The sequence below is a fragment of the Apodemus sylvaticus genome, chromosome 7, assembly GCF_947179515.1.
Source record: "Apodemus sylvaticus chromosome 7, mApoSyl1.1, whole genome shotgun sequence".
NCBI lineage: Eukaryota > Metazoa > Chordata > Mammalia > Rodentia > Muridae > Apodemus > Apodemus sylvaticus.
In genome coordinates, this window is record NC_067478.1 from 132,053,809 (window position 1) to 132,197,987 (window position 144,179).

Below are 144,179 nucleotides of genomic sequence, written 5' to 3' on the forward strand. Positions count from 1 at the left end.
ACAAATATTTGGTATTTTGTCTGCCTTTCTTCCTCCTTTACTGAGGCAAGGGAATCTATATTTGAATACAGTACACTGAAATCAAAACATGATGTATTTGTTTCCATCCTCTTTCCTAAAAGATGGCAATCTGTAAAGAAATATCTTGACATAGTTTGTTGATGACCCTGCATACTCTATGAAAGCAAATTATAGCAGCACTTTTACCATCAAAACATCCAAGTCTGAAATGTTGCCCTTTCCAAAAAAGACATGCTGACAGTAAAGAGATTGTGGGCTTTGAGCTCTGACAAAATTTGCATCAGGATTAAGTTTCCTTTATTTTCTGAACTAACAAAACTTGGCAGCACTTTAAAAATGAAAATAATACTATTATTTCAATATAAATTTTAGGAAGACTAAGTGCAAAAGAAAATAAAGACAGTACACTAACAAAAATACTAAATAAAATTCTTGCAAGCCAATCCAAGGACACATCAAAACCATCATTCAGCACAATCAAATAGGCTTCATCCCAGAGTTGAAAGGTTGGCTCAAATACAAAAATCCATCAACATAATCCTCTATATAAAGTCAAAGAAAAAAATCACATGAGCATCTCTTTAGATGCAGAAAAAGCATTTGACAAAATACGCTATCTCTTCATGTTAAAAGTATTGGAGAGATCAGGAATTCAAGGCCCATAACTACACAAAATACAAGTAATTTACAGCAAGGCAACAACTAAAAATCAAATTAAAAAGAGACATTCTTGAAGTAATCCCACTGAAATCGGGGACAAAACAAAGATGCTCACTCTCCCTACAATATAATACTCGAAGTCCTAGCTAGAACAATTAAGACAACAAAAAGAAATCTAGTGGATACACTTTGTCAGAGAAAAAATAAATGAATCACTATTTGCAGATGACATGATAGGATATATAAGAGACCCCAGATATTCTATAAGAGAATTTCTCTAGCTGATAAACAACTTCAGCAATGTGGCCAGATACAAAATTAACTCAAATAAATCAGTAGCCTTTATTTATATAAATGATAAACAGGTTCAGAAAGAAATTAGATAAACAACTCCCTCTACAATAGCCACAAATAATATACAATATATTGGGGTAAATAAAAACCCTAACTAAGTTAAAGACCTATATGACAATAACTTCAAGTCTCTCAAGAGAGAATTCAAAGAATATCTCAGAAAATGGAGAGATCCTCTATGCTAATGTATTGGCAGAATTAACATAGTAAAAATGGCCATCCAACTAGAAGCAATTACAAATTCATGACAATTCCCATCAAAATCCTAACCCAATTCTTCAAAGTCATGAAAAGAGCAATTCTCAAGTTCATCTGGAAAGGCAAAGAACCCAAAACAGTGAAAACAACTATTAGCAATAAAAGAACTTAATAGGGAATCACCGTCCCTGACTTCAAGCTTTACTATAGAGCAACAATGATAAAAACTGCATGATACTGGTACAGAGACAGACACATTGATCAATGGAATAGAATTGAAGATCCAGAAATAAAACCACACACTTATGGATATCTGATCTTTGACACAGAAGCTAAAAATATACAATGGTGAAAAGTATCCTCAATAAATGGTGCTGGTTTAACTAGCTGTCTGTAAGAGGAAAAATGAAAATATACCCATATTTGTCACCCTGCTCAAAGTTCAAGTCCAACTTTGGATCAAAGAACAAAACATAAAACCAGATACACTGGATCTAATAGAAGAGAGTAGAAAAGAGTCTTGAACTCATTGGTACAGGGGGAAATTTCAAATGGCTCATGTTCTAAGATCAATAATTGACAAATGGGACCTTATGAAACTGGAAAGCTTTTATAAGACAAAGGATATAGTCAATAAGACAAATTGGCATCCTACAAATTGGAAAATATTCTTCACTAATCCCACAGCTGGGAGATGCCTAATTTGTAAACTATATAAAGAACTCAAAATACTAAACATCAAAAACCAAACAACCCAATCAATAATGGAATATAGAACTAAACCAAGAATGCACAACAGAAGAATAAAATGGGTATGAAACATCTAAAGAAATGTTCAAAGTCCTCAGTGATCAAAGAAATGCAAATCAAAACGACTGTGAGATTCTACCTTGCAGAAAGGCTAAGATTAAAACCTGAGGTAACAACAAAAGTTGTCAAGGAACACTCCTCCATTGCTGCTGGGATTACAAACTGGTACAAGCACTGTGGAAATCATTCTGGAGGTTTCTCAGAAAATTGGAACTAGATCTACCTGAAGACCCAGCTATACCACTCTTGTGCATATATTCAAATAATGCCCCACCATGCCACAGGTGTGTGATAGCCAGAGATATTCCAGGACAGAAGAATAGATACAGAAAAAAATGGTTCATTTATACAATAGAATACTACTCAGATATTAGGAACAAGAACATCCTGAGTTTTGCAGGCAAATGGATGGAACTAGAAAATATCCTAGATGAGGAAACTCAGACCCAAAAGCATGTACATGGTATGTACTCACTAATAAGTGGATTGTACTGGCTGGTTTTGTGTGTCAAGTTGACACAGGCTGGAGTTATCACAGAGAAAGAAGCTTCAGTTGGGGAAATGCCTCCACCAGATCCAGTTGTGGGGCATTTTCTCAATTAGTGATCCAGGGGGGGAGAGCCCCTTGTGGGTGGTACCATCTCTGGGCTGGTACTCTTGGGTTTTATAAGAGAGCAGACTGAGTAAACCAATGGAAGCAAGCCAGTAAGAAACATCCCTCCATGGCCTCTGCATCAGCTCCTGCTTCCTGACCTGCTTGAGTTCCAGTACTGACTTCCTTTGGTGATGAACAGCTGTGTGGAGGTGTAAGCTGAATAAACCCTTTCCTCCCCAATTTGCTTCTTTGTCATGATGTTTGTGCAGGAATAGAAATCCTCACTAAGACAAAGATATTAGTCCCACCAAAAATGTACAGAATATCCAAGATATAGTCAACCAAACTCAAAAAGTCAACAGGCTGAAGGGCCCAAGTGATGACCCTCATTCCTATTTGGAAGGTAAAAGAAAGCAATCACAAGTGGAAAGGGAGGGAGGAAGCTGGGAGGGAAAGTGCTCTGGGGGATATAGAAGGGAACATGATCTGGTATTGGGTGGGAGAAAAGGACTGAAGCCCTGAGGGCCAGCACAAGGAATGGAAACAGGCAACCGCAGGAGGTAGGTTTGGGGGAACCCTCCATAATAAACAAGAAACGTGGAAGGTGAGAGACTCTCAGGACTCAAATGGAGGGACCTAAGATGAAATGCCATACAGTGAGGATGAGGAACATGTGAGTGATGGGGTTGCCATCCCACAGTTAAAACTCCGAACCATAATTGTTCTTGTCTGAAAGAATTGCAGGGATAAAAAGGAATAGGAGCCTGATGAAAAGAAGGTCCAGAGACAGGCCCAAATTGGGGTCCAGCTCAAGGGGAGACCCCAAGGCTATGAAGTGCTCCCAAATGGAGCTGTAATGCCTTCCCTCCAAAGACCCAGTAAGCAGCTGAAAGAGGCAGATGCATATATTTGCACCCATCCCATGGACAGAAATTGTTGAATTAAGGAAAAGTTGAAAGAAGCTGGGGAGGAGCGTGACCCTATAGGAGGGCCGGCAGTATTAATTAACCTGGACCCCTGAGATCTCTCAAACACTGGACCATCAATTAAGCAGCATACAGCAGCTGATATGAGGTCCCCAACACATATATTCCAGAGTACTGCCAGGTCTGGCTTCTGTCAGGGAGGATGCACCTAATGCTCAAGAGACTGGAAGCTCCAGGGTGTTTAGATGTGGGCTGAGGTGGAGGATTTGGGAGGTGGGAACAACCACTTGTACAGGGACAGGAAGGATGTATGGGATGTGGAACAGTGGAAGGGTAAAGTATGAGGGTAATAAAATATTGAGTGATAAATAAATAAATAAATAAATAAAAGTAAATAAGTTTACAATATTAATAAACACCCCATCAAAGAAGATATACAGAGACAATCAAATATAAATCAAGGTTCCTTATACATCATGGAAATAGAAGTGAATACAGCAATTGAATAACCAAAAATCCATAACAGCAATTACATCAAGTATTTACAAGAATTTGGAGGAGTAAGGATGTTTGTTAATTGCCTCTGAAAACAAGAGCTACTAGGTATTTGGAAGAGAGTTTGACAGTTTCTTGCAAAGATAAGGAATTTGTACCATATGACTCAGCAATTATTCTTGAAATTTAACCAAATGTGTTAGAAACATATGTACAGATAAAAACCTGTTCAGAATTCAGGAGCAATGGGGTGTGGGTAAATGGTAACAATAAATGAGCAGACTAACATCTCAACAACAGCCATTTTTGTTCAGAGCAGCAATAATTTATACATTCAAGGTTAAGAAGAGTCATGTAAGTAAAGCAAACAAACAAACAAACAAAAAGCAACCCATAGTTGGCAAACCCATGTTTCTTTTTCATAAAGCCATATAAACAAATGACATTAGCCAGTTGTACTGAATAATCTGAAGCAAACTCCCTCCTATCTGCTACACATGAATGGGGCACAATAACACATTTAGAAAATAATTTTGTGGATTTTCAAGAAACTGAGTTCATAAGACTTGTTTTCTTGGGGTTTTCTTATAAGCACTAAAGTCTCTTCACATAACTCCATCCTTGTAATGTGTTTAAACACAGGTGTCTATAATAGATTTATTGAAACTTATCAAACCTTGGAAGCGAGCAAAATATCCTTCTGTAGGTATGTGGTTAAGAGTTAAAAGCCCAGACAGTAGAATATTGCCAACACTAAAACTAAATAAGCTACCAAACCATCAAAAGACAAAGGAATTTAAAATTATATTATATGTTATCTTAAATTATTTTCCATTTTACAATTATAAAAACAATTGACAAAAAGGAGCATGGGTTTCCTTGGGCTTATACCTCCAGTTCAAACTCACTTAATAAATAATAAAAATAATTTGTGTCAGTGTAAGCATGAATTTTGGGTAAAATCTGGAGATATAGAGCTATTTGTTGTGATAAATCTGACTCAAGTAAAGGATGTAAATAATGGATGAGGCCAAGAGTCCCAAAGACAAGAATTATAAAAATTATTTATACCTTTAACTAATTTCTTCTGTGGATATAACCAGGTCTAAAAATCCAATCTGTTTATGAAATATCATTACTAGTCATTGGTAACCCTCTTAGCACAGTATGTAGTATGCCAGCCTTATTAACTGAAATGTACCATAATTTATATAATATTTAATCACTTCATTATATTACACAGAAATAAAACTAAAGATAAAATAAAGGGGCTATAGACATGTAAAACATCTGTTATGGGGTCTCTCAAAGGAGAGATTTTCTTTTTGCAAGATAAGTAGTGTTATTTTATAATGACCAAACATAATATGTTGAACAGAGGGATGATATGGACATCAACCCATATAATAAGGCTCCTGTCTACAAACTATGTATTTTTCTTTTATTTTATTTTAAGTTTTTTCCAAGCTCACTTTTAATTTTTTTTATTTTTTTATTGAATATAATCTTCATTGGCATTTTAAATGCTAAAACCTTTCCTGGTTTCCCCTCTCCCACAAACCCCGAACCACTCCTCCCACCCCTGCTTCCAATTACATGCCCCTCCATCCTATCCACTCCCATCCCCCAACCCCCATTTCCCTTTGTTGGGGCATCTATTGAGCCTTCACTGGACTCCTCCCAATGATGGCTGACAAGGTATTCCTCTGCCACATTTTTGGCTGGAACAATGTGTACCCCTTAGTTGATGGTTTAGTCCCTGGGAGTCCTGTGGGTGTCTGCGTGGCCAACATTGTTGTTCTTCCTATGGGGCTGTAAACTCCTTCAGCTCCTCTGGACTACCTTCCAACTCCTCCATTGGGGACCCTACGTCCAGTCCAATGGTTGGCTGTTAGAATCTGCCTCTGTATGTGTAAGGCTCTGACAGGCCCCTCCAGAGACAACCATGACATGTGACACGCTTCACAATAGTCACAAATAGTACATAGCAAGTGAAAGATCTGTATGAAAGAATTTCAAGGCTCTGAAGAAAGAGATTGAAGAAGATCTCAGAAGATGGAAAGATCTCCCATGCTCATGGATTGTCAGGATTAATATAGTAAAAATGGACATCTTGTTAAAATCAATATACAGATTCAATGCAATCCCCATCAAAATGCCAAATCAATTCTTCATAGATCTAGAAAGAGTAATTCTCAAATTCATCTGAAATAACAAAAAACCCAAGATAGTAAAAACTATACTCCAAAAGAAAAGATCTCCTAGAGGAATTACCATCCCTGACCTCAAGCTATACTATAGAACAATAGTGATAAAAAACTGTTGGTATTGGTATGCAGACAGAAAGGAAGATCAAAGGAACAGAATTGAAGACCCAGAAAAGAACCCACATGCATACAGTCACTTGATATTTGACAAAGAAGCTAAAAACATCCAGTGGAAAAAAGATAGCATTTTTAAGAAATGGTGCTGGATCAACTGGAGGTCAGCATACAGAAAAGTGCAAATTGACCCTAACCCTAACCCTAACCCAGAAGATGCTCCAACATGTGATAAGGATACATGATCCACTATGTTCATAGCAGTGTTATTTATAATAGCCGAAGCAGGAAAGAACCAAGATGTCCTTCAACAGAGGAATGAATACAGAAATTGTGGTATATATATATATATATATATATATATATATATATATATATATATATATATATATATATATGTGTGTGTGTATATATATATATGTGTGTATATATATATATATACATATGTATATATATATATATATATACACATATATATATATATACACACACACACACAATGGAGTATTATTCAGGTATTAAAATCAATGAATTCATGAAATGCTTAGGCAAATGGATGGAACTAGAAAGTGTCATCCTGAGTGAGGTAACCCAATCACAAAAGAAAGCACATGGTATGCACTCACTAATAAGTGCATGTTAGCCCAAAAGCTCAAAATAAACAAGTTAAAATTCACAGACCACAGGAAGCTCAAGAAGAAGGAGGACTGAAGTGGGGGTGCTTTGGTTCCTCTGAGAAAGGGAACAAAATACTAACAGGAGCAATAAAGGAGACAAAGTATGGAGCAGAGACTGAATTAAGGGCCATGCAGAGACTGCCCTACCTCAAGATTCATCCTATAAATACTCACCAAACCCCGACACTTATGTAGAAAAGTAAACTATGTATTTTTAAAATAAGATTTGTTTATTTTTTGCATTTTCATGATAAGTTAATGAAAATAATCTTGGAAGATATACCATTAAATATAAATGCCTGGCATGTAGAATATTTACTAGTAGCCCAATGCATTTATTACCACCATCAGGTAAATAAAACAAGTGTGAGTGACATATACTGCAAATTAATTCAAAAGTAATTAACTGACTTGTGCCTTGTCTATGTTGAACAACACCAAAAATCACAGAGAAAATATTTTGGGAGAATAGTCAAATATACCACCAATTCTCAGTTGATATAAGATCATCATTGGTATAAAATACATTCTAGGATGCTCAAAAAACATTTTACCCAATATAGTTTCTCAAACTTTGTTAAATATAAGCTCTCTGCAAATAAAAAACTCAATGTAACTAAAATGAGATATAGCTTTGCAAAACACAGAATGAAGTCTTTCATAGCTATCATGGTTTAACCTACATTTCTTTCTAAACAACAAGATTTATTTGATGGCAGTTGCAAAACATTTGTAACAGTGGCCTGCACAGAATATAATCTAGGTGTCTGATCAGTTTTTCTTTCTGGAGAGACGACTGAAAATCAGTGTGAAAAATAATTCAGGCATTTCCCTAAATTTTCATTTCCTAATATTCTTTTTAATTTACTAAATGTAGTGTGTGGTGTGTGTGTGTGTGTGTGTGTGTGTAAATGGAGATATAGATAGGAATATGTCAGTAATTCATAAACGTTTATAATCTCTTCAGAAAAAAGTAGTTTAAAAATCTGTTTTAGAGGTATCTGGTACACAACCATTATCCTAGGATCTGGAAGGCAGAGGCATGTAGATCGGGAATTCTAAGCCAGTAAGACTCTGTCTCCAAGAGATAATGAATAAAAGAGAATAAACTGTTATCAATCATTTTAGATGTTTCCCTTTAATATTAATTAATTTTGACACAGAATTTTCATTTAGCATGATTTTTAATAACTGTCCAACCTCCTCATATATTGAGATACCGAGATACAGTTCTATGTAGCTACATAAAAGTTACAATTTTTTTCATAATCATCACCAAATCAATCTTTATTTATGTTTAAAATCTACCCCCAAATGTAATAAATTCAATCTGAGAATAATGTCGTGAAAATAGATGTGAGAAAACATGATTTTTGCGACACTGACATATCTTGTTGAGGAAAAATAATGATGCAAATATCATAAAATAATTAGAGGAAGTTATCTAATATTTTAGAAAGCTTGATTCTTGAAACAGATCCTGAACTGGAAAACAAAATATTAATATGCGTGTGCTACATGTGGTTTTGCCTTACAGGAGTCTCTTATGTAGTTCAGGTAACTTATTTAAATTAATCTGAAAAATAACTTCAATTCCTGGATGTCAGAAGACACAGGAAATGAGACAAAACCAGAAATAGAAGACAATGAGGTGCTAGACAAAGAAGATGCTTTTCACATAGCTCTGCAGGAATCTACAAACACTAGCACATAAAGCCAACAGTTCATTAACTTTATTTAATGCCTAACCTTCCAGAAAACAATAGACTGTTAAAAATGATTTCTAATGAAAAGATGACTCATGATCATATCTGCCACGGGATTTAATTAACATAGCAACAACTCTAATGCCAGACTTACTGTCTTAGTCAGTTATGGCTTGAATAATAAATACTCATGGGTTGAATTTCTTCAGCAATTCTTTTGCATAGATATGTGTAAAGCTATCAAGTCAGAGTGTTAGCAAGGTGAGGGTCAGGTGAGGACTCTCTTGACTAGAGTTACACTCTTTCCATTGATTCCTCCTCTGGAAACACAGATCTGACAACTCTTACTTTTCTAAAACTGCAATTCTATTAGATCAGGTTTTTAATCAAGTAATTACATTTAAACTTAATTGCATTCTTTAAGACCTTATTAAAATACTGTGGAAGGTTAGAGCTTAAAGATAAATTTGGAATGAGAAGACACTATATACTGTACATATCTTATAGAGAATTCAGTCCAACAAATACTGCTAACTAAAGCAAATTTTTAAGTTGTGAGAGGAATTTAAGGTAGAAATTGCTACATAAATAAATCTATCTACATAATTTTCAAGATGTAAAGGGAGCTTTAAATATTTTAGGTAAAATGCTGTCTTTGAAAATTACAATTAAGTACATTTAAAAAGTACATATATATTGGTTTATACACTACAAATGTAGTAGACATAATTCAAATTCAGGTACTTAAAGCATTATTAAAGAAAATCAGGAAAATGACAGTAGGGTGTCTCAAAATTCAAAGTAAGGAAGGAAACATTGAAGCTAGCAAGTATATTACTTGTCACTTAATCCTTTCATCACTAAGGTATATATGGGAAATTACCATATGTAGTGTAATTCAAAAATTTCATCAACATTTTTGCTTAGAATAAGAGTAAGAGCCACATGTCTCTAAATAATATAAAAAGATAAATACAAGAAATGATAGTATTTAAATAAATATGAAAACACACAATATGTTACAAGTTTCATAGTGATACCCCGCATGATATATAGGAAAGTGAGTATTGGATATGACCAATTGTATGTTGTTATTGTTGTTACCAAATTTCTGCCAGAAAGCTACTTAAAGGAGCTTATTTTGGCTTGCAAGTTAAAACCGTCTAAATGTGATGACAGTCTCCTGAGGTAGTTGGTCATATGATATTTTTAGTCAAGAAGCAGAGAAACAAAGAGAAAGCATGTTATACTGGGCTGGAAAACCCGGTGTCACTTGCATTTAATCTCAGGAGGCAGAGGTAGGTGGATCTCTGTGAATTTGAGGCTAGCATGGACTACAGAGAAAGCTCTAATGCAAACAAGTCTACACAGGGAAATACTGTCTTGATATAAAAAACAAACAAACAAGCAGACAACAAACCTGAAGGCTCACCCAGTGACTCCCCATATCAAAATTCAGCTTTCTATAAGTTCTATACACTTCAAAAACAGTGCTACTAGTTGGAGACCACGAATTCACATACATAATTTCATGGGATACTTCACAACCAAAACATGGGATCAAGTGAAAAAGTAAACCTGTAGAAGAAAATAAAAAACAAAGAATGATCTTGCACAGAATTATGTATGATTAAGTGTTTTAGATTAAGATGATGAATTATACTAACATAACCTCATATAACAAATTTTGAAGAAAAAGAGAAGAACATATGAGCAGAGAAATAAATAGTTTCAACTTTGCTGTGGGTGTGTGTGCACGTCTGTGTAACTGCGTTTGTTGTCATATGAATATTTATTAAATATGCATTTTCAGACTTCCTTATCTTCTAACATGGTCTAGGCACATGATTATAGCTCACTTGCTTGCTTTTATTAATGTGAATATGTGAGCAAAACTGTTACAGTATAGTATGTATGCTTTTCTCAGCTCTCACCCATAAACTGCCCTGTATAGTACTTTATACCTCTTATGAGAAAAGAAGAAAAGGCAAAGACAAGATAAGTTGTGCATCATTCTGGATCCGTCAATGATTTCAGGGTAGCGTAGATTATTTTCTCTAACAAGGCTGCACCAATAGGCTTATGGGTGCATTCATATTTGAACCACCATACATTTCTGGGAAATGTTTTCTGAGAAACACGTCAACTTTCTTTGGTAAAGTGATTGCTATGTTAGTTATGTTTTACAGCATTATCATCTAACCTAGCCAATAGAGGGAAGAGAACTTACACTAAAGCATCAGCAGATTGTTTGAATGTGATGACAGTTATCTGATGATTCCTGGTTGTCCAAGAAAACTGAATTTTCCTATAGGGCCTCCACTTTAACACAGATATGAATGTCTAGCATACTCTTAAATTTCAACAAGTCTTTGTTAAAACAAGGAAGAGAAGTAGGGGACGGAGAAAAAAGGTTTGAAGAGATATTTGGAGAAAAAAAAAGCCAACCTCTCAGGAAAACAGACAACAAACACAAAGAACACATGGTGCATAATAGAAAACCTTACTACCTATAGCGTTAGATTCTTCAAATCCTATGGGTTTTTTTTTTCTCCATTGAATATACCTTTATTTTTTAGATATATTCTTTATTTAAATTTCAAATCATTCCCTCTTTCCTGATCCCCTTCCCTGAAAGTACCATAAGCCCTCTGCCCTCTCCCTGTTCCCCAATCAACCCCCTCCAGCTTCGCTGTCCTGGTATACTCCTACTTTGCTGCATCTAGCCTTTCCACAACCTGGAACCTCTCCTTCCTTCTCTTTGATATGTGAATTGTGTCTTGGGTGTTCCGAACTTCTGGGCAAATAGCCACTTATCAGTGAATGCATACCATGTGTGTTCTTTTGTAATTGAACAAAATTACCTCACTTAGGTTGATATTTTAGAGTTCCACCCATTTGCCTAAGAATTTCATGAATTCATTGCTTTGAATAGCTGGGTAGTATTCCACAGTGTAGATATACCACATTTTCTGTATCCATTTCTTTGTTAAGGGACATCTGGGTTCTTTCCAGCTTCTGGCTATTATTAATAGGGCTGCTATGAACATAGTGGAGCATGTGTGTTTATTGCATGCTGGGGAATCCTCCAGGTATAGGACCAGGAATGGTATAAATGGGTCCTCCGGTAGTATCATGTCCAGTTTCTGAGGAACTGCCAGAATGATTTCCAGAGTGGTTGTACCAGCTTGCAATCCCATCAGCAATGGAGAACCATTCCTCTTTCTCCACATCCTCAACAACACCTGTTGTCTCCTGAGTTTTTTTCTATTTTTTATTTATTGAATATCATCTTCATTTACATTGCCAATAGTAAAACCATTACTGATTTCCCCCTTCTCCAAAGAACCCCAACCCTTCTCCCACCCACTGCCTCCACATATGTGCCCCTCCACCAGACCCACTCCCACCTGTCACCCCTCGATTTCTCTTTGTTGGGGCATCTATTGAGTCTTCACTTGACCAAAGACCACTCTTTCCACTGCCCCAGGACTCTGATGGACTAAACCATCAACAAAGGGGTACACATAGTTCCAGCCAAAAATGTGACAGAGGAATGCCTTGTTGGGCATCAGTGGGAGGAGTGGTCCTTGGTCTCCTGAGGTTTGATCTTAGCCATTCTGACTGATATAAGGTGAAATCTCAGGGTTGTTTCGATTTGCATTCCCTGATGACTAAAGATGTTGAACATTTCTTTAGGTGCTTTTCAGCCATTCAATATTCCTCAGGTGAAAATTCTTTGTTTAGCTCTGTGCCCCCATTTTAGTAGGGTTATTTGCCTCTCTGGAGTCTAACTTCTTGAGTACTTTGTATATCTTGGATATTAGCCCTCTATCAGATATAAGTTTGGTAAAAATCTTTTCAGAATTTGTGGATTGCTGTTTTGTCAGATTGACACTGTCCTTTCCCTTACAGAAAATTTGTAATTTTATGAGGTCCCATCTGTTAATTCTTGATCTTAGAGCATAAGCTCTTGGTGTTCTGTTCAAGAAAATTTCCCTTGTGCCTATGTGCTCAAGGCTCTATCCCAGTTTCTTTTCTATTAGTTTCAGTGTATCTGGTTTTATGTGGAGGTCGTTGAACCACTTGGGCTTACACTTAGTACAAGGAGATAAGAATGGATCAATTCGCATTCTTCTGCATGCTAGCCCTCAGTTGAACCAGCACCATTTCTTGAAAAGTTTATCTTTTTTCCACTGGATGGTTTTAGCTCCTTTGTGAAAGATCAAGTGACCATAGGTGTGTGGGTTCATTTCTGGGTCTTCATTTCTATTACATTGATCTACCTGCCCGTCATGAAATTTTTAAAATTATTCATCTGTAGTACTGCTTGAGATATGGGATACTGACTCCCCCCAAGAAGTTCTTATATTGTTCAAAATAGTTTTAGCTATCCAGGGTTTTTTGTTATACCAGATGAATTTGATAATTGCTCTTTCTAACTCTGTGAAGAAAGGAGTTGGGATTTTGATGGGGATTACATTGAATCTGTATATTGCTTTTGGCAAGATGGCCATCTTTACTATGTTAATCCTGCCAATCCACAGGCATGAAAGATTTTTCCATCTTCTGAGGTCTTCTTTGATTTCTTTCTTCAGAGACTTGAAGTTCTTGTCATACAAATATTTCACTTATATGGTTAGAGTTACACCAAGATATTTTATATTGTCTGTGGCTATTGTGAAAGGTGTCATTTCTCTAATTTCTTTCTCAGCTTGCTTATCCTTTAAATATAAGAAAGCTACTGATTTGCTTGAGTTAATTTTATATCTGGCCACGTTGCTGAAATTGTTTATCAGCTGTAGGAGTATTCTGGTGGAGTTTTTTTGGGGTGGCTTAAGTATACTATCAGATCATCTGCAAATAGTGGTAACTTTTGACTTCTCCCTTTCCAATTTGTATCCCTTTGACCTCCTTTTGTTGTCTAATTGCATTAGCTAGAACTCCAAGTACAATATTGAATAAATATGAAGAAAGAGTGCAGCCTTGTCTAGTCCCAGATTTCAGTGGGATTGCTTCAATTTTCTTTCCATTTTGTTTGATATTGGCTACTGGTTTGCTGTATATTGCTTTTACAATGTTTAGGTAGGGGCCTTGAATTCCTTTTCTTTCCATTACTTCTAACGTGAAAGGATGCTGAGTTTTGTCAAATGGTTTTTCAGTGTCTAATGAAATGACCATGTGGTCTTTTTTTTTTTTTTTTGAGTTTATTTATGTAGTGGATTACATTGATGGATTTCCATATATTGAACCAGCCCTGCATCCCTGGGATGAAGCCTACCTGATCATGGTGAATGAGCATTTTGATGTAATATTGGATTCAGTTGGCAAGAATTTTAGTGAGAATTTCTGCATCAATATTCATAAAGGAAATTGTTCTGAAGTTTACTTTCTTTGTTGGATCTTTGTGTGATTTTTGGTATCAGCAAAATTGTGGCTTCATAGAACGAGTCCCTTTTGCTTCAGTTTTGTGGAATAGTTTGAAAAATATTGGTGTTAGGTCTTCTTTGACTGGCTGATAGAATTCTGCACTAAAACCATCTGGTCCTGCACTTTCTATTCTTTTCTTTTCTTTTCTTTTCTTTTCTTTTATTTATTTATTTTATTTTATTTTATTTTATTTTATTTTATTTTATTTTATTTTATTTTATTTTATTTTATTTTATTTTATTTTATTTTATTTTATTTTATTTTTTGGTGGGAGACTGTCAATGACCATTTCTGTTTCTTTAGGGGTTATGGGAAGGTTTAGATGGTCTATTTGATCGTGATATGACTTTGGTATTTGATATCTGTCTAGGAAATTTTCCATTTCATACAAAATTTCAGTTGTGTTGAATATAGGCCTTAGAGTAAAAGCTGAACAATTTTAAAATTTCATCAGTTTCTGTTGTTATATCTCCCTTTTTGTTTTTAATTTTGTTAATTTGGATATTGTCTCTGTGCCCTCTGGTTAATATGGCTAAAGGTTTATCTATCTTGTTTACTTTCTCAAAGAACCAGCTCCAGGTTTTGTTGAGTCTTTGTACAGTGCTTTTTGTTTCTACTTTGTTGCTTTCAGCCCTGAGTTTGATGATTTCTTGCCTTCTACTCCTGTTGGGTGTGTTAGCTTCTTTGTGTTCTAAAGCTTTCAGGTGTGCTGTTAAGCTGCTAGAGTATGCTCTCTCTAGCTTCTTCTTGGGGGCACTCAGAGCTATGAGTATTCCTCTTAGCACTGCGTTCATTGTGTCCCATAAATTTGCGTATGTTATGCCTTAATTTTCATTAATTTCTAAAAAGGTTTTGATTTCTTCCCTTATTTCTTCCTTGACCAACTTGTCATTGAGTAGAATACTGTTCAGCTTCCATGTGTATATGGGCTTTCTGTTGTTTTAGTTGCTATTGAAAGCCACCCTTACTCCATAGTGATCTGATAAGAGGCATGGGATGCATTCAATTTTTCTTATATCTATTAAGGTCTGTTGATGGTCAGTTTTCGAGAAGGTACCATGAGGTGTTGAGAAAAAGGTATATTCTTTTGATTTAGGATGAAATGTTCTATAGAAATCTATTAAATCCATTTGATTCAAAACTTCTGTTAGTTTCACTGTGCCTCTGTTTAGTTTGTGTTTCCTTGATCTGTCCATTGAGGAGAGTGGGGTGTTGACGTTACCCACAATTACTGTGTGAGGTGCAATGTGTGTTTTAAGCTTTACTAAATGAATGAGGGTGCCCTTGTATTTGGAGCTTAGATGTTCAGATTTGAGAGCTCTTCTTGGTAGATTTTTCGTTTGATGAGTATAAAGTGTCCTTCCATGTATTTTTTGATGACTTTTGGTTGAAAGTCTGTTTTATTGGATATTAGAATGGCTATTTCACCTCGTTTACTGGCACCATCTGCTTGGAAAACTGTTTTCCAGCCTTTTGCTCTGAGGTTGTGTTTGTCTTTGACACTGAGATGCGTTTCCTGTATGCAGCAAAATATTGGGTACTGTTTATATATCCAGGCTATTAGTCTATGTCTTTTTATTGGGGAATTGAGTCCATTGATGTTAAGACATATTAAGGAATTGTGATTGTTGCTTCCTGCTATTTTTGATGATTTTTTTTTTTGGATTTTTTTTTTTTTGAGACAGGGTTTCTCTGTGTAGCCCTGGCTGTCCTGGAACTCACTCTGTAGACCAGGCTGGCCTCAAACTCAGAAATCTGCCTGCCTCTGCCTGTAAAGGTGTGCACTACCACCGCCCAGCTTTTTTATTTTTTTATTTTTTTAATGTAGTTTTTATGTTTGTATGATTATCCTCTTCTGCATTTGTTGAAAGAAGATTAGTTTCCTGCTCTTTATAGTGTGTAGTTTACCTTCTTTCAATTGTGTTTTCCATTTATTATCGTCTGAAAGACTGGATTTGCGGAAAGATACTGTATAAACTTGTTTTTGTCATGGAATACTTTGATTTCTCCATCTATAGTAATTCAGAGATTTGCTGGATATAGCAGTCTGGCCTGGCATGTGTGTTCCCTTAAGGTCTATATGACATCTCCCCAGGATCTTCTGGCTTTCATAGTCTCTGGTGAGAAGTCTGGAATAATTCTCCTGGGTCTACCTTTATATGTTACTTGACCTTTTTCCCATAACGCTTTTAATATTCTTTCTTTGTTTAGTACATTTGGCATTTTAATTAATATGTGATGGGAGAAATTTCTTTTCTGGTCCAATCTATTAGGAGTTCTGTAGGCTTCTTGTTTGTTCCTGGGCATCTCTTGCTTAAGTTAGGGAAGTTTTCTTCTATAATTTTGTTGAAGATATTTACTGGCCCTTTAAATCGGAAATCTTCACTCTCTTCTATACCTACAATCCTTAGGTTTGGCCTTTTCATTTTGTCCTGGATTTCCTGGATGTTTTGGGTCAGGGACTTTTTGCATTTTGCATTTTCTTTGAGCTTCGTGTCAATGCTTTCTATGATATCTTCTGCATCTGATATTCTCTTCTATCTCTTGTATTCTGTTGTTGGTCCTTGGATTCATGACTCCTGACTTCTTTCCTAGGTTTTCTATGTCCAGAGTTGTTTACCTTTTTGATTTCTTTATTGTTTCTACATCCATTTTTAGATCCTGAATGGTTTTTGTTCAATTCCTTCACCTGTTTTGTTGTGTTTTCCTGTAATACTCTAAGGGCTTCTTCCTGTTTACTTGTGTTCTCCTGTATTTCTTTACCGGCGTTATGTCCTTCTTGAATCCTTCTAACAGCATCATGAACTCTGATTTTAAATGCAAGTCTTGCTTTTCTGATGTGTTAGGATATCTAGAACTTGCTGTTGTGGGAGAATTGGGTTCAGAAAATGTCATATTGCCTTAATTTCTGTTATTAATGTTCCTACATTTGCATTTTGCCATCTGGTTATGTCTGGTGTTACTTGGTCCTGCTGTCACTGGCTGGTGCTTGTCCCTCCTGTGTGCCTTCAACCCTATCTCAGCAACCCCGGTTGACCAGCTTTTCCCTGGCACAGAGTGCTGTGCCACTTCCCAGCTCTTGAGTGCAGTTGGACCCTGGCAAACTGAGTCCCTAGTGATCTTACACTCAGATGTTCTCTGAGTTCCTAACTGTAACAGCCCTCTCAGTTGCAGGAGTGAAGATGGTTGCCTCACCTCTAACTGCAGGACTCCCTGCAGAGCAGATGCCCCCTAGCATATCAGGTGCACAGAGTGCTGTTACAGCACTGCCCAGTTTCATGCCCAGGTGCATGTAGGGCCCTGGTGGGCCATGTCCCAAGTGATCTTACACTTGGATCATCTCTGCGCTCCTGGTTGTAACAGCCTGCCCAGTTTCAGTAGTGCAGATGGTGCTCCTCAAAACCTACTTTTAGTAAAGGTACTTATTAAATGCTTAACCTCTCTTCTAGTCACTACACACCATAGATAGTGAAACGGAAGTATTGATAGAGCAAAGGATGAAGTGAATTGTTTAAAAGTAGTTCTTTGGGAGAGAATCCAATCTGCATTGTCAGGATGCCAGCAGTTTAGCTCACACAAATTGGCAGCAGTAGCTCCATTCAGCCTCAAACACCATTGACAAATCAGCAATGACAGTTTGATTCAGAAGAAACCCCAAAGCTTTGGCAATGGGCCCAAGTCTGTGGAAGTAGTAAAAAGTACCAAAATGCCACCAGATGTTCATTGGTACAGTTCTCTCAATGAAGTCACATCAAATGATGAGCACTAAAGAGTGGCCAGGTGAACAAATATCACACAGCATTGTCTACTGTCTCCTGAGTTATATTCATATACTTTCCAAACATCACATGTTCTCTCAAGCATCTGCTCTAGAAAAATACCAAATGTCCTTTGTCTAGGCTACTTCCAGAATAACATCATGAAAAAAAAGCACTAGTAAGACCTTACCTGTGCTGAGGCCAGCTTCTTAATGCTAAAGTTGCATTTGAGTCACACATACTCCTATAAGTAATCACAACAATCACATTGGTTCACCAAACTAGGCTTGGGTGGAATTCCAAAACAAAATTAAATTCTTGATAATCTAGTAAAAGAGAAAAAAAGCACAAAATACCCCCAAACCATGAATTATGTTATATCTATTGAAGATACATCTTCTCCAGACTCACCATCAGTAATGAAAAATAATGTGCTATAGTTCTTCTTTCTCCTCTAAGAAAGTATAAATCAACAATAAAGGGACAGAAGCTGAAACTCTGCATCCATTATCCCACTTATTTGATAATATCCTTCAGATATCCAAATATTAGGTTTTTATGCAAATTACAGCTTGTAACCTCTGAGGTATGAAAAGGTTTTTCACTCCACAGAAAGATGTCTAGATTTGTATGTGATGTCTAATACATTTGCTCTACCAACAAGAAAGAATTTCAGAAATTGAAGACATGATATAAGAAATAGGTACATTGATCAAAGAAAGTATAACATCTAAAATGTTTTGACACAAAATATCCAGGAAATCTGTGAAAAGACTATACCTAAGAATAATAAGAATAAAAATAAAGAAAAGAATCTCCACTAAAGTCTCCAAAAATATTTTCAACTAAATCATAGAAGAAAAATTTTCTCACCTAAAGAAGATGCCTATAAAAGTACAAGAAAACAATAGAACACCAAACAGATTAAACCAGAAAAGAAAGTTTCGTCTCCACATCATAATGAAAATGCTAACGATATAGGACATAAAATAAAAAGAAAAATACTAAGATCTATTATATTCATACATGTTGACTTCTCTGTAGAGTTAGATTTTTCAAAACCTAATTTATTTAGGGTTCTTAAATGTTTCAACCTCCTTTCTAAGCAGTGACCAGTAGTGAAAAAGAAAGTTACTAGTAAAAGGAATCAGTGATCCTGTTTTGAAGTAATTACTTGGGGTGATTCTACACTTGTTAGGATATCTGCACTTCAGTTCAATAGTCAACACCAAACATGAATCAGTAGTGGGGCTTTATCTAGGAGTAACATCAAAAAGTCTGCCTAACCAGTTGAGTCAGCAGGATTGGGCAGAATCGATCAGAATACCATGAGAAGTTCTTTGATGCATTTCCCTCTATGAAGTTAGAACCAATGAATCATTGCAAGGTAAAGTAATGCAAGAGCCTCCTCTCTCATGGTTTGTGGGGTTCTATTTATACTCCTTCTCCTTCTAAACATCATGTACCCTCAAGTGTCTGTTTTCAGGAAAACATCACATGCCAGATCTCAAAAGACAACTTCCAGAAAAACATCACTTGACACAACTGAGTTGTTAAGAAAAACACCACCACCACCACCACCACCAACAACAACAACAACAACAACAACAAACCCAGAAAATTTCACTTAACATCTCAATGGAGACTTCAGACAACATCAGAAAATGGAAAGATCTCTCAACCTCACAGATCAGTAGAATTAACATAGTAAGAAAGAATGCCATCCTACCAAAAGCAATCAACAGGTTCAAAACAGTCCCAATCAAAATTTCAAAAGGATTCTTTACATACATTGAAATGTAAATTCTGCCCTTCACGTTGAAAATCACCCAGATAGTTAAAACAATCCTGAACAATGAGAGGATTTCTGGGGATATCACCATCCCTGATTTCAAGCACTTCTATTGAGCTATAGTAAAAAAAAAAAAAAAAAAAAAAAAAAAAAAAAAAGTTGCTTGGTATTGCCATGAAAACAAATATGCCAGAAAAACACACTGGAAAAAAAAAAAAAGCATCTTTTCAACAAACTGTGCTGGTCTGACTTAATGTCTGCATATAGAAGAATGTAATTAGATACTTAATTATCACCTTGCAAAAAAACGCAAAACCAAGTTGATCAAAGGCTTCAACATAAAACCCAACACAATGAATCTGATAGAACACAAAGTGGGTGATAGCATTGAACATATTAGCATGAGGAATATCTTGCTAAAACAAAAACTGGCACTAAGATCAACAATAAATAAATGGAATACTATGAAACTGAAAAGCTTTTGTAAGGCAAAAGATACCATCAATTTTTGCCTACAGAACTGGAAAAGATTTTTAGAAACTCCATATCCAATAGAGGTCTAAAGTTTAAACTACAGGAAATACCCAAGATGTAGGTATTAAAAAAAACAAGTAATTCAAAACTCAGGTACAGATCTTAACAGAAAATTTACAAAAGGGATTTGAATGGCTCGGAAATATTTAAAGAAATGTAAATCTTTAGCCACCAGGAAAATGTAAATTAAAACTATTCTGAGAGTTCTTCATATACCTCTCAGAATGACTAAGATAATAGAGTAATGTTCTCCTTGGAACCATATAGTCATTCTGAGAGGTATATGAAGAACTCTCAGAATAGTTTTAATTGGTGAATATCTACAAGTGGAAGTACCATAGCAGTCTGTATTCCATGGTATTTCCACCTGTAGATATTCACCAATTAATATTTTCAGCTTTCATTAATAAAGATTGGGCCTGATCCTGGGCTAATACGTGGCTATATTTCTCCACATTTAACTGTAAGTAACCATGAGAAACTAAGAAAACTTTTTTATAGCCTATTCTATGACCTACAAGCACATGGAAGCAATATTAATGCTCATAATGACTCCAAAAAGACAAATGAACAAGGTAAATTACTAAGTATATTTTTAAAAAAAAAAAAAACTCTTATGTTTTTCTATCTATCTATCTATCTATCTATCTATCTATCTATCTATCTATCTATCTATTTATTTTAAACTCCAGATTTTACTGTCCTGCAGGTCCACCCTTCCATATATCCTCCCCACTCCCTGTCTCAATGAGGATGCTCCCACTCCCCCCCACACACACCAGACCTCTAAACACTGTGGGGCCTCCACTTTCATGAGGGTTAGGTACATCTTCTGTGACTAAACCCAGACCCGACAGTCTTCTGCTATATGGGACTGCAAACTGGTACAACCACTCTGGAAATCAATCTGGAGTTTCGTCGGAAAAGTAGAAATAGAGCACCCTGAAGACCTAGCAGTATCACTCTTGGGAATATACATAAAAGATGCCCTGCCATGCCACAGGAACGCATGTTCTACTATGTTCATAGCATTCTTGCTTGTGACAACCAGAACCTGGAATCAACCCAGATGTCCCACAACAGAAGAATGGATATAGAAAATGAGGTTCATTTACACAATGTAATACTACTCAGCTATTAAGACTAAGGGCAAACTGAGTCGTGAAGGCAAATGGATGATACTAGAAAATGTCATCCTAAGTGTATCTTTTAATTTTGTGTGTCTAAAATTGTTTATATCCAATATTAGAATAATGGATATCTAAGTAAAAAATATTTTCAGACTATTATACTGGTGATCACCTGTTTCTAAACGAATTACGCTCATTCTTGTCTTCAAAAGATTCAGAGCAGTGTAGTATTTTACAATCACATATTTTATTTTGGCAAAGACACGTTAGGTTTAGAGACATTAATATTACCTTCACACAGCTGCAAGTAAGTGGTTTTATTTTAATCCGTTCTCCAAAACACACAAACACACACACACACATATACATGCCTGGGACAGTGAGAAAATTTTTCACAATGAAGACTGTATTGGAAAATAAAAATATACAATAGAAAAATATAAAACATAAATATATGAGATACTAGCTTCATCATTATTGCAATTAAAATTCAAATTGTCTAACTCAATTTTTGAGGTCATTGATTGACTAAATTACAGATGGGTTTCCTATAAATAAAACATCCAAGGCTGAAGGGTCAGATTATATGTTAGCCAGAAAAGACAATGATAATCATTATTCTAGCTACCCATCCTATATAGGTTGAACAAAGACTAATGGAGTACTTTTGTTCGTTTGAGATGTTGGTTTGTATTAGGTTAATACTAAAGGGTTAAGGAAAAAATACAAACTCATAACAGCTATTAGGAGAAGCAGAGAGTCAAAACAAGCAATACATATGTAGTAACTGTCTTTTCCTAATGCTTTGGTAGTATAGACATAGCTTTTGAACTTATCTTCTGGAGGTCAATACCTATAGAGATATTAACCCAAATATATATACTCTTCAGCTTGTCTAATGACACAAGTATGCATTCAGGTATATACCTGCTCTACAGAGCAAATAGAAAGCTTTATGTTTTTATAAAGATCAACAACATTCAGAATTACTTCAGTACAATGAGTAAGTTGTCATAAAGCCATGTTGTTTCATAGTCAGCTTCCTATTATATTGTAATTAGGCTTTATTTGACTGTGTTTGATTTTGAAGCCTACCATTAGAAATGGTAGGCTTTTGCCAGAAGTGGTGGTGCACGCCTGTAATCCCAGCATGTGGGAGGCAGAGGCAGGCAGATTTCTGAGTTTGAGGCCAGCCTGGTCTACAAAGTGAGTTTCAGGACAGCCAGGGCTACACAAAGAAACCCTGTCTCTAAAAACAAAAACAAAACAAAACAAAACAAATGGTAGGCTTTTACTGCTGTTGCTAGACCATGTTCACAGCTTAAAAATATAATAATAACACTAAATGTGGAAATAAGATTATTATAATAAAAATAAAAGATAATAAGACTTTGAAAATTGAAGCTCTGAGTAGAACATAAATATTCTATAAGTATTTTGAATGATATAATATAATAGTTACTTAAAGGACAAGAGTAAGTCACTAAAAATACCAGGTATAAAATAAAAAAGAGATCAGAATTTGTCATTCCACCAACTGATAACAAAATAATGGAAAAGCTGAAAGTTAATAACACTTTAAAGAAAAGGATGCACAAAAAAGATATTTCCTAGTAACTTTTATAAAAGCATCAATCTGTAATTCTATATTCAGAAATCGTGAAAATCAAAAATACTTTCAAATAAAACAGAATGAGTTCATTACTCATGTTTTCCAGAGTAGACAATTTATTTTGTTTCTTTTTTTACATAGCTCACTCTATATATGAAGAAAAGAGAGTGGAATAACACAAAAAAATTAGATTTTTCTCTAACTTAAAAACAGCATGTATATTTACATATATATGCATGCAAAGTAGTAATGGTAACAATTGTTTGACTATAATAGTATATAATAAATTACCATAATTTCATGTTTGAGGAAGGCAGACCTTAACAAACTCTGTTTTGAACTTTCCATCAAAGAGTGTAGTATTGCTGGGAAATGGACTTAGATTGGCTGTAAATATATATTCAAAAGCCAAGTTAAGCACAAAGATTGAATTTCATGAAACATACCACATTTATTGTATTGACTAACAATTTATATATTTATATGTTTATTTCAATTCTTTTTAATTTTTTTTATTGATATATTTTTTATTTACATTTCAAATGATTTCCCCTTTTCTGGACCCCCACTCCCCGAGAGTCCCATCAGCCCCCTTCCCTCCCCCTGTTTTCCCACCCAACACTTCCCACTTCCCTGTTCTGATTTTGCCCTATACTGCTTCACTGAGTCTTTCCAGAACTAGGGGCCATTCCTCAGTTCTTCTTATACATCATTTGATGTGTGGATTATGTTTTGGGTATTCCAGTTTTCTAGGTTAACACCCACTTATTAGTGAGTGCATACCATGATTCATCTTTTGAGTCTGGGTTACCTCACTTAGTATGATGTTATCCAGCTCCATCCATTTGCTTAAGCATTTCATGAATTCATTGTTTCTAATGGATGAATAGTACTCCATTGTGTATATATACCACATTTTTTGCATCCACTCTTCTGTTGAGGGATACCTGGGTTCTTTCCAGCCTCTGGCAATTATAAATAGGGCTGCTATGAACATAGTGGAACATGTATCCTTATTACATGCTGGGGAATCTTCTGGGTATATGCCCAGGAGTGGTATAGCAGGATCTTCTGGAAGTGAGGTGCCCAGTTTTCAGAGGAACTGCCAGCCTTATTTCCAGAGTGGTTGTACCAATTTGCAACGCCACCAGCAGTGGAGGAGTGTTCCTCTTTCTCCACATCCTTGCAAACATCTGCTGTCTCCTGAATTTTTAATCTTAGCCATTCTGACTGGTGTAAGGTGAAATCTCAGGGTAATTTTGATTTGCATTTCCCTAATGACTAATGAAGTAGAGCATTTTTTAAGATGCTATTCCACCATCTGAAGTTCTTCAGGTGAAAATTATTTTTTTAACTCTGTACTCCATTTTTTAATAGGGTTATTTGGTATTCTGGAGTCTAACTTCTTGAGTTCTTTATATACATTGGATATTAGCCCTCTATCTGATGTAGGGTTAGTGAAGATCTTTTCCCAATTTGATGGTTGCCGTTTTGTCCTTTTAACAGTGTCCTTTGCCTTACAGAAACTTAGCAATTTTATGAGGTCCCATTTGTCAATTCTTGATCTTAGAGCATAAGCTATTGGTGTTCTGTTCATGAAATTTCCCCCTGTACCAATGTCCTCAAGGGTCTTTCCCAGTTTCTTTTCTATTAGCTTCAGAGTGTCTGGCTTTATGTGGAGGTCCTTGATCCATTTGGAGTTGAGCTTAGTACAAGGAGACAAGGACAGAGCAATTCCCATTCTTCTGCATGCTGACCTCCAGTTGACACAGCACCATTTGTGGAAAAGGCTATCTTTTTTCCATTGGATGTTTTCCACCCCTTTGTCAAGGATCAAATGGCCATAGGTGTGTGGGTTCATTTCTGGATCTTCAATCCTGTTCCATTGATCTGCCTGTGGGTCTGGCCCCACAGAGCTTAGGTTCCAGTCCTAAGGCCTCTGGCTCTGCTTTGGGATCCAGAACAACCTAGGCTACAACACCACATCTCCAGGCCCTGCAAGAGGCCAGAGGGGCAACGGGGAGGCTGGCTGTGAGGAGTCAGTGTGCTCTGGTCAGTCCAACAGGCCCTGAGTGGGAGCCTTCAGGTCTCTGCTTTGGGATCTGAACAGCCTGGGCCACAGCACTCAGTCTCCAGAAAGTGCAAGAGGCCTGCTGTGCACCCAAAGGCAGGCTGGGAGGACACAGAGTGCTCTGGTGGGTCTGGCCCCACAGAGCTTAGGTTCCAGTCCTGAGGCCTCTTGCAGGAGCCTTCGGGATCCAGATCTCCGCTTCAGGATCTGAACAGCCTGGGCAACAGCATCCTGTCTCCAGGCAGTGCAGGAGGTCAGCTGTGCACCAGAAGCCAGCTGGGAAGAGGCATCTTGCACTGGTTAGTCCAGCATTGACAACAAGACCAACTAACACCAGTGAGAACCAGATGTCAAAAGGCAAACACAGGAACATTTCTAACAGAAATCAAGGCAATATGGCAGCATCTGAACCCAATTCTACTTTAACAGCATGTCCTGGATACACCTTCACACCAGAAAAACAAGATTTGGATTTAAAATCACTGGTCATGATGCTGGTACAGGAACACATGAAGGACATACTTAAAGAAATTCAGGAGAAAATGGATGAAAAGTTAGAAGCCCTTAAAAGGGAAACACAAAAATCATTGAAAGAAATTCAGGAGAATACAAAAGCCAATAAGGAGGAAACACAGAAAACACTTAAAGAAATACAGGAGAACATTGGTCACCAGGCTGAAGTCATGAAAGAGGAAACACAAAAATCTATTAAAGAATTACAGGAAAATACAAACAAGCAAGTGAAGGAGCTAAGCAAAACCATCCAGGATCTAAAATCAGAAATAGAAACAACTAAGAAAACTCAAAGGGAGACAACTTTGGAGATAGAAAACCTTGGGAAGAAATCAGGGGACATCCAATATCAACAACAGAATACAAGAGATACAAGAATGAATCTCAGATGCTGAAGATACCATAGAAACCATGAACTCAACAATTAACGAAAATGCAAAATGCAAAAAGCTTGTAACCAAAAACATCCAGGAAATCCAGGACACAATGAAAAGATCAAACCTAAGGATTATAGGCATAGATGAGAGTGAAGATTTACAACTTGAAGGGCCAGCAAATATCCTCAATAAAATTATTGAAAAAAATTTCCCTAACCTAAAGAGAGAGATGCTCATGACTATACAAGAAGCCTACAGAACTCTAAACAGACTTGACCAGAACAGAAATACCTCCCGTCACATAATAATCAAAACTCCAAACGTACTAAACAAAGAAAGACTATTAAAGGCAGTAAGAGAAAAAGGCCAAGTAACATAAAAGGAAGACCTATCAGAATCACACCAGACTTCTCACCTGAGATTATGAAAGCTAGAAGATCTCATGCAGACCCTAAGAGAACACAAATGCCAACGAAAACTATTATACCCAGTAAAACTCTCAATCACCATAGATGGAGAAACTAAGATATTCCATGGAAAAACCAAGTTTCCCAAATATCTATCCACAAACCCAGCCATACAAAGAATAATAGGAGGAAAACACCAATACAAGGAGGGAAACATCACCCCGGAAAAAGCAATATAGTAACCTTCTTTCATCAACCCAAAAGAAGATAACCAATCAAATTTTAAAAATAACATCAAAAATGACAGAAAGTAATAATCACTATTCTTTAATATTTCTTAACAACAATGGGCTCAATGCCCGAATAAAAAGACATAGACTAACCGACTGATACATAAACAGGACCCTACATTTTGCTGCATACAGGAAACACACCTCAGTGTCAAAGACAAACACTACCTTAGAGTAAAAGACTGGAAGAAATTTTTACAAGCAAACGGTCTCAGGAAACAAGCTGGAGTAGCCATTCTAATATTAGATAAAATTGACTTTCAACCCAAAGTCATCAAAAGAGCCTCTGAAGGACACTTCTTGCTGGTCAAAGAAAAAATACAACAAGAAGAACTCTCAATCCTGAACATCTATGCTTCAAATGCAAGGGCACCCTCATTCATAAAAGAAACTTTACTGAAGCTCAAAGCACACATTGCACCTAACACAATAATTGTGGGTGACTTCAACACGGCACTTTCCTCAATGGACCGATCAGGAAAACAGAAACTGAACAGGACACAGTGAAACTAAATGAAGCTTTGGACCAATTAGATTTAACAGATATATAGAGAACATTTTATCTTAAAGCAAAAGAATATACCTTTTTCTCAGCACCTCATGGTACCTTCTCCAAAATCAACCATATAATTGGTCACAAGACAGACCTCAACAAATATAAGAAGATCAAAATAATCCCATGCCTCCTATCAGATCACTATGGAGTAAAAGTGGTCTTCATGACACACCTGAAAGGCCTGGAACAAAAAGAAGCTATTTCACCTAGGAGGAGTAGAAGGCAGGAAATCATCAAACTCAGGGCTGAAATCAATTAAGTAAAGAAAACCATACAAAGAAGCAACAAAACCAGGAGCTGGTTCTTTCAGAAAATCAACAAGATAGATAAACCATTAGCCAGACTAACCAAAGGTCACAGAGACAGTATACAGATTAACAAACTTAGAAATGGAAAGGGAGATATAACAATAGAAATTGAGGAAATTCAAAAAATCATTAGATCCTAAGACAAAAGCCTATACTCAACACAACTGGAGAATCTGGAGGAAATGGACAGTTTCCTAGACAGGTATCAGACACCAAAACTAAATCAGGATCAAATAGATCATCTAAAGAGTCCCATAACACCTGAAGAAATAAAAAGGGTCATAGAAAGTCTCCCAACCAAAAAAAGCACGGGACCAGATGGCTTCAGTGCAGAATTCTATCAGACCTTCATAGAAGACCTAACACCAATACTCTTCAAACTATTCCACAAAATAGAAACAGAAGGAACTCTACCCAACTCATTCAATGAAGCCACAATTACGCTGATACCAAAACCACACAAAGATCCAAAAAAGAAAGAGAACTTCAGGCCAATTTCCCTTATGAATATTGATGCAAAAATACTTAATAAAATTCTTGCCAATTGAATCCAAGAACACATCAAAACGATCATCCACCATGATCAAGTAGGCTTCATCGCAGGGATGGATGGATAGTTCAATATAAGGAAATCTATCAATGCAATCCACTACATAACCATAAACAAACTCAAAGAAAAAAACCATATGATCATCTCATTAGATGCAGAAAAATCATTTGACAAAATTCAGCATCCTTTCATGCTAAAGGTCTTGGAAAGAACAGGAATTCAAGGCCCATACCTAAACATAGTTAAAGCAATATACAGCAAACCGGTAGCCAGCATCAAACTAAATGGAGAGAAACTTGAAGCAATCCCACTAAAATCAGGGACTAGACAAGGCTGTCCTCTCTCTCTCTCCATATCTTTTCAATATAGTTCTTGAAATTCTAGCTAGAGCAATTAGACAACATAAGGAGGTCAAGGGGATACAAAGGAAAGTCAAGGAAAGGAAGAAGTCAAATTATCACTATTTGCATATGACATAATAGTCTACTTAAGTGACCCAAAAACCTCAGGAGATCATGGGACAACGGGCAGAAGTCCTTAAAGAAGAAACACAAAAATCCCTTAAAGAATTACAGGAAAACACAAATAAGTGAAGGAACTGAACAAAATCAACTAAGATCTAAAAGTGGAAGTAGAAACAATAAAGAAATCACAAAGTGAGAAAACTCTGGAAATAGAAAACCTTGGAAAGAATTCAGGAGTCATACATGCAAGTGTCAACAATGGAATACAATAGATAGAAGAAAGAACCTCGGGTGTTCAAGATACATAGAAAGAATTGACTCAAATTCAAAGAAAATGCAAAATGCATAAAGCTGGTAACTCAAAACATCCAGGAACTCCAGGACACAATGAGAAGACCAAACCTAAGGATTATAGGTATAGAAGAGAGTGGGGATTTACATCTTAAAGTCCCAGTAAATATCTTCAACAAAATTGTAGAAGAAAATTTCCATAACCTAGAGAAAGAGATGCCCATGAACATATAAGAAGCCTTCAGAAATCCAAACAGAAAATCCTCCCAGCACATAATAATCAAAACACCAAATTCACTAAACAAAGAAAGAATATTAAAAGCAGTAAGGGAAAAAAGGGCAAGTCACTTATAAAGGCAGACCTGTCAAAATTACACCACACTTCTCACCAGAGTTGATGAAAGCTAGAGGATCCTGGGCAGACCTCATACAGACCTTAAGAGACCACAAAGGCCAGCCCATGCTACTATACCTGGCAAAACTCTCAATCATCATAGATGGAGAAACCAAGATATTCCATGATAAAACTAAATTTGCATAATAACAGTCCACAGATCCAGGCCTAGAATGGATAATAGATGGAAAATGTCAACACAAGGAGGGAAACTACACCATAGAAAAAGCAAGAAAGTAATCTTCCAACAAATCCAAAAGAAGATAAACACTAAAACATAAAAATAACATCAAAAATAACAGGAAGCAACAATCACTATTTCCTAATATCTCTTAACAACAATGGAATCAATGGATTCCCCAATAAAAAGGCATAGACTAACAAAATATTTTTCATGTAAATCTTCAATTTTATCAGAAAATGTTTGCAAATTCCCCTTTAATTAAATTAATAATTTCTTTTATGTCTACCATTATATCTGTGTTATATTTCATGATAATCTTCAATTTTAATATGTCTTTCTATATACTCCTCTATTTTATCAGAAATACTCAGTGTAAATCTTTGATTTTATAACAAATTTTTCTGATTCTACCTTCAATTAATTTAGAAAGATTTTTACAGCAACTATTCTTGATATAAATTTTTCCATGAAATAGTTAATTTTAGCATGTTTGTCTATTTATTTCTTGAATTTTACTAGAAATATTTTCCATGTAAATCTTCAATGTTATCTGAAAATGCTTATAATTCCACTTTCAACCAACTTTGAATTAACTCTGTGCCTATCATTTTATCTACATAATTCCCATTATAATCTTTAATTTTAACAAGTCTTTCTATATATTTCTACAATTTTATCAAAAATATTTTCCATGTAAATCTTCAAGTTTATCAGAAAATGTTTATAATTCTACTTTTAATAAACTTAGGAATACTTTTATGCCTACCATTATTATATCTATATTAAAATATTTCCCTAATAATATTTAATTCTATGTTTTTCTACATTTTTCTACAATTTTATCAGAAATATTTCCACACAAATCTACAATTCTATCATAAAATGTTTCTATCCCATGTTTCAATTAATTTAGCAATGTTTTACATGTCTACCACTTTATTTTACTCCTTAATTTTCCATGAAAATTGTCAATTTTAACGTGTTTGTCTGAAATATTTCCATGCAAAACTTTAATTTTATCATAAAGTGTTTTTACTTCCCTTTACTTCCCTTTATTCAATAAATAAAAAATTAAAATAAAAAAGAAAATATCAACACAGTATTTTTCATTTATATTTCATTGTAATGTCAAAACATACAATGAAGAAACTCAGAAACTATAATACATAAAAATGAACTCAGATCAACTCATAACAGGTAAGCTGCCGTCCTGCCCAAGGAACTCTCCATACTCTCTGTTCACTACCCAAAGACCCAAAATGCAGCAATCCCTCAGTTGCCTGCCCCCCTCCATTGTTCCGGTACTGTTTTGTCTCTGCTCTCTTCTGTGGCAAGCATCTACTAAGGTACAGATGATGCCAGTAAGAAAAACAGGTAGGTATACTCTGGCAAAGTTCTTGCAGCTCTACCACACATCACACTGATCACCAGAACCTCAGATATGCTGCCCACCTGCAGAATTCTTGCATTCTTTAATTTCTCCCCCTACATACAATATCTGCAATTTCTCCATACCTCCTTATCTCCAAATTGAAGTTTGGAGCCTCAGTTCCTAACTGTAGATTTCCTGTTGGACCAGAGTCCATACAGGGTGTCAGAATTCAGGCCACATCTATCAGAGAGGACATTAAAACAAGATAAAATTAACACCCACCCAAAAAAGACAATCGTACATATCTAGACACCAGTACAATTAGTAACAGCCAGGCCAATATGTCAACAGAGGTGCAGAGCTATCTTACAGCAGAAAGCTATGAAATTTCTAACACAGCTTAATTACAAGAAACATCTTAAACCAAACTTTATGAAAATGATAGCGTTCGATAAGGAATAAATTCTTTAAAGAAAGTCAAGAAACAAACAAACCCTTGAAGGAAAGAAATGAAACTGTTGAAGATCTAAAAATGTAAATAGAAGTAAGAAAGAAAAGAAAATCTTATGGAATATGGGAAACAAAATCTCTTGGCAAGTAAATGGAAAATATAGATTCACCAGCACAGTATTTTTCCAGAATGTTAAAAATAAAATCTCAGGTGTTGAAGACATGATAGAAGAAATGGATGCATCAATCAAAAATGTTAAATCTAAAAATGTTACTGACACAAAACATCTAGGAAATCTTGCACACTATGAAAAAGTCAAACCTGAGAATAATAGGATTAGAAGAAGGAGAAGTATTCCAAGCTCAGAGTCCCAAAAAATGTTTTCATCAAGATAGTAGAAGAATTCGTTTTCTAACCTAATGAAGGAAATGCCTATAAAGGTATAAGAAGCATAGAGAATACCAAATACCTTGGTCCCCTCTCCCCATAAGGAAACCACCTAATATACAGAATAACAACAAAATCAAAAGAATATTAAAAGCTACAAGAGGAAAAGAGCTAGTAACATATAAATGTAGACATATTAGAATTATACCTAGCTTCTCAATGGAAACTCTGAAAGCCAAAAGGACATGCATAGAATTTCTGTAGACTCTAGGACACCACAGAAGCTAGCTCAGACTACAATATCTTACAGAAAATTCAATCACCATACATGGAGAAATAAAAAACATTCCATAGAATGTCAAATTGAAATGCTATGCATCTACAAATCTAGCCCTACAAAAGATACTAGGAAGAAAACTCCAACCTTCAACCCAGTAAGTTTAACTACACTCACATAAACACAGAAAATAAATTATCTCACAACAATAAAACCAAAGCTATGGAAGCACACATACAGAGAAACACAAACCATTAACACCATTACTAGTACAACTGACAACAACCACAAAATAACAGGAATCAACAATATTCGGTGACTGATGTCTCTCCATATCAATGAATTTAATTACCAAAATAAAAAGACACAGGCTAACAAAATGCTTATTAAAACAGGACCCATTGTTTTGCTGCATATCAAAAATCAAAAACATAACCGACAAAAAACACCTTAACATCAAAGACAGACATTAATTTGAAAGATTTGGAAAAGAATTTACCAAGAATATAGATGCAAACTATGAAGGCATTCTTATGTCTACTGAAATAAACTTCAAACCAAAATTACTTAAAAGACACAAAGAACAGTTCAAAATTATCATAGGAAAAAATCAACCTGTAAATGTTTTATTGCCCGACATTGGGCATCAGATCTAATTATAAGAGACATAATGCTGAATAAACTCATCTTTTCTAGTTTTTCTGAACTCTAGCTTGCTGGCTCACCTCAACAGTTCTGTTCCAAACTTCTCTCTAAGCTGACTGACTCAGTCTGGCTTCTCCTGGCATCTGAACGAATTGCTCTGCTTGGTCTCAAACTAACTCTGTAAATATATTCTAATTTTCTGATTCCTTCTCATTCTGTCTTCACCTATAACTTGCCTCTGTAAAACTGCCCCAATAAAAATGTCTGTTTTCTCTATTTTAAAACACATGGAACTAAAAAGTTTTTGGATGTGATCCCTTACCAGAGTAGAAATATTCAAATAAAATTTCTCTATGTTAACAAGGATTTAGTTCTTAGCATCTATGCCCAAAATGCAAAGGCACCCATGTTTGTGAAACAAACATTGCTAAACTTAAGTCACCTATTGGCCCCCACACATTAATACTGAAAGACTTCAGTACCCTACTGTCATCAATAGTCAGAAGATACAAACAAAAACTAAATAGAAACAAACTGGAGTTGACAGACATTATGAACCAAAATGATATAACAGATACAGAGCATTTTACCATAACACAAAAGAAATAACATTCTTTCAGCACACTGGGAGACTTTCTCACCAATTGAGGATATAATCAGGCACAAAGCAACTCTCAACAAAGAAAAGATTTGAAATTCTGCATTGTATCAGACCACCAAATTCACAGAACAAAATGAAAGCTGTGTTAAGAGGAAATTTCATTGTTCTAAGTGCCTACTTAAAAAAACTTGGATAGATATCCCACTAACAACTCAACAACACACATGAAAGCTCTGGAAAATAGGAAGCAGGCACACAAAATAATCAAAGAGCTGAAATTGCTCATATAGGAACAAATGGGAAAATGTAAAGAATCAATGAAACAAACAGTTGGTTCTTAGACAAAAATCAATGAGATAGACAAACACTTATCCAAACTAATTTAAAAAACAGTGAGAGAACATTCAGTTTAGTAAAATTAGAAATGAAAGGGTGAACACAACAACAGACACCAAAGAAAGCCAAAGAATCAGAAACACATATTACAAAAACCCATACTTCACCAACTTACAAATCAAGAAGATTTTCAATGACCACTTCTATTTCTTTAGGGGTTATGGGACTGTTTAGATGATCTATTTGAACATGATTTAATTTTGGTATTTGGTATCTGGCTAGGAAATTGTCCATTCCCATGAGATTTTCCAGTTCTGCTGAATATAGGCTTTTGTAGTAGGATCTGATAATTTTTTTAATTTCCTCAGTTTCTGTTGTTATATCTCCCTTTTCATTTCTAATTTTGTTAATTTGGATACTGTCTCTGTACCCTCTAGTTAGTATGGCTAAAGGTTTATCTATCTTGTTGATTTTCTCAACGAACCAGTTTCTGGTTTTGTTGATTCTTTGTATGGTTGTTTTTGTCTTTACTTGATTGATTTCAACTCTGAGTTTGATGATTTCCTGTCTTCTACTCCTCCTCGGTGAAATAGTTTCTTCATGTTCCAGGGCTTTCAGATGTGCCATTAAGCTGCTAATGCATGCTCTCTCCAGTTTCTTTTTGGAGACACTCAGAACTATGAGTTTTCCTCTTAACAGTGCTTTCATTGTGTCCCATAGATTTGGGCATGTTGTGCCTTCATTTTCATAAATTCTAAAAAGACTTTTATTTCTTTATTTCATCCTTTACCAAGGTATTGTTGAGTATTGTTCATCTCCCATGTGTATGGACTTTCTGTTGTTTTTGTTGATGTTGAAGACCACTCTTACGCCATAGTGATCTGATAGGAGGCATGGGATTAGTTCAATCTTCTTATATTGGTTGAGGTCTGTCTTGTGATATATATATATATATATATATATATATATATATATATATATATACACACACACACGCACAAGCACACGCACACACATACACACATCTGTTAAACCCAATTAGTCCAAAGCTTCAATTAGTTTCACTGTGTCCCTGTTTAGTTTCTGTTTTCCTGATTGGTCTATTGAGGAGAGTGGAGTATTGAAGTCACCCACAATTATTGTGTTAGGTGCAATGTGTGCTTTGAGCTTTAGTATAGTTTCTTTTATGAATGACAGTGCCCTTGCTTTGGAATATAGATGTTCACAATTGAGAATTCTTCTTGGTGGACTTTTTCCTTTGATCAGTAAAAAGTGTCCTTCCATGTCTCTTTAATGACTTTAGGTTGAAAGTCAGTTTTATCTGATATTAGAATGGCTAGTCTGGCTTGTTTCCTGAGACCATTTGCTTGTAAAATTGTTTTCCAGCCTTTTACTCTGAGGTAGTGTTTGTCTTTGACACTGAGTTGTGTTTCCTGTATGCAGCAAAATATAGGGTTCTGTTTAGGTATCCAGTCTGTCCATCTATGTCTTTTTATTGGGGAATTGAGTCCATTGATGTTAAGACATATTAAGGAATAGTGATTATTACTTTCTGTCATTTTTGATGTTATGTTTGAGTGGTTATCTTCTTTGGGGTTTGATGAAAGAAGGTCACTATCTTGCTTTGTCCAAGGCGTAGTTTCCCTCATTGTATTGGCATTTTCCACCTATTATTCTTTGTAGAAAGATATTGTGTAAATTTGGTTTTATCATGGAATATCTTGGTTTCTCCATCTATGGTGACTGAGAGTTTTGTTGGGGATAGTAGTCTTGGCTGGCATCTGTGTTCTCTTGGAGTCTGTACGAGATCTGCCCAGGATCTTCTAGCTATCATGGTCTCTGGTGAGAAGTCTGGTATAATTTTAATAGGTTTTCCTTTAGATGTTATTTGGCCTTTTTCTCTTACTGCTTTTAGTATTATTTCTTTGTTTAGTACATTTGGGGTTTTGATTATTATCTGATGGGAGGTAATCCTGGTCTGGTCCAGTCTGTTTAGAGTTCTGTAGGCTTTTTGTATGTTCATGGGCATCTCTCTCTTTAGGTTAGGGAAGTTTTCTTCCATAATTTTGTTGAAGATATTTGCTTGCCCTTTAAGTTGTAAATCTTCACTCTCATCTATACCTATAATCATTAGGTTTGGTCTTCTCATTGTGTCCTGAATTTTCTGGATTTTTTGGTTACAAGATTTTTGCATTTTGCATTTTCTTTGACTCTTGAGTCAATGCTTTCTATGGTATTTTTGGCATCTGAGAGTCTTTTTTCCATCTCTTCTATTCTGTTGTTGATATTTGCATCTGTGTGCCCTGATTTCTTCCCAAGGTTTTCTATCTCCAAAGCTGTCTCCCTTTGTGATTTCTTAGTTGTTTCTACATCTGATTTTAGAAATAAATGAAGTAGATGTGACATTGTTGAAGGTAGTGTAGCACTGGGACTGGGCTTTGAGGTGTCAAAAGCCCAAGCCAGGCTCACTGCCTCCCTGTCTTCTAGTTGCATGCAGATCCAAATGTAGAATTTGCAGTTTTTCCATTACCTTACCTACTTGAGTGTCCCCATGCTTCCCACCATGATTATAATTGACTAAGCCTCTGAAACTGTAAACAAGTCCAATTAAATATTTTTAATGAGAGTTACTATTCATAGAATACTGGCCAAGGTGTAAACATAAAAGGAGAGGGGACATCAAAATTGGCATATACATAAAAGATCTGTTTGTGCTGTCCAATTTGAAAGGCAGTTCTTGAAAAAGGTGAGACAAAAACTGGGATCCAGCTCACTGGAAGGTCCCAAAGCCGGACACTATTAATGAGGCTACAGTTTACTCAAAAAAATTGGCCAATCCTAAGTGCTCTCCTAAAGATGCAAGAAGCACCTAAAAGAGTCAGATGTAGAAATTTACACCCAACCAATGGACTAAATCTACTGACCCGTGTGTTTCAATTAAAGAAAAGCTGGAAGAACCTGAGGAGGACCCTGTAGAAGGACAGCAGTCTCAACTTACCTGGACCCCTGAGATCCCTCAAATACTGGGCCACCAACCAGGCAGCATATACCATCAGATATGAGGTCCCCAGCATATATAGAGCAGAGGACTACCAGGTCTGGACTCAGTCAGAGAAGATCCACCTAACCCTCAAGAGGCTGGAGGCCCCAGGGAATAGGGAGGTCTAGTTGGGGGGAGGGGGGGTGAAGGGTAGTGGCATTGTCATGGAAATTGTGGGGGAAGGAGGTATGGGACATTTAACAGTCAGAGGGTGGAATGGGAGGTGGATAAAATCTGGACTGTAAAAAAAGTTAAGCAAAATTTTAAAACGAAAATAAAATTAAGATACCCAATATTGAGTCTTTCAGACATATAAATATTGCAATATTGAATTTCTAATTGTATACTGAATACTTATTATTATACCCATTGGTAAGAATAGGTCATTTTCGTCTCTAAAGGTGCTTCTTTTAGTAGATAAAGACCATTACAGAAAGCACAACTGGTCACAATGCAGAGAGAAATTGATTGTGGATGCTGGTCCCAGTTGATCCATATGCAAAATAGAAGATGTGGAACAATATTACAGAAGAGACATCAGTTGTATGGTAGTGTCTTGAAATGGGGGTACAGAGTGTAGGGATCTAGGGAGGAGTGAGCTTCATCTGGGAGAAGTTGGGGGGGAGGAGTGAAGGGTGATAATAAGCAAAATATATCAAATTAAATCCTTAAAGAATTTTTAAAGGTACCACATTATGTAGAAGGGCAAAGAAGGCTCAAAATCAGTAAAGTTATATCTAGTGTCCTGCTACTATATAAAGAAAAGCAAATATAAAATCATCCCTCACCATATCTACAGTTTAATATTTGCTATTATCTGATAGACTATAATTATCATAGGAAAAAAACTGCTTACAAGCTGCTAAATTAAATTAAATCTAAGTTTACATCAGTTGTGGATTCTTGATAGCCAACTGGAGTTGGCTTAGGTTTTCTTACAGTTTCATTATGATATGGTAAAATTAATAAATATATTTGGGACTTTGAATTATCATGTCATAAGACAACAATTTTGAAATAGATTTGATTACAGAAATGAAGGTTATTTCTTCCTTGACTACTGGAAACATTACTCTTACTCAAGACTTATTCAAATTTTAGACTAATAAGTCTAATGGGAGGACATTTTTATGATGAAAATTATTAATTTGCATTGCTGTTCTTCAATGTCAACTCTGAGAATGAAAGTGGAGAAAAACAGTCCTATTATTCAATCACAGGGATGATATACTTAAAATGTTGACCACTTTCTAAAATGTTATTAATGTCATTTGAAGTGTTACTACTAAGTTAAAAAAAAAAAACCCAAGAACAGCAACACCACTAAAAAGTACAAAACAAACAAAAAAATGTGTAATTCATTGTTTAGAAAATGCATTGCAGCCATGTCATAGTTTTTTCCTATGATAATTTTTCTATTTATTTTAGATGTCAGTATATGTAGGTGATAAAACCTTGATTATAAATTCCCATTAGTATGAAAAGAAGATAATATAATTTAATGCAAGAAAGTTTATATACACAAGGCAAAACAGAAGAAAGCACCTGTCAATGTTGTGACCATCTGGTCAATATGAAGGCAAAAATCAGAGTACTGACCTGCTTTTAAAGACATTTGGACCTTAACATTTCTCTAAATTATTAAATATACTTATGCTCAATAAGTCAAGAAGGAAATAGGAAATGGTAGGAGGAACAGAATTTGAAAATAACTTTAACAGTAGATGGTAGAAATGAGAATCAAGTATATTTATTTAAAACTTAGCCCTTGAGCACATGTTAAGGATTTTACATGGATTATACCACTTAATCCTCACAAGTAATTTTCTTCAGTGGTATATTTCAACTGTCAGAGAAGTGTTTTAATTTAGTCTCAATAATAACAAAAATAGTTCATGGTGGATCAGGCAAACTCCCTCCACTATCTTTGAAGATTAACTGGTACTCACTTAGATCACTAAATTCACAGAAAAGAAAGTAATCTTTGTGGTCAAGTGTCCTCATATAAATGTATATGTATATTTAGCTTGAGTATCTAATGCCATTCATAAGCTTGAGTGCCAGAGAACATTGTCCCACCAGGTGTTGCTAATTTAGGGAGGTTATGGCAACTTTGGAACACAAGACCATTAACAACAAGCCTTTAGAGATTATGTCTACTTCTAGTTCTAGCCAGGGTTCTCCGCTTTTTTTTTTTTCCAAGACAGGGTTTCTCTGTGTAGCCCTTTCTGTCCTGGAACTCACTCTGTAGATCAGACTGGCCTCAAACTCAGAAATCCGCCTGCCTCTGCCTCCAAAGTGCTGGGATTAAAGGTGTGCACCACCACTGTCCAGCTAGCCTGGGTTTGCTGATTCATTAAGATGTGAGAATCCAGGGAAATGCAAACAAAACAACAGTGAGATTTCATGTTACATTAATAAGAATGGCTTAGTTCAAAAACTCAGGTGACAACACATTTTGGTGAGTATATGGAGAAAGAAGAACAGCCTCCATTTTCGGTAGGCTATCACACTGATACAGCCACTCTGGAAATCAATCTGGAGGTTCCTCAGAAAACTAGAAATATATCTCCCAGAAGAACCAGATATAATACTCTTGGTCATATACCCAAATGATGCCCCACCATACCACAGGGGCAATTCATAGTGATTTTATCAGTTATAGCCAGAAGCAAGACACAACCCAGATATCCTTCAATGGAAGAATGAGTACAAAAAATGTGGTTCATTTACACAGTGGAATGCTATTCAGCTATTAAGAATAAGGACATCATGAGTTTTGCAGACAAAAGAATGGAGCTAACAAATATCATCCAGAGTGAAGTAACTCAGACCTGAAAAGACATGTATGGAATGCACTCACTAATAAGTTTATATTAGCCAAAATTGTACAGAATAACCAGGATACAATCCGCAGAACTCAAGGTTAACAAGAAGGAGGGTCCAAGTGAGGATTATTCCCACTTGAGAGGGAGAAGAAAACAATCATGGGAGGCAAAGGGAGGGAAGGATCTGAATGGGAGGTAGAGGAGTTGGGGGGAAAGAGAAACATGATCAGGCATTGGGGCTGGGCAGGAGAGAAGTCCTGAGGGTCAACAAAATGAATGTAAATATGCAACCTTGTGGTGGTGTTGGGGCTCTAGAACGTGCCAGAGAGACACTTGGGAAGTGGTAGACTCTCAGGATTCTAAGGAACGGAACTTAAATGAAATACCCAACAGTAGGGAGAGGGAACTTAAAGAATCCACATCCAGAAGAAAGACAAGACATTAAGTGGAGGGATGGAGTTGCCTTCCCACTGTCCAAAATTGTGACCCTGAATTGTTCCTGTCTAAAAGAACTGCAGGCATGACATAGAAAAGATACTGAAGGAAAGGATGGCTGGCCCAAATTGGAATGTATCTCAAGGAGAGGCTCCAAGGCCTGATGCCATTACTGATATCATGCTGTGCTTACAAACAGGAACCTAGCATGGATGTCCCCAAGAACCCAATAAGAAGCTCACTCAGACAGAAGCAGATGCTTACACCCAACCAATGGACTGAAGTTGGGGACCCCTGTGGTCGAATTAGGGAAAGACTGAAAGAAACAGAGGAAGGTGACCCTATAGTAATACCAGCAGTTTCAACTAACCTAGAACCCTGAGACCTTTCAGATATTGTACTACCAACCAGGCAACACACAAAATTTGGTCCGAGGATCCAGACAGTAGAGGACTGCCAGCTCTGGCTTCAGTGAGAGAAGATGTGCCTAACCCTCAAGAGATTTGAGGTCCCAGGGAGTGAAAATGCCTGGTGGGGTGGAGGATTCGGGGTAGGAACATCCTTTTGAAGAAAGCGGGGAGAAGGAATGAGATGAGGAACTGTGGAAAAGCAGATTGGGATGGGAGCAATTACTGGACTGTAATAATAATAAATAGTAATAATAAAAATAAATATAAAATTGTGAAAAGCTTTTACTACAATCTCATGCAGTGATGGGTTCTGCCATGCATTTCCTTCTACAATGGATGAAACTTCGATAAAAAGTTAACCCAAATAAATGTTTCCCCTGTAAATTCTTTCTTTTTTTTTCATTAGATAGTTGCTTTATTTACATTTTAAATGGTATCTGTTTTCCTCTTTACCCCTCCGAAAACCACCTATCCCATCCCTGCCTCCCTTGTTTACTAGCCCCTCCATACACATAATTTCCTGAGTGGCATTCCCTTACAGTGGGGCATCAAGCTTTCACAGGACCAATGACCTCTCCTCTCATTGATGGCTGATAAGACCATCCTCAGCTACATATGAAGCAGAAGCTGTGGGTCCTTCCATGTGTACTTTTTGGATGGTGGTTTAGTCCCTGGGAGCTCTAGGGTTACTGGTCAGTACATATTATTGTTCCTCCTATGGGGTTGCAAACCTCTTCAGCTCCTTGGGTCCCTTCTCTAGCTCCTCCACTGGGGACCCCAGGTTCAGTCTATTTGTTTGCTATGAGCTATGGGCATTTTGATGCAACTTCTAAAAAGGATCAAAGTATCCACACTTTGGTCTTCCATCTCCTTGAGGTTCAGGTGGCCTCTGAGTGGTATCTGCTTATTCCAAGCTTTTGGGCTAATATACACTTCTGAGCTAGTGTATACCATGTATGTCCTTTTGGAATTGGAATACCTTGCTCAGCATGATATTTTCTGGTTCCATCCATTTGCCTAAGTATTTCATGAATTTATTGTTTTTAATAGCTGAGTAGTACTCCATTGTGTAAATGTACCACATTTTCTGTATCCATTCCTCTGTTGAGAGACATCTAGGTTCTTTCCAGCTTCTGGCTATTATAAATGAGGCTGCTATGAACATATTGGAGCATGTGTGTTTATTACATGTTGGAACTTCTTCTGGGTATATGCCCAGGCGAGTGGTATAGCTGGGTCCTCAGGTAGTACTATGTCCAATTTTTGAGGAATCACCAAACTGATTTCGAGAATAGCTGTACCAACTAGCAATCCCACCAGCAATGGAGGAGTGTTCCCATTTCTCCATGTCCTCTCCAGCATCTGCTGTCCCCTGAGCTTTTGATCTTAGCCATTCTGACAGGTGAGGTAGAATCTCAGGATTGTTCTGATTTGCATTTCCCTGATAATGAAGGATGTTGAGCATTTCTTTAGGTGTTTCTCAGCCATCTAATATTCCTCAGTTAAGAAATCTTTGTTTAGTTCTATACCCCATTTTTAATAGGGTTATGTGGTTCTCTGGTGTCTAACTTCTTGAGTTATATATATATACATATTTGGTATTAGCTCTCTCTTGGATATGTATTGGTAAAGACCTTTTTACAAGCTGTTGGTTACATTTTTGTCCTACTGACACTGTCCTTTGTTTTGCACTTTTATGAGGTCCCATTTGTCAATTCTTGATCTTACAGCATAAGCTATTGGTGTTCTGTTCAGGAAATTTTCCCCTGTGCCTATGTGCTCCAAGCTCTTCCCCACTTTCTCTTCTATTTGGTTTTATGTGGAGGTCCTTGATATGCTTGTACTTGAGCTTTGTATAGAAAAATAAGATTGAAGGAATTTGCATCCTTCTACATGTTGACTGCCAGTTGAACCAGCACCATTTATTGAAAATGCTGTCTTTTTTCCAAAGAATAGGTTTAGCCCCTTTGTCAAAGATCAAGTGACCATAGGTATATGGGCTCGTTTCTGGATCTTCGATTCTATGCCATTGAGCTACTTGCCTGTCATAGTATCAATACCATTCAGTTTTTGTCATTATTGCTCTGTAGTATTGCTTGAGATCAGGGATGATGATTCCGCCAGAGGTTCATTTATTGTTGAGAATAGTTCTCACTGTCGTGGGTTTTTTGTTATTCCAGATAAATTTGGAAATTGCTCTTTCTAACTGTATGAAAAACTGAGTTGGAATTTTGATGGGGTTTGCATTGAATCTGTAGATTGCTTTAGGCAACATGGCCATTTTTACTATAGTAAATCTGCCAATGTATGAGCATGGGAAATCCTTTCCATCTTCTGAGGTCTTCTTCAATTTCTTTCTTCAAATACTTGAAGTTCTTGTCATACAGATCTTTCACTTGCTTGATTAGAGTCAAACCAAGTTATTTTATGCTATTTGTGACTATTGAGAAGGGTGTCATTTCCCTAGTTTCTTTCTCAGCCTGTTTGTCCTTTGAGTAGAAGGATACTTGTTTTGAGTTTAATTTTATATGCAGAGTCATGGAATACATGCCAAAAAGAATGCACAGAGGGTATTGAAGCATTCCAAAAGGAGAAGTATGTAGTGTCAACAATGCTGAAGGGAGTTGGAGACCTAAGGGCACTTTAGCATCAGACTTGGAAATGCACACTTTGAAATTGGCTCTGCTGACTTTAGATTTTGTTTTGGTCCAGTTTTTCCTCAATATTCTCTGTGTTGTCACATTTTGATTGTAAGATATATATCATGTGCTATTGTATATTGGGAGTCTGTGAACTGCTTTTTTATTCTGACCTTAAAGCATGTTACTGCAAGAGGTTGTCTTCAGTCTCAAAAGAAACTAAATTTTGGACTCTTAAAATGTTGGACTGTAGTAGAGTATAAGGATATTTGAAGTCAGAATGAATGCATTTTTGCATTGTAATATGGTTTCAAGCCTATAGGGACAACGGAATACCTACAGGTACAATAGAATGCCTATAAGTTCAACGGAATGAAATATGGTCAGATGAACAAGGATGGCCACCTGCCATATCTCTGAATGCTTAGCCATCAGGGAATAGCACTACTTGTGAGGGAGTAGGAAGTGTAAGAGTAGATGTAAATCTGGTCTCATTGGTGTAAATTAGTCATTGTCAGTGGCTTTTGGAGTTTCAAGTGACCAAGCCAAGTGCAGTGGCTTTCTTTCTTCTTGCCACCTGCAGAAGATCTAGATAGAGAACTCTCGGATACTTTTTCAGTACCATGTCTGCCTGCATGTCACCATATTCACTACCATGATGACAATAGAGTAAATCTCTGAAAATATAAGCAAGCATCAATTAAAAACTTTCTTTTACAAATTTTCCATGGTTGTGTGGTCCCTTCACAGTAATTAATCACAGATTGCAATACCTGGTTATCCATTTTTAAGGACTGACTTACAATATGGAAAGAAAATGATGAAAGGGAAGTGCCACAAGTCAGGTTTAGGGATGAAGCTGAGAGTAAAATGAAGAGAGTGCCTGTGATTTGGAGGATCAGGTTATACTAGTATGTATTAATAAGCAATAGTAAACAAATAGAAAGTAAAAAGAGATCTCATTCATTCACACACACTCTCACCTCTGGTCTGGCAAGTGTTACAGCCTGGATCTGATGGCTGCACAAGCAAGGCTCTTGGCACTTCTTTACTGTCCTGTGGATCTCCACCTGAACATCAATCCAGAGTTGCTGTGTCTGGAATCAGTGTGCTCACTCTGAGAATAAATAATTCTCAATACAAAGAGTCTCCCTTAGTCTCTCGTGGATGAGCCAACCTTAGCTGCCAGACCAGGGATTTTAAGGCTCTTTCAGCTCAAGAATTCAATACTATTTTTTCTGACACTGGGCCTTATCATCTACACACACACACACACACACACACACACACACACACACACACACCAGACTTGGTCTCCATGGTATCTTTTTAGCCAACAAAATTAAGGCATCCACTTAGGATGTTTACCTTATCACATTTCGCACATGCACACACTCACATACTCACATACTCACACACTGTAGGCTGGGTTGCATTTGTCATTTCTTTTATATTGGTTACATTTATTCCTTACAGGAAGCTAAACTTAAATAAGGATGAAAATACTAAAGTTGACACCATTACAAATCTATAACTCATACAGGAGGATTAAAAGTATAATTTAGAGTTGAGGATGCTGGCTTTATTTCATTAAATGCCTCATGAAATTAAATGTCTCATGAGCATGTTCCTATCAATCCTATACTTAACCAGTGACTAAGAAGGCAAAATGACAATAAGCGTGGTTTATAGAAAGCATTTTAACTCTGCAAATGTTTTAGCATCCTGTAGCTTAACTGTTGGCTTTGTTGTTATAACAGCAGCTGAGAGTTCATTGCTGTTTAATGAATACCCTGAAAAGAATTAATAATGATAGACTTCAGTGTGGAACATGGTAATAGAGTCTTATAAATAAATAAATAAATAAATAAATAAATAAATAAATAAATAAAGGAGTACTTATAAAGGTATAAGCTCCAGGCACATGCAGCAATGAATATGAATCATGGATGTCTTTTATGAGGAAATGACTCATAGGAAGGTCTAATTTAACAAGAAGCACATAATTTTCAGGTCAGATTTTCTTTCCTCCTTGTGTATTCAAAAAAAACTATGTACAGCATATTTGGTGACATATTAAGTCAAAAAGTTAGCCACTGTTCAAGAAGCTATGGTTCAAGAACATTAACTGTGTAATATTCATCTGTGAACAACTACAGCCTCACAAATTCCTCATTCTGGCAAATATAAGTGAGTGAGCAAGAATGTCAATGTAAACTAGAGCAGATTGCTATCTCATTCTAACTAAAAATCCAGCTACCACATTATTTTTAAACCATCACTGACATGTTGAAATGATAATTGCATTCTCTCAATGAGCACAGTGCCTTATTATTTGAATTGGCAGGGGGCCCTGACATTTGAGTCATCATCTCAACATGCATATTTATTATCTGGATACAATAATTAAATTGAAATCCAAGCGTAGTGAAATTTGTGAGGAAAAGTCTGAACCAGTAACTTTAAATTGTAGATTTTTTTCTTAAATCTATAGAATATATAATATGTTTTCATTCAGGAAAAATTTAAAAGCCCAAAATTGCTTCAAAATCTTTTTAACTTTCATAAAACAAGATTAACAGTTTCAATATTAAATATAAAATGATAACTATAGGTTTAAAGTAACTCCAAATGTAGACAAAAATGCATATTTAATATGTATCTTCCAGTCTGAAAAGGCTTCAGGATATACAGAGCTTGTCAAAAAGATAACATACATGTTAAAACATTAACAAAATATCTTTCCATGATTACTAGTATTATTAGGACCAATAGTACCAATGAATTAAACTGAAACATCTAAATGTGCTAAGTGGGAATGCAAGAATGTCTCCAAATGATTTTAATCCCTAGGATTGTACAATAAAATGTTATGGTGAAACCTCCAGATCACTTGATTCAACCACTTGAAATAAATGTACATCTTTATATCTTTCTCAAATGCTTTGTTTAAAATTCTTCCATCAAACTACAAAGCTATAAAACTAGTCAACAATGAAGACAATTCAAATATCATGCACTATGGTCTCCCGAAGCCATTTCTTCTTTGACATATCATTGCAGACACTTCAGATAATGGGTAAATTATTCATTTATTCAATTTTGTGTTGGTTTTACTATCTTCCTCCTTCAACATTCTAAAATTCAGTGAGCTTGCCAGATCACTTAGAATCCTAAGCAGTAGCCCATAATAATTCTGTTTACTGTGATAGAAAAATAGACTGAAAATACTTCATTGTAAATGAATGAATATATATCTGAACTCCACATTAAAAATTAACATGATTTTTCCTATGGATTAATAAAGTATATCATTGAAAAGGTAAAAGTAGTCACAACTGATTTTTTTTAATATTTTTATATTACATTACTGTCAGCTTATTTTTTAAGAAAAAATATATCTAAGAGACAAATATTTGTTAGAACACAACTATTTTCAGTTTTATTTCTAGTAGTTTTTCATTAGCAACTTACAGTTTTATGGCCAAGATTTCCAAATGAAAACTCAAACGATAGAAATCTACACTAAAATTCTATGCATTACATTCTCTCAAGTAGTGAAGTTGTTTAAAAATATGTCTCAATTTGAATACTAAAATTTGATTAGTCCATGTCCAACTTAGAGAGGATTTATTTTTCTTTTCCTTAGCACAAACACATAACATAAATAAAGTGTTCAGAGACTGTGGAATTTCAAAGATATCATAAGCATGATAAAGCATATTTTTCCTTTGTTTGCTTAAAGATAAGCCAGACAACCCCACAGTATTGAAATTTCTCTCACATTTTGAGTTCATCCATGGAAATATTCATGAGTTGATAATGCCAGATTTTTACTGAGTTCTATCATTTTCTAATTGTTTTGGCTAGTGTTAATAAGTATCTTCTTTTTATGTGGTGAAACAAATTAACAAATGAAACAGACACTATGTAAAAAACCTGGGAATACAGCCAAATCTTTCTACTTACCTCCAGGGGCAGGTAATCTTCTAAATTGTACTTGAAGCTCTCTTGCCTAAATAATAACTACAACCTATATATAATTAATTAAAATAACTATCCATTCTACTAGATCCCATCACCCATCTGGAGTACACGATTACTTACCTTATCTTCATTCTCAGTACCAGAAGCTTCAGGCTTGGTCCTTATAACAAATGGGGTGGACAATCGCAGCAAGACTCTATCAAAGGTGGCATCAATCATTGGAGAGACTATCTCAAAACAGTCCTCAAACTTCAGCACTTTGTGAGTGTCATATCGAAGTTGCTTCCGTAGGCCCTCCCCAAGCTGAAGGACTAGCATGTTAGAGTCAAACATCAAATGGAAGGGGAAGGCTCTGCAGAAGGTGCTGATGCTGATTCTGAGGTCTGCAGGAACTTGAGAAGTACCTTGTGGAAGAATGTCCTTTGTGATCTGAGTAGTTTTACATTCTTTGATAAGGAAAGTAAGACAGCTACAATTGCTTGGGTTTGAACCATCAAAGCACAATTTCTCATTTTCAATTTGTTCAACTTCCACATTTAAGTGATAGATTCTCTTCCCTACAGCCTTAATCATTCCCAGCATTGCAAAGCCCACCGTATGGTGAGGATGGAAGTAGTGAAGCATGAGAGTACCTTCAGGAAGCTCTTTGCATAGGAAAGATGATGATTCTAGAGTGGCCTGTTTCCCAAAAGAAGTCCTAATGTGTTCCAATAATGCATCAAAGCCATTGAAGAAGTCCTGCAATGTGCTGCCTACAGCTCGAAGGACTCTCTCATTTTCGTCAAAGCATATTTTAAAGAATTCCTCACCAAATCTTTCTTGAATTTCTTGGAACTTCAGTCCTAGAGGTAAAGGAAAATAAAAATGTTAGGAACACAAACTATATGTTTTAGCTATATATATTTCAGAACATCTAAAGACACACCAATTAAGAAATGAAAAGATGGCTCAGGGGGTAAGATAATATACTATCTCCCAAAGAAAACCTCAGTTGATTCCCAGCACCTATATAAAGTGTTTCTGAACAACCTCTAAGTCCAGGCCCAAGAAAATCTGACTTAGACTGTATACCTCATACCTACACAGAGGCACATACATATACACAATTAAAAATAAAAACATTTTTTTGAAGTGGCAATAAGTAAGTGGAACAAAAGAGATACTTTCTTGAGTCACCAAATTTCCCACATAGGTTAAATTTTTTTCCACTGGATGGTTTTAGCTCCTTAGTCAAATATTAAGTGACCATAAGTATGGGGGTTCATTCCTGGATCTTCAAGTCTATCCCATTGATCTATCTGCCTGTCCCTGTACCAATACCATCTTTTTTTTTTCACTATTACTCTGTATATAGCTTGAGGCCAGGGATGGTGATTACTCCAGAAGTTCTTTTTGTGTTGAGAATGGTTTTTGCTCTCCTGTGTTTTTTGAACCTATGTGTTGTTCAACAGAGGAATAAATACAGCAAATGTGGTACATTTACACAGTGGAATACTACTCACTATTAAAACAATGACTTCATGAAATTCCTGGTCAACTAGATTGAACTAGAAAATATCATCCTGAGTGAGGTAACCAATCCTTAAAACAAACAAACAAACAAACAAAACCCAGATGTTTTTATCATTATGCACTTACTGATAAGTGAATATTAGCCCAAAGGCTTGGAATACCCAAGATACAATTTACCAGACCATATGAAGCTTAAGAAGGAAGACCAAAGTGTGGATGCTTCAGTCTTTCTTAAAAGGCGGAACAAAATACTTGCAGGAATAAATATGGAAACAAAGTGTGGTGCAGAGACTGAAGGAAAGGCCATCCAGACACTGCCCCACCTGAGGATCCATCCCATATACAGTCACCAAACCCAGACACTATTGTGGATGCCAACAAGTGCTTGCTGACAGGAGCTTGATATAGCTGTCTCCTGAGAGGCTCTGCCAGAACCTGACAAATACAGGGGGGCTAGCTCACAGTCAACCATTGGACTGAGTACAGGGTCCCCAATAGACGAGTTAGAGAAAGGACTGAAGGAGCTGAAGGGGTTTGCAACCCACAAGAAGAACAATAATATCAACTAACCAGATACTCCACAGATTCCAGAGACTAAACCACCAAGCAAAGAGTACACATGGAGGGACATGTGGCTCTAGCCCCATGTGTAGCACAGGATGAATTTGCCAGGCATCAGTGGGAGGAAAGACCCTGGTCCTGTAAAGGCTTGATACTCCAGAGTAGGGGAATGCCAGAATGGGGAGACAAGAGTGGGTGGGAGGGGGGGTCGGGGAACACCCTCATAGAAGCAAGGGGATGGGGAGTTTTGGGGTGGGAAACCAGGAAATGGGATAACATTTGAAATGTAAATAAAGAAAATAATCAATAAAAAAGACAAAAAATGGCTTATTAAATATTTATTTATTTGTTTATTTGTATTAAATTACTTATCTGATCTTTATTTAACTTTGATAGATCATATATATCAAGAGATTTATCGATATCTTTTAGGTTTTTCAATTTGGTACAGTTTTTCCTTTTTAATTATTTACTTAACATCCCTCTCACCACCCCTCTTCTCAGTCACCACTCACACAATCCTTCCCTACTCCTCTGAGTGGGCGGGAACCACCTCCCTTGATAACTCCCACCAAGCATATCAAGTTATCTGTGAGGCTAGGCACAAACTCTTCCAGAGGTCAGATGAGAGAACCCAGCTAGAAGAACATATCCCACATACAAGCAACAGCTTTTGGTACAGCCCCCACTCCCACTGTTCAAGATTCACATGAAGACCAAGCTACACATATGCTACATGTGTGGGAAGGCCTAGATCCAGCCCATGGATGTTCTTTGGTTGGTGGTTCGGAATCTGAAAGTCCAAATTTAAATTAGAGATTTTTCATTTAATTTGCATGCATATAAGATGTTAAGGAAAAATTGATGGTTTGTTGTTGCTGTTTGTATTTTGTTTTTTGTGTGTTTGATTTTACCTTTGAGAAGACTCTATTGTATAGTCTAATATAGGGTTTGAAACAAAAATGTATAGAAAGCATAGACTTTCCAAATTTTCACTGCCTCCTACGTACACACATGCATTGCATGGATTCTCTTCTTGATGCTAAGCTATTACATTGATTAACATGTTACCATTATAATATATTCAGAATATTTTCATTACCTCAAATGCTACTATTTTTGTTTTAGTCCTCCTCTTCTTCTCCCTGACTCCCAGAAGAAGAGCCATTTTAATAGAAATAATCTAGAAATTAATTTTCTCTTTAATATTTCATTATTTAAACAATAGAAATGATTTTTTTCTTAATGATTTTACTAATCATTAGAGGACATACAGACACATACAAAACTAGACTTTCATTGATTGGAAAATGCCTATCAAAGAGATAATATATGTTATGAATGGAAGAAGCCAAGAGTAGCAGGAACCTGAGCAAAGAAAATCAAGGTACTTGTTTTTTATACATACTCATTTCCAGTTTCCTTAGAAAAAGTAACTCTACCTTACAGAAATGCATTATGTGATAATCAGAGGCACAGCATGACCTCTGTATGGCTGACCTTGTTCAGTATGATCTGATGGAAAATATGGAGGAAAAGTGTTATTCTTTGAGGAATGAACTCATGCTACAGCCTCTCCTTTAACTTGATTGAAATTAATACCTATAGTTTACATATCATTTCTTCTATAATTTATCCATTGTATAAAGACGTTCTGAAATCAAACAAGACTGAGAAAAAGGACATTTTTTAAGGAAGAAAAGGCTTATTTTGGCTCATAATTTGAAGGTTCTGTCCATCATAAGAGGGACATAGGGTATCAGCAGCAGTAACTGAGATAGTTGAATATTGCTTTCATACTCCTTTCTCCTTTTTATTTAGTCTAAGCCCAAACACATTGAATAGTGGCTTCAAATTCAGGTGGGATCATCCCACCTTAATTAACCTTTTCTGGTTCTCAAAGGGGAGTCCAGAGCCCTGTTTCTTATGTGATTTTAGATTTTTTTCAACTCAAGATCAATATTAATTGTCATAGTTCCTCAGTTTGACTTTTTCTTTTGTTGCTAGTTTTAATGTCCCCTGTATACTTACTGATTATAAGAGAAAATGTGTGTATATTAATATATATCAAAGAATACATCACCTAAAAGTTTGAGATAGACTGAGGAATATGCTTATACATTATTTGGATGCCACAGTGGCTCCAGTAGATTCTGTGAGACAAAGTTTTACAGACTAAGGCGAGAAATGTCTCCTGGAGCCCTCCAGAACACCTCTATTCAGAAGTGAAAATCTCACTTGGCAATTTGCTTTGCTAGTAAACTCTCCCCCTTCTCAGTAGCTGGGACTAAAAAAGCCAAGCAAATTACGATGTAAAAGGATCCATCTTGAAGTAAGTCACTAACTAGAAAATTCTGAGCCTGTAGTTCTCAAAAAGCAGTTTACTCTAAATTTCCTCTTTTTCTCTCTTCACAAGGATTCCTACTGGCCCAGCCAATAATCCATTCTTTGAAGCTGACTCACTGACCACAAACTCTTCTTTAAGAATTGCAATGCTTTGCCTCATAGTCATTTACATAATTACAACCTTCCAGCAACATGCAGGTTTATATGGCTGTGCATATGTAGATGAGGGTGGCTCTGACACTCCGGTACAGAAAGCATTGATTAAGTCAAGAAGCTAAATGTTAGATAAAAATTTCTCACAAAAACTTGCTAAGACCCAGGAGGTATAAGAAACTTCAAACTCTTTGAAGGTTTACTGTTAGCTATTGACAGATAAGTGACTCTGTATTCTAATCAGGAAGTTTGATGACATCTGTAAATTGATCCTCTGAATCTGTTACATGAGAAACTTTGTACCTGATTGATTTTGCATTTCCTTGTACCAAATGGTTATGATAATTGTGCCTGCCTCACTGGCTAAATCTTTTGAAATGGTAATGCCAACTCTTCCTGTATAAAAGTCCTTGCTTTAGAGCTCCTAAATACATTCAGATTCAAACTGTCTCCGTGTGTGGTTGTTTCTGTCTGTCATCTAGCAGAACCTGTGCCTTTTCCTGAAATTCAAAAGTTCCCCCTCTAAATCTAAATCTTCCTGGCTGGGACCATCTGTGGCATTTGGCTGATGATAATCCTAATTCTTTTCTTGTCTTTTCCTTTGAGAAAGATCCAGAAAGATCACCCTTCTAAAAATATTCATCATTTTTTAACACTCTGAGTGCAGAGAAATTTAAATAGCCTGTGGCTTAATTTGCTGTCCTCACCCCATAAGCCTTGGGATGTTCCTTTCCTCTAGAAGGGAAAAACAGAATTGTCATCAACATGTTTTTACAATTCATTCTAAACTCATCAAATACTTGAAGACTTTCTATAATTTAACAAAAGCAACCTTAAAATTATAGTTAAATGAAACCAAATAAAAAAATCTAATGATAAAATTTCCTGTGTTAAGACATAAGAAAAGAACCGAAAAGAACTGATAACAATAGTACTGGTCTGTTCAGCTCCCTAGAATTGGTGATATTCATTTCAATTTTGCTCCTGCTCTAAGAGATCTTCCAGAAATGCTTTTATAATTATTACATAAGCCACTACACACAGGCTTGTCCTTATTTTGCTTAATCATTTGTAGTTGTCTTTCCTTTAGTGTGATATTATTCACCATTTCTTACTTGTATGTGTTATGGCATACCAAATATATTTGTAAGATATGATAACTATATGTCTGAAAATTCAATACCACTTCCTTCACCAAAATGTTTTCCGAAAATATTATGAGACATGAGAAATTGACCCACTTCTCCCTCAGATACTATTGAGAAGATGCTAAAATATGTTTAAGATATTTTGATGTTAATTCTGTAAAGTCTCATCATATATAGTCCTAGTGTTCAATTTTCTCTGAAAAAAAATGTGTTTAAGGATAGAGCACTTTGATGTACTCCTTGCCAACTGATGGAAATTCCCTTGCTGATTTAAATACCATAAGCAAAAGGTCTATCAGTCAAGTAGCAAACTGGATTGCATCGGCATAGGGAACATCTCACAGTTACTTTGAGAAAAGTACACAATAACCATGACTGATTTCCTTACCATCTTATAATATAACTTCAGCCAGGACTGTCCAAATAAGATAATAGGATATACGCAGCTATTATTAAAGCTCATTGATTTAGTGGTCTGTGCTGCCCGTTCTGGTGTTATAATATTAGGACTATTACAGGGATTTTTCCAATGATATTTTATTGCCTACAATCAGTAACATTAAAAAGGAAGCAGAATGCAGGCAATTTTGACAGACACAATACAGTTGTTGTAGAAGCAAAAGGTGAGCAGTTGGCAAGTCACACTATGACAGCAGCAAAGCAGCACTCTAAAAGACAGCTGAAGAAGAATCAGAATAACCGGTAAATAGAGGTGAAGGCAGGAAGGACAGGAGACAGCAAGCAAGGGTGTAAAGTTGAGGCATAAGAAGGATAAAAAGACTTAGATAAGTGAAGGTCTTGGTCTCCTGAAGGGAGTTTTCCTGGAATCTGTTATATAAATCTTGACCAAAAATAAGTATTGAGTGATCTGTTTTATGTTTTCTATTCCTTTTCCTATATACAAGATTTTTCTGATAACCTAGGCTAAGATCTTAAGTGAGTATTATGGCTACAAAACCATCGCTTGAGATAGAATCACTAAACATGACCTCATCTCCTGGAAAACCAGTGCTTCACTTTATAAATCACCTGTAAGATAGTACTGATAAATATAAACATTCCCAACAGTAATATTTTATACAGCTACATATGTGTCATCGGAAGTAGGTTTTGGTATATTGTTTAAGAAAACCTTAAATAAAAAGAATTAAAAGTTTAAATTTATTCTTAGGATATCAACAGAAAAACAGGATCTAAAAGTTAAATAGTAACTGATCATAAAAATTCATTAGTTTATTCTTGGAAATGTGTAACTAGCCTTAGATGATTTTTATATTTTGATGTACCAAAAGATCATAATAAAGTTTATTGTACCTGGCTGTTTTATTAAATGCAGCATTTTAAAGTTGTAATACTTAGATGATTTTATATTTTGTATTTTATATTTTATGTTTTGTTGTACCAAATTACTATTACAATGACCATTCTATTTCACTGCTTCACTAAACACAGGTTTTCACAGTTATAACACCTGTTTCTTTATACATAAAAATCCTTGCTTGAGTACTACAAATTACACTCAGATTCAACCTGCCTCTGTGTTTGTTTCTGTTTGTCACTGCCAAATCCTTACTCACCTAGCCTCAAGAACCCAAATCTCAGGGATCCCCATACCTGACTAGGGTGGTCCATGACAGCTGGATCCCAATGTTGTGCTCAAAGCAGGTAAGATTTCTCTCTCCTTTTTTTTCTAAAAAAAAATACTTTTTCAGATAAGGATAAGACCTCGTCAGAGTGCTACAGACTCCTTGATAGAGACACATCAAGTTAAGATGACAAGAAGATAAAAATCATGTGCATTCACAATCTAAAAACAGATGCTTATTCCTGACAGTATAGAGTCAGCTTTTAGAAAGTAGAGGTGCTAAAACCTCAAAGAAGAGTTTGATGGCATTTTATGACTTTGTATTGTGGTTAGTCCATGATTCCCAGAGGAAGGAAGCCTGTCTTTAGAAGACGTTATTGATAGATTGAAAGAGGCACTAGACAGGATGCTTCCTCCCTCTGAGGAAAACAACTTACATGGGAAAATGCCAATACTCTCTACCAAGTACAAATTAGACCAATCAGGAAAAAACAGGAACTGTGCAAGATTACATCAAAGCATGTACATTGGTCAAAACATCAACCCAGGTCCAAGATATGGCCTATACAACAACACAAGAATAATATTTTTGCATCAATGTTCAAAATATAAATGGAGGTAGAAAGGAAAAGGTTTCATACTTTTCTTGCAGCAAACAAGAACATATGAACCGTGACTGAAAAACAAAAATCAAAAACAAAACAACAACAAAAGAAAAGACTTCAATATATAAAAATTAAAAAAAATTTAAAATTAAAAAAATAATAAAAAAAATTCCCAGGCTATGTGCTTGGTCTAAAAAGAAAAGCATTAGAAAAATAAATACGAGCCAAAATTTCATAAAAGTGAAACCCCTTTAAAAGATGAAAAGACAAAAAAAAAAAAAACAAAAACAAACAAACAAACAAACAAACAAAAAAAACAACGGGGTGAGGGTATGTCCTCTGCCCCAAAAGGAAAAAAAAAAGGACATAAAGGAAAAACAGAAAAAGATAGAAACAAACTAAATCCTCTGGCCACTAAGTTTAACATCTTAAGCTTACCCAGAATACCACCAGAATGTATAAGATTAGATCTTACAATAAATAAAGATTATATAATATCTCTTTATGAAGGACTACAATTAATAGATACAGGCTGTAGAACAGTTAGTCAAAAAACAGCTACAATTAAGACATATTAAAAAATTTAACAGTTCATAAAATACTCCTATGTGTGTCATTAAGAAAATATTAGACAAATAGAGACTCTTACAAGAACTTAGGACTGCTAATAAAACAATATATCATATGAGAGTTTTACAGCCAAGCCTTCCATATCTAATAGCTGTTCCAGAAAATTATTATGTTAAGGTTATATATTTAAAAAACTGTTTAATTACTATAAAAGTACAACCAAAAGAAATACAAAGATATGCTTTCAACATTCCCTCTATTAATTTTCAATGGCCATTTGAAAAATATCAAAAAAATATAATATATAGATAACTATATAATATATAAATATATAATCAATAGATCAAGCCTTAAGATCCATTAAAACTAAATATAAAAATATGTTTATTTTACATTATATGGATGTTATTTGCATAATGAAAAAAGATTTAACTAAATTAATTTTAAAAATATAATTGAGATTTTCACCCAACATAGATTAATTATTACCCTTGATAAAATGCAATGTAACAAGCCAATAAATTATTTGAAAAAAATTCATTGTAAATATATTATATTTCAAAAATTACAACTTAAGATAAATTAAAGACAATGATTTTAAAAACTGTTGAAAATAGTAGATTAGACCTTATTTAAAAATTACAAGAAAGTTGCATCATTTATTTAAAATTTTTAAAGAGATCCTAACCCCAAATCTAAAAGACAGTTTACAAAAAGCCTTAAATCAATTAAAGTTGATAAAACAAAACATAAAATATACAAAAAGAAAACAAGTAAATTCTCTAAAACCATTGTCTCTTATTATACGTAAATCATCTTACACCCCTACTACATATTTGAGACAAGAAAATACATTAGAATAGATTTATCTCCCTAATACTTAAGAAAAATGGTATTTTCTTCCTCTTTTATGTATAGCCAATTAATTATTAAAGAGAGGTTAAGATACAGAAAATTATTTGATAAAAAATTGAAACATCACCATTCCTTATAATAAAAAACAATTAGAATATTTACTTCAAACTACAGATAATTGAGAAATAACATTAGCTCATTATATGAGACAAATTAAATATCATATACCTTAATATTCTATATTAAAATTTACAAAAAAAACAGAGATAATCTTCACTTCTAAAATAACATCAAAACCTATTCCTGATGCCCTCTGGATATTTACAGATGGGTCATCCAATAGAACTTCAACTATCTACATAAAAGATAGACTTATAATTATTGAAAAGGCAAAAAATTTCTACAAAACAGACAATAATTATTACAGTTATTACTACTGTTAAACACATACCTAGAAAGTTTAATCTTTATACAAATTAAAAATATATAGTTTGTTTATTTCTTGATACAGAGACAACTCTTATATCCAAGAGTCCCAAAATTATATCACTCCGACTTCAGTTACAAGATATCATAAGATGATGCTAGAGTTTGACATTTTGGGTTTTAAGAATACATTTCCTCAAGAAACAGAAATACAATGGAATTGATCTTATTAATGGGTAAATGGAAAGTCAGAATTATAAAAATCACTAATCCACCCCTTTCAAAAACGTACTTATCTAGATGCTGGGATTCTTTAACTTCAAATAAAATATTCTATAATCCCTTATACCATGAGCCTGATTTCTCTGTTTGTTAAGCCATTCCAAATTACTTGGAAATATTTTGAAAACAAAATGTTTTACTTTGTAGTCCATTCATGTCTATCACTAGAAAAATCCCTGGCCCAGGGAAAATTTCTTCCCTTCCTTCCATCCTTTCCTTCTTCCATCCTTTCCTTCTTCCTTCCTTCCTTCCTTCCTTCCTTCCTTCCTTCCTTCCTTCCTTCCCTCCTTCCTTCCTTTCTTTCCTTTCTTTTATTCTTTCTCTTTCCCTTTCTTCCTCCCTCCCTCCTTCCCTTTCTTCCTTCTATCCTTTCTTTCCATTTTTTCATAGCATTCAATCTTGTTTTAAAGCATTATCAATCTTTTCAGGTTGCAGTTGTATTATATCTAAGGATGCCAAGATCCATACATACTTTCTTGTCTCTCATGACATCCTGCAGATTTATTAGATTATCACAGATACATACACAACTACCTTAGGAGTTATAGAAAACAATTTCTACTTTTCTTGAGGGGCTGACTGATTAAAATGAGGTGTTGAAAAAGCCTACAAATGAAAGCAAGGGTCCCTCTCCCTCAGAAAATGAACTTTTCTAAAATAAAAATGGTAGTGAAGATGAAAGAGTTGAGCATGGACAAACAAAAGCAGGAATTGGATAGACAAAAGCTGACAAGCAGAAGTAAAGGTTGTGAGGTTAATTAATCTACAGTAGAAGAACCAGACTTGAAAATGATGAGTCCAGAATTAAGTATAACAGTCAAAGAGATGATAAGATTAAAACAGGAATACACAAACACATTAAAATATTTGAGAAAAAAGTAACAAAAACTAAGCAGTTATATGCGTATGTCATATACAGAAATATATAAGAACTGCTCAATTATGTGGCAAAAACATTACATGATGTACCTGTAACAAAAATTTGTCCAAACAATATTTGCTAACAGCAAAAAACGATTTGTAATAAACAATTAATGAAAGTTGTAAAAAGAAAATATTATGTGACTCAAATCTAATCAATATATGCCATTAAATTACAGAAAAAAAAATCAAAACTGAAGTTGCAACATTTAGAACGCAGTTACACAAAACAAATAAAAATGGTCTTTGTGTCCTCAGTAACAATATTTAAATAAATAAATAAATAAATAAATAAATAAATAAATAAATCTTTCAGATTAAGACTCCATGGGTACACTTTTTCTGATGTATTGGCGATACATCCCACTTCAAACTTCCTTTTCCTCTTAATTAGAGGACCCACATTGGTAACTAGAAAAACATGTTGAACATAAGGGAAATAAAAGCAAAATAAAACATGGAAAAAGGCACAACCTACAATTGAGAAAAAGCATACTGAAGAAAAATGACATAGGAACATGTTGAAAAGAAACTTGGAGCCATTTACACCAGGGAACCAGGAGACTCCACAGCATTCTGTGATCAGTGGAGCAGCAGGGATGGAAGTCTTCCTGCTGCCATTTGCACCAGGGAGCTGGGAGACTCCACAGCCTTCTGTGCATAGCCCGCCAGGAGAGAGAGATCTCCCAACAGTGCTTTCATTTTTGAGCTCAGAGGATTAAGTTCACAGGCTTACAGGCCCACAGGAGGAATAAACTCCTGCCAGAGACAACAACACCAACTAGCACCAGATGGCAAAAGAAAAGCACAAGAACCCTACCAACAGAAACCAAGGCCACATGGCAACATCAGAACCCAGTCCTCCCACTACAGCAAGTCCAGGATACCCCAACACACAGGAAAAAGAAGATTTGGATTTAAAACCATATCTCATGATGCTGATAGAGGGGTTCAAGAAAGACTTAAATAACTCCCTTAAAGAAATACAGAACATCAGTCAACAGGTAAAATCCTTTAAAAAGGAAACACAAAAATACCTTAAAGAAATACAGGAGGAGATCATGGGTCAACAGGCAGAAACCCTTAAAGAAGAAACACAAAAATCCCATAAAAAATTACAGGAAAAAACAACCAATCAAGTGAAGGAACTGAACAAAGCCATCCAGGATCTAAAAGTGGAAGTAGAAACAATAAAGAAATCATGAAGTGAGGCTTTGCTGGAGATAGAAAACCTTGGAAAGAATTCAGGAGTCATAGATGCAAGCATCAACAACAGAAAAAAAGAGATAGAAGAAAGAACCTCGGGTGCTGAAGATACCAGAGAAAACATTGACTCAACAGTCAAAGAAAATGCAAAATGCGTAAAGCTGCTAACCCAAAACATCCAGGAACTCTAAGACACAATTAGAATACCAAACCTAAGGATTATAGGTATAGAAGAGAGCAAGGATTTACATCTTAAAGGTCCAGTAAATATCTTCAACAAAATTGTAAAAGAAAACTTCCCTTACGTAGAGAAAGAGATGCCCATGAACATACACAAAGCCTCCTGAACTTGAAACAGACTGGACCAGAACAGAAAATCCTCCAAGCACATAATAATCAAAACATCAAATTCACTAAACAAAGAAAGAATATTAAACACATTAAGGGGAAAAGGGCAAGTAACTTATAAAGGCAGACCTATCAGAATCACACCAGACTTCTCACCAGAGACAATGAAAGCTAGAAAATCCTGGGCAGACCTCATATAGACCCTAAGAGAACCCAAATTCCAGCCCAAGCTGCTATACCCAACAAAACTCTCAATCATCATAGATGGAGAAACCAAGATATTCCATGATAAAACCAAATTTGCACAATATCTGTCCACAAATCCAGCCCTACAAAGAATAATAGTTAGAAAATGTCAACACAAGGAGGGAAATTACACCCAAGAAAAAGCAAGAAAGTAATCTTCTTCCTACAAACCAAAAAGAAAATACCACACAAACATAAAAATACCTCAAAAATAAAAGGAAGCAATAATCACTATTCCCTGATCCAGAAATGAACCCACACACCTATGTTCACTTGTTCTTCTACAAAGAAGCTGAAAACATCCAGTGGAAAAAAGATAGCCTTTTCAACAAATGGTGCTGGTTCAATTGGAGGTCAGCATGCAGAAGAATTGGAATTGATCTATCCTTATCTCCTTGTACTAAGCTCAACTCCAAGTGGATCAAGGACCTCCACATTAAGCCAGACACACTGAAATTAATAGAAAAGAAACTGAGGAAGTTCCTTTAGGATATCAGTACAGGGGTAAAGTTCCTAAACAGAACACCAATAGCGTATGCTCTTAGATCAAGAATTGACAAATGGGACCTCATAAAATTACAAAGTTTCTGTAAGGCAAAGACACCATCAAAACCACAAATTGGCAACCAACAAACTGGGAAAAGATTTTCACCAACCCTATATCTGACAGAGGGCTAATATGTAATATATACAAAGAACTCAAGAAGTTAGACCCCAGAAAACCAAATAACCCTATTAAAAGTGGGGTTCAGAGCTAAACAAAGAATTTTCACCTGAAGAACTTCGAATGGCTGAGAAGCATCTTAAAAAATCTTCAACATCATTAGTCATTAGGGAAATGCAAAACAAAACAATCCTGATTTGCATTTTAGTCTTTGCATGGCTAAGAATAAAATCTCAGGAGACAGCAGGTGTTGGAGAGGGTGTGGAGAAAGAGGAACACTCCTCCACTGCTGGTGGGGTTGCAAGTTGGTACAACCACTCTGGAAATCAGTCTGGCGGTTCCTCAGAAAACTGAGCGCATCAATTCCGGAGGATCCTGTTATACCACTCCTGGGCATAAACCCAGAGGATTCCCCAGCATGCAATAAGGATACATGTTCTACTATGTTCATAGCAGCCCTATTTATAATAACCAGAAGCTAGAAAGAACCCAGATGTCCATCAACGGAGAAATGGATACGAAAAATGTGGTATATATACACAACAGAGTACTGTTCGGCCATTTAAAACAATGAATTCATGAAATTCTTAGACAAATGGATGGAACTGGAGAACATCATACTAAGTGAGGTAACCAAGCCTCAAAAGATCAAACATGGTATGCACTCACTGATAAGCAGATATTAGCCTAGAAACTTGGAATACACAAGACGCAATCCACATATCAAATGATATCCAAGAAGGAGGAGTGGCCCCTGGTTCTGGAACGGCTCAGTGCAACAGTGTAGGGCAATACCTGAACAGGGAAGTGGGAAGAGGTAGATTGGGGAACAGGGGGAAGAAAGAGGGCTTATGGGACTTTCAAGGATTGGTGAGCCAGTAAAGGGGAAATCATTTGAAATGTAAATAAAAAATATATTGAAGAATATATATATATTAAGATAAAAAATAAACTTGGAAAATGAAACCTTTGTATATGAAAATTGAACTGGGAAAGCTCATTTCTAGAAGAATGACTTTCACTGTTTAAAAAATATTTTCCTTAATTCTTTGAAAGTTCCTTCTTTTATACATTTTATTTTCATTATATCCATTCACTCCTTTCTTCCCTAGGGATTTCCAATCCCAACTCTCACAAAATTTGACTTTTTAATATTATTGCTATTAATATTTGATTATTAACTATTAATTGATTGTTGATTACTAAATATTAATAACTAATAATTCCTTTTAAAAATATTTTTATTTTCTATATTCTTTGTTTACATTCCAAATGATTTCCCCTTTCCCAGATCCCCTTTCCCCATATGTCCCATAAACCTTCTTCTCTCCATCCATTCTCCAATCACCTCCCTCCTTTTTCTCTGTCCTTATATTCCTCTCCAATGCTAGATCAATCCTTTCCAGGATCAGGACCCTCTCCATACTTCTTCATGGGAGTCATTTGTTATGCGATTTGTGCCTTGGGTATTTAGAGCTTCTGGGCTAATTAATATCCACTTATCAGAGATTGCATTCCATGTGTATTCTTTTGTGATTGGGTTACCTCACTTAGGATGATATTTTCCAGATCAAACCATTTGCCTAAAAATTTTGTGAATTCATTGTTTCTAATTGCTGAGTAGTACTCCATTGTGTAAATATCCCACATTTTCTGTATCCATTCCTCCTTTGAGGGACATCTGGGTTCTTTCCAGCTTCTGGCTATTCCTAACTGAATCTCGTTAATGCTGTTTATCTGAAAGATGATTGCATCACAAAGCCTCTGACATCATAAGTGGACTAATTCTAAGCTAAAAGAAGGGGGAAGACACTAGTTGAAGAAACTTGGTCCTAAGTCATATGTGCTTAAAGAATGTATTCTTTTACCAGTCCTTTTGTCCCCTCCCTGATTCCTGACTGCTATGAGATAAAAACCTTTACTGTATACTTTGTCCAGTGATGTTCTTTATTCATCCACCAATTTAGTTTATATCATAAAGAAAAAGGTAATTCCATAGTAAAAAATAATCACTCAAAATTGCTGAATTCATGAAACTAAATGAGAAAATAAAAGATCACATCAGTAAATGCCAAAATATCTAAAATTCAAAAAGTTAAATATATATTTAACAAAATATAACCAAAAATCTGTTCAAGTACAATAGAAGCCATATTCCCAAAATGTAATGCTTATTTCAAATAATGTAATATTAGAAAAAATTCTGCTTAAGTTAAATATGAAACTTTATTTCATGGCCATTGACCAATGAGTTTGAGGTTCTAACAAGGACTGTTACATATGACAATAGAATTATTATGATGTTAGGAAAATATGTAATAACAAGTGTGTAAAAATAAATCCAAGTACATATTATGAGAGTTTTAAAATTTTTTAAATGGTATGTAAGCTCAATAGAAAAAGAGGGGACCACTTACTACATGGTACTAGCTAGCAAACCATGTGGGAAATGTTAAAATTAAGTCCCATCTCACACTTCAAACAAAATCATATTCAGATCAGGAAAAGATTAAAATGTGAACATACAGAAAAATACTGTATGAGAAAATTCAGAGACTATGTGTCCTTTAGCTAACATAGAGGAACACACAAACACACACATACACACCCCATACACCATTACAATATTCGATTGTGCATTCTGTAAAGATGTGCTGAAACTCAGAATACCATTTTGTTTAAGTAAAATATAAGTGCATCATTCATCCATTCTGAGGAAATTAGCCTCTCTATTACTAAGCAGCCTTAGATCATAACAAAAAAGTGTCCAGAATAGAGACCATCTACCAGCCTTTTAATTGACCTATTCTTCATTCTCCCAATCACTCTCTAGTCCATTCTTCATAAACCATTCATAAATCATAAATTTATCATCACTTCTGTGCTTAATGATTTCCAATTATTATCTGTTGGTTTTAAAATTTAGTCCAAACTCAGACTATCATGTTATCTACTTTGATGTACTCTCATCTCCTTAAATCTCATATGTGACATGCATTAATATTTCTCAACAGTCTCTCCTGTTTATGGGCTCCTGAACATGTTGGATTCATGTCACATTCATTTTGTTTGAAATCCTACCAACCCTGCTAAATTGATTGACTACTTTCTCTCATTTTATATATTTTACATTTGCATTCTTCCAGAATATTTTTTGGGACCTATCTAGAGTGAGACAGATTTGTATTTGCTAGGCTTCCAGATTACCTAATGGACACTGGCATCTTAGTGTTTATCCCAAAGTTTCCTGGTTTGGCCACTCCAGCAACCAGACCTAACTGACTTGAAGATAAAAGATTATTTTCCTGATTACCACTTTTTTATTTCTTCATCTAAGAGAAAAAGCAAACCAACAAACAAATCCAAGTATCAGTATCTGCTCTCAATAATGGACATTGGACACACAAGGATGATAAAGATAGAAAGAGTTTGGCTTCTTAAGCTTATATTATAGATAACTCAATAATTCTATACATCAGCCAACAACTAGAACATGAATAAAGTAAAGAATGACAGGACAGTAAATGACTCAGAGAGTTAAAATGAACATCATCAAGCCCAAAACAGTTTTAGGCTTGGCACAAGTGTACAAATATATACACTGATATACACAAAAATAAATACAGTAATAGATAAAATAATATATAAGCAAATGAAAATTAACAGAGCTAAAAGATAAGAAAGTAGATAGGCAAGAAACTAATTTATTCCAGGACAAAGGAAAGTTTTATTCATAGATTATGGAAGAGAAACAGGAAAGCCTTTGAAAAATAAATGAAAATTATTCTTGTAAATTTGATCCTTGGCAAAATATCTTGTTTAGAGTAATATTTTAATGAAAAGATAATAAACAAAACAGTTACTTGATAGGCAAATAAATAGTTTTGTGTACCTGACAATATGTTTATGTGCAACAAACATCATAAATGATGTATATACAGTGTATGTAGTAGATATACACTCCTATAAGTGTGTTCAAGTGCTGTTTTTCATACCCTTTAATGCCCTCTAGCATAGCTGTTTACTCAAAGCAGAGAAATTACACTATTACTGGCTTATTAGATATGAGTACTTTTAGTTGACAATATTTTTACCAAGTAGGTACGATGTTTATTGAGTAGACTCACAGATACATATTTAAACCCAGCTGTTCATAGGCATTCTATTTTGGCCACCTGTCAAATGACAAATGTGCTCATTGCATCCTCAGGTTTTGTTCTCCAGAACAGCGGTAGACTGTGGTGAAAGACAACAAGCTAGAAACGCAGTCATGTGCTACATGAAAATTAAAAATGAAAAAAAAAAACAAGAACCAACTGACAGATACATATTATTTACATGGCATGTGACTCAACACTGCATCCATACCTGTCCCTCCCTTAGGGCTATCTGCTACATTATAAACATGTGACAGTAGTAGCTTGTGGACTTTGTAGCCACCCCACTAATCGTTAATCTTGTAATTTTGCAACACTTTGGCCTCCTGTTTCAGAAAGTGGGGAAGGCAACCGCTAATCAAGTAAATGGAGTCCACCTTCTGTTCATAACTGTCTCTGTTCAGATTGAAAGCCACCGTAGCAACATTCAGAAAGGGTAATTTCCACATGGATATGTCTCAGAGTCCTTACTCAGAGTTGATAATCACTTTTCATGCCTTTTTGTACTTTTTGAAAATTACTATCTCTGTTTTTACCCTTCTACATCTACAAATCAAATCTAGGGAGTCATTTTGTTGTCCAGTTTCCACAGGAGGAAAGTTTAACAGTAGCAGCTGTAGTATGATAAAGAAAAAAATTCTATATTAAACCAAGTAACAAGTACATGTTATTAGCCAAACAGAATCATGTTTAAAGAAACATGATTATATGTGTGTGTGTGTGTGTCTGTATATATATATATGTATATATATATATATATATATATATATATATATATATATATATATATATATTTGCATGTGTCTACAATGGGGTTAGTACTGTGATTATAACTGTTTCATAAGCAAGTGACTCTCATACTTAGTATTTAGATTTAAAGGATGCAGTCATGCTGTTATGTCTGTATTTGCTTTCACAAACATGGAGGACACAACATCATTCAACACAATTCTGTGATGTGCACTAGAACTTCCCTGGTAACTCAGTTGAATCACAAGTAACCCCTTGAATCACAGTGGTCCTCCTGTATAGTCATCCTTCCTTTGCTTCAATTCCTCAGTGATGAGCAACACATGACACCTGTTCCTCCAAGTCCAATGGCTCCAGACATTATAAATCCCATTCCAGCTTTCATCTGAAGCAAAATATAGTCTTATAAGTTCAGTGGATTAGCTGTATTACATACTCTGTAACAACTGTAAGAACTCTGTCTCCTCTTTTCACTGACGTCCTTTAAGTATCCTAAAACACTTATCATGACCTCTTTTGCTTTCTAGTCTTAGATTTTAAAAATAACAAGTTCAAAATTTATTAAAAGCAGTACCAAATAGCTGCTTAAGCTTAAGTTAAAATAGATAAAGCACAGCAACAATAGAAAAAAGGAAAAGCAAAACAAAAACAAAATGGTGTATGTGTGATTTGAAGGATACTCCGAATAGTGACTCAGCAAAAAATAAGAGTAGTGCAGATATAAATAGAAAATTTACTTCAAAAAAAGAGGGCTTTCTTGAGTATAGAATCTTTTGTGTCTATGATTTTTACCTTGTGAAACAGATCTCTCTAAAAGCTCCTCTTTATTAAACTATGCCTTTAAATTGTATCATATTTCCTTTCCTTGTCCTGTATGATGTATATTTTTCATTTGTAATTTCCTTTATGGCTAATTTCTGGAGGATTTAAATTCAGTTCTCTACATCCACATCAAACTAGTTGCAACAGGATGTAACTTTAACTCCAGAAATATCCAGTACCTCTGACCTCTATGAGTAGGTACATGCATATGGATGTACATGCACCCCCCCAATCCCACACATATAGCTATATACACAAACATACACAAAAATACTACACACACTGATGAATTTAAAAAATAAATCTTATTTTAAAAGATGCTGAAATGAATAAAGAAGTAATTTAGGGAAATGAAAATGACCATGTAAGGCACATGTAGAAATTAGACTCATTCACATGCTTCATTATCCCATTCAAGGTCATTCTAAGAATGGCTGAAATTAGTTACGCACACCAAGCACCTGTTCATATGTGTTATGCTATCAGTTCTGGAGAGAGGAGCACATCACTGAGTTTTTCAGTCCCACACCATGACAGATTTCACAAACCATATGAGAACACTAAGACATACAAAAATACAACAAAAAATTATCTATTTAAAAATTGACTATAGAAGATAAAATAGAAACTTGAATTCTTGGTTATTATTAAAGAAACAAGCAGTTTGGCATCCTAATTTATGATCTGAATAGGTTATTCTACATTTGCAAAATAGCTGTTCTTTTTCTGTGTCTCTTTCTGAAATATGTAAACCCACACATATTTTTCATAGTTAAATTCATAATGTTCATAATAAATAACAATGCTTTGTGTTCATCTTTTCTTGGTTTGCGTAATGTGTCATGTTAATGGAGCTTAAGAGTGTTTGTAGATGTCAGCTTTCAGTTGAGTGTTACTCTGGGTGTGACTACAGCTAAACTAGAAGCTGGCCAAAGCTCTCACCATCCCCAAAAGGAAATATGAATTGAAACTAAGCTAGATTGGAGGTAAAGATTTGAACTGCAAAGCTGCACTTCTTTGTGTTTGTCAGTAACTCTGGAAAGATCAACTAAGACTTAACTTCCCACTTATTTCAAATTTGCAAAAAGAAATGCTCCAGCCAGGCCAGCTCAGGAATGTAAATGTGTGACTCCTCATGACAAAAATGAAAGATTACTCCGACAGCAGATCTGAGAGCCACAAAGGACCATCTCTTGCCTTGAAACATAATGAGCTTTGTTCATTTATCCCGAGTTTCAGCTTTCTACTTGTAAATTTCCATCTTAGCATCTGTTTCCCAGAGAACCAGACCTATAACATCATAAACATTTCCCTGGGCTAAATTACATCTGTACACATAAATCTCATTTAAACCTTTGTTTGACATTCTCCAAGCTGATGTATCATGTGCTGTTGGCTATTGCATACCACTGAGATGCTTCTTGTTGCTATAAATAGAAAAAGCATTCAACAAACATCATCAGGCCATTACTTGAATTTTCATCTTCCTTTATTGAATCATTTCATTTAAAATAGCTCAGTCACAAGCCATTATTAAGGTTAAGTTTACTTTTAAATCTAGTAACATGAAAGTTCTCTAACTTATTGTATCAAAAACAAAAATCCCATGATAAGATACATCAAAAGTATCCTGAAGAACTCATACATTATTTTCAGGATTATTATATGTTTGATCCAAGATTCATATTTTTGGTGTTGGAGAAGTCCACAGGGAAAATATAATGGCTTATACTTAATATTCACATATTTATACAATGCCATTCTCTATGATACAGCAAACATTTATTTAATGAATAAGTGAATATTCACATATTTTTAAATTTTATTTTTAATCTGTTCAAATGGCCTTATTAAAACATAAAATGTAAATAAAATACATAATGTTGGCTGGTTATAAATAGAATCTTTAAATTCCAAGTTCTTATTTAAGACTTTCCAGGAAAGATTAAGGTTGTGGCAAGAGTGGTAGTACATTATGAGTACATTAGGTTGCTTTACACAGCTTAGAAAGGGCTGGGAGCCATAATAGGACAAGCTAAAATACTAGCAGGTGATCATCCTGAAATGGCCTGCTTCAGATTATTATATAGTCTGCGAAAGATGAGCCTTCATTCAGAAAGGCTATGTGGGACTAATTTTAGGAAAGATTCCTGCTATTAATAAGTTTTTCCTGTTATTAAACATATGTAATAAGCAGTATGTAATGGCACACTGCCTTGGAACAGATCTCTGCAGATCCACAAAGATGAAATGTCTTGTAGTGATGCTATGTAGACAAATAGATGACTTAAGTTTTAATGACAATCCTATAAGAATTCCTAAAATTATATCTATTAATATTAAGCTCTTTTATAAAGAGACTGCTACTACATCCTTTTATAATAGTCAAAACTGCAATGAGAACTCTGCCAGTCTGCCAAGTGTCACAAGTTATTTGCTCTTAGATGGCAACCAGACTTTCTCCTATTCAGACTACATTCCAAGAGGTTGTAAAACAATAAACCAAAAGTTGTAAAAAGGGAAATAGGATTTATTTTAGGCACCAGGACAGAAGATAAAATATTGACTGGGTTTATCTATACAAATCTTCACTTATAACTCAGTTATGGATTTAAACTTTCTATGAGGTCTCGGCCATCTTGGCTCCCAGATGCCAGACGGATATGACAGGCAGTGCCAGGTACACAGATAAATTCTGAGTCTAACATAGCTTGGGTCTCAGCCTGCCGGACTTCTGCCTGCACCCAGGGCCTGGGCAGCTCTGTGGGCCAACTGTGGGCCAGCCCTGTTGGGGGATGCTTGCCCTGCAGAGTGGTCAGCACTTAGAAAAGGTCCCCGCAGCATCCAGCATCTTTGCTCCCTGATGAAGTATATAGGCAGCACCAGACTCACAGAGACAATCCAAATATAATATTGCTTGGAGCAAGACAAACCAGGGCTCCAAGGGCACCCAAGAGTAGAGCAGTACATCAGCAATCTGTGACAGGGGAAACCCAGTCATCCAGTGACATGGAAATAGCCTTACAAGCTCACAGAAGGTTCAAGCCCCAGCCAGTGACATCAGGACCAACTAAGGCCAGAGATAACCAGAAGGCAAAAGGCAAATGTAGGAATGTTACTAACAGAAATCAAGGCAATATGGCAGCATCTGAACCCAATTTTCTAACAACAGCAAGACCTGGATACACCAACGCACCAGAAAAACAAGATTTAGATTTAAAATCACTGGTCATGATGCTGTTAGAGGAAAACAAGAAGGACATAAATAAATCACTTAAAGAAATACAGGAGAAAATGGATCAAAAGGTAGAAGAAGCCCTTACAAGGGAAAAACTAAAATCATTTAAAGAAATTCAGGAGAATGTGGGTCAATGGATAGAAGCCAATAAAATCAATAAAATTGATTTTATTCAATTTCATTGCAAAATCAATGCAATGCAAAAGAAATGCAAAAATCACTTAAAGAAATACAGCAGAACTTGGGTCAACAAGCAAAAGTCATGAAAGAGGAAACACAAAAAGCTCTTAAAGAATGACAGGAAAACACAAACAAGTGAAGGAACTGAACAAAACCATCCAGGATCGAAAAACAGAAGTAGAAACAACTAAGAAATCACAAAGGGAGACAACTTTGGAGTTATAAAACCTTGGGAAGAAATCAGGGGCCATAGATGCATATATCTACAAAAGAATACAAGAGATAGAAGAATCTGAGATGCTGATGATACCATGGAAACCATTACTCAACAGTCAAAGAAAATGCAAAATGCAAAAAGCTTGTAACCCAAAACATCCAGGAAATCCAGGACACAATGAGAAGACCAAACCTTAGGATTATAGGCATAGATGAGAGTGAAGATTTACAACTCAAAGGCCAGCAAATATCTTCAGCAAAATCATGGAAGAAAAATTCCCTAACCTAAAGAGAGAGATGCCCATGAATATACAAGAGGCCTCCGGAACTCCAAACAGAATGGACCAGAACAGAAATACCTCCTATCACATAATAATCAAAATCCCAAATGTACTAAACAAAGAAAGAATATTAAAGGCAGTAAGAGAAAAAGGCCAAGTAACATATGAAGAAAGACCTATCAGAATTACAGCAGACTTCTCACCAGAGACCATGAAAGCTAGAAGATCCTAGACAGATCTCATGCAGTATTCTTGACTATAAATGCCAGTCAAGAATAATATACCCAGCAAAACTATCAGTCACAATAGATGGAGAAACTAAGATATTCCATGACAAAACCAAATTTACACAATATCTTTCCACAAACCCAGCCCTACAAAGAATAATAGGAGGAAAACTCCAATACAAGAAGGGAAAGTACACCCTGGAAAAAGCAAGACAGTAACCTTCTATCATCAAACCCAAAAGAAGATAACCACTCAAATATAAAAAGAACATCAAAAATGACAGAAAGTAATAATCACTATTCTTTAATATCTCTTAACATCAATGGACTCAATTCCCCCCAAAAAAGACATAGACTAACAGACTGGATACATAAATAGGACCCTAAATTTTGCTGCATACAGGAAACACACCTCAGTGTTAAAGACAAAAACTACCTTAGAGTAAAAGGCTGGAAGACAATTCTACAAGCAAATGGTCTTAGGAAACAATAACAGATAAAAGTGACTTTCAACCTAAAATCATTAAAAGAGACACAGAAGGACACTTCTTGCTGGTCAAAGGAAAAATACACCAAGAAGAACTCTCAATTCTAAACATCTATTCTCCAAATGCAAGGGCACCCTTATTCATAAAACAAACTTTACTGAAGCTCAAGCACACATTGCACGTAACACAATAATTGTGGGTGACTTCAACACTCCACTCTCCTCAATGGACCAATCAGTAAAACAGAAACTAAACAGGGACACAATGAAACTAATTGAAGCTTTGGACCAATTGGATTTAACATATATATAAAACATTTCATCCTAAAGCAAAAGAATGTTCCTTTTTCTCAGCACCTCATGGTACCTTCTCCAAAACTGATCATATAATTGGTCACAAGACAGACCTCAACAAATACAAGAAGATTGAACTAATCCTATGCCTACTATCAGATCAATGTGGAGTAAGAGTGGTCTTCAATAGCAACAAAAACAACAGAAAGCCCACATACACATGGATACTAAAAAATACTCAATGATACATTGGTCAAGGAAGAAATAAAGAAATCAAAGACTTTTTAGAATTTAATGCAAATGAAGGCACAACATACCCAAACCTATGGGACACATTGAAAGCAGTGCTGGGAGGCTCCTGGCCTTTAGCAAGAAAGGACATGTTTGCAATCAAGAATTAAGGCAGAGAAAAGTAAAGTAATGGCCAATAAGAACACTTGGAACCAATCAGCAAAAATTAGGCCAAAATGTGCCAGTTAATATCATCAACTTGATAGGACATAGAATCACCTAGGAAATAAACCATAGGGCATATTTGTGGGGGAATTTCTAAAGTGGGTTAAATTTCCTAATTGTAGGAGGCACAACTCGATCTACTGAATTGCTGGACTGAATTAAAGGAAGAAATGTTCAGCACAGATATTCACCCTTTTGGTTCCTGAGTGTGGATACAATGTCATCAGCTGCCTCAAGCTTCGCAATAAACTACAACCCTAAAGTATAAGTTAAAATAAACCTTTCTTCCTTGAGTTTGATTTTGTCACAGGAACAAGAAATGTAACAAATAAACAGGATTTCTAATTGTCTAAGCAGTACCGACCACATCACAAGTTCATGGGCAGGAATGTTAGCTATGAAGAGACTATATGAATAAAATACAACCCCTTAAGCTCGGTGACAAGTGAGAAAGGAATGGGGATATGAGGCTAGATATATGAACATTCCCTTTTGATAAAAGGTGAAGACAAAAAACAAAACAAAACAAAAACATTTTCTGTTCTTATTTCACATGAAACTCCGCAAGAAACATTTATCAAAATAAATTAGTCTCCCTGGTATCTCATGTGCACACCTTGCTCATTTATTCACATTTCCTCTCTTGGAGTGGCCAAGCAAGAACAGAAGAGAAAGGAAGGACAGTCTCTTTAAGAAAGAATAAGTAGGAAATAATAAAAACAAAAGAGTAAAAATAGGGATAATACAATGCCACTTAGTTTAATCGTATCGATAAGATTAAAGGTAGCTGACCTGAAAATAATGTAAAATAAAAAATTTCACTAATTTGGAGATACTCCTGTTCCCAAGAATTTTATCACTTACATAACACCTTTTTACTTAAATATGATATTGAATTTTTACTGTGCTTAGTAAATATATTCAGTTTTTAAAAGGTACTGAATTCATTGTAGCATTGTAGCATGTACTTATAAATTTTTAAATCATTGTATTTGTTTATATTTCAAATTATATACCTTCCTTTCCCAGTTACTCTTCCACATACCCCCCTTTGCCTCTATGAGGGGCCTCCTCCACCCACACTCACTCCTGCCTCATCAACCCTACCCTGGGGTATCAAGCATCCCTCCACTTCAATTGATGTCAGATAAGGCTATTGTCTGCTACATATGTATTTGGAGTCCTGACTACCTCCGAGTATACTCTTCTTGGTAATTTAGTCCCTGGGATCTCTGAAAACCCTTTAATTCCTAAAGAAATCAAAATGTTGTATGATGAGAGATCTATGAAAGATTGCAAAGCAAATAAGACTGCATTATCCAAAAGGTCAGCTGAATCTAGTATTCAGGAAGAAGATATTGCAGAGCCGAATATCCTGAATTCCATTGACACGCTGTGTTGCTTCCAAAAATATTTCTTTAGTGTGAAACAGAAAAAGTCAGTGAAGAGTGAAAATTTTCAGACATGAAGGCTCACACCTGATTGGGAAGCTGAGCTAGGAGGGATGTCATAAATTCAAGGTCATCTGCGTTTACACATGAGTTTCAGGCAAGATGAGTTTCAGGCAAGTTCGGACTGCATAGTGAGGCATTTTTAAAATTTCTTTATGTAATTAAAAAACAAGATGGCACAGGTGAGACCAGCCCTGCAGATGGGAAGATCCTGTCTGGAGGCCTCTGACAAGAGACTTCTGGTTTCCACCGCCAAATCAGAAACATTCCCTGCCATAGCACACTATCTCCAAGTGGCAGAGGAAAATAGATATCCACCCAGCAGCTAGCATGGAGGAGGCAACCTGCACAGGTGAGACCTGCCCTGCAGATCAGAGGATACTATCCGGAGGCCTCTGGCAAGAGCCTTCCGGTTTCTGCCTCCAGATCGGGAATATCCCCTGCCACAGTGTGTCATCTCCAAGTGACTCAGGAAGCCAGCAGCACTGAGAAGATAGCCAGCACAGTCTGTATCGAGAGTTGATAAGGGCCACAGAGCAACATACCCAAATACAACTACAAGGGAGTGGGTCTCAGCCACCATCTTTGCTCCTGTGACTGTGTAACAGATTGGTAGGCAGAGATCACCAGAGTACAGCATCACTTGGGACACACCCCACCAGGACTCCACCTGCACCCTGGAACTAGTAAGCACCACAGCACTTTGTGCCAGGGGGAAAGCAGGTCAGCAGGATTGCTGAGATAGGCCTGGAGGCACACAGGAGGGGCAAGCACCAGCCAGTGACAGCAGGAACAACCACCAGATATAACCAGATGGCAAAAGGCAAACATAGGAACGTTGCTAACAGAAATCAAGGCAATATGGCACAATCTGAATCCAATTCTTCTTCAACAGCAAGTCCTAGATACCTCAACACACCAGAAAAGCAAGATTGAGATTGAAAATCAGAGATCATGATGCTGATGGAGGGCTTCATGGAGGGCTTCAAGAAGGACATAAATAACTCCCTTAAAGAAATATAGGAGAACACAAGTAAACAGGGAGAAGCCCTTAAAGAACTAAGAGAAGACACAACAAAACAGGTGAAGGAAGTGAACAAAGCCATCCAGGATCTTAAGAAGGAGGTATAAACAATAATGAAATCACAAAGGGAAACAACTCGAGACATAGAAAACTTAGGAGAGAAGTCAGGAGTCATAGATCCAAGCATCAACAACACAATACAAGAGATAGAAGAGAGAATCTCAGATGCAGAAGATACCATAGAAAGCATTGATACAACAGTCAAAGAAAATAAAAAATGCAAAAATCTCCTGAACCAAAAGATCCAGGAAATCAAGAAAAAAATGAGAAGACCAAACCTAAGGATTATAGGTATAGAAGAGAGTGAAGATTTCCAACTTAAAGGGCCAGTAATTGTCATCAACAAAATTATAGAAGAAAACTTCCCTAACCTAAAGAAAGAGATGCCCATGAACAAATCAGAAGCCTACAATCTCCAAATAGATTTGACCAGAAAAGAAATTCCTCTCGTCACATAATAATTAAAACACCCAATGTACTAAACAAAGAAAGAATATTAAAAGCAGTAAGGGAAAACAGTTAAGTAACTTATAAAGGTAGACCTATCAGAATCACACTGGACTTCTCACCAGATACCATGAAAGCCAGAAGTGACTGGGCAGATGTCATGCAGACCCTAAGGGAATACAAATGCCAACCCAGACTGCTATATCCAGCAAATCCCTCAATTACCATAGATGGAGAAACCAAGGTATTTCATGACAAAAACAAATTTACACAGTATCTTTCCACAAATCCAGCCCTTCAAAGGATAATGAATAGAAAACACCAACAAAAGGAGGGAAACTACATACAAGAAAAAGCAAGAAAGTAATCTTCTTTCAACAAACCCCAAAAAAGTTAACCACACAAATGCAGAAAGCAGCAATCACTATTCTTTAATATAATCTCTTAACATCAATGGACTCAGTTTCCCAATAAAAGACATAACTAACAGACTGGACAGACACAACATTTTGATGCATAGAGGAAAAGACAAAAACTACTTCAGAGTTAAAGGCTGGAAAACCATTTGCCAAGCAAATGGTCCAAGGAAACAAGCTGGAGTAGCCATTCTAATATCAAATAAAATCAACTTTCAACTAAGTCATTAAAAAAGACACAGAAGGAAACTTTATATTCAACAAAGAAAAAATCTACCATGAAGAGCTCTCAATTTTGAACATCTATGCCCCAAATAGAAGGGCAATTGCATTTGTAAAGGAAATCTTACTAAGGTTTAAAGCACACATCACACCCCACACAATAATTGTGGGTGACTTCAATACCCCATGCTCCTCAATGGACAGATCAAAGAAACACAAACTAAACAGAGACACAGTGAAACTAACAGAAGTTTTAGACAAAATGGATTTAATAGATGTCTATAGAGCATGTCATCCTAAATCAATAGAATATACCTTGAACATATAATTGGTCACAAAACATACCTCAACAGATATAACATGGTCATTTCATTAGATACTAAAAAAGCATTTGACAAAATTCAGCATCCTTTCATTTTAAATGTCTTGGAAAAAACAGGAATTCAAAGCCCATGTCTAAACATCATAAAAACAATATACAGCAAAACAGTAGCAACATCAAACTAAATGGAGAATAACTTGAAAGGATCAGATCCCACTCAAATCAGGAATTAGACAAGACTGCCCCTTCTCTCCATATCTCTCCAATATAGTACTTGAAGTTCTAGCTAGAACAATTAGACAACATACGGAGGTCAAAGGGAAAGGAAGAAGTCATATTATCACTATTTGCAGATGATATGATAGTATATTTAAGTGACCCAAAACACTCCACCAGAGAATTCCTACAGCTGATAAACAGCTTCAGCAACATGGCTGGATGTAAAATTAACACAAGCAAATCACTAGCCTTCCTCTACTTAAAGGATAAATGGCTGAGAAAGAAATTAGTGAAATGACACCCTTCACAATAGCCACAAACAATATAAAGTATCTTGGTGTGACTCTAACCAAACAAGTGAAAGATCTGTATGATAGGAACTTCAAGTCTTTGAAGAAAGAAATCCAAGAAGACCTCAGAAGATGGAAAAATCTTCCATGCTCTTGGATTGGCAGAAATAATATAGTAAAAATGGCCATCTTGCCAAAAGCAATATACAGATTCAATGCAATCTCCATTAAAATCCCACCACAATTCTTATAGAGTTAGAAAGAGCAATTCTCAAATTCATCTGGAATAACAAAAGCCCAGGATAGTTAAAACTATCCTCAAGAGTAAAAGAACTTCTGGGGGAATCAGTATCCCCGACTGATACTGATATAGTACAGCAGTACTATAAAGCAATTGTGTTAAAAACTGCATGGTGTTGGTACAGGGACAGGCAAGTAGATCAATGGAATAGAATTAAAGACCCAGAAATGTACCCACACACCTATGGTCAGTTGATCTTTGACAAAGGAGCTACAACCATCCAATGGCAAAAAAGATAGCCTTTTCAACAAATGGTGCTGGTTCAACTGGGGGTCAGCATGCAAAAGATTACAAATTGATTCATTCTTATCTCGTTGTATTAATTCAAGTCCAAGTGAATTAAGGACATCCACATAAAACAATATACACTGAAACTAATAGATACGAAACTGGGGAAGACCCTTGAGCACATGGACACAAGGGAAATTTTCCTGAGCAGAACACCAATAGTTTATGCTCTAAGATCAAGAATTGACAAATGGAACATCATAAAATTACTAAGTTTCTGTAAGGCAAAGGACATTGTCAAAAGGACAAAACGGCAACCAGCAAATTGGGATAAAATCTTTACCAACACTACTTCCTACAGAGGGCTTATATCCAAGATATACAAAGAACTCAAGAAGGTATACTCCAGAGAGCCAAATAACCCCATTAAAAAATGGAGTACAGAGCTAAACAAACAAATTCCACCTGAGGAATATCAAATGTCTGAGAAGCACCTAAAGAAATGTTCAACATCCTTAGTCATCAGGTGAATGCAAATCCAAACGACCCTGAAATTTCACCTCACACCAGTCAGAATGGCTAATATCAAAAACACATGAGAAAACAGGTGGTGGTGAGGATGTGGAGAAAGAGGAATGCTCCTCCACTGCTGGTGGGGTTGCAAGCTGGTACAACCACTCTGGAAATCAGTCTGGAGGTTCCTCAGAAAACTGAGAATGATACTTCCAGAGGACCCCCCCTACACCACTCCTGGGATATACCCAGAGGATTCCTCCAGCATGTAATAAGGATACATGCTCTACTATGTTCATAGCAATCTTTTTTATAATAGCCAGAAGCTGGAAAGAACCCAGATGTCCCTCAACGGAGAAACGGAGATAGAAAATGTGGTATATATACACAATGGAGCTATTCAGCCATTAAAAATATATAAACTATTCAGCCATAAAAAAACAATGAATTCATGAAATTCTTAGACAAATGGATGGAACTGGAGAATATCATCCTAAGTGAGGTAACCCAGTCCCAAAAGATCACTCATGGTATGCACTCACTGATAAACAGATATTAGCCTAGAAGCTTGGAATACCGAAGACACAATTCACATATCAAATGAAGCCCAAGAAGAAGGAAGGAGTGGCCCCTGGTCCTGGAAAGGCATAGTGCAGCAGTGTAGGAGAATACCAGGACAGGGAAGTGTGAGGGGGTGGATTGGGGAACAGGGGGAAAAAAGGAGTCCTATGTGACTTTTGGGGAGGGAGAATCCAGAAAAGAGGAAATCATTTGAAATATCGAATAAAAAAATAAACAAGTAGGACAAAAAAAAAAAAAAAAAACAAGCTGGCTTTTCTCATCTCAGTTTTATATCAGACTTGCCAGAATATTATTGTTAATAATTTAATTTCCAAGATGATGTCAAAAAGCAACATAATTTGATTGTTTTCTGTGACCTCCCCCAGGCTTTGAGGGTCTGACGCATTGTTCTCAAAGGATAGCAGCCCAGCCACCTGAGGCCAGCCTCCTACAGAACAAGCAGAACCAGTTTCCAGCCTTTTGAGGAGGGGTCTTGCCTGGCCTATATATATATATATTTGGAGAGATTCATTAAAGTTTGAGCCTTGAGCAAGAAATCATGCCTTGACTGCATGTGTTTCCCTTGCCACCCTGTTTTCTATTCCCATCTCTTCTTCCAGGGAACCCAAGCCATTAGCATGTAGCTGCGGGCAGCTACAGTTCTCAGTTCAGAAAGAGTAAAATATTTGACCCCTGTGACCTAGAAGACAAATATTTTAGATGCTATTCTATTTCCTTGTAACCCTAACAACTTCCTCCACCAACCACCTAAGAACTAAGTTTCCAAAAGATCATAACTGCAAGCCCCAATATAGCAAGAAAATTGTAAAGTGGGGTGGGGGATGATGATAGTTGGGAAGGGAAGGATGGAAATATTAGATGACATTTATACTTGCTTAGGAAAGAAATTCCTTTAAGCTGTTCATGAACTATTTAAAAAAATTAGCAGAAGCATGACTGGAACTGGCTCTATGATTAAGAACTCATACATGAAGTCATTGTTTTTAATAGCTGAGTAAATAGCTCCATTGTGTAAATATGCCACATTTTGAGTATCCGTTCCTCTGTTGAAAGACATCTGGGTTATGTCCACCTTCTTTCTATTATAAATATGGCTGCTATATACATAGTGGACCATGTGTCCTTAATACATGTCAGAGTATCTTCTAAGTATATGTCCAGGAGTGGTATACCTGGGTCCTCAGTTAAGTACTATGTCCAATTTTCTGAGAAATGGCCAGAGTGATTACCAGAGTTGTTGTACCATCTTGCAATCCCACCACTAAAAGGAGGAGTGTTCTTCATTCTCCTCATCTTCACCAGCATCTGCTTTGACCTGAGTTTTTATCTTAGCCATTCTGACTGGTGTGAAGTAGAAACTCTGGGTTGTTTTGATTTGCATTTCCCTAATGACTAAGGATGTTAAACATTTCTTTAGGTGCTTCTTGGTAATTCCCTCAGTTGAGAATTCTCTGTTTAGCTCTTTTCCCCATTTTTAAATAGGGTTTTTGGTTCTCTGGAGTCTAACCTCTTCAGTTCTTTGTGTATATGGTATGTTAGTCATCTATTGGATGTAGGATAGGTAAAGATATTTTCCCAATCTGTTGCTTGCTGTTTTGTCCTGTTGACAGTGTCCTTTGCATTACAGAAGTTTTGGAATTTTATGAGGTCCCATTAGTCTATGCTTAATCTCAGAGCAAAAGCCATTGGTGTTCAGTCCAGGAACTTGCACCCTGTGCCCATGTGTTAGGGGCTCTTTCTCACTTTCTATCCAATTAGATTCAGTATATCTAGTTTTATGTAAAGATCCTTAATCCATTGAACTTGAACTTTGTACAGGGAGATAAGAATGGATCAATTTGGAGTCTAACTTCTTGAGTTCTTTATATATATTGGATATTAGCCCTCTATCTGATGTAGGATTGGTGAAGATCTTTTCCCAATTTGTTGGTTGCCGATTTGTCCTCTTGATGGTGTCCTTTGCCTTACAGAAACTTTGTAATTTTATGAGGTCCCATTTGTCAATTCTTGCTCTTAGAGCATACGCTATTGGTGTTCTGTTCAGAAACTTTCTCCCTGTACCGATGTCCTCAAGGGTCTTCCCCAATTTCTTTTCTATTAGCTTCAGAGTGTCTGGCTTTATGTGGAGGTCCTTGATCCATTTGGATTTGAGCTTAGTACAAGGAGACAAGGATGGATCAATTCGCATTCTTCTGCATGCTGACCTCCAGTTGAACCAGCACCATTTGTTGAAAAGGCTATCTTTTTTCCATTGGATGTTTTCAGCCTCTTTGTCGAGGATCAAGTGGCCATAGGTGTGTGGGTTCATTTCTGGATCTTCAATCCTGTTCCATTGATCCTCCTGCCTGTCACTGTACCAATACCATGCAGTTTTTAACACTATTGCTCTGTAGTATTGCTTGAGGTCAGGAATACTGATTCCCCCAGATTTTCTTTTGTTGCTGAGAATAGTTTTAGCTATCCTGGGTTTTTTGTTGTTCCAGATGAATTTGATAATTGCTCTTTCTAACTCTGTGAAGAATTGAGTTGGGATTTTGATGGGTATTGCATTGAATCTGTATAGTGCTTTAGGCAAAATGGCCATTTTAACTATATTGATTCTACCGATCCAGGAGCATGGGAGGTTTTCCCATTTTTTGAGGTCTTCTTCCATTTCCTTCTTCAGAGTCTTGAAGTTCTTGTCATACAGATCTTTGGGGTACAGAGTTAAACAAAGAATTCTCACCTGAAGAACTTCGGATGGCGGAGAAACATCTTAAAAAATGCTCAACTTCATTAGTCATTAGGGAAATGCAAATCAAAACAACCCTAAGATTTCATCTTACACCAGTCAGAATGGCTAAGATTAAAAATTCAGGAGACAGCAGGTGTTGGAGAGGGTGTGGAGAAAGAGGAACACTCCTCCACTGCTGGTGGGGTTGCAAATTGGTACAACCACTCTGGAAATCAGTCTGGCGGTTCCTCCGAAAACTGGGTACCTTACTTCCAGAAGATCCTGCTATACCACTCCTGGGCATATACCCAGAAGACTCCCCACCATGTAATAAGGATACATGTTCTACTATGTTCATAGCAGCCCTATTTGTAATTGCCAGATGCTGGAAAGAACCCAGGTCTCCCTCAACAGAAGAGTGGATGCAAAAAATGTGGTATATCTACACAATGGAGTACTATTCAGCCATTAGAAACAATGAATTTATGAAATTCTTAGGCAAATGGATGGAGCTGGAGAATATCATACTAAGTGAGATAACCCAGACTCAAAAGGTGAATCATGGTATGCACTCACTAATAAGTGGATATTAACCTAGAAAACTGGAATAGCCAAAACATAATCCACACATCAAATGAGGTACAAGAAGAAAGGAGGAGTGGCCCCTGGTTCTGGAAAGACTCAGTGAAACAGTATTCAGCAAAACCAGAACGGGGAAGTGGGAAGGGGTGGGTGGGAGGACAGGGGAAGAGAAGGGGGTTTGCGGGACTTTCGGGGAGTGGGGGGGCTAGAAAAGGGGAAATCATTTGAAATGTAAATAAATTATATCGAATAAAAAAAAAAAAAGAAGTAACTCAAAAAAAAAAAAAAAGAATGGATCAATTTGCATTCCTGTACATGTTGACCATCCGTTGAGCCAGCACCCTTTGTTGAAAATGCTATCTTCATTCCACTGGATGATTTTAGCTTTGTTGTCAAAGATCAAGTGACCATAAGTGTGTGAGTTCATTTATGAGCCTTCAATTCGCTTCCATTGATGTACCTGCCTGTCACTGACCAATACCTTGCAATTTATATCACTATCACTCTATAGTAGAGCTTGAGGTCAGGGATGGTGATTTCTCCAAATATTCTTTTATTGTTAAGAATTGTTTTCTCTATTCTAGGTTTTTTGTTATTCCAAATGAATTTGAGAAATGCTCTTTGTGTAAAGAATTGAGTTGGAATTTTAATTTTAATGGAAATAACATTGAATCTATTGATTTTGCCATTTTTACTGTATTAATCCTACTAATCCTTGAGCATGAGAGATCTTTCCATCTTTTTAGATCTTCGATTTCTTTCTTCAGAGGCTTGAAGTTCTTGTCATACAGATTTTTCATGTATTTGGTTAGAGTCACACAAAGGTCTTTTATATCACTTGTGATTATTGTGAAGTGTGTCATCTCCCTAATTTCTCTCTCAGCCTGTTTATCCTTTGAGTAGAGAAGGCTACTAATTTTTTTTTGAGTTAATTTAATATCCAGCCACTTTGCTGAAATTATTTATCAGGTTTAGGAGTTCTCTGGTGGAATTTTTGGGGTCACTTAAGTATACTATCAGATCATCTGCAAATAGTCATACTTTGACTTCTTCCTTTCCAATTTGTATCTCTTTGACCTCCTTTTGTTGTCTAATTGCTCTGGCTAGGACTTTGAGTACTATATTGAAGAGGTAGGGAGAGAATGGGCAGCCTTGCCTACTCCCTGATTTTAGTTGGATTGCTTCAAGATTCTCTCCATTTAGTTGATGTTGGCTTCTGGTTTGCTGTATACTGCATTTGCTTTGTTTAGATATGGGTCTTGAATTTCTGATCATTCCAAGACTTTTAACATTAATGGATGCTGAATTTTGTCAAATAATTTTTTTGCATCTAACTAAATGGTCATGTGTTTGGGTTTTTTTTTCCCCTTTAAGTTTGTTTATATAGTTGATTATGTTGTTGGATTTCCACATATTGAACCATCCCGGCATCCCTGGGATGAAGCCTACTTGATAGTGGTTAAAGATTGTTTTGATGTGTTCTTGGATAAAATTTGGGAGACTTTTCTTGAGTATTTTTGCATTGATAATAATAAGAGAAATTAATCTGAAGTTCTTTTTCTTTGTTGGGGCTTTGTGTGATTTTGGCATCAGAGTAACTGTGGCTTCATAAATAGAATTTGAAGGCAAATGGATGGATCTAGAAAATATCATCCTGAGTGAGGTAACTCAGTTACAAAACACCACACATAATTTGTACTCACTTATAAGTGGGTATTAGGCAGAGATCATGGAATACTCATGATACAACTCATGGGCCACATGAACCTCAAGAAAGAGTAAAACCAAAGAGTGGATGCTTCAGTCCTACTTAGAAGGGGGAACAAAATAATCAAGAGAAGTAGAGAGTGGGATGGATTTTGTAAGAAGAGAAGAAGGGCAGAGGAAAAGGAGGGGAAGACTCAGGTATGGGAGGAGATGGAGACTATGTAGTGAGGGTCAGAAAATTAAACAGTGTCGAGAAATGGAGGATGAGGAACTGAAGGAATCAACCAGAAAATCCCAGATTCCAGAAAACCAAGAGTCTCCCAGGACCCTACAAAGATGGCATTACCCCTCAAAGGGGAGGGAGAACCTATTGAGACAATATCCAGAGGTTAGGCATGCTCTTCCACTACCCTGCTCTGTTAAGGCATGGGGCCAACCACCCAGCTCCAAAATTTTAGTCCAGAGTTGTTCCTGTCTAAAGGAAATGCAAGGGCAAAGAATGTAGCAGAGACTGAAGGAAAGGCCATCCAGAGACTACTCTACCTGGGGATCTATCACATATACATTCACCAAACCCAGATACTATTGAGGATGCCAATAAGTGCTTGCTGACAGGACCTGATTCAGATATCTCCTAGGAAACTTTGCCAGATCCTGACCAATACAGATGTGGAAGCTCACAGGCCACCATCAGACTGAGCACAGGGACCTTAATGGAGGAGTTAGGGAAAGGACTGAAGGAGCTGAAGGGACTTTACCTGTCATCAGTGGAGAAGAGGCCCTGGCCCTGTGGAGGCTTGATGCCCTAGAGTGGAGGAATGTTAGAGAGGTGAGGTGGACTGTGTAGGTTGGTGGGGAGTGTCCTCATAGGAGCAGAGTGTGGGGAAATGTGATAGGGGTTTCACAAAGGGGAAATTGGGAAAGAGGCTGACATTTGAATGTAAATAAATAAAATAAAATGTAAAGAAAATAATTTGTTGTTTAAAAAAAGCACTCATACAGGGAGTATCTACTTAGCATTATGGCATGTTCTAAGTAAAGATTTCACTTAGCTCATTGTACATATGGAGGTAGAAAAAAGCTGAACATTACTAATAATGACAGCAGTTATGAAGTTAAATGCAGCATTGTCTAGTGATTGATGGTAGGCTATAAAAAATAACTTCCATGGTATTTAATATGTCAGGAAAGCAATAAAAAATGTCAATGATTAATGGGGCTTTTGAATTCAGGCAAAGTGTTGGGAAAACTAAAAGTATCATAATGTTGTAGCAAAAAGATATTTAAAATAAATATATGTGTCCTACTGACTCTGTCACTTACTCCATTATCAAGGAAGTAGTTGGCAATTTTATTTTACTGTTATATTTTCATGGATAAACTGTATCTTCTATGTAGACAAAAACACTTTCTAGAACACAGAGAAGCTAATTGTTCAGTCTGATACCAACTGCTCTGTAGTGCTGAATAGATTAGGATAATGTTCACACAGAAAATCTTCACAAATAATTATAATTTTGTCTGTATTACAAAATTAGAATACAAGTAAGAGTATAGAAGCAGTGAATAAACTTAATAGGATAATCCCTAATCTGTACAGTGATTATCGGATTTTATTGACAATACTAAGAAAACCAAAGTATTTTCAATTAAAATGATACATCATAATGTCTTTATTATACTTAATGTTTGACTTATTTGTTTCATTAAGTTTAGCATTTTTATTGATGTTTTAACTGGGACTCCAGCGTAGTAAAAACAAGAAAAACATCTTAAAAGATACAGGATTATTTAAATATAGTTTAACTTTATGCAAAAAAATCTTACTTTATTAACTTAGAGGAAAATTGGAAAATAGCAAAAAAATAAAATCTCAAATTATTTTACCAATTACTTTATAATATGCTATTTTTAATTCTCTCTCCTTTCAACCCTCCTTCTTTCCATCTTATAGATATTTGTACATACTACACAAACACACAGACACACACACACACACACACACACACACACACACAAAACCTACATCTTATTTGAAGACATCAAATATCATAGGTCTTATCTATAACCCTTTTGCTGTAGTTTGAACGGGGATGATCATCTACTCCTCAGTGTATATTTACCTTTTGTTAACTATCTCAATAATGTAAATTAAAGCTAATTGTTTTCTAATGCAAGCACCAGTTCAAGCATGGTATTTTTCATCTGTTCCTTTTTTCCCTGGAGTATGTACTCTTTTAGAGCATTTCTTTAACCTTTCAAATTGTGTTTCTCAGCATTCTACATAGGATTTGAAATCAGGAAATACCACTATGGCTAGTATTATCATTGCAAAAGGTGTTTGTAAGCCTTGGGAATGTAGCTCATTGGCAGGTGCTTGTCTATTATGCCAGGGGTCAGGGGTCAGTCTCTAATATTGCCAAAAAACAGACAAAATAGTACTTTAAAATATTTATAATTAAAAGCAGTGACTTGAGTAAAATAGCTTACAGAGAATAGAGTACATATACACACATACATACATACATACATACATACATACATACATACATACATTAAAATACACACATAAACACATATGTGTGTGTTTGTGTGTGTGTGTGTGTGTGTGTGTGTGTGTGTGTACAGGGTTTGGGAGATTGGCTTAACACAAATAGTGCTTCTAATGTGATATATTTTTTCCCTAGGCAGAAATAGAGTTTTTTTTAAAGTGATAAGTAAAAAAGCAGTGCATTAGTTTTTGAAGTTGAAGAAACTATATTCCAAGTCTTCATTCGGTATTTGTTAGCTAAGTGGATTTGAATAAGTGACATTCTTAACCTTAACTGTTTTATCTATAAAAGTAGAACATCAATATTTAATTCTATAATCCAATAAGAATTAATTAATACCTGTAAATAATAATGAAGTCGTGCCTATAAAAAGTTCCTTACAAATAGGAATGTAGCTCATACTTCCCTGCAGGTATGAGTTGCTTAAATGAGTCAACAATGATTCTCATTAACATATAGAGATTTCAATACTTTCCACCCTTTTGTGTCAGTGTCCTTTGCAGCCATAATTCTGAAATTACCTTATTTGTTATTTTGTGTTATTTCTAATATCTGCCTCCCCATTTTATATCTACTTTTCCTCCTATTCATAAATGGCACCTAGAACCAAAACTGAAAACACTACTCAAAAATATGGTGGAAATAGTCCTAGACAACTAATTTTCTGTAACACTGCATACATATTGCCATAGACCACACAGATTTCCCATGCTTAATAAACTGAGATTTTAACTATAAATTTCAGTGATCAATTAAATATTCATGTTAAAGGAATTTTATATATTTGTAGCAAACTTGAGTCTACTTACATCTCAATTTTCTATATAAAATATTAATCTTAAATATGGCACTACGACAATTGGCTAATAATGAATTGTGAAGCAATGTTTTAAATGTTTGGTTAATTCTTTTGCTGTGCTTGCTAAAGTCTAAGATGGGCAATAAAAATAATGCAAGAAGAAAAGATCTTCAATTTCTTTCAACAGAGACTTGAAGTTCTTGCCATACAGATCTTTCACTTGCTTGGTTAGAGTCACACCAAGGTATTTTACATTATTTGTAACTATTGTGAAGGGAGTCATTGTCCTAATTTCTTTCTCAGCCTCTTTATCCTTTGAGTATAGGAAGACTACTGATTTGTTGAGTTAATCCAGCCACTTGCTGAAGTTGCTTATCAGGTTTAAGAGTTCTCTGGTGGAATTTCTGGTGTCACTTATGTATTCTATCATATCATCTGCAGATAGAGATACTTTGAATTCTTCCTTTCTAATTTCCTTTGACTTCCATTTGATCATATTATTTTTCTTTGAGTTTACTTATGTAGTTGATTACATGGGTGGATTTCTGTATATTGAACAATCCCTGCATCCCTGAAATGAAGCCTACTTGATCATGCTGGATGATCATTTTGATGTGTTCTTGGATTCAGTTGGCAAGAATTTTATTGAGTATTTCTGCATCAATATTCATAAGAGAAATTGGTCTAAAGTTCTCTTTCTTTGTTGGGTCTTCATGTGGTTTACCTATCAGAGAAATTCTGGCTTCATAGAACAAATTGGGTAGTATTACTTCTGTTTCTATTTTGTGGAATAGTTTGAAGAGTATTGGTATTCAGTCTTCTTTGAAGATCTGTTAGAATTCTCCATTAAACCCATCTTGTCCTGGACTTTTTTTGGTTGGTAGCCTATTAATAACTGCTTCTATTTCTTTAGGCATTATGGGATTATTAAGGTCATTTATCCGATCCTGATTTAACTTTGGTACCTGGGATCTGTCTGGAAAATTGTCCATTTCATCTAGATTTTCCAGTATTTTTGAGGATAGACTTTTGTAGTAGGATCTGACGTTTTTTGTTTTTTTTTATTTCCTCAGTATCTGTTGTTATATTGCCCTTTTCATTTCTGATTTTGTTGATTTGGATACTGTCTCTGTGCCCTCTGGATAGTTTGGCTAATGGTTTATCTATCTTGTTGGTTTTTTTCACATACCCAGCTCCCAGATTGGTTGATTCTTTGTATACTCGTTTTTTTTTTTTTCTACCTGGTTGAATTCACCCCTGGGTTTTATTATTTCCTGCCCTCTAGTACTCCATGGTGTATTTGCTTCTATAGCCTTCACATGTGCTGTGAAGCCGCTAGTGCATGCCCAGGATCTTCTTGTTTCATAATCTCTGGTGAGAAGTCTGGTGTAATTCTGATAGGTCTGCCTTTATATGTTACTTGACCTTTTCCCCTTACTGCTTTTAATATTCTTTCTTTGTTTAGGGCATTTGGTGTTTTAATTGTTATGTGATGGGGTGAATTTATTTTCTGGTCCAATCTATTTGGAGTACTGTAGACTTCTTGTATGTTCATGGCATCTCTTTCTTTAGGTTAGGTAAATTTTCTTCTATAATTTTGTTGAAGACATTTACCAGCCCTTTAAACTGGAATTCTTCACTCCCTTCTATGCCTATAATCCTTATGTTTGATCTTCTTCTTGTGTCCTGGATTTCCTGGATGTTTTGGGTTAGGAACTTTTGACATTTTTCATTTTCTTAGACTATTGTGTCAATGTTTACTATGGTATCTTCTGCACCTGAGATTCTCTCTTCTCTCTCTTGTGTTCTGTTGTTGATGCTTGTGGCTAAGACTCCTGACTTCTTTCCTAGGTTTTCTTTCTTTTTTTATTAGATATATAATTTATTAACATTTCAAATTATTTCCCCTTTCCTGGATTCCCTCTTCCCAGAAAGGCCCATAAGCTGTCTCCCCCCCCCCCACCTCTTCTCCCATCAACCCATTCTCAATTCCATGTTCTGGTATTCCCCAACAATTCTGCATTGAGCCTTTCCAGGACCAGGAACTTCTCCTTCATATTCTTGGGCATCATTTGATATGTGAATTGTTCCTTGGGTATTCCAAATTTCTGGGCTAATATCCACTTATCAGTGATCGCATACCACGTGTGTTCTTTTGTGATTGGGTCACCTCACGCAGGATAACATTCTCCAATTCCACGTACTTGCAAAGAATTACATGAATTCATTGTTTTTAATAGCTAGTAGTATACCTCATTTTCTGTATCCATTCCTCTGTTGAGGGACATCTGAGTTCTTTCCAGCTTCTGGCTATTAAAAAATAGGGCTGCTATGAACATAGTATAGCATGTGTCCTTATTACATGCTGGGGAATCTTCTGGGTATAGATATGCCCAGGAGTGGTATAACTGGGTCTTCCAATAGTATCATGCCCAATTTTTTGAGGAAACACCAGACTGATTTCCAGAGTGGTTGTACCAGCTTTCAACCCCACCAGCAGTGGAGGAATGTTCCTGCTCCTCCACATCCTCACCAGCACCTGTTTTCTCCTGAGTTTTATACTTTGGTTTCTATTCAGATCATATAAATCTTTTGCCTTTTCCTAGATTTTCTATATCCATAGGTGTTTCCCTTTGTGATTCCTTTATTGTTTCTACTTTTATTTGTAGATTCTGGATGGTTTTGTTTGATTCCTTCACCTATTTGGTTGTGTTTTCCTGTATTTCTTTAAGGGTGTTATTTATGTCCTTCTTGAAGCCCTCATCATCATGAGCTGTGATTTTGAATCCAAATCTTGTTTTTTGTTATGTCAGGGTATCTGGGACTTGCTGTTGTTGGAGAACTGGGTTCAGATGGTGCCATGTTGCCTTGGTTTCTGTTGGTAACCTTTTTGTGTTTGCCTTTTACCATCCGCTTATCTCTGGTGTTAGCTGGTCCTGCTTTCTCTAGCTGGATATTGTCCCTCCTGCAGGTCTGCAAGCCTGTCTCAGAACACCTGGGAAACTAGCTCTTCCCTGGCACAGAGGGCTATGGATCATCCCAGCTCCTGGGTACAGATGGAGCCCGGGAGGACCCTGTCCCAGCTGCTGTGCCACTCCTGTGTTCCCTGAGCTCCTGTCCTTCCCCACCTGGCACAATCACTGGAGAGAAAATGGTGGCCTCACCCCCAAACCAGGGAGTCAAAGCACTCCCTGGAGACCAGTTTTTCCCTGGCAGGATAAGTGTACAGGCAGCGGTAGAGCAGTCTAGCTCTGGGTGCAGGTGGAGCCCAGAAGGACTCTGTCCCAACTGCTCTGCCACTCCATTCCTGTGTTCCCTGCACTCCTGGCAGAACCTGCCTCCACTCAGTGCTTTTTAGTCCACACGATATGACAAGCCTGCAGCAGAGCCTTAATGCTATGATCTCTGGAGCTTCAATCCACCTTCCTGACATCATGACTAAAACCTTCTGAAATTATGAGTAAAAATATGAAATCATGTTTATAAATTCATCTCTTATTTGACCAAGAATTGGCATCACAGTGATGTAAAAATAACTAATGTAAAACAAACATTCTGCTTTTACTACATGCTAAAGGCATGACTCTACTCAATCAGGCTGACCTATCTTGGCTTTTATTTATTTTGCTCAATATCAGAAATAAGTGACTAATAAGTGACTGTTTTAGCGTGGAAGGACATGTTCATATAATAAGCACTACTAATGTAGGGAAACAAAAGCAAGATGGAAGAAGTCTGTAAATCTTATTCATGTTGGACAATTTAGTAGATAGACAGACAGACATGATAGATAAATGTTAGATAGATAAACAGAAAGACAGAGAGATAATTGATAGCACAGAGACTACCTATACAAATCTTATTTGTATACAAATTTGTGTACAAATCTGTCAAGATAAGAAATGGAGTCTAATTTTGCCACATTCCTTTAAAGTTATTCTCAAATTCCTAAAATCTTTTACATCTCATGGTACAATGCTACCTAACTCAATCCTAGAAATTTATTTTTATGAAAGCAAAACAAAATTTTTAATGGACTAGTACTATGGGCACATTCCATACTCAATGAATGTTTTAAGCAATTCCAAAATGAAGTTAAAAAATCTTGAGAAAGCATGTAGAATTACAAAACATTAAAAAATAAATTAGAGTTTACATTTGTTGTAATTATAAAAAAGGTTTCAGAGATTGTTTTTATTTATTAAACTTATTTAAATTTATTACATTTCAAGTATTATCCCCTTACACTGACTTCCTCCCCTCCCTATCCGATCCCCTCTCCCCTGCTTCTATGAGAGTGTACCTCCACCCAACCACCAATTCCTGCCTCCTCGCCCCCTATTCTTATATACTGGGGCATTTATTGAGGCTTCATAGGACCAAGGATCTCTCCTCCCATTGATGCTTGACAAGGCCATCCTCTGCTACCCATGCAGACAGAGCCATGTGTCCTCCTTGGTTGGAAATTTAGTCCCTGGGAGCCCTGGTGGATCTGGTTGGTTGATACTGTTATTCTTCCTATGGGAACCCCTTCAGCTCCTTCAGTCCTTTCTCTAACTCCTCCATTGGGAACCCTCACTCAGGACAATGGTTGCCTGTGAGTATCCAACTCTATATTTGTAAGGCTCTGGTAAGGCCTCTAAGGAGACAGATATATCAGGCTCCTTTTAGCAAGCCTTTCTTAGCATCCACAATAGATTCTGAGTTTAGTGGATGAATCACCAGGGGGAACAGTATTCATATGAATTACATAGCTGTGAATCCAGTTTGAACATACAACTTCTTGGTTCACAACTTCTTAGAATTTTTTGTCATCATCAACTTCATTAACATTTTCACAAAATTTCCAGAAAAATATAAATGTTTCTAAACATGCATTTCTATACTTTGTACTATAAGACTTTATAAACCATAAAGACAGCTTGGGCAGTAACACAGTTGATAAAGTGCATAAGAAGCTGAGAATTCCAAAGAACCCCCAAAATAAGCCAGGTGTGATGACACGTATTTATAATCTCAGTGCCAGGGTAGAAAACATGTAGATATTGTCAATCAGTGGATTGACAGCTTGACTAGTTAAATCTGTGTCCTACAGAGCAATGGAACACCCTCTCTCAAATAAAAAAGATGGAATATTTTTGTTTATTTGTATCTGTGGCTAACACATGTACACATGTGCCTACTCACATGTGTGTGACCAAATAATCCTGCTCACACTCTCTTACATACAGAAAAGCATTGGTAAAGATTGATTTATAAAGCATTTTCAGTTGAGGAGAAAATGTAATAGCAAAAAGTGAACTGATATTACCAATTGATATGCTATATAAACACACTATAAAATAAATGAAGGGTGAAATACATTTGTATAGAACATACATGAGTACATTAAATTCATGGTAAGTTGTACAGTTCATACTATGTAAATATTTCAAAACTTTTGGTTCCCAGATGGCTTTTCCTTCAGTCTCTGCTTTGCACTTTGTCCCTATATATGCTCCCTTGAGTATTTTGTTCCCTTTTCTTTTTTTCCTGTTTTATTACTTCTTGTATTTTTTAATAGATACAGTATTTATTTATGTTTCAAATGATATCCCCATTCCTCATTCCCCCCTGAAAACCTCCTATCCCATTTCTGCTCCCACTGCTTACTAAACCAACCACTTCTGCTTCCTTGTGCTGGTATTCTCTTACACTGGGGAAACAGCCTTCACAGGACCAAGGGCCTCTCCTCTCATTAATGTCCTACAAAGCAGTCCTGTGCTACATATGCATCTAGATCCATAGGTCCCTACATGAGTACTCTCTGTTTAGTCTCTGAGAGCTCTTGGGGTACTGTTTGGTTCATGTTTCTGTTCCTCCTATGGTGCTGCAAAATCCTTCAGCTCCTTGGGTCCATTCTCTAGCTCCTCCACTGGGGACGCTGTACACAGTCCAGTGGCTGGCTGAAAGCATCATCCTCTGTATTTGTCAGGCACTGGCAGAATCTCTCGGGAGCAGCTATATCAGACTCTTAGCAGCAAGCACTTGTTGGCATTCCAAACACTGTCTGGGTTTGGTAAGTTTATATGGGATGGATGCCCAAGTGCAGCAGTCTCTGGAAAACCATTACTTTAGTCTCTGCTCTACAATTTTTCTCTGTATATCATCCAATGGGTATTTTATTCCCCCTTCCCAGAAGGCAGAAGTATCTGTACTTTAGTCTTACTTCTTGAGCTTCATGTAGTCTGTGAATTGTATCTTTGGTAATTGTACCTTGAATTCCTGATTTTTCCAAGACTCTTATCATGAAGAGGTGTTGGATTTTTTGAAATGCTTTCTCAGAATTTAATGACATGATCATATGCTTTTTCTTTGAATTTGTTTATATGATAGATTACATTGATGGATTTCTTTTTTTTTCTTTTTTTTTATTCGATATAATTTATTTACATTTCAAATGACTTCCCCTTTTCTAGCCCCCCCACTCCCCGAAAGTCCCGTAAGCCCCCTTCTCTTCCCCTGTCCTCCCACCCACCCCTTCCCACTTCCCTGTTCTGGTTTTGCTGAGTACTGTTTCACTGAGTCTTTCCAGAACCAGGGACTGCTCCTCCTTTCTTCTTGTACCTCATTTGATGTGTGGATTATGTTTTGGGTATTCCAGTTTTCTAGGTTAATATCCACTTATTAGTGAGTGCATACCATGATTCACCTTTTGAGTCTGGGTTATCTCACTGAGTATGATATTCTCTAGCTCCATCCATTTGCCTAAGAATTTCATGAATTCATTGTTTCTAATGGCTGAATAGTACTCCATTTTGTAGATATACCACATTTTTTGCATCCACTCTTCTGTTGAGGGATACCTGGGTTCTTTCCAGCATCTGGCAATTATAAATAGGGCTGCTATGAACATAGTAGAACATGTATCCTTATTACATGGTGGGGAATCCTCTGGGTATATGCCCAGGAGTGGTATAGCAGGATCTTCTGGAAGTGAGGTGCCCAGTTTTCGGAGGAACCGCCAGACTGATTTCCAGAGTGGTTGTACCAATTTGCAACCCCACCAGCAGTGGAGGAGTGTTCCTCTTTCTCCACACCCTCTCCAACACCTGCTGTCTCCTGAATTTTTAATCTTAGCCATTCTGACTGGTGTAAGATAAAATCTTAGGGTTGTTTTGATTTGCATTTCCCTAATGACTAATGAAGTTGAGCATTTTTTAAGATGCTTCTCCGCCATCCGAAGTTCTTCAGGTGAGAATTCTTTGTTTAACTCTGTACCCCATTTTTTAATAGGGTTGTTTGGTTTTCTGGAGTCTAACTTCTTGAGTTCTTTATATATATTGGATATTAGACCTCTATCTAATGTAGGATTGGTGAAGATCTTTTCCCAATTTGTTGGTTGCCGATTTGTCCTCTTGATGGTGTCCTTTGCCTTACAAAAACTCTGTAACCTTATGAGGTCCCATTTGTCAATTCTTGCTCTTAGAGCATACGCTATTGGTGTTCTGTTCAGAAACTTTCTCCCTGTACTGATGTCCTCAAGGGTCTTCCCCAGTTTCTTTTCTATTAGCTTCAGAGTGTCTGGCTTTATGTGGAGGTCCTTGATCCATTTGGGTTTGAGCTTAGTACAAGGAGACAAGGATGGATCAATTCACATTCTTCTGCATGCTGACCTCCAGTTGAACCAGCACGATGGATTTCAATATATTGAACCATTCCTGCATCTCTGAGATGAAGCCTACTTGATCATGATGGATGATCTTTTTTATGTGTACTTGGATTCGGTTTGTGAGAATTTTATTGAGTATTTTTGCATCAATAATGATAAGAGAAATTGGTCTGAAGTTCTTTTACTTTGTTGTGTCTTTGTATGGTTTAGGTATCAGAGTAACTGTAGATTCGTAGAAGGAATTGGGTAGTGTTCCTCCTGTTTTTAATTTGTGGAATAGATTGAAGACGATTACTATTAAGTCTTCTCTTAAGGTCTGATAGAACTCTGCATTGAACTCAAGAAGGACTAAAGCACCCACTTTGGTCTTCCTTGTTCTTGAGCTTCATGTAGTCTGTGAGCTGTATCTTGGGTATTCATAGTTCTTTGGCTAATATCCATTTATCAGTGAATGCATACCATGTTTTGTTTTGTTTTGTTTTGTTTTGTTTTTTGTGATTGGGTTACCTCAGGCAGGATGATATTTTCTAGTTCCAACCATTTGCCTAAGAATTTCATGAATTCATCATTTTAATAGCTAAGTAGTACTCCATTGTGTAAATGTACCACTTTTTCTGTATCCACTCCTCTGTTGAAGGACATCTCCGTCCTCTCCAGCTTCTGGCTATTATAAATAAGACTGCTGTTAGCATAGTGGAACATGTGTCCTTGTTGTATGTTGGAGATTCGTTTGGGTATAAACTCAGGAATGGTATAGCTGGATCCTCAGGTGGGAAAACATAAAAATGACTAAACTTTAAAATCACTATTAATGTTAAATTTTAGAGACTATAAATGACACTACTTCTCAGCTGTTGGCTAAGATCCAAGTGAGAATATAGAGAGCAACATGAGTATGCACTATTGTGAGAAGGTAAATGTCACCTTTATTTTATCAGGTAGTACCAAAAAGAAGCTCCTCCCATCACATACTAATTAAGACACCAAGTGAACAGAAAAAAAAAAGAAAGCATATTGAAAGCAGTAAGGGAAGAAAGTCAAGGAACATGTAAAGGCAGACCTATCAGAATCTCACCACACTTCTCAACAGAGACTCTAAAAGCCAGCAGACGCTAGGCAGATGCCATACAGACACTAAGAAAAAAAATGCAAGCCCAGGCCACTATACCCAGCAAAACACTCAATTACCATAAATGTAGAAATCAACATACTCCAAAACAAAACCAATTTAAACAATATCTTTACACTAATTCTGCCATACAGAGAATAATAGAAGGAAAGTCCAATATAAGGAAGGAAACTATACCCAAGACAAATCTTTTCACAACAAACCCCAAAGAAAAGAGACACACAAATATAATTCCACCTCTAACAATAAAAAATAAGAGGAAGCAACAATCATTGGTCCCTAATATCTTTCAACATCAATGGACTCAATTGCTCAGTAAAAAGAGATAGGTTAACAGACTGGAAATGTAAACAGGACCCAGCATTTTGCTGCATACAGAAAACATACCTCATTGAAAAAGATATCACTTATCTGAAATATTCCAAGCATATACTCCCACAAACAAAGCAGGAGTAGCCATTCTAATATCCAGTTAAATAGACTTTCAACTAAAATTTATCCAAAAAGAGGGGGAAGAACACTACATACACATCAAAGGAAAAATCCATCAAGATGAACTCTCAATTCTGAATAGCTATGCCCCAAATGCAAGGGCAGCCACATTTGCAAAAGAAACATTACTGAAACACAAAACAAATCTCACAAACAAACAAAATCTCACACAATAGTAGTAGGAGATTTCAATGTCCAACTCTCACCAATTGACAGATCATTGAAACAGAAACTAAACACAGACACAGTGAAATTAAAAGAAGTTATGAACCAAATGAATTTAACAGATATCTAGGAAACATTTCACCCTAAAACAAAAGAATATACCTTCTTCTTAGTATGTCATGGTACTTCTCAAAAATTGACCATATAATAGGACACACAACAAACCCAAACAGATACAAGAATACTTAATTAATCCCATGAATTCTATTAGACCACTACAGACTAAGGTGGTCTTCAATAACAACAAAAAGAACAGAAATCTCACATACACATGGAAGCTGAACAACTGTCTACTTAATGATAACTTGATGACGGAAGACACAATGAAAAATATTAAAGACATTTTAGAATGTAATGAAAATGAAGGCACAATATATAAAAACTTGTGGAACACACAGGAAAAAAAAGAAAGAAAATAAGTGCTAAGAGGAAAATGCCTTGCCCTGAGTGCCTTCATAAAGAAATTGGGGAGATCGTACACTAGCAGCTTAACATCACATCTGAAAACTTGAGAAAAAAGAAACAAATACACACAAGAGGAGTAGATGGCAGAAAATAATCAAATTTAGGACTGAAATCAACCAAGTAGAAATAAAGAGAACTATACAAAGAATCAATACAACTAGGAGCTGGTTCATTGAGAAAATCAGCAAAATATATAAACCCTTAGCCAAACTAACTAGAGGGCAGAGAGACAGTAACCAAATGAACAAAATCAAGAGTAAAAAGGGAGACATAACACAAAAACGGAGGAAATTCAAAAAGTAATCAGATCATACTTCAAAAGGCTATATTCAACAAAACTGGAAAATCTAGCTAAAATAGATGATTTTCTAGACAGATACCAGGTATCAAAGTTAAATCACGATCAGGAAAACCATCTAAATAGTTCCATAACCCCTTAGGAAATAGCAGCAATCATTGGAAGTCTCCCAACCAAAAATAGCCCAGAGTGTGACAATTTTAGTGCAGAGTTCTCTGACCTTCAAAGAAAACCTAATAAGAATACTTCTCAAACTATTCTACAGAATAGGAAGAGAAGGAACATTACCCAATTCTTTCTATGAAACAACAGTTATACTGATTTCTAAACCACAAAAAAAACCAACAAAGAAAGAAATTACCAGACCAAATTCCCTTATGAACATTAATGCAAAAATAACAAAGTTCTTGCAAACTGAATCCAAGAACACAAAAACAAACATTCACCACTATCAAGTAGGCTTCATCCCAGGAAAGCAGAGAGGGTTCAATATACAGAAATTCATGAATGAATATAAAAAAACTCAAATAAAACACATGATCATCTCATTAGATGCTGAAAAAGCCTTTGACAAAATAAAACACCCATTCATATTAAAACTATTGGAGAGATCATAAGTATCATAACTAAATATAATGAAAGGAATATACATCAAACAATAGCAAGCATCAGACTAGAGGGAGAGAAACTAAAAGCAATCCCATTAAAAACAAGGGCAAAAACAAGTATTGCCTACTCTCTCCCTACCTATGCAATATAATGCTGTTTATAATGGTTATAATAGTACTGGTTATATATGCAATATAAGTTCTGGCAAGAGCAATTACACAACAAAATGAGATGAAAGAGATAGAAATTGGGAAGGAGGAACTCAAGATATCACTATTTCAAGATGATATGATAGTATACATAAGTGATTCCAAAAAGTTTACCAGAAAGATCCTATTGCTGAAAAACATCTTCTGCAAGGTGACTGGATATAAAATTAACTCTAACAATTCAGTACCCTTTCCTCCACTCAAAGAACAAATAGGATGAGAAAGAAATTGGAAAAAGAACACCCTTCACAATAGTCACAAATAATATAAAATATCTTGGTGTGACTCTAACCAAGAGAGTGAACAATATGTATGACAAGGACTTCAAGTCCCTGAAGAAGAAATCAAAGGCCTCAGAAGATGGAAAGATCCATACTCATGGACTGGTATGATTAACATAGTAAAAATGGCCATCTTACCAAAAGCAATCTACAGACTTAATGTGATCCCCATCAAGATTCCAATATAATTATTCATAGGTTTAAAAAAAAGCAATTCTAAAATTCAATGGGAATAATGAAAATTCCAGGATATTGAAAACTATTCTCAGCAGTAAAAGAACTTCTGGGGTAATCACTATACTTGGCCTCAAGCTGTACTATAGAGCAATAGTGATTAAAACCTGCATGGTATTGGTACAGATACAGGCTAGTAGAACAGTGGAATAAAATTGAAGAGCCAGAAATGAACCCACACACCCATGGTTATTTGATCCTTGACAAAGAAGCTAAAACCATCCAGTGGAAAAATAGACAGTATTTTCAACAAATGGTGCTTGTTCAAGTGGAGGTCTGCGTGTAGAAGAATGCAAACTAATCCATTTCTCTCTTCTTGTATAAAGTGAAGTCCAAATGGATCAACGTCCTCCTCCTAAAATCAGATACGCTGGATGTAATAGAAAAGCTGGATGTAATAGAAAAGAGCCTCAAACACACGGGAACAGGGGAAAATTTCCTGAACAGAACACCAATGGTTCATGCTCTAAGATCAACAATCTCTAAATGAGACCTTATAAAATTAAAAAGTTTCTAGACACTGTCAATAAAACAATACGGCAACCCACATATTAGGGAAAGATCTTTACCAAGCCTACATCTGATATAGGGCTAATATCCAAAATATACAAAGAACTAAAAAAGGTAGATTCCAAAGAAACAAATAACCCTATTCAAAAATGGAGTACAGAGCTAAAATAGAATTCTCAACTGAAAAATCTGGAATGGCTGAGAAACACGTAGGGAAATGTTCAACATCCTTAGTCATCAAGGAAATTCAAATCCAAATGATACTCAGATTCCAACTGACAGACATCAGAATGTCTAAGATACAAAACTCAGGTGACAGCAGATGCTGGCAAGGATGTGTAGAAAGAGGAACACTCCTTCATCGCTGGTGGGATGGCAAGCAGGAAAACTCACTTTGGAAATAAACATGGTGGTTCTTGAAGAAACCCAACTATACCACACTCCTGGGCATATTCCCAAAAGATGCTCCAATATATGACAAGGACACTTGATCCACCATGCTTATAGCAGCCATGTTTATAGAAGCCAGAAGTTGGAAACAAACCAGATGTCCCTCAACAGAAGAATGGATACAGAAAATGTGATACCTTTACACAAAGGAGTACTGCTCAGCTACTAAAAACAGTAACTTCATGAAATTAGCAGACAAATGTATTGAAATAGAAAATATCATCCTGAATAAGGTTATTCAGACACAAAAGAACACACATGGCATGCCCTCGCTGAGAGTGAATATTAGCCCCATAATGCACAATGCCCATGACCAGGGTGTGAGTCCTGCAATAAGGCTGAAACAGAATGATTGCAGGAGATGAAGGGAGGGGAGCCATGGGAGAAAGAGAGGAGAAAGAGAAAATAAGAGAGGCAGGATCAGGTACTGAAGAGGACATGAGAGTGATACAGAGAGTCGGGAAATTGAATACAAATATGTATGTATTAGGAGGGATAAGGAACTGGAGATAGTCACTGGAGGGTCCCAGATGCCAGGGATATTAAAGGCTCCCGGGACCTAATGGTGATGACTTTAGCTGAAATGTGCAGAGAAGGAGAGAGAGAACCTGTAGAGAACACCTCCTATAAATAACCATGGCCCTTGGTTCAAGGGATGGGTCCACACACCTATCTCAAAGGTTTTTAACCCAGAAATGTTCCTTTCCAAAAGAAGAACAGGAAGAAAAAAATGGAGTACGGACTGGAGGAAGGGCCATCATGGCACTGCTCCCAGCTAGGATCCATCCTGCCTATAGACACCAAACCCAACACTGTTGCTGTTGCCAAGAGGCACTTGCTGACAGGAACCTGGTGTGGCTCTTCCTTGGACAGTTGTGCCAGAATCTGACCAATGCAGATGTGGATGTTTGGGGCTAACCATCAGACTGAGCTCAAGGACCCCAGTTGGGAAGCTGTCAGAAGTACTCGAGAAGCAGAGAGGGATTTCAATCCTACAGGAAGAGCAACATCATTTGACTAGACCATCCAGAGCTCCCAGGGAATAGACCACCAACCAAGAAGTATACAGGGAGGGATCCATGGCCCCAAATACATCTGTAGAAAAGGGTGGCCTTGTCTGACATCAATGGGAGAGGAGGCACTTGTTTTGTGGATGTTTGATGCCCCAGTGTAGGAGGATGCTGGATTGGTAGTGCGAGACAGGGTGGGTGAGTGGGGGAGCACCCTAATAGAGGCAAAGGGGAAGGAGTAAAGAGGTTGCAGGACAGGGGGATATTGTGGAGGGGTAACTGGGTATCCTTTCAGATGTAAACAAATCGAATGATTAAGTTAAAAATTGAGAATGTCATAACTACACAGATATTTAACTCATAGATTTGAGCATGCCATAACTTCTCATCTCACTCCCTTAATTCTCTACACTCATTCTATCTCTGTACTTTTATTGCTAGCTAAATACAAGCCACCCACTGTACCAAATGACAACATCTTCAAAACAAACATAGCACAGGCCCTTATGATGCATATTTTACAACAGCAAATACAAAATGTCCTGTTTTATAGGAGTGCAAGCATATTTTTACAATTCATACAAACTAAAATTAGACTTTGCATATCATTGCTTTTAAAATACTCATGTTTTTCAGACAACTAAAATTAGATTATCTAAGCATGCAATAGCCATAGGGATTGAAATAATGCAATAATTTAATACTGAAAGCCATAGGTAGAGGGGGCACCATTCATATCTATCTTCTCTTACATAAGGGCCTTTTGGGAAAACTCTGCTGTGTCATCACAGTGATTATTAGGAATCTAACATGAAGTGAACAGAAATCAATTTGCAAACTATGTGACAGAAAGCAGGCACAAGTGGTTACTAATTAGAAGAACACCACCTTGTCTGTGAACAGTTTTCCCCCATATTGGGAAAGGGTTAAAAAAACAGGCTTTAGTAAGCAATTATTTTCTAGGTCTTCAGTGCAGGGAGGGGTAGAATCAACAAACAATGAAGGCATTGATGGTTCTCCAATGTGCTATAGATTCTTATCTGAGGCATAAAGAAAAATGGGGATCAAAAAAGAACTGAACTATTTTCACTTCAAATGTAGAAAGCAAAAGAAAATTAAATGATAAAAATTAAATAACTTCTGTAAGAAATTAGGGATAAACAGATTGCAGCTGTGATATCAGCTATGCAAATGCTCTTGTACAACAAGGACTTCAGAATTTCCTAGAATCCAACTCATTTAAAAAACAGAATGCATGGTTCCACTTATAACAGTATATTCACCCATGTGGGAGTATCCAAAATCCTGAAGGTAAATAGTAGCATCTTCATGATGCACAGTCCCTAGGCCTAAGCCTACGTATGGCACCCAATGGATGACAAGATTCACTGATATGCTACAAGGACATCCAAGAAATAAGAAAGTATAACCTTGAGAAGAAAGAAAGATTATACCATTCAGGTGAAGGTAAACACTAGGGAAGTATGGATTATATACGCCTAATACTGATATCATATAAATATTTGAAAATATTTCCCAGGAATGTAAGATTTTTTGTGAGTTTACAAGTAAAGAACTTGTTTGTAATTTACATAAAAACATTTTCATGGATGTAAAATCAAAAACTTTCTTGGTCTCCAATTATCATATTCTCCAAACATAAGAGAAAATTAAACACTGAAACTTTTACTTTCTCTTCCCCTCATAGTCTCTGCAAATCATATAAAAAAACATATAGTTAATATACCGAGTATATTAGCAGTACGCTGAAGAATTCCTGAGACATCTTCAATTGCCTCTTTGTTGGAATGGTCTGAATAGGAGCATCTGTTAGAGATATTGTGGAAATTCTTTTCTGCATCTCTGTAACTAAGAAGAAAACAAAATTAGCATATAAAGGATTTTTTGAAAACATTTGAAAAAGCACTCATGTCTATACCAAGTACATACAGTCTACACTTTCTGGACAACCACCTTTAAAATAAATGATTCTTTAAACATACTTCTGTCATAAGCTACCAGTCCCATTAATATTTCTAGTATAGGACTATATCTTGAGGCAACTCTTAATTAGAAAGCTCTGTGAGGTATAGAAAAATATATATGGTATGAAGGAGAAAGAGGCAATAATGAGAAGAGAAGTTTAAGTAAGGGGAAGGATGGGAGATTTGGACTGAGAACAGGGTGGGAAGGAGAATAACTAATATTGGGCATGTTTGAAAAAGCCAAATGCACATCTACTAGTTGTAAATTTTCCAACAGTCTGGGGAAAAAGTAAGAGTAAAACAGTGTTGTAAAGTGGGAAGGGAAGTTAGATAAAGAGAGGACTTGGCATGTAGAACAGAGGTGGGAGTTAGTGGAGGTATAACTAACACTAAGGCTATTTTAAAATGACATATGGAAAGCTACTGTTTTATGAGATTTTAAAATATGCAGAGTTCCATATAAAAGCGTTTATCCGGTGTTGCTTTACACAGGAGAGAATGCTCCTCCCAGAAGCCAAATTTTGCCAAATAAAAACCTAGTACCAGATGTGGGATAGTTCTACAACAAGGCTCATGCAAGCGGTGTTCTGAACATCACCCAAAGACACATTTTAAAGCCATCGCTCTTGGTAACCCTCTATAAACTCATTTCTTAAGACATGGTATAATTGGGTTAGTACTGACCAGGAAGCTTGTGCCCTTCCCACTACCTGCCATAGTACCAGAGGTGCAATCCAGGCTGCTTGGAGGAGAAGTCATCAAGAGTCTTTCCCAGCTGTGAACCCTGAAAGCCACAATAACAACCAACATGCAAGATATGTACATGTGTACAGTAGTGATATGGATGTTATCGGGTATCCAACTGCTTTTTAAATTCATTCTCATGCTGCATGAGAGGAAAGGAATGCTTTGTAGTGCAAATTTGGCTAAGACCTCAGAACAATCATAGGACTCACACGGTGAATCTACTACTATTACTTTGCTGAATGGAGGAATTCCCAAACTGACCTCTATATCTGTATTTCTATACTCATAGAATAGTAAAACTCACAAAACACATTAGAAAATTTCCTTAATTCAGTGGAAATGTAAAACTGACCAAAGTATAGAGAATACTTGTCAGCTGAAGACTCAGCTATAAATGGGGCATCTATATCACCCACCCAAGGATGTAGGGCATTATAGCAAATGTGTAATGACCAGAGATCTTCTGGATATAACAGGACTGCTACACTAATGAATTCAAAGAGCATCTCCTTAACAGACCTATGCAAGGCCACATCAAATAACATTTCAGCATGAAGAGGGAAGGAGCTCTAAAAGCCCCATTCCTAGCTGAGGAGTTATTGATAGTTGATGGCTTCTGGATAAAGATCAGTTTCTTTAAAGATATTACCTTTACTAGGTCAAACATGGGGTTCAATCTACTTGCAACCACTTTACAGTACCAGGGCTCTTGCCTCACCAAGGGTCTTGCCTCATCTCTTGAGTCTTAGTAAAACTCCATGTGAATCTGTCTCAACTGTCATCACTCTCAAAATCAGTCAGATTCTGCAGAAGAGGCAAGAAGCCTTAGCATACCACCAGGAGTTTTTGGTGCATTTCTTTCTATGGAGTCTCAACAAAAGGAGCTCAACTACACAATGCAAGGTGAACCAATACAAGCATGCTGTTTAAGAAGTTTCGGAAATAACATGTCATTCCATGTGCTTACTTTAAGAGAACATCCTTTTACCTGTGTCCACTTCAGCAAAATGTTCCTTCATGTGTTTTCCCCAGGAAAATACCATCAAACACAACTGACTCTTCTACTCCATCATACTCATTTAGGAAAAAATCCATCAAAATGACATTTCAATACTGAATATCTATGCTCCAAGTGTAAGGTCATTCATATTTGTTTAGGAAATAATACTAAAGGTTAAATCTTATGATGAACCACACATATTAATAGTGAGAGATGTTAACATCCGACACTCTTCAGTGACAGATTATCAGACAGAAACTAATCAGAAATAATGAAACTAAAGAGATATTGTGGATCAAATAAACCTAACAGATATCTACAGAACATTTCATCAAACATGAGTCTCAACAGATACAAGAAAATTCAAATAACTCTTAGTCCCTACCAGACCACCATAGCTTAAACTTCAACAATGACAGAAACAAGAGACTGCCTACAATCCCATGGAAACTGAACAACTCTTTACTCAATGAAACACTCTCAAGGAAAATATATAGAAAGACTTTAAAGACTTTCTAGAATTCAATGAAAATGAATGCACAATGTACCCAAACTTATGTGAGACAATGAAAGCAATGCTAAGAGGAAGTTTCAAGGCAATGCATTCCTTTGAAAAGAAATTAGTGAATTTTTAGACTTAATATGGAGTTATGACTTATAAATTATGTTCTCATGACTTAATAGTGCACTTGAAAGTTCTAGAATAAAAAAGAAACAAGTAACCCCAAGAGGAGTAGAAATACACAAACAGTAGAAATTAGAAATTAACTAATCAGAAATAAAGAGAACAATAAAAAAAAAATCAATGAAACCAAGAGCTGATTCTTTAAGGAAATCAACAAGACAGACAAGCCCTTAGCCAAACTCAACCTACTGCAAATTAATATGCCAAGGCAGGTTGATATCTATAGGATGCCTACCTGTTCTGAGGAGAAATGGAATAATAGGACATGGTGGGTAGGAAGGTGAGAAGGAAGAACTTGGAGAAGAGGAGGGAGAAGAAGATGAGATTGAGATGTAAAATTAATTAACTAAGGAAAGAAAAAAAGAAGCATATTATATAACATTACCCACAGTGGCCCAGATAACAGTGCTATAAATGGATGATTAAGTAAATAGAGTAATTAGAGCCTGAAAAAATTTAACTTACCATTTTTTAACTCTCAGAAATTGTCTAAGTAACCTGGTCTATCAGAGTACTTTCTTGCACATATCACAATAGTATGTCCTAGAGTACCCATGAGGGACTGCATGACCCAATGCCTTTATAAGCTGAGATAAGCTGGAACTTTCCTAGTGGCCTCTGAATGATCTGACTATTGAGGACATTGGTGACAAAGTGTTTAGCATTCCAAAGGTCTAGCCAGGAAGACCAGAATGCTTGTTCAGAAGGCAAACGTCACTCGAACTCTGTTGACCCTCATGTTTAAAATGGGGAAACTTAGACTCTGAAATTTTAAGGAGACTTCCCATGATTATTTGATAATAGAACATGGTTTGAAGTCCAATATGTCATATCTGTCAAAATTTGAAGCATATAGCTCCACAACAATGACACAGATAGATGAAGAGGTATACAATCCTGGCATGAGGTATTAGAAAAATAATACCACACTAGCTAATATCACTCAAACCTATCTCTCTAGTCCCTTAAATGAGCCCTGCTGATTTCCTACCTGCTCCTCAGTATTCTTCCCATTGTACATTGCAAAAGCATTCATTCCCTATTGTGGTTACATCACCAGCATGGATACTTTTCCCTAGAAATATGAGTTAAATAGCCACTAATGGATACTTGCAGCCAACAATCAGACTGAGCATGGGGACCCCAAGGGAAGAGTTAGGATAAAGGAGCTGAAGGAGATTACAACCCCATAAGAAGAATAACAATATCAACTAACCATACCCCCTTGAGTTCCCAGTAACTAAACCACCAGCCAAAGATTACACATGGAGGGACCAAATGGCTCCAACTGCAGATATAGCAGAGGATTGCCTTATCTGGCATCAATAAGAGGGGAGGCCCCTGGTCCTGTGGAGGCTCGATGCCCCAGTATAGGGGATGCTAGGGCAATGAGGTGGTATTGGGTAGATGAGGGAGCACCCTTATAAAGGAAGGTGGGGGGATTGGGGTTGGACTTGTAGAGGGGAATCCAGGAAGTAGGACAACAATTTAAATGTAAACAAATAAAATAACCAATAAAAATGAATAAAAAATAGTCCAAAAATTATAAGTAAAGTGGAGGACATTAGGTAGCATAAATAAATAAATGAATAAATAAATAAATAAATAAATAAATAAATAAATAAATAAATAGTCTCTAACATAAGGAAGCGCATGCATCATCCCCTTACTCAGATATGGGAGATGGAAGCAAAAATGTGCTATACAAACAAGATAAAGTCTCGCAAAATGTAAAACCAGATTATTTTACAAAGTCATTCTAGCTCACAAATGTAGAAAACTAACCATAAATGTTATGCTATACAAGTAAATTTATGCCAAAAGTGTACCAGATCAGTATAAGTACAAAATTGACTATTATAATGGATATGCTACTCTCAGTCCCTCAGTTTATACCCTTCCCATGTATAATTTTTAGTTCACTATGCTACTACTCACATACTTCTAGATTATAATTTATTAATTTATCTCCTCTTTACCCATCTTTTTAAAAGTTATTGTCTCTCACATGTCAACCATTAACAAAACAAAGGGATATGGAATAAGCAAGATAAGTGGGGGAAAGATAAAAAGAGCTAATGGTGATCTATGTGAAATTACAGGTGATACTATAATGGAAATGACTTGTTTGAAGGCTGAGGTCAGAGAAGGCGAGTTTCTTGAGGTTAGGTACTCAGGGAAGACCTTTTAGAAGTGATGGAATTCTAGCAGAGACCTTCATACAGAAAAAAAAAGTAATATGCAGACATCTGCAAATAGAACATTCAAGAAAGTAGTATAAATCCCAAAACTGATCTTGACGAAACTAGAAATTGGAGTGAAATGAATACAGTATGGTAAAAGACAATGGACTTTTGAAAATAGAGGTCTGATGACAGAATTCAGATTTTTATCTATTCTAATGGGCAATGTTATGGTTTATCAAGACAATTCAAATTGAAATCTCTGAATTCATTAGAGTGACTGGTTAACTTGTCAGAAATGATAATCTTGATCTCATCTCAGATTTATGAAACTAATGCTGGTGATCAACATTAGGGTTTATCTTGGCCTTTACTAAGAATGTCTGTGAAGATGGTTCCAGAAGTGATCAATGTTTGTCAGTGAACTGAATAGAAAACAGTCACCTTGAGTATCAGTGCCATTATCTAACATGATGGGAATCTGGAATGGGACAAAAGCAAAAGAGGGAGCTAGTACACTCTTATATGCTAAACTCTTCCTAAAAAGATGAACTTTGCTTGTTGTCATTGCCTATGGACAATTATATTCATCAACTTTTAAACCCAAATTTACACTATAAATTCTCCAAGATGGCTTTCAGACCTTATCTTCATACTGGGTACTTTACTGTTTGTTCTCTTTATTCTGAAACTTCCAGCATCTTAGACTGGGACTGATTTCACTCCAGTGTGCAACCAGCCACTGTGAAACTATTCAGCTTCTGATCATAAAAATCAAACTAATATATTGTTATTTGTGAGTATGTGTATGTGTGTGTGTATGTATGTGAACATACACACACACACATACATGTATACATAAATATATGTAGTTATAAGGCAATTTTAATGCAGATTAATATTTAGGAACCACTGACTTCAAGTAGTTTTTAAATCATTCTTTATAATAAGAACTCAGGACTAGTTGACAATAAGTAGAAGCGAGAAAAGCCAGATCAAAATCTCTCAGTAAGAGACAGTAAAAGACGATGACGATGATGATGATGATGATGATGATGATGACAACAGTGACAATTATAATAACAACAGTAGAGAGGAATAGATTTATTACATAGCATGAATATATTATTTTAGCATTCATTTTTACAAGAAAAACAATCTCTATGAATAAATAAATGAAAAAGAGAAAAACAAAATATAGAATAATTGTGCAAAGTGCAAAGATGAAGCGCCTCTGGAAGAAAGGACTCCACAACAAGAGGCTCTGTCCTCTTTGTGATCCTGTGAACAATGATCCTTGAGTCCAGGGCTAGGTTCTCAGAGACTGCAAAAAGCCTTCAGGAGTTTCTATGGGAAACAGTTATAAGAACTCAAGGAGTGTTGCACACTGCCTTTGATATTGATATGTAAAACAGATCAAAGGATACAGTTTTAAGGAAAGAAGAAGGGATATTGATAAGACAGAGGTTGACACCATATTGAGAAAGAAAGAAGACATACATTCTCTTCTTTCCTGCTATTGCTTCTCAATATGTGGTTTGACATTACAATATTTGCCTAAGAGAAATATAATTTTCATAAAGTAGAAGAAATTTTTTCTCTTTAGGAGTACATCTTCAAAAATATGGAAAATAATGCATTGTGAAACTTATTCTCTATTGTTTGAAATTCCCTTAAGTGTAGAAACACATCAAATTTCACAGTTAGAAATAACTAGTGTTTTGTGAGGAGGAACACCACATAGGTGTGAAGGCATTAGTCTCAGTGTTAATGATATTAGCTTTTCTCCTTTTTCAATTTTGTAAAGAGAAATACAGAGCAGAGAGCCTTAAAGTTAAATAAGAAAGTTTAAACAGGAAGCTATACAATGAGAAGTAGGGACAAGGAAAGACAGAATCAAGAAAGATGAGTACAATGAGACAGTAGCCAACTAGCTCCATCAGCATCAAGGCAAATGAAGCCATTCCTGGGCCATATCCTAGACATCATTCAAGTAAGCAGCTTGATGGTCTATTTTAATCAAGTATGACATGAGGACCCCTTGTGATAAAAAGATCATCCATAGTCATTATATTGTGTTGGACAGAATAAAGAGAACTAGGAAAAAACAAGAAGGGAATCATCTCAGTTCATGTCAATATACATACCAAGAAGAGTTATGGCAGTTAGATAAAAGAGAACTCCATCCCACCAATGGCTAAAGGCTATTCTAGTAATTATCACAGTGAAGTTAATTATCTATTTCAATGAAAACATAAGAGTTCCTCTCCCAGTTTTTCCCTATGGCAATGCAATTCTGTTCATAAATAAGAGCATTTTAACAATTACTTGATTCCAAAGCAAAGACTGGAACTTATAACTTTTAAGACAGTACTTTGATTTTAGTCACTGGCATTATCATAAAATATTTAAAATAATAATAACAAATATACAGCAGTTATTATAGATGACAAAGTGTTTAGGTCTATGAACTAACTTAGGTATATGAACCACAGAGCATACTTTGAATGTAGCAACTTCAATGAGTTATTGCTCTTATTTTAAAATGTACAAGGAAAGATTAACTTGGCATTCTTTTGCTCCATTAAGATAAACTATTTTAAATCACTAATGGCATCAAATTAAAAGCCATCTCATAAGTTTAAATATCTTTCCTTAGGACTGCACTCCTGAGATTTAATGTGCTAATGTTTCAAAGCGATTGCCACTGAATAACAATCAATATAATAAACAACTGCTTTAAAGTACATGGCACTAAGTGAAGCACTGAAATCACTTTCCATTCTTTTGTCCTGTTTTATTTTAATCACATTATATTCTGATAGTCCAAAATGTGGGCTACAATGATTCCCATAATGTAAAATGATCCCTAATAATATTTCAAGGATTACAAGAGTTTGACTTTTTACAAGCCAAAACATTGCTGCACACAGAAAATACTAACGAAATATAGTGACAATATCCATTGTTGCTAATGTTAATTGATTTAATTTGATAAGCTAGATAAGTCACAAAAGTAAATTTTAGTTTTCTGAGATTTGCCAAACTGCTTTTTATTATAGTCAATCAAAAGTGAATTTAGACTTATTTATTTGGAGTTTTCTGACGAAAAATTCTTTCACTGAAATAACTTAATCATGACATCTAATTTTGGGGTTATTAACATAACTTACATTTTTTTAAAATATCTCTGTACAGGTGAAGTCTTGATAACTTACTTTTTGATATGAACCATAATTAATACACACAATTTCTAAATCCATTTTTAAAAAATGGGGACTAACAGAGATACCATGCAGCATGTGACCCTGGCTAAAACAAGACCTTTCCTTAAAGTTGATTGCAACCAAACTTTATGTAAAAATACAAATTCCCATTCAAAGTCAGCATTTGTACCAACAATCCTTTGTTAGTAGAAAAAAATTATAAGATTCAGTCTTACAAATAGAAAATAAGAACATAAGAAGGAGGAAAAGTGGGATGGAAAAAAAAGAGAATATTATTTTCCATTTAAAAGGAGAAAACACAAAAACCAAATTATTTTTTATTGTACAGTACTCTTATTAATCCTAGCCTACATGTTAACATACAGACAGCATAAAGTTAACTTCAAGAGCACATTAACTTGCAAGTTCAAAATCTGCACTTGATAAACTTTGAAGTGTTTCCATCAATAGCCAAAAAATCCATTTTTACTCACCCGATAACTTGATGTTCATAATACTGCAATGTCCTCTTGAGAGTCATGTGTATCGTCTGAGGCTACAGTATGATAACAAGAGTGAAAACACATTATCAGTTCATCAGTATGGTTTCCAATTTGAGAACAGGCAGATTTTATTTCATAAATGTTGTTACTTTACAGTGTTAGTGCATTTTCCATTTGGTCATGTGTATTCCCCAGAGGGAATACATAACCCAGTTAGCAAATGTCCAGTTTCCCAGTGTTAAGTACAATGGTCTTTTCTGTCCCCAACTCAATTATTTTGATGAACTATTACTGAGTATTAAATAACATACTCAGTGGCTGCAATGAAAGGTTTGCAATAGTAAAAGGCACTACTAGAATGTGGCTAGCATCCCGTTCCAGGTACTGTGTATAATCCATGTGAAATTAATGACTAGCTGAAAATTCACACCTTTATTTGTTCTTTCATGCTGTAATGAGACTTCTAAGGTAGCCTGGTAGTAACAGTAAATTGAGTTAAAAATTTCAACTCTATAATTACATATTTTAAGCTTAATGTTCTTTTCTTTTTGTATTAGTTTTGTATCTAGAAGGACTCATCGGATGGCTGGGATAAGATGGGAAGCAGTGACCCATATTCCATTAGCAATACTTCAAGTCAGCCTAACGTCCTGTGTGCTTCAAGAAATATTAAGCAGAAGATTGTTCTCATGTCTCATGGACAGGCCACTAGTGCTTTGGGTTGTTCCCTAATGTCTTCAAATATAGGTTTGGCTGGGCAGTGGTGGTACATGCCTTTAATCCCAGCACTTGGGAGGCAGAGGCAGGCAGATTTCAAGGCCAACTTGGTCTACAGCGTGAATTCCAGGACAGCAAGGACTATACAGAGAAACCCTGTCTCAAAAAATAAGGGAAAAAATATGAGTTTGTAGTTCATGAATGAATTATGTAATCTTCTCTCCTAATGGCAGGTTAAGATATTTTATTAATCCTACATCAAGGAATTGTGATCAGATTTATCTAAACAATAGGGTCTCAAATTTTGAAAATCTACATATACATTTAAATTAGATTCTAATATCTAAGAACATTAATTTTTTAGGATGTTATGATAACTAATTTCTCAATAGCAAAAGAATAAATCTTTAAAATAAAAGTTTCTCTAAAATTCTAACATTTATACCCATAGATTATGCATCTCTCAGCTGTCATCAGAGAAGGATTTTAGTAGATTATTAAAAGAGAAACCTATAGAAAAATAGACTGGTGAGACCATGATCAGACATGGTATCATATCATGTCTAAATGAGACATTGGTATACCACCAACCCAAAGGTTCAGAGATCACAGTGGAAGAGGAAACAGAAATATTATAGGGGCCAGAAGTAGTGGTTTTTTCCAGATATGACAGAGCTGTTGCACACATGAACACTTTCCAGAGTCTGATATTTTCTAATATTGACTCATGCTTTGGCTTCGTATAAGTAAGGACTATGTCCAAGGCCGTAAATTTCTACAATGGAATGATACTCTGACCTACAAATACATATTCTTGTATGTCATGGTGTGTACCCCTGTTTTATTTTATTACATAAACTTAGTTCTAGCTTTAAAGCAAACATTTCCAACAAAAGGAGGTATAAAAGAATTGAAGGTAGAAAGCAGCTCTGATTCACTACACAAAACCTACAGCAGATCCAGCCAGCCAAAACACCAGCATGTATGGGGAGACATTCATGAAGTCCCACCCCTATCTGAGGAGTTACTGTCAACTGATGACTGCTGCTTGAGAAAAAAATGATTTTTCTTCAAGGATATGGCTCCTCACAACCTAACAATGCTCCAGTAGATGATCTTATAACATTCATAAACATACAGGAAGGAGACTTTAGTGAACTTAGTGGAGTTCTAATTTTTTGTTTTTTGCTTTTTACTTGTTTGTTGTAAGTATATAATGTCATGAATGAAGTGGGGAGAGAAATGGAAACAGTATTACATGGTAAAAGGGAGATTTGATCAAACATATAATATGCATATATGAAATTCTCAAACAACTTCTGTTGTCTACAATTCTCAAAATATTTCTTTTTACTATAGTCCAACAGAAATAAAGCCATTAAATGGTTAGTAAAATGTTGATACATTATGCCAAGGATAAATTTTTAAAAAAATGTCAATAACATATGTTCTTCCATATTTATGTACCATTACAATTTGGTAATGTCAGCAACCACTACTAATGAATTCTACAAAACTAGTATCATTGAGAAGGTTATCTGTAGAAAAATCCAGTGCTAATCTGGTTGCCTAGGAAAGAGTTAATCACTTCTTGATTCTAATTCTTCAAAGTGAATCGTAAAAGCATAAAAGGAGACACAAGAGATCTCTGTTAATTTTTACTTCAACCCAACCCACATTAGCTCTGTATAAAACATCAAGAATAAGTTTGGTGATCTACCTTCAATCTTTTCAAACCTCCTTTTATTGGAAATGTTTGCTTTAAAGCCAGAACTGAATTTATGTAATAAAATAAAACAAGAGTGCATGTTATGGCATGCAAGAGTCTAGGTGAGAGTATCATTCCATTGTAGAAATTTAAGGCCTTGCACATAGTCTTTACCTATACAAAGCCAAGCATGATTTAATGTTAGAAAAAAATCATACTCTATGAATTCAAAGTGTGGCATTGTGCATACTTCCCCTTCTCTGACGGGATACTTTGGGATCAAAGTGTGGATACTTTGATCCTTATTGGAAAGTGGATCAAAATGCCCATGGCTCACAGTCAACAAATAGAATGAACATAGGGTCCCCAATGGAGAAGCTAGAGAAAGGACCTAAGGAGGTGAAGAGGTTTGTAGACCTGCAGGAGGAACAATAATATGTACCAACCAGTACCCCCAGAGCTCCCAGGGGCTAAACCACTGACCAAAGAGTACATATGGAGGAACCCATGGATCTAGCTACATATGTAGCAGAAGCAGACCATTTCAAACATCAATGAGACGAGAGACCATGGGTGCTGTGAAGGCTCAATTCCCCAAAATAGGGGAATGCAAGTCAAGAAATGGGAGGGAGAGGGGACCAGGGGGAGAGGAAATGGTATAGGGGATTTTCAGAGGGGTAATGCAGAAAGGGGATACCATTTGAAATGTAAATAAAGCAAATATGTAATAAAAATCATATGTTTTAATAAAAAAGAATTATACGAATATATGCTTTATATGTGACTATATATTTAAACACAGAAATATATACATATACATATGTGTATGTATATATAAACACAGAAATATATATACACATATACATACATGTATATATATATATATATATATATATAGAGAGAGAGAGAGAGAGAGAGAGAGAGAGAGAGAGAATAAAAAAGAAAAGAAAAAATCAGATTCTGAATTCAAATTGGAACATTGTGCCTACTTCCCCTTCTCTGATATGATTTTGTTTGTCATAAACCTGTGTAGTTTCTCTGAATTCATTTGTATGTCAGACCTGTTGAATTTGAAAGGCACTTTTTTGTTGGAGTCATCTATCAACTCCTGGTCTTAGAATGCTCCCTGCCTCCTCTTCTGCACAGGTTCTTTCTTTCACTTACACTTACTTAAAGATAAAGAAGATAACAGACTAATACAAAGGTGTTTTACTAATCAGGGAGGAATCAAAGCAGAATAAATAGAATGTACCTAGGAAAGAAAAAATACTCCTGAACAAAGAAATCCTGAGGCATTTTGAGTAGACAGGGCTGCTTTAGTGTTCATGATAATATATTTTCACAAGCAAGCCCCCTGAGATGGCTCTGGCACAGAGCCTGCAACAACCAGAATGATCTCATTTGTCCAAAAGAACAATTATTCCCCACATTAGGTAGTTTTACATCATTTAAAAGTATATGTTTGACAAAGAGTTTGTTCTTGTTAAAGAGAGAGAAAGTAAAAAATTTTTAAAACACTCTTAACTACATGTTCATGTGTGCTAACGATGAAAGTAGCATAGAAAATGGGGAAAGGTCCTATTCTTAAAGATTTACCTTTACCTTTAAGAATAAATTTAAAAACACAATTCATAGTTTATACTTTGACATTAATGTCAAACGGACTTCAAAAAAATCAATATCTGATTTACTAGTTATATCTACTTCAGCAGTCTAATTCAGCAGACAGGAGCTGATATGAGCCCCCCCCCCCAAAAACATGCACATACACAGCAGGGAATGTGTTCAGTCAGGGAAGATTTGCCTACCCCTCAAGAGACTAGAAGTCCCAAGGAGTGGTGAAGTCTGGTGGGGTGGGGGATGGAGACACCCTCATGGAGAAGGGTGTGAGGAGGTATGGGATGTGGAACAGTCAGATGGAGGAATGGGAGGGTGTAAAATCTGGAGTGTAAAAAAAAAGATTAAATAAAATTCAAAAAACCATAAAATAAGAGTTTTCTTGTATTTATATATCTTTTGGGAAATATCTGAAATAAAGTAACATGCCTGGCACATAGTAAGTTGATAATGATTGACAGTCATTACATATACCAAAGAGAAAAACATGTCCTTGACCTCCACAGTCCCAAAATATTATGGAGAACAAAAGTGTGTGTGTGTGTGTGTGTGTGTGTGTGTATGAAACAAATGCAATATGTTGAAAAAGTATTGCCAAGAAAATAGATAATAGATATAATAGAGAGAGCTTTTTCTGCTATATAATTATCAGAAGCTAGAAGAAAAGAAATAAGAAAATGACAACCTAATTTATAAATATTTCCATTTGGTCAGTTCAGCAAAATGGTGTTACCAAGAAAATAGATAATAGATAAAATAGATAGAGCTTTTTCTCTTATATAATTATGAGAAGCTAGAAGAAAAGAAATAAGAAAATGACAACCTAATTTATAAATATTTCCATTTGGACAGTTCAGCAAAATGGTGACTCAGGGAGTTCTCAACATTAAAACTGAAACTATGGCTAAAGCCAGATCTGCAAATAGATGCACTTTGAAAGAGCATAGCTAAGATCAAGACCTGTGGTAAAGATGCTTATAACTAGTAAGAAACACATATGAACTCTCTTTGCTTGATACAATGAATGTATAAGAAGTGAGTTTAGCATTCTCCTTATTTTACAGGTGAAAATCTAGAAAAATACAAATAATAAGGGAGATTGAAGAAAGGTTACTACTTGAAAATACATTTAGAACTATTTGATTTTTCTCTGGTAACATCTAATATGATAGTAGCCCCCTATTGTTTCAACTCCACATAAAGAAATGTAGCTAGGAAATGAGCTGGAAAGAGAAGTCAGACATAATTTCTGCAGCAAAGGCAGAAGATACCCAGGGGCTTCTTTGTGACAAGAGACATCTTCATCATTAGATTTGTGAGCAGCATTACTCTACCTTGCCTGCAATGCCTAACTCCACACACCAAACTTTGCAAAAGTTCACAAGATCCAAATAGACAGTTGTGAAACTGACACAACAGAGCCAAAGATACTAGCCCTGAATAATGAGAGAGGATGGTCCCAGCAGCTGGCCCTCACGTGCTCAATCCTTCTGAGACTCCCACACATCTCTGGATGCCAGATGGTACAGGGACCAGGCTGAAGGAAGAGTAAGAGTCAGGGAGTGAGTTTGTGTGAACGTATCTGCGTGTGTGTGTGTGTGTGTGTGTGTGTGTGTGTGTGTGTGTGTGCATGTGCATCTAATTTTTACAGAGATAAAAGTAAGCAGTGAAGGATACATTATACAAGATCACACAGGCAATATCTTACTAAGGCACTGCATGACAAATACTACAAAATGTCTGATTTCTACTAGATACTCTTAGAAATCTCCTGCAATATTTACATTCTGTGATTCATTTACTTGATATCCACAACTTTTACAATATATAAGTAACTTTTCATTGTTACAAAAATATATAACTTTAAGTAAACAAACTCCACATTTCTGTTTCTCAACACATACTCACAAGGTATAGACATAATAGAAACAACAGGATGGGCTTGAAGAATTACCCATAGGTAACTATTTTAATTATTTGAATCTGATAGTATTATTTATCAGAGTTAAAAATTAAGAGAAAGCTCTCTAGTTACAAACTCTCTAGTTTTGTGCTTTTCAACTGTCTGCCCACCTTTGGGAAACTTTGTTAAAAATACCAATGACTGAATGTTACCCCTACAATTTCCTGTTCATCTTGTCAGGAGAAACCCAGCTTTCTCTAATGTGTAATGAAGGCTAAAATATTCTTTTCAAGCTTTGAGTGTGAGGAACAAGACCAATATGCAAATCTTATCCCAAAAGGTCGGTGGTAAAAAGAGTTGTTTCTTATTTAAACATGAAGAAAAATGTCTGAGAAACATTCACAGTTGCTAAATTCAAGCACTGTCACTAATGGATTAAAAGCTAATAGACTTTTTTTTAGATTGACAAAAGCTAGGCTGCTGGAAGTATAAATATAAAATGTGGGGGTTGTTTCCTTGTAATTAATTCCATACATATGAGAGTTCATGTTTGTGCTTATATGAACATAAGTTGCAACAGTTGGTACAAATTTATGTATTTTATGACAGGTGCTGCACTTTCAGCCCATCACATTTATTAATTCTTTTAATCATTACATCATTATCATGAAGACAGTGTTATTTTCTCCTCATTTCAAACATGTAAAAACTGAAACGCAGGAATTTCATGTTTCCCTGTGTCATACAGGTAAAAAAAAATGTGCAAAGGCAGGGTTAAAACCCATGGAATATGGTTATAGGATCCAAGAACATAGTCTTCAACCTATACTGCTCTGTCTTAGTTTTTGGTTTATTGCTATGAAGAGACAGTATGGCCACAACAACTCTTATAATAGAAATCATTTATTTGGTGCTTACAGTTTCCAATGTTTATTCCAATATTGTCATGGTGGGAAGTATGGTAGCATGCAGGGATACATGATGCTGGAGAAGGAGCTCACAGTTCTTCATCCTGATTTGCAGATAGCAGGAGACTGTATGCCACACTGGGCATAATTTAAGCACATGATGCCTCAAAACCTACCCACTCAGTGATAAATTTCCTTTAAGAAGGGCTGCTCCAACAAAACTACACCTCCTAATAATGACACTCCTTATGAGCTAAGCATTCAATTATATGAGTCTAAGGGGGCCATTCCTATTCAAGCCACCACATGCACATAATACTTAATATTTAGCTAAGCACTTTATAGTATGAGTTTTCATACTTGCTGACCTACAAGTATTGCTGTACTCTAATGAAAGAGACAAATGTTCTTATTATTACCTGAAGAAAGAGCACCAAAATTGAAATGCTCAACCATGCAAGATTAATTAGGAAAAAAAACACACACTTCTCTCTCCACATGGAAAAAAAATTACCACTTCGTCTCCTAAGAAACTGTCTTCAGTAAGAAACTACTTACTAATGTTTAATATCAATATAAAATTAAGGAACCACATGCAACTATATTATATTTAGTTTTTCTTTGGACTGTACATCCTTATTTTAATTAAATCATATTCATCTTCCCAGCCATACACTAAAGTTATTGCACATAAACAAAAGAAGAAACAAAGACTGTGAATTAAAATAAAATCATTAGTGATGACCTCTATTTTTCAAGTCCAGCTATGCTACTAGTCCAGTGGATCTGATGATATATGCTGTCATTGATGGGCATTGTATACATATGGTACACATACATAAATGCAGGCAAAATACTCATATACATAAAATAAAAATAAATAGAAACTTCTGCAAATAATGAATAGAATCCAAGGAATGAAATCTGAGATTGCCTTCTTGCCTCAGAAGGCCTGTATAAATATATGACATGTGCATATGTGCCCTAATGCCTGAACACACACACACACACTTGAATTCCTTTAGTGTCATTGTACTGGCTGGTTTTGTGTGTCAACTTGACACAAGCTGGAGTTACCACAGAAAAAAGAGCTTCAGTTGAGGAAATGGCTCCATGAGATCCAGCTGTAAGGAATTTTCTCAATTAGTAATCAAGGGAGGAAGGCCCACTGTGGGTGGTGCAATCCCTGGCTGGTAGCACTGGGTTCTATAAGAAAGCAAGCTGAGCAAGCCAAGGGAAACAACAAGTTAGTAACATCCCTCCATATTTGTCTGTATCAGCTCCTGCTTCCTGACCTGCTTGAGCTCCAGTCCTGACTTCTTTTGTTGATGAAACAACAATGTTGAAGTATAAGCTGAATAAACCCTTTCCTCCCCAACTTGTTTCTTATTCATGATGTTTCTGCAGGAATACAAACCCTAAGACAGCCATTATCTTACACAGTACTCAGAATTAATCTTTTCTCTGTTCTATCAAAATTATGTTCAGTCCTCAGTAAGGTAAGTAAATGATAGTGTGAAAAATTCATCCCATAGTATATAATTCTAAACCTCTAGTGATAGAATTTATAGAAACAAGTTTCTCAATGAAATAAGCATTGTGACAGAGGAAATAACAAAATAGTCATCTCCAAATCACAACAAGGGAGGCACTTTCTTCAAAGAACAAAATTCCTTTGCTTATTAAGGCATGTACACCAAATTAAATGAAATAAAATAATCAAAACTGCATTCATTTATATTCCAATAGATGCCAATCAATCAAATTATCTGGCTGACATTATTAATAAAACTAGTCAAAAAAAGTTATCTCAAACAACCCATTCACTTCTCATGAGAGATGTGGCTATAGGCATTACTAGCCTTGCTAAATATACAACAATATTCATCTTCCCAGCCATACACAAAGTTATTGCACATAAACAAAAGAAGAAACAAAGACTGTGAATTAAAAATAAAATCATTAGTGATGACCTCTATTTTTCGAGTCCAGCTATGCTACTAGTCTTTCTTTCACAATTAGAAAAAGTATCTTCACATGGCAATGAAACCTTGAGGGATAGGAATAAATTTCTCCACTTTCCAGTGCAAGAAACACTTCAGAGAAGCTCATGGTTCTCAAGTACAACATTGCATAGTGAAGCACATAAACACAGTCAAAATACTGTCATTCAAGCACCTTCTCTGAAAGATAGAAACAATTCAGGAAAATGGAATGGCACATCAAATGAACAGAACTATTAATTTTCTAACCTGTAAAGCCTGGTTTTTTAATATATGAAAAACTGGCAAGCATATTAAAAGAAAACCATTAATTAAATCTAAAGCCATATTATAATACAGTTGAAGTTCTAGACAGACTAGAAGAACATCTGCAAGATTTCATCCAATATTTCCTTCACTCTCCTTATGAACATGAGTGTACCTTTGAATGATCCCTCCAGTAGATATAATTTAGGTTAATATTATGCTAATTGACATATGGGAATTCAAAGTTACAAACTTTATTATATTAATCATACTCTAATTAGCAAAGCACAGGGGGTATATCATTCTATCAATTGATTACAAGTGAATATACTTAACATATAATCAATATAATTAAGTCATTCTATACAGTGTACTCCATTTCCAAATATTTGCCCCTTTGTTACTTTAGTTCAATGCTTTCTGAAATTAACTATTGGATTTCAATATGATACAAGACCTAATTATAATCAATACTAATTTAAGAAGAAGAAGAAGAAGAAGAAGAAGAAGAAGAAGAAGAAGAAGAAGAAGAAGAAGAAGAAGAAGAAGAAGAAGAAGAACAAGAACAAGAAGAAGAACAAGAAGAAGAACAAGAACAAGAAGAACAAGAAGAACAAGAAGAACAAGAAGAACAAGAACAAGAAGAACAAGAAGAACAAGAACAAGAACAAGAAGAACAAGAACAAGAAGAAGAAGAAGAAGAAGAAGAACAAGAAGAAAAAGAAGAAGAAGAAGAAGAAGAAGAAGAAGAAGAAGAAGAAGAAGAAGAAGAAGAAGAAGAAGAAGAAGAAGAAGAAGAAGAAGAAGAAGGAGAAGGAGAAGGAGAAGGAGAAGGAGAAGGAGAAGGAGAAGGAGAAGGAGAAGGAGAAGGAGAAGGAGAAGGAGAAGGAGAAGGAGAAGGAGAAGGAGAAGGAGAAGGAGAAGGAGAAGGAGAAGGAGAAGGAGAAGGAGAAGGAGAAGGAGAAGGAGAAGGAGAAGGAGAAGGAGAAGGAGAAGGAGAAGGAGAAGGAGAAGGAGAAGGAGAAGGAGAAGGAGAAGGAGAAGGAGAAGGAGAAGGAGAAGGAGAAGGAGAAGAAGAGAGAATTATATCCAAAGGCTTGTTTATAACACTTCTCATCTTCATGCAATATCATTACATTTAGTTCACCTAAGACATTCTGATGCTTGAGAACAACTTCAGAGACTATTAACACCACATTTAGTTTACATTACAATTCACAGTTTGTAAATCACATTCTTTGTTTTCATTCTATTAGATGTTCACAGCACTGTCCTGAGTCTGTTTTAATTATCTACATTTGACAGATAAAAAAACCCAGGCAGTTAGTGAGTCACAATATTTTGTTTGTTTCTTCTGTTTCTGCCTTAGCTAATGGGCTGAAATGACACATAAACCAAAGACTTGAGTCCTTCATGTTCTTTCTTCACATACTGATGTTTCCCTCAGTAAATGATTTCACTTGGGTAACCATCAGGAAATCCTTCATGATATCTAAATAAAATTTTGCTCTCATATTTGAAAGTCATAGAAATATCAAATTGTGTTCCCAATCTTAAAACACAACACTGTAGTGACTCCACATTACTAGAAATAAAATGTCCCCCAAGACCCTGAAGGATACATGAAGTGCTGTTACCTAAAATCTGATGATTCAACAAATACTCAGAACAACTGTGAAGCAGATATTAGGACTATGACAGCCATGTCACCAGTGTCTAAGACACACTGGACCCAAAATTAAAGAGAATAATCGTAGTTTTCTAAGAAAAATGACACTAACTTAAGAATATTAACAGTAAATCAAATGAAAAGTCTCACTATTATAGTTTAATTTCGAATTAATAAAATACATTTTAATATACCTATTACTCAGTTCTTCAAGAATTTCCTCATTCCTTCTTTTTTTAATTTTTTTTATTCGGTATATTTTTTATTTACATTTCAAATGATTTCCCCTTTCCTAGCCCCCCCCACTCCCAAAAAGTCCCATAAGACCCCTTCCCTCCCCCTGTCCTCCTACCCACCCCTTCCCACTTCCCCGTTCTGGTTTTGCTGAATACTGCTTCATTGAGTCTTTCCAGAAAAAAGGGCCACTCTTCCTTCTTGTACCTCATTTGATGTGTGGATTATGTTTTGGGTAATCCAGGTTTCTAGGTTAATATCCACTTATTAGTGAGTGCATACCATGATTCATCTTTTGAGTCTGGGTTAACTCACTTAGTATGATGTTCTCTAGGTCCATCCATTTGCCTAAGAATTTCATGAATTCATTGTTTCTAATGGCTGAATAGTACTCCATTGTATAGATATACCACATTTTTTGCATCCACTCTTCTGTTGAGGGATACCTGGGTTCTTTCCAGCATCTGGCAATTATAAATAGGGCTGCTATGAACATAGTAGAGCATGTATCCTTATTACATGGTGGGGAATCCTCTGGGTATATGCCCAGGAGTGGTATAGCAGGATCTTCTGGAAGTGAGGTGCCCAGTTTTCGGAGGAACCGCCAGACTGATTTCCAGAGTGGTTGTACCAATTTGCAACCCCACCAGCAGTGGAGAAGTGTTCCTCTTTCTCCGCACCCTCTCCAACACCTGCTATCTCCAGAATTTTTAATCTTAGCCATTCTGACTTAATACATTATATAGTTAATATAATTATAATGTTATAACTAGCTTTGCCAAGGCACATGCTTATACAGATGAACATAATTATAGGTAATATGTTAAGAGTACTAATATTCTTGTATACAACAACATTTTAAATAATCATAATAGTCTTCATATTCAGAAATCAAACTTAAAGCATTGTACTTCTTCTCTGGACCATGCAACATAACTGTGGCAGTGATGATGGCTTTTGTCAGTCTACTCACAGCTGTCTCATCCTTGGGAAGCCAGAGCACAGAGATATGACAGAGGAAAGGCAAACTAGGTCAGCCTAGAGGCAGAGAGAGACCCAGTGGGAAAAAAAGCCCATTAGCATTTCTAACACAAGAATGCTGCACACTTAGAACTGAATATCTGGCAATAGTAAAGTCCAAGAAAACCCACAGGAAATTTCAAACAGTCCCTTTTCAGAAAGTCACTGAATAGAAGAAGACATATGAGAGAAGACATAGAATGAATATAGAACAATGTACATGGAGGGTATCTATTTGTGTTAAGAAGAAGGCATGTGGGAATAAGCTTTGAAACTTAAGTGTAAGTGAAGAAGAATAAAGAGTAAAGAAAATGTGATCTTTACACAATGGATCTTTATTTAATGATGAAGAACAAAATCATGTTATTTTCAGGAAAATGGATAAAGCTAGAGGACAGCATGCTGTACTTGATAAACCAGACTTTGGGAGGCAAATAGATGTTTTTCCTCATGTGCAGGAATAATAGAATAGAGGTGTGGCTTCTGGGACCAGCAATCACTAACATAAGTTTGTAGCCAGGAGTAAACACAATCACAGTACACTCATGACAGATCATAATTACACCTCTTATTCTCTACAAGTAATACACACTGATAAAGATCTGAAGTGCCTAGTTACTCAATTCCTTATGTGGAGCAATTTACTATTCCTTCCTGTGCCTCAACAGAGTACATCCTCATAGATGTACTCAAAATGTTAAGTGATGTGGATATTATCTTGTGGGTATTAACAAAAAAGTATTGATGGTAAATTCCCTGATCATCTAATCTTCTTAAACTGAACACTAAGCCATTCATTAAAAAATAGTCATTATAATAGTAACTGTTATAAAGAACATCTAAAAAGACCTTATTAAAAATTTTAAACAACAGTTTGTTGAGAGAAGGAAATGTGAAGAAAATCTTATTTTATTGTATATGCATGAAATTCTCAAAAATAAAATTTTATAAGAAAAATGCATCCATTAGAACTAAAATGTTAGCTATTTCTTGTCATGTGCATGACTTATTAAATAAGAAAAATAAGTATCCAGGAAAATGAAAAAGTGAAAGGATGCAATAAGAGTAAAAAGGAAACGGGAACTTGAAGAATAGAAAAAATGACCTTGACACAATATATTTTACAAAGTCTTACTATAATATATTAGTTTTAAATGTTTCATTATGTAAGTTGGCTGCACACATATTAATAAAAGAATGGCCACACATACTTTGTGGATGAGCATGAACACAGACTCACACCAAACAACAGGGTACATACTAAAATAATGCTCAGAAACAAAATACTGTTTAATCTACTGTACAGTGTTTTTAAAAAATTTTTTTTTAATTTCAAACATTCCATTTTAAAAACATTCTAATTCTTTTGTGTACATAATTCCCAATTAACCCATAAATTATTCACCTTACTGGTGAGAATTGTGGAACCTTTAAGCATTTATTCCCATATCTCTAATAAATCCTGAAGTATCTGTAATCATTCCTCAAGATAATGAAAATGGTTTAAGATTTAAAACAGAAGTATAATGACACATTCTAAGACATGCTAAACATATATAAATATATGACTTTTCTTTCTATCAGCATGTTAGTCCTGCAGTTTAAGAACATGAAGCAACTTATATACCTATATAATGCCCACCTGGACAGCTCTTTGAAGATTATATATGTTTCCATTCCTTTCAGTCTGAGCTGGTGCCCTGAGCAGAACTTAGGCGCTAGCTCTGCACCCAGTCCCACAACATCCAAAAGAAGCTTGAATCCTAGGTGCTCTAACAAACCCAAGATCATAGGTAAGGAGGCCATAACATCTGCCCAAACACCCCAACACCAAAAGTAACTGGGACCAGTGGGATCCAGGAATCCAAGAACCTCCACATGGACAGTGGCATGGATTCCTTCTGGTCTGAGACAATGCCCTGAACAGAGCTTGAGCAATAGCTCCGCACAAAGCCCCAGTAAATCCAGACAGAGCTTGACTCCCAGGCCCTAACATGCTCAGGATCATAGGATCTGCAGGAGCTTCCTCCAAACAACAATTCAGGATCCCAGTGGCAGCTTGAATCCCTGAGCTCTGACACACCCAGGATCTCAGGATTCCAGGAACCCAGAATAAGAGGATCACAGAGACAGCTTGACTCTGAGGAGTTCTGACACAACAAGGATTATAGGAGGGATAGGCTCCAATCAAAGACAGTGAGGGCTGGTACCACTAGAGATAACCAAATGGTGAGAAGCAAGCATAAGAACATAAGCAACAGAAACCAAGGTTACTTGGCATCATCAATACCCAGTTCTCCACCATGGCAAGTCCTGAATACTTCATCACATCAGAAAAATAACAAGATTTGGATCTAAAGCCACTTCTCATAAGGATTACAGAAGAACACAGGTAAACAGGTAGAAGCCCTTAAAGAGGCAACACAAAAATCCCTTAAGGAAAAACAGGGAAACACAACCAAATAGGAGAAGGAATTGAGCAAGACCATCCAGGATATAAAAAATGAAATAGAAACAATAAAAAAAATTACAAAAGGAGACAACCCTGGATATAGAAAACATAAGAAAGAGCTCAGGAGTCATAGATGCAAGCATCAACAATAGAATGCAAAAGTAAAAGAGAAAATCTCAGGTGCAGAAGATACCAAAACATTGACACAACAGTCAACAATGCTAAAAATCAAAAACTTTCTAATCTAAAATATCCAGGAAATCCAGGACACAATGCAAAGACCAAACCTAAGGATAATAGATATAAAAAAAAGTGAAGATTCCCTCCTTAAAGGGAATCTTCAACAAATATAGTAGAACCCATCCATAACCTAAAGAAAGAGAAGCCCATGAACATATAAGAAGCCTACAGAACTCCAAATAGACAGGAACAGAAAAAAAAAAAAAAAAAAAAAACCATTCCTCCTGTCATATAATAGTCAAAACACCAAATGCACCATACAAAGAAAGAATATTAAAAGCACTAAGAAAAAAAGGTCAAGTAACAAACAAACGCAAACCTATCAGAATTACACCAGACTTCTCACCAGAGATTATAAAACCCAGAAGATCCTGGGCAGATGTCATGCAAACCCTACGACAAAAATACATGCAGGTCAAAGCAACTATGAGCAGCAAAACTCTCAATTAACAAAGATGCAGAAGCCAAGATAGTCCTTGACAAGACAAAATTTACACAATCTTTCCACAAATACAGCTCTACGAAAGATAATAGATGAAAAACACAAGGAGGGAAAATACACACTAGAAAAAGCAAGAAAGTAATCTTCCTTCAATAAACCCAAAAGAAGATAGCTACACAAAGATAATTACACCTTGAACGACAAAAGTAAAAGGAAGCAACAATCACTTTTACTTAATATCTCAACACCAATGGACTCAATTCCCCAATAAAAAGACATAGACTAACAAATTGGATAGGTAAGCAGGACCCCACATTTTCCTGCATACAGCAAATGCACCTCAGTGACAAAGACAGACACTATCTCAGAGTCAAAGGCAAGGAAATTTTTTCCAAGCATATGGTCCCCAAAACCAAGCTGGATTAGCCATTCTAATATGGAATAAAATTGATGTTCAACCAAAAGTCATCAAAAAAGACAAGAAAGGACACTTCATACTCATCAAAGGGAAAATCTACCAATGTGAACTCTCAATTCTGAACATCTATGCTTCAAATGCAAGGGCACCGACATTTACAAAAGAAAATTTAATAAATCTCAAAGCATATATTGCACCTCACACAATATATGGAAAATGTCAACACCCCAATCTCAGCAATGGACACATAATGGAAATAGAACCTAAACAGAGATATAGCAAAATTAAAAGAAGTTATAAACCAAATTGACTAAATAGATATCTATAGAACATTTGATCCTTGAAAAAAAAGAAAAAAGAATATGCCTTCTCAGCACCTCATGGAACAATCTCCAAAGCTGATCATATATAATCGGTCACAAAACAGGGCTCAATGGATAAAAGAAGGTTGAAGTAATTCCATGCATCCTACCAGATCACCATGGAATATGGGTGCTCTTCAATAGCAAGAAGGAGGAGGAGGAGGAGGAGGAGGAGGAGGAGGAGGAGGAGGAGGAGGAAGAGGAAGAGGAAGAGGAAGAGGAAGAGGAAGAGGAAGAAGAAGAAGAAGAAGAAGAAGAAGAAGAAGAAGAGGAAGAAGAAGAAGAAGAAGAAGAAGAAGAAGAAGAAGAAGAAGAAGAAGAAGTCCCCATACATACACATGGAAGATAAACAATGCTCTACTCAATGATAATTGATCAAAAAAGAAATAAAGAAATTAAAGACTTTTCATAATTTAATGAAAATGAAAACACAACATACCCACACTAATGGGACACAAAAACAGTGCTAAGGGAAAAACACATAGCTCTAAGTATCTCTAATAAGAAACAAGAGAGAGCATACACTAGCATCTTAACAGCACATCTGAAAGCTATAGAAGAAAAAGAAGCAAATAAACCCAAAAAGGAGTAGACAGGAAATAATCAATCTCAGCTCTGAAATCAAAAAGAAGAATGTAGAAATAAAAAGAAGTATATAAAGAATCAACAAAATCAGGAGCTGAATCTTTGAAAAAATCAAAAAGATAGACAATGCATTAGCCAGACTAACCAGAGGGCACAGAGAGAGTATCCAAATTAATGAAATCGGGAATGAAAAGGGAAACATAACAACAGAAACTGAGGAAATTAAAAAAAAATCATCAGATCCTACTACAAAACCCTATACTCAACCATATTTGAAAATCTGTATGAAATAGACAATTTTCTATACAGATACCAGGTGCCAAAGTTAAATCAGGATCAAATAAATGATCTAAATAGTCCTATTAAGTCCTAAAGAAATAGAAGCAGTCAATAAAAGTCTCCCAGCCCTAAAAAGCATAGGACCAGATAGATTTAGTGCAGAATTCTAGCAGACCCTCAAAGAAGATCTAATACCAATATTCTTCTAACTGTTCCAAAAAATAGATACTACCCAATTTGTTCTATTAAGCCACACACTTATACCTAAACCACACAAAGAACCAACAAAGAAAGAAAACTTCAGACAAATTTCCCTTATCAATATGGATGCAACAATACTCAATAAAATTCTCACAAATGGATCCAAGAACACATCAAAATGATCATTCACCATGATCAAGTAGGCTTCATGCCAGGGATGCTGGGATGGTTTAATATATAGAAATCTATCAACATAATCCACTACATAAACAAATGCAAAGAAAAAACACATGATGAATTCATTAAATGCTGAAAAAGCATTTTACAAAATTTAATTATCTTCATGTTAAAAGACTTGTAAAGATCAGGAATTCAAGGCCTATACATAAACATAGTAAAAGAAATACATAGCAAACCAGTAGCCAACATCAGACTAAATGGAAACTTGAAGCAATCCGATTAAAATCAGGGTCTAGACAAGGCTGCCCACTCTTCCCCTATGTATTCAATATAGTACTTGAAGTTCTAGCTAGAGCAATTAGACAACAAAAGGGGGTAAAGGGGATACAAATTGGAAAGGAAGAAGTCAAAATATCATTCTTTGCAGAGGATATGATAATATGCTTAAATGACCATAAAAATTCCACCAGAGAACTCTAAAATCTGAAAAAAAAACAACTTCAGCAAAGTGGCTGGATATAAAATTAACTTCTTAACCATATTTGAAAATCTGTATGAAATGGACAATTTATGAACCAACTTTGTTGGTTCTTTCTGTGGCCTTCCTCTACTCAAAGGATAAACAGACTGAGAAAGAAATTATGGAAACAACACCCTTCTCAACAGTCAGAAATACAAAATACCTTGTTATGACTCTAAATATGCAAATGAAAGATCTGTATGAGAAGAACTTCATGTCTCTTAGGAAAGAAATTGAAGATTATCTCAGAAAATGGAAAGATCTCCCATGCTCATAGATTGGTAGGATTAATGTAGTAAAAATGGCCATCTTGCTGAAAGCAATCTACAGATTCAATACTATCACAATAAAAATTCTCTCTTAATTCTTCATAGGGTTAGAAAGAACAATTCTCAAATACATTTGGAATAACCAAAAAAAAAAAAAAAAAACTTAGCATTGCAAAAACTATTCTCAACAATCAAAGAACTTCTGGAGGAATCACCATCCCTGACCTCAAGCTATATTACAGAGCAATAGTGATAAAAAAAAAAAAAAACTGCATGTTATTGGCATAGAGACAGGCAGGTAGATTAATGGAATAGAATTGAAGACCCAGAAATGAACCCACACACCTATGGACATTTGATCTTTGTTTGACAAGGGAGCTATAACCATCCAGTGGGAAAAAAGACAACATTTTTTTAAGAAATGGTGCTGGTTCAACTGAAAGTCAGCATGTTGAAGAATGCAAATAGACACATTTTTAATCTCCTGTGGAAAGGTCAAGTCCAAGCAGATAAAGGACCTCCATATAGAACCAGATACACTGAAACTAATACAGGAAAAAGTGGCAAAGAGTCTCAAACACATGGGCACAGGGGAAATTTCCCTGAATAGAACACAAAAGGTTTATGCTCTAAGATTAAGAATCAACAAATGGGACCTTATAAAATTGCAAAACTTCTGTAAGGAAAAGCATACTCTTGACAAGAGAAAGTGGCAACCAACAGATCGGGAAAACATCTCTTCCAATCCTATATCCGATTGATGGATAATTTCCAATATATACAAAGAACGCAAGAAGTTATGCTCTAGAGAATCAAATAATTCTATCAAAAATGGGGTGTAGAGCTAAATGAGGAATTCACAACTAAGGTATACTGAATGGCAGAGAAGGCACCTAAAGAAATATTCAAAATCCTTAGTCATGAGGGAAATATTAAATCAAAACCCTCAGATTCCACCACACAACAGTCAAAATGGCTAAGAACAAAAATTTTGGTGACAGCAGATGCTGGTAAAGATGTGGAGAAAGAAGAACAATCCTCCATTGTTGGTGGGATTGCAAGCTTTTACAACCACGCTGGAAATCAGTTTGACAGTTCTACAGGATCCAGTTATATCACTCCTGTGCATATACCCAAAAGATTCTCCAACATATAAAAAGGACACTTGTTTCACTGTGTTAACCGAAGCCTTATATATGATATCCAGAAGCTAGAAAGAACTCAGATTTCCTTAAACAGATGAATGGATACATTTACACAATAGAGTACTACTCATCTATTAAAAACAGAAAATTTAATACATTTACACAATGGAGTACTATTCAGCTATTAAAAGCAATGAATACATGTAAATCTTAGGTAAATGAATGAAACTAGAAAATATCATGCTGAGTGAGGTAGCCCAATCACAAAAGAACATACATAGTTAGCACTCACTGATAAGTGGATATTAGCCCAAATGCTTAATATATCCAAGATATAACTCACAGACCACATGGAAGTCAAGAAGAAGGAATACCAAAGTGTGGCTTTTTTCATACCTGCTTAGAAAGGGGCAGAAAGTATTTAAATAGGGAGACAAAGTCTTGAGATGAGACTGAAGGAAAGGCCATCCAAAGACTGCCCCATGTGGGGATCCATCGCATATATAGTCACCAAACCTAGACACAATTGTGGATGCCAAGAAGTGCTTGCTGACAGGAACCTGATATAGCTGTCTTCTGAGAGGCTCTGCCAGAACACGACAAATACAGACATGGATGCTCTCAGCCAACCATTGTACAGAGCATAGGGTCCCCAGTGGAAGAGTTAGAGAAAGAACAGAAGGACCTGAAGGGGTTTGCAACCCCATATGAAGATCAATAATATCAACCAATCTGATCCCCTAAGCTCCCAGGGACTAAGCTCCCAACCATGAAGTACACATGGAGGAATACATGGCTCCAGCTGCATATGCAACAAAGGATGGCCATCTTAGGCATCAGTGGGAGGAGAGGTCCTTGGTCCTATGAAGGCTCCATGCCCCAGTGTAGGAAAATTTGAGGAGGAGGAGGAGGAGGAGGTAGTAATGGTTGAGTTGGTGGGAGAATACCCCCATAGAAACAGGAGAAGGAGGATGGGATAGGGAAATTGGGGGGGGGGCGGGTATGGAACAGGGATGGGTGATAATATTTGAAATGTAAATAAAGAAAAGATCCAATAAAAACATTAAAACTAAAAGTTTACATTGATTGAATAACTTGTACTAAAATGATTTCCGCATCTTGTTCAATGCAATTTTTCATTATAGTCAATAATTACATTATTAATGTAGCTATTGAAGGAAAACATCACAGCTCTATAAATGAAATAAGTGGGTATCTGTGTCAGCTTGAAGTTTGTAATCTATATTACCTTGATTTTACTTAATAGTAAAGATTACTAGATTGGCAAAAGAAATTTACCTTTACACATTAAGTTAATATTTGATACCCTTCATCTTCTTTCAGCCTTGATAGTTAGTTTAAAATAGTTAATTTGATACAATCTAGAGACTCCAGAAAAGAAAATTAGAATTGGAGATACTCCAGATCAGGTCAGGCTCTGGGGTCTGCAGTGGGGAGATACATGATGTGCATTCATTGACTTTTGAAGAACTAGTCCACCCTGGGCGTGTCATTCCCTATGTAGTCCACCCTGGGTGTGTCATTCCCTATGTAGTCCACCCTGGGTGTGTCATCCCCTATGGAGGGCATCTCTGCCTATTGACTTTACAGAAGGGGTTGAGCACTAGCAAGTCTGAATGCAATGTCTCTTTCAAAATGACTATTTGCTTCAAATTCCTGCCTTTAGTTTTCCATAATGATAGACTCTGTCCTGGGACTGTATGTTGAAATCACTTTCTGCTGTAAAGTTCTGTCATTGTATTGCAGCAACAGAAATGAAACCAGGGTAAACATAACCTTGAGTGTGCAAGTAAGAGGCATTCATAATGCCAGCCACTGAGGATGATCTGTGCATGAGTCTCCTTCATTCTTCCTCAGGCAAGAACAGGTTTTGCTTTCCATGCATTCACTTGGAGAAAGAATTTAATTTGAAATAAAAAGGAAAGTAGTTTTTCTTTGAGATTCATTCATAATGACAGTAAGGTAGCAGAAGAGAAAAAAAAAAGAGATACTTTATAACTTGAAAATACTGCCAGGCCCGCAAAGCATTTATTGATCTTTGCATCAGGAAAAAACAATAAATCACTTTTCTCCAGAATTCACACCACAAACTCCCTTATATCTGTCTAAAGTTTCAAATGGAATTATAACTGTCTTTGGTAAGATTTACTCTTTCAATCTCTGCCTGTCAACCCAATCACAACATTATCACTCTCTAAAACAAATGTTTCAAGGGAATAAGAATATTTTTGTTATTTGTTGTGTTGTTTTGTTTTTATAAGAAATAAGTGAGTTTTTCAGAGGGCTAATATCTAATATATACAAAGAACTCAAGAAAATAGAACCCAGAGATCCAAATAACCCCATTAAAAAGTGGGGTACAGAGCTAAACAAAGAATTTTTACATGAAGAACTTCGGAGAGCTGAGAAACACCTTAAGAAATGTTCAACATCATTAATCATTAAGGAAATGCAAATCAAAACAACCCTGAGATTTCACCTTACACCAGTCAGAATGGCTAAGGTCAAAAACTCAGGAGACAGCAGGTGTTGGCAAGGATGTGGAGAAAGAGGAACACTCCTCCACTGCTGGTGGGATTGCAAGATGGTGCAACCACTTTGGAAATCAGTCTGGCAGTTCCTCAGAAAACTGGGCATGTCACTTCCTGAGGACCCTGTTATACCACTACTGGGCATATACCCAGAGGATTCTTCAGCATGCAATAATGACACATGCTCCACTATGTTCATAGCAGCCCTATTTGTAGTAGCCAGAAGCTGGAAAGAACCTAGATGTCCTTCAACGGAGGAATGGATACAAAAAATGTGGTATATTTATACAATGGAGTACTATTCAGCCATTAGAAACAATGAATTCATGAAATTCTTAGACAAATGGATGGAGCTGGAGAACATCATACTAAGTGAGGTAACCCAGTCTCAAAAGATCAATCATGGTATGCACTCACTGATAAGTGAATATTAGCCTAGAAACTTTGAATACCCAGGACATAATCCACAAATTAAATGATGTCCAAAAAGAATGGAGGAGTGGGCCCTGGTTCTGGAAAGACTCAGTACAAGAGTATAGGGGAATTCCAGAACAAGGAAGTGGGAAGGGGTAGATGGAAGAATATGGGGACGGAAGAGGGCTTATGGGACTTGCGGGGAGTGGGGACCCAGAAAAGGGGAAATCATTTGCAATGTAAATAAAAATAAATAAATAAATAAATAAATAAATAAATAAATAAAAGAAATAAGTGAGTTTTTCATTTCTTGTAGAAAATTTTAAAAAAATACAAAGAAGGTAAATTTGCTTTCTGAAAATTCCAATTAAATGGCATTGCTCCACTCATAAACCAGTAGCAGAACTATTATTTTTCACTTTATAACCAATAGTTCATAGACACACACCATATCAGGTTTTCAAAAACACTGTTAAAGTAAATCAGGGATTTTATGTGTAAATAAATTACAAAGTTACAATCTGTAACTGACAAAGTTATAATCTGAAAGGGCATAAAAACCCTTGTTAATCAAAAATAGCAGATATTTGATTGAAAAAATCAACAAATAAAACCACTCATTAGCAAAGAAGCCAATCTCATATAAAAAAAAAAAAACATGAAATTAAAAGAAACCCTACTGAGAAAATCTGATCAGCAGGCAAAAACACAAAACACATTTTTTCAAGTCTATAGATCCTACTAAATGAAGGTTGTAGGGTTCTTGCCAGTGTAGCAACAGCTGCTCTTTGAATATGTTGTTGGGATCATGTGAGTTTTTCTTTCAAATGTTTCTGCTATCCTTTGGGAAAACACCATAAGAAAAAGAATAAAAGCGCCCTTCTGCCTTGTTGTTTCTGCTGGGGCAGACTCCCAGCTGGTCTGCTCCCATGAAGACACCATATCCTGACCCATCCTAAAAAACCCACTGCACTCAGAGCAATTGATAAGTACACACACACACACACACACACACACACACACACAAACCAGTCCCAGAGCTGCTGCTGGGAGACTGATGGACTCAGGACCCATCATCCACCAAACCCACTCCCCCCACCCCCCCCCACACCCCCACACCCACACCCCCCACCCCCCGTCATTCTGAATACCACTCACCTTCTATCCCTTCTGTCCCTACTGTTCCTTCCACCTTTCCCACCAGGTACTTTCTCCTGGGGCAGATTCCTAGCTGGTCTGCTTCAGTAACGATACCATATCTTGATTCAGCTTAGAGGATCTGCTGCACTGAGAACACTTGAGGAACCACTGCACTGAAAGCAGTTGAGGTTGCACTGTACTTAGAGAAGTTGAGGATTAGCTGCACTCAGAGCAACTGGACAACAGCTTGACAGCTCCAATGAAGACCCAAGAGTCTGAAGGTCTCCTAGGAGATCTACTGCAGCCAGGGCAACAGATCAGCAGTTTCTCTGATCTGTGGAAGAGCCCTCAGTTGAAAGGCCCCACTGGTAGTCTGCTACAGCCAAGGCTGCAAGCATACCAGAACCTGAAGCAACCCAAGAAAAAAAAAGAGGCAGACCCCAGACAGTCACTCAGACCAACAAACACCAGGGATATCCAGATGGTAAAAGAAAAGCACAAGACCATAAGCAACAGAAGCCACTATATGTGGGAATCATCAGAATCCAGTTCTACCACAGCAAGCCATGAATACAACAACACACCTGGAAATCAGGAAACTGTCCTAAATTCCTATCTCATGAAGATAATAGAGTCCTTTATGGAGGATATCAATAACTCACTGAAAGATACAGGAAAACACAGGTAAACAGGTAAAGGAATTGAGTAAAGTGATGCAAGACCTACAAGTGGAGGTAGAAATAATAAAGAAAACACAAATGGAGGCAAACCTGGACATGGAAAAACCTAGGAAAGAGATCAGGAAGTAGATATGTAAGTATTACCAACAGAATACAAGAGATAGAAGAGAGACTCTCAGGAATAGAAGATACCCTAGAAGAGATAGATAAAATTCTCAAAGAAAATTTAAAACCCAAAGCATTCAAGAAATCCAGGACACAATGAAAATACCAAATCTTCTTTGAGTTTGTTTATGTAGTGGAGAGCATTGATGGATTTCCTTATATTGAACCATCCCTGCATCCCTGGGAAGAAGCCTACTTGATCATGGTGGATGATCGTTTTGATGTGTTCTTGGATTCGGTTGGCAAGAATTTTATTAAGTATTTTTGCATCAATATTCATAAGAGAAATTGGCCTGAAATTCTCTTTCTTTGTTGGATCTTTGTTTGGTTTTGGTATCAGCGTAATTGTGACTTCATAGAACGAGTTGGGTAGAGTTCCTTCTGTTTCTATTTTGTAGAATAGTTTGAAGAGAATTGGTGTTAGGTCTTCTATGAAGGTCTGATAGAATTCTGCACTGAAGCCATCTGGTACCGTGCTTTTTTTGGTTGGGAGACTTTCTATGACCCTTTTTATTTCTTCAGGTGTTATGGGACTCTTTAGATGATTTATTTGATCCTGATTTAGTTTTGGTGTCTGATATCTGTCTAGGAAACTGTCCATTTCCTCCAGATTATCCAGTATATGCAGAAAAAGCATTTGACAAAATTCAGCATTCTTTCATGCTAAAAGTCTTCAAAAGAACAAGAATTCAAGGCCCATACCTAAACATCGTTAAAGCAATATACAGCAAACCGGTAGCCAACATCAAACTAAATGGAGAGAAACTTGAAGCAATCCCACTAAAATCAGGGACTAGATAAGGCTGTCCTCTCTCTCCATATCTTTTCAATATAGTACTTGAAGTTCTAGCTAGAGCAATTAGACAACATAAGGTGGTCAAGGGGATAAATATTGGAAAGGAAGAAGTCAAATTATCACTGTTTGCAGATGACATGATAGTCTAGTTAAGTGACCCGAAAACCTCTACCAGAGAACTCCTACAGCTGATAAACAACTTCAGCAAAGTGGCTGGTTATAAAATCAACTCAAGTAAATCAGTTGCCTTCCTATACTCAAAGGATAAGCAGGCTGAGAAAGAAGTTAGGGAAATGACACCCTTCACAATAGCCACAAACAATATAGTATCTTGATGTGACTCTAACCAAACAAGTGAAAGATCTATACGACAAGAACTTCAGGTCTCTGAAGAAGGAAATCGAAGAAGACCTCAGAAAATGGAAAAATCTGCCATGCTCCTGGATCAGCAGGATTAATATAGTTAAAATGGCCATCTTGCCAAAAGCAATCTACAGATTCAATGCAATCCCCATCAAAATCCCAACTCAGTTCTTCACAGAGTTAGAAAAAGCAATTCTCAAATTCATCTGGAATAACAAAAAACCCAGGATAGCTAAAACTATTCTCAACAACAAAAGAAATTCAGGGGGAATCAGTATCCCTGACTTCAAGCAATACTACAGAGCAATAGTGTTAAAAACTGCATGGTATTGGCACAGTGACAGACAAGTGGACCAATGGAATAGAATTGAAGATCCAGAAATGAATCCACACACCTATGGTCACTTGATCTTTGACAAAGAAGCCAAAAACATCCAGTGGAAAAAAAAGATAGCTTTTTCAACAAATGGTGCTGCTTCAATTGGAGGTCAGCATGCAGAAGAATGCAAATTGATCCATTCTTATCTCCATGTACTAAACTTCACTCCAAGTAGATCAATGACCTCCATGTAAAACCAGACACACTGAAACTAATAGAAAAGAAACTGGGGAAGACCCTTGAGGACATGGCATAGGGGAAAAGTTCCTGAACAGATCACCAATATCTTATGTTCTAAGATCAAGAATTGACAAATGGGACCTCATAAAATTACAAAGTTTCTGTAAGGCAGAGGACACTGTTAAAAGGACAAAATGGCAACCATCAAATTGGGAAAGGATATTCACCAACCCCACATCTGATAGAGGGCTAATATCCAATATATACAAAGAACTAAAGAAGTTAGATGCCAGGGAACCAAATAACCCTATTAAAAAATGGGGTACAGATCTAAACAAAGAATTTCCACCTGAAGAAATTCTGATGGCCGAGAGGCACCTTAAGAAGTGCTCAACATCATTAGTCATTAGGGGAATGCAAATCAAAACAACCCTGAGATTTCACCTTACACCGGTCAGAATGGCTAAGGTCAAAAACTCAGGAGACAGCAGGTGTTGGCGAGGATGTGGAGAAAGAGGAACACTCCTCCACTGCTGGTGGGGCTGTAAGATGGTACAACCACTTTGGAAATCAGTCTGGCGGTTCCTCAGAAAACTGGACATGACATTTCCGGAGGACCCTGCTATACTTCTCCTGGGCATATACCCAAAGGATTCCCCAGCATGCAATAAAGACTCATGCTCCATTATGTTCACAGCAGCCTTATTTATAATAGCCAGAAGCTGGAAAGAACCCAGATGTCCCTCAAAGGAGGAATGGATACAGAAAATGTGGTATATTTACACAATGGAGTACTACTCAGCAATTAGAAATTATGAATTCACAAAATTTTTAGGCAAATGGTTTGATCTGGAAAATATCATCCTAAGTGACATAACCCAATCACAAAAGAATATACACATGGAATGCAATCTCTGATAAGTGGATATTAATTAGCCCAGAAGCCCTGAATACCCCAGGCACAAATCGCATAACAAATGACTCCCATGAAGAAGTATGGAGAGAGTCCTGATCCTGGAAAGGATTGATCTAGCATTGGAGGGGGATATAAGGACAGAGATAAAGGAGGAAGGTGATTGGAGAATGGATGGAAAGAAGAAGGTTTATGGGACATATGGGGAGGGGGAATCCGGGAAAGGGGAAATCATTTGGAATGTAAACAAAAAATATAGAAAATAAAAATATTTAAAAAAAAGAAAAGAAAATACCAAATTTAAGAATATTCAGAATAGAGGAGAATGACGATACCCAGTTCAAAGGACTTGAAAATGTCTTCAACAAAATCGTAAAAGAAAACTTCCCCAACCTAAAGAAAGAGATAGCCATAAAAGTACAAGAAGCCTATAGATACCAAATAAATAGTACTAGAAAGGAAAGTCCTCTCAATACATAATAATCAAAATGCTAAATACACAGAGCAAAGAAAAAATAATAAAAGCTGCAAGAGAAAAGGGCTAAGTAGCATACAAAAGTAGACTTGTCAGAGTTACACCCAACATCTCAGCAGAGAATATGAAAAGGCAGAAGATCCTGGTCAGAGGTCATTCAGACTCTAAGAGAACCCAAATGCCAGCTTAGGCTGCTATACTCATCAACATAGATAGAGAAACCAAAACATTCCAGGACAAAACTAAACTCAAACAATATCTATCCAGTACTACAGAGGATCCTAGAAGGAAAACTCCAACACAAGTAATGTATCTGCACCAAAGAAAGGACAAGATATTAAACATCTTACAACAAAGCCAAAAGGAAAGAACCACAAGCACATAAAACTACTTACAAAAACAAGTATACCAAGAACTGAAAGTCATCTCTCTTTAATATCTCTCAGTATTAATGGACTCAACTCACCTATAAAAAGACATAAGCTAACAGCTAATACACGAACAACATCCAACATTTTGTTACATACAAGAAACACACCTCAAGAACAAAGACAGAAACTATCCCAGAGTAAAAGAATGAAAAGCGTTCTTCTAAGCAAATGGTCCCAGGAAGCAAACAGGAGTTGCCATCCTAATATCCAATAAAATAGACTTTCAACCAAAACTTATCAAGCATGATGATGAAGGATACTTCATATACATGAAGGGGTAAAATGAACCAACAGAAGGTTTAAATTCTAAACATCTATGCCCCAAATGTAAGAGCACCCACATTCATAAAAGAAACTTTACTAAAGCTCAAAACACTCATTGAACCTCAAACAATAATAGTGGGTGAATTCAACACCCCACACTCACCAATAGGTCATTGAAACAGAAAGGAAACTGAGACATTGTAAAACTTAGAGGGGTTGTGAACCAAATAGATTTAACAGGTATCTATAGAACATTTTATCCTATAATAAAAGAATGCCCCTTCTTCACAGCACTTCATGGTACCTTCTCCAAAATCAACCATATTATTGATCACAAAACAACCCTCAACTGATACAGGAAGATTGAATAATACCACACATGCTATCAGATCACCATGGACTAAGGCTGGTCTTCAATAATAGCGAAAACTACAGAAACCCATATACATGTGGAAACTGAAAAATTCTTTACTCAATGATAACTTGGTCAGGGAAGAAATTAAAGACTTCCTGGAATTTAATGAAAATGTTCACACATCATAACCAAACTTATGGGACACAATGAAAGCAGTGTTAAGAAAGTTCATAGTACTAAGTGCCCTGGTAAAGAAACTGGAGAAATCTTACACTAACAACATAACAGCACACAGGATAGCTCTAGAACAAAAAGAAGCAAACTCACCCAGGAAGAGTTGAAGGCTGGAAATAGTAAAACTCAGGACTGAAATCAATCAAATAGAAACAGAGAAAACAATATAAAGAATCAACAAAACCAAATCTGGTTCTTTGAGAGAATCAACAACATAGATAAGCCTCCACCTTAACTAACATCCAAGAGGCAGTATCCAAATTAACAAAAATAGAAATGAAAAGAGAGAAATAACAGAATAGAGGAAATTCAAAAAAAATCATTAGATCTTACAATAAAATTCTATAGTCCATAAAACTAGAAAATCTAGATGAAATGGATAGTTTTCTAGACAAATACTACACACCAAAGTTAAATCAAGAGCAGGTTAACTATTTAAACATATTGCACACGGAAATAGAAGAAGTCAATAAAAACTTTTCAACCAAAAAAGCCGATGGCTAGAAGGATTTAGTGCAGAATTCTACCAGACCTTCAAGAAGACCTGATAACAATGTTCCTCAAACAATTCCATAATACAGAAAGAAAAGGAACACTACCTAACTCATTCTATGAAGCCACAATTACTCTGATACCTAAACCAAAAGTGGACTCAACCAAAAAGGAGATCTTGAAACCAAGTATTGCTTATGAATACTGATGTAAAAATACTCAATAAAATTCTTGCAAACCAAATCCAAGAGCACAACAAAACCATCATTAACCACAATCAAGTAGGATTCATCCAAGTGATACAATGTTGTTTTATATACAAAAATCCATTAAAATAATCCACTATGTAAACAAACTCAAAGAAAAAAATCACATGATTATTTCCTTAGATGCAGAAAAAGCATTTGACAAATACAACACCACTTCATGTTAAAAGTATTAGAGAGATCAGAGATTCATGGCCCATACCTAAACATAATAAAAGCAATTTACTGCAAACCAACAGCCAGTATCCAATTAAATGGAGACATACTTGAAGCAATCCCAATGAATTCAGGGAGAAAACAAAGATGGCCACTCTAACCATATCTGTTCAATATAGTACTCAAAGTGCTAGTGACAACAATAAGACAACAAAAAGAGATCAAGAGAATAGAAATTGGCAAAGAAGAAATAAAGGTATCACTATCTGCAGATGATATGATAATATAGATAAGTGACCCCAAAAATTCTACCAGAGAACTTCTCCAGCTGAAAAACAACTTCAGCAAAGTGAACAGATATAAAATTAATTAAAATAAATCAGAAGCCTTCCTTTATACAAATGATAAACAAGCTGAGGAAAAATGAGGGAAAAAACTCCCTTCACAATAGCCACAAATAATATAAAATATCATTGGGTAACTCTAACCAAACAAGTGAAAGACCTGTAAGACAATAACTTCAAGTCTTTCAAGAAAGAAATCAAAGATCTCAGAAAATGAAAAGTTCACTCATGCTCATAGACTGGCAGAATCAACATAGTAAAACTGGCCATCCTACCAAAAGCAATTTATAGATTCAAGGAAATCCCCATCAAAATCCCAGCACAATTCTTCAAAGACATGAAAGAGTAATTCTCAAATTCATCTGGAAAAGTAAAAAACCCAGACTAGCAAAAACTATTCTTAATAATAAAATAATGGTTGGGGGAATCACCATTCCTGGTCTCAAGCTTTACTACAGAAACTGCAAAAGGGAAAATAATATGGAATGTAAACAAAGAATATAGAAAATTTAAAAATAAACTGCATGGTATTGGTACAGAGACAGACAAGTTAATAAATGGAATAGAATTGAAGACCCAAAAATAAAACCACACATTTACTAACACTTGATCTTTGACAAAGAAACAAAAAATATATAATAGAAAAAAGAAAGCATCTTCAAAAAATGGTGTTCGTCTAGTAGCCTATCTGTACGTAAAAAAATGAAAATAAACTCATATTTGTCACCTTGAATAAGGCACAAGTCCAAATGGATCAAGTACTTCAACATAAAACCAGATACACTAAATCTAATAGAAGAGAAAGTGGGAAAGATCCTTGAATTCATTGGTACAGGGGGAAATTTCCTGAACAGAATTCCAATGGCTCATTATCTAAAATCAAGAATTGATAAATGTGACCTCCTGAAACTAGAAAGCTTCTGTAAGGCAAAGGACATAGTCAATAAGTTGTAAATCTTCACTAACCCCATATCTGATAGAGTGCTAATATCAAAATTATATAAAGAACTCAAGAAGGTAACCAAACAACCCAGTCAAAAAATGGGGTATGGAACTAAACTGAGATTTTACACCTGAGGAATCTCTAATGACTGAGAAACATCTAAAGAAATGTTCAAAGTCCTTGGTGATCTGAGAAATTCAAATCTAAACAAGCTTGAGATTCTACTTTACACCATTCAAAAAGGCTTAGATCAAAATCTCAGGTGACAACACATGTTGGAGAGGATGTGAAAGAGGAACAGTCCTCCATTGCTGGTGGGATTGCACACTGGTACAACCACTCTGGAGGTTCCTCAGAAAATTGGAAATAGATCTACCTGAAGACCCATCTATACCACTCTTGGGAATATACCCAAACGATGCCCCGCTATGCCACAGGGGCATGTGTTCCATTATGTTCATAGTGGCCATATTTGTGATAGCCAGAAGCTGGAAACAACCTAGATGTCCTAGGACAGAAGAATGGGTACAGAAAATGTGGTTCATTTACGTAATAGAATACTACTCTGCTATTAAGAACAAGGACATCCTGAGTTCTGCAGGCTAATTGATGATACTGAGTGAGGTAACTCAGACCCAAAAACAAATGTGTGGCATGTATTCACTAATAAGTGGATATTAGCCAGAAAAAAAGAAAAAAATAACATAAAATGAAAAAGGTACGGAATATCCAAGATACAATACACAGAATTTAAAAAGGTCAATAAACTGAAGTGTCCAAGTGAGGATACCTCAGTTCCACTTGGGCGGGAGAAAAAGCAATCAAAAGTGTAGAGGGAGGGAGAGAACTGGGAGGGAAAGTGGAGGGGTGGACCAGTCAGAGGGGAGAGGTGAACTTGATCTGGTATTGGGTGAGGGAAAAGGACTGAAGCCTGGAGGGCCAACAGAAAGAATGGAAAAGGCAACCTTGTGAGATAGGAGGTTGGGGGAACCCACCAGAATTCACCAGATAGCTGGGAGGTGAGGAACTCTCAGGACTCAGAGGGAGAAATGTTAGATAAAATTCCTGGACAGCAGGAGAGGAAGCCACCTCCAGCAGTAATACAGGGCATCAAATGAGGCAAAGGGGAGTCCATCCCACAGTCTCAACACTGACCCATAAGTGTTCTTGTCTGAAAGAATTACAGGGATGAAAATGAAAAGAAGCCTGAGGGAAAGAAGGTCCAGGGACAGGCCCAAAGTGGGATCCAGCTCAAGGGGAGGCCCCAAGACCTGACCCTATTACTGGGCTATGAAGTGCTCACAAAAAAAAAAAGAAAGAAAGAAAGAAGGAGAGAGAGAAAGAGAGAGAGAGAGAGAGAGAGAGAGAGAAAGAAAGAAAGAAAGAAAGAAAGAAAGAAAGAAAGAAAGAAAGAAAGAAAGAAAGAAAGAAAGAAAGAACCTAGCATCATCCCACTCTGGAATACCCAACAATCTGCTGAAAGGGTCTGATGCAGATATGTGCACCCAACCAATGGAACATCATACTAAGTGAGGTAACCCAGACTCAAAAGATGAATCATGTTATGCACTCACTAATAAGTGAATATTAACCTAGAAAACTGGAATACCCAAAACATAATCCACACATCAAATGAGGTACAAGAAGAACGGAGGAGTGGCCCCTTGTTCTGGAAAGACTCAGTGAAGCAGTATAGAACAAAATCAGAACAGGGAAGTGGGAAGGGTTGGGTGGGAAAACAGGGGGAGGGAAGGGGACTGATGGGACTTTCGGGGAGTGAGGGTCCAGAAAAGGGGAAATCATTTGAAATGTAAATAAATATATCAATAAATTTAAAAAAAAGAAGTGACTGACCCCTGTTATTGAATTGAAGAATAATTAATATTACTTATTAATGCATTAATATTAACTAATATTAATGTTAATTAATGCATTAATATTAACTAATATTAATGTTAATTATTGCTGATGCATTAGATCCAAAAATGAGAACTAGAAATGCTTTTATGTTATTCCAATCCAGCATATTTGACAATCTCCTCACTTCTCGTCACTAACCCCTCCAAAAGACTTTTCAAAGACTTCAAACACAGTCTACTTTGTACTTCTGTGAACCATACCTTTCCCTTCAACATAAGCTCCAACTTTATTATCCATATTATGTAGCCCCTCAAGAAAATATGGAAGACTAATCATTTTTCCATTCCCTTGATTTAAACTCAAAAAATTTTTTTAAATATTTTTATGTTCTATATTCTTTGTTTACATTCCAAATGATTTCCTCTTTCCCGGATCCCCCCTCCCCATATGTCCCATAAACATTCTTCTCTCCAACCATTCTCTAATCACCTCTCTCCTTTTTCTCTGTCCTTATATCCTCCTCCAATGCTAGATCAATCCTTTCCAGGATCAGGACAATCTCCATACTTCTTCATGGGTTAAACTCAAAATTTTTAATGATACCATTTTCCCAAACGATTCTAGGACTCCAATGCTATTATGATCGTTATTAATGATAGCTTGATAGTTCAATGAATTCATAGCATTTTGTTCAATAGAATGCTTAATAGCATGGGATTACCAAGCTCTAAAATAATAATAAATAAAACAATAGGTTGATATTTCATGTCTCTAGCCTATAGCATTACACATTAAGAGATATGTAGTAAAAGAAATTGTGTGTATGTGTGTGTACCTATATGCATATACAAATAGAAAAGTCACCTTTGCAAATGCTGTTGGGTTTTTGAATGAAAGATTTGTAGGTATAAAACACTGAAGAATGATAGCATATTAACCCTTGGCTCACAGAAAACAAGCATATTGCAGTAGGTGGAAAAGATGTCGATGGATTCCATGAGGTAATACTGACACTTCCACACAGGCTGTCTTCACTCATGATACATCGATTCTAAAGTTGTCTACAAATAATAGCCCAATATTGGATCACCATTTATTATGGAAAACTAGACCATGATTCCTAAAGGACTGATTTTCTAAAACTGTAGTGTAGTGGGAAATTGCTAAAATATAGTACCATCCCACCAGGCCTCAGCTCCAAGTCCTGGTGGGTCTCTCTCTCCTGACCAGCACCCACTCATTCCAAATATCTGTCAAAGCATGGCTCTTAAACGTGAGTAGTTAACCAAATATATTTGTGCTTATGAAACTCTCAATTACGTAATGCCAAATTACAATGATAAAAGTCTTATCCCAATTAAATAGAAGAAAACTATCTATTTAAATCTATATCAGCTTTTTCAAAGTTAACCAGCTTGGGCTGACTATGAGACTCACAGTCTTTAACCCTGTCAGAAATCTGAGAGTGACTAATAATAACTGAAAAAATACATAGGAAGCCTAACACAGTTTGCAACACTTAGCCAAATGGTAGAGACTGCAGAAAACCTAGATAGTCCTTCTAAAATGTTGGAGCATTGGCCTTCAGCCTCTTGGCTCGGGGGTCATCTGACAGACTTAGAGAACTGGAATTACCAAGGACTAACCCCCTTTGTCTTGGCAGAAATCAAGCAGTCCCAATGTGTCCCTTTTCTGGACAGAGTTTGTCTGTAGATGAAGAGAGGCAATTTTTGCCTCGTGGCTGTTTCACCACAACAGAAGCAGCTCTATGAATGCCCAGTTTCTTTTTTGAATCCAAGAAAGTGAAGCTGTCAGGATCACTTAGAGTGACTTATATAATTCACTTATAATCTCTATAAGTGAATTAATGACATTAACCATTACATTCTGTGGACATCTGATGTTTTTGAAAACCAACTATGTAAAGTAATGTGGGCTCTTGTCCATAAACATAATTTAATCAGCTGTTTCTGATTAAAATCTAGAAATGA

At 36.2% G+C, this 144,179-nt stretch overlaps 1 protein-coding gene across 1 annotated transcript; it reads right to left on the reverse strand.

Moving 5' to 3' along the window:
- Positions 1–46,913: 46,913 nt before the first annotated feature.
- Gucy1a2 (guanylate cyclase 1 soluble subunit alpha 2) lies at positions 46,914–104,812 on the reverse strand. The gene is made up of 4 exons (XM_052189420.1): positions 104,768–104,812; positions 102,055–102,128; positions 101,107–101,228; positions 46,914–47,674 (listed from the first exon to the last, which is right to left on the reverse strand). The coding sequence occupies exons 1-4, from the start codon at positions 104,810–104,812 to the stop codon at positions 46,914–46,916; spliced, it is 1,002 nt and encodes a 333-aa protein (XP_052045380.1).
- Between the last annotated feature and the right edge of the window lie 39,367 nt (positions 104,813–144,179).

Coding starts and splice junctions, on each gene's coding strand:
- Gucy1a2 (XM_052189420.1), bottom strand. CDS start 104,812: ATGAATGCTTTTGCAATGTACAATGGGAAGAATACTGAGGAGCAG. Junction 102,129..104,767: donor GGAAGAATACTGAGGAGCAG/GTAGGAAATCAG, acceptor TGTGGCTTTCAG/GGTTCACAGCTGGGAAAGAC. Junction 101,229..102,054: donor CACCTCTGGTACTATGGCAG/GTAGTGGGAAGG, acceptor TTTTCTTCTTAG/TTACAGAGATGCAGAAAAGA.